General features: G+C 35.6%; 10 protein-coding genes and 3 long non-coding RNA genes across 14 annotated transcripts; 6 read left to right on the forward strand and 7 right to left on the reverse strand.

The window, feature by feature from the left end:
• Window positions 1–4,969: 4,969 nt before the first annotated feature.
• On the reverse strand, window positions 4,970–13,236 carry LOC135076494 (NADP-dependent malic enzyme-like). The gene is made up of 14 exons (XM_063970950.1): window positions 13,163–13,236; window positions 12,905–13,079; window positions 12,282–12,440; window positions 11,834–12,015; window positions 11,373–11,553; window positions 10,426–10,554; window positions 9,527–9,709; window positions 9,002–9,224; window positions 8,130–8,272; window positions 7,351–7,521; window positions 6,245–6,368; window positions 5,643–5,802; window positions 5,188–5,240; window positions 4,970–5,110 (listed from the first exon to the last, which is right to left on the reverse strand). The coding sequence occupies exons 1-13, from the start codon at window positions 13,189–13,191 to the stop codon at window positions 5,216–5,218; spliced, it is 1,884 nt and encodes a 627-aa protein (XP_063827020.1). The 5' UTR covers window positions 13,192–13,236; the 3' UTR covers window positions 4,970–5,110; window positions 5,188–5,215.
• Window positions 13,237–13,673: 437 nt separating this feature from the next.
• Window positions 13,674–45,904, reverse strand: LOC135076837 (NADP-dependent malic enzyme). Its single transcript, XM_063971305.1, has 12 exons — window positions 45,725–45,904; window positions 38,995–39,169; window positions 37,185–37,343; window positions 34,830–35,011; window positions 31,185–31,365; window positions 29,450–29,578; window positions 26,523–26,705; window positions 22,836–23,058; window positions 22,066–22,208; window positions 20,616–20,786; window positions 17,037–17,160; window positions 13,674–15,912 (listed from the first exon to the last, which is right to left on the reverse strand). Exons 1-12 carry the CDS (start codon window positions 45,751–45,753, stop codon window positions 15,752–15,754), a joined length of 1,860 nt encoding a protein of 619 aa, XP_063827375.1. The 5' UTR covers window positions 45,754–45,904; the 3' UTR covers window positions 13,674–15,751.
• A 338-nt stretch (window positions 45,905–46,242) lies between these two features.
• On the forward strand, window positions 46,243–50,017 carry LOC135076495 (probable mitochondrial glutathione transporter SLC25A40). Of its 2 annotated transcripts, XM_063970952.1 has the most exons (10): window positions 46,243–46,440; window positions 46,696–46,853; window positions 47,145–47,307; window positions 47,806–47,928; window positions 48,120–48,218; window positions 48,304–48,410; window positions 48,531–48,612; window positions 48,695–48,902; window positions 49,276–49,336; window positions 49,526–50,017. In XM_063970952.1, the coding sequence occupies exons 1-9, from the start codon at window positions 46,350–46,352 to the stop codon at window positions 49,310–49,312; spliced, it is 1,068 nt and encodes a 355-aa protein (XP_063827022.1). In that variant the 5' UTR covers window positions 46,243–46,349; the 3' UTR covers window positions 49,313–49,336; window positions 49,526–50,017. The 2 variants fall into 2 exon arrangements, with proteins under 2 accessions (XP_063827022.1, XP_063827021.1); XM_063970951.1 differs by lacking the exon at window positions 49,276–49,336.
• Window positions 50,018–57,122: 7,105 nt separating this feature from the next.
• LOC135076840 (U6 snRNA-associated Sm-like protein LSm8) lies at window positions 57,123–57,573 on the reverse strand. The gene has a single exon (XM_063971308.1). The coding sequence runs from the start codon at window positions 57,454–57,456 to the stop codon at window positions 57,166–57,168; it is 291 nt and encodes a 96-aa protein (XP_063827378.1). The 5' UTR covers window positions 57,457–57,573; the 3' UTR covers window positions 57,123–57,165.
• Window positions 57,574–67,264: 9,691 nt separating this feature from the next.
• Window positions 67,265–67,906, forward strand: LOC135076496 (uncharacterized). The gene is made up of 2 exons (XR_010258274.1): window positions 67,265–67,417; window positions 67,690–67,906. It is a non-coding gene; the product is annotated as an uncharacterized LOC135076496 (long non-coding RNA).
• A 6,038-nt stretch (window positions 67,907–73,944) lies between these two features.
• On the reverse strand, window positions 73,945–75,981 carry LOC135076838 (pre-mRNA-splicing factor 18). Its single transcript, XM_063971306.1, has 7 exons — window positions 75,819–75,981; window positions 75,605–75,734; window positions 75,260–75,435; window positions 75,090–75,170; window positions 74,740–74,874; window positions 74,378–74,590; window positions 73,945–74,204 (listed from the first exon to the last, which is right to left on the reverse strand). Exons 1-7 carry the CDS (start codon window positions 75,879–75,881, stop codon window positions 73,965–73,967), a joined length of 1,038 nt encoding a protein of 345 aa, XP_063827376.1. The 5' UTR covers window positions 75,882–75,981; the 3' UTR covers window positions 73,945–73,964.
• Window positions 75,982–76,708: 727 nt separating this feature from the next.
• On the forward strand, window positions 76,709–79,178 carry LOC135076839 (chymotrypsin-2-like). The gene is made up of 5 exons (XM_063971307.1): window positions 76,709–76,844; window positions 76,915–77,065; window positions 77,148–77,391; window positions 77,753–77,899; window positions 78,006–79,178. The coding sequence occupies exons 1-5, from the start codon at window positions 76,787–76,789 to the stop codon at window positions 78,144–78,146; spliced, it is 741 nt and encodes a 246-aa protein (XP_063827377.1). The 5' UTR covers window positions 76,709–76,786; the 3' UTR covers window positions 78,147–79,178.
• LOC135076841 (uncharacterized) lies at window positions 79,081–84,750 on the reverse strand. Its single transcript, XR_010258340.1, has 3 exons — window positions 84,681–84,750; window positions 84,439–84,600; window positions 79,081–79,227 (listed from the first exon to the last, which is right to left on the reverse strand). It is a non-coding gene; the product is annotated as an uncharacterized LOC135076841 (long non-coding RNA).
• Window positions 84,751–84,795: 45 nt separating this feature from the next.
• LOC135076619 (uncharacterized) lies at window positions 84,796–86,511 on the reverse strand. The gene is made up of 5 exons (XM_063971045.1): window positions 85,905–86,511; window positions 85,731–85,807; window positions 85,487–85,657; window positions 85,283–85,412; window positions 84,796–84,800 (listed from the first exon to the last, which is right to left on the reverse strand). The coding sequence occupies exons 1-5, from the start codon at window positions 86,509–86,511 to the stop codon at window positions 84,796–84,798; spliced, it is 990 nt and encodes a 329-aa protein (XP_063827115.1).
• Window positions 86,512–92,254: 5,743 nt separating this feature from the next.
• LOC135076498 (uncharacterized) lies at window positions 92,255–96,356 on the forward strand. Its single transcript, XM_063970953.1, has 5 exons — window positions 92,255–92,748; window positions 93,116–93,406; window positions 93,701–93,804; window positions 94,364–94,433; window positions 95,989–96,356. Exons 2-5 carry the CDS (start codon window positions 93,116–93,118, stop codon window positions 96,280–96,282), a joined length of 759 nt encoding a protein of 252 aa, XP_063827023.1. The 5' UTR covers window positions 92,255–92,748; the 3' UTR covers window positions 96,283–96,356.
• Window positions 96,357–99,749: 3,393 nt separating this feature from the next.
• LOC135076615 (uncharacterized) lies at window positions 99,750–100,571 on the forward strand. Its single transcript, XR_010258324.1, has 3 exons — window positions 99,750–99,819; window positions 100,020–100,119; window positions 100,280–100,571. It is a non-coding gene; the product is annotated as an uncharacterized LOC135076615 (long non-coding RNA).
• Window positions 100,572–105,979: 5,408 nt separating this feature from the next.
• On the forward strand, window positions 105,980–109,761 carry LOC135076669 (uncharacterized). The gene is made up of 4 exons (XM_063971088.1): window positions 105,980–106,270; window positions 106,579–106,682; window positions 109,059–109,128; window positions 109,468–109,761. The coding sequence occupies exons 1-4, from the start codon at window positions 105,980–105,982 to the stop codon at window positions 109,759–109,761; spliced, it is 759 nt and encodes a 252-aa protein (XP_063827158.1).
• A 25,881-nt stretch (window positions 109,762–135,642) lies between these two features.
• LOC135076620 (uncharacterized) lies at window positions 135,643–136,939 on the reverse strand. The gene is made up of 4 exons (XM_063971046.1): window positions 136,913–136,939; window positions 136,318–136,472; window positions 136,066–136,162; window positions 135,643–135,876 (listed from the first exon to the last, which is right to left on the reverse strand). The coding sequence occupies exons 1-4, from the start codon at window positions 136,937–136,939 to the stop codon at window positions 135,643–135,645; spliced, it is 513 nt and encodes a 170-aa protein (XP_063827116.1).
• Between the last annotated feature and the right edge of the window lie 7,240 nt (window positions 136,940–144,179).

The following is a 144,179-nucleotide window of genomic DNA, read 5'->3' on the forward strand; positions in this document are numbered from 1 at the left end:
GTAATGAAACCCGAGTCTCTGAAGTTATGGGTTACATTTTTTCCCAGGATTCTTTATTTATTCATCATATTTGTGTAGGTAGTTAATACGATACCTGTCCCAAATATGACACTCAAATCCGAGTAGGTATGGTTCATCCTTTTCTTGAACAATGCAGCGCACTATCTGCTCAAAATTTGAATTAAACTTATCCAGGACTCCAGAATTGAATCCAACGTATCCCGCAGCAAGAGAGAGCATGTAACGGTCATAGATCACCTCGCACCTGTCCAAAGGAATCGTTTGTTCGTCGCCTTATGAATATAAACCGGTTCTACGCAAATTTCAACTCTATTCGCATTAGCATAATACAGTGCTTTGCGGATATTAATATTGCATTAGAATTATGGAGTTTGAGGTTAGAACTAGAACATTTTTTTAAGTTTCTTATGCTCGTTTTCACCATCAATCCCTAATTTTTAAGTAACCCCTATGGACATTACTATTATGAAAGCAATAAACTTATTAAGTATTGAAACAAAATTTCTGTTATGTGTTAGGGGTCACTTCAAAATTAGGAATTGATGGTGAAAACGCGCATTATACTAAAAAAAATCATAGGCAATATATTATACCACTAATAATAATATTTTTTATCAAAGTGATCAAGGACTTCTATTAATCATAGAGTCAAATAAAAATGTTTATTACCTATCCACATTTTATTTGCGAAAAATTGTAAAAGCGCAGATAAAAACTTTGAAATAAACTTAATACTTCAGGGAAGAGTCATAATTAAATGCATTATGCATCAAGTTGGAGTTTTACGGCGTTTATTAAGAAAAATATGAAGAAGTTTATTGGTCGTAAACAGAGATGCCGAGTAGGTATGCCCTGAGCCAAGAATAACGTAAGTGAGTTACGGGCAACTCTTTATTGTATAGACAGTAACAAAGGCATAAGATATGCCATTGTTTGATTGGACACTATCATAGAGTCATACAGGGTGAATTTGCAATCAGTGTCCAAATTAGGAGCGACTCAGAATCGGTAATTTAATCGATTTACGTAACGAAAACATTTTTTTTTTTCGAACTTATTTTTATTTATTATCGAAATTGTCTCACGTGGATAATTTACTTCTTTCATAGAAAAATAAGTAACACACAACTCACACAAGTAACTGCGAAGCTTAATAGACATACCTAATGCGCGCGAAAATAAGCCTTAAACTTAAAACTTAAGGCGATTAGAGTCCTCAATGACCTTGGGCGTTTGACCTTCACGCCGCGAGCAACACCCGCGTACCCCGCACCAAAAACTCCGATTTGACACCGATCAAAAATACACGGGCATAGGTAGATACAGAATAGAAGCTCTTTCTTCATACATTACTGCCTATTATTTTAAACTTAAATTGATGAACCTTGATGTCGGTGTCATTTAACTCAGGCGTAAAGGTATTTAATAAAAATAACAAAATCCATGAACATTTTGTACGGGATAAAATTTTATTTTATTTTTCGTAAATTTTCTAATGCTTTTGTCGGTTCAGTCGTTCTCGAAATTTGAACAAACCCGACTTTATTACAAGCTTTTATTTAGCTTGCAATTTATGATGTATGTAGGTAATTACATAAATGTTTGTTCGGGTGGAATCTTGCAAGCTGAATTAGTTGCAAGCTGAATTAGTTAGACCAACTTCCTGACGACAACTAGGCTAGATGACAAAATTTCAATTATTTGTCCGCCAGACAGATAATTAGAAAATATTAGACTCGTATTTTTTATTTTCTTTCATAATTAAATAATAACAGTGCTACATCGAGTTGAAATGGCGCGATACGCCACGCTTGAGTAGAATTTTTACTCAAATGTGACGTCACGCGACATTTCAACTCAATATAATACTGTAATTATTCGATTATGGAAAAAATTAAAAAATATGAGTCTAATATTTTCTAATTATCTGTCTGACGGACTAAATAGAATTTCGATTTCATTACCCAGTCATCATCCCTATTGGAACGCATTAGTACCTAGTATTGTCTATGGCCTAAAAAAGCAAATGTTTCTGCTTTTGTCTATCACTTATGAAGAATAAACTGAAAATGTATTTGTCTTTTTATTAGAAATCCTTCATCAATTGATTGAGTTCAAATTTCGGATATAGGTACATGTAATTCGGGTGACAATGCAATATTGTGATGACATGGAGCTGATCTGATGGTAGAGCTGGAATGCCAGTGGCCCCATAGCAACTCCGGGAATAAACAATAAATAAATAAATAGTTTATTCATTAAAAATAAGAGCATTACAAGAACTTATTATGCTAGAGTTTACATATACGGTTCATAGTCTTTTGTAGCCTGAGCTAGGTTAATAAACGATTCCATCGAGTTTAGGCTCGTTTGATTTGTATTTATTTATTATTATACCTAAATAATTTCATTACAATTTTCTAAAAATGCACAAAAACTTAAAAATCTTGAAAACGGTGATATTTTTACTGGGGTCAAAATTGGACGTTAGGGAGACCATGGCGAGGCCTATCGATGGTTGAAGGGTTATCCATTGTTTTTGGGACACCCTGTATAAGCAAGTACCTAATGTTATGTAAGTAGGTACGCTACTTTGAAAATCATGAGTCTTCAATTCTCTAAGGGAAACTGCAGGGTCTGATGATGGAGCTGGAATGTGGCCATAGGAATAGGCTAGTTTCTTTAAAAAAGACTTTTGGTCCGTCAATTTTACATTATCAAAAAATATTGGACACAGGATATTTTTATTTTTCAATGAAACAAGTAATTACGAAGATAATGATGCGATGAAATTCCGCGTGACGACACAAATCGCCACATTTTTAAGCATGCCTTGACGTCATGTGCCTCATCTTCTGAACTTTGGTGCGCTTCATCTCTTTAAATTTTCATAAGTTTAAAAAAGTGAAAAATACATTTAGAGTTTTTTTTTGGTAAGTTCACCGACGGACTTATTCAAACACTTGCTACTTTCTTGCTTTATCCACGAAACATCCCTATTCTTCGAAATTATTACGATCTACAAACGGAAAATCTCTGCTACTACGCCGCAGTAAATTCCCCATCATAAATAAAAAGATAATTTTGGTTTCATGGCATGCTCCTAAAATTCATCACCTTATAAGAGGATTTCAGTTTTTATCTGCGAAACTTTTTAATAATATAGGTACATACGTTTCATGGTTTGGTAATTTAGGGAAGTTTATTTGCACTTAACATGAAAAATATATTGGTATCAATGTACTGAGTACCTATGCACCTTCAGTGGCAACAACAAGGTCTACTGGGTACCTATAGTCTACTAAAGGCATGAAATAGATTAATTTCACTAAAAATTAAAACCAACTCCAAAACGAATCACCAAAAGGTAGGACACCGACACCGACTCCGAAAATGGCTAATTTTGTAATCAGTATCCAAATTTTTAATAAGCTCTATAGAACAATTCAATACCACTTTATCTTAATTTTTTTTAATGTGACAGGAGGCAAACGAGCAAACGGATCACCTGTTGGTAAATGATTACCGTCACCCATAGACACCCGCAGACCCAGGGGCGTTACAGGTGTTATTTTTAATTGTGGTATTTTCGCGAAGAAACATATTTAAAATCTAATTCTAATAAGTATGAAAAATATAAATTGTTTTCTTCACGTAAATCGATTAAGTTACAGATTCTGACTAGCTCCTAATTTGGATACTGATTGCAAAGGCCTAGTAAATAAATAAATAACGTAATAATTTTTCTACTTGTATTTATCTAGTGCAGTTGTTTAGGAGTCAATTATAGTTTTTTTACACTAATAGATTCTATTCAGGTAGAAAATAGCGTCTGAGCGCGTCATAATTCAATTGTATTGTCTGACTGCACGTACTCTATGAACAATTCTGACATAAAATCTATTGTCGAACAAAAGCTGGGTTACACCATCTTACTTCAACTTTGACAAGCGTCAAAAGTCTGTCTAACTCCATACAAAAAACACCGGTTATCGCCAAAGCTACGGTCAAAGTTAGGTCACGTCAGGTGGTGCAACTTAGCCAAAGAAAAAATTCATTTTGATCGCTAATGTCAGTTTGCAGCGAGTGACACAACCTCCCCGTCTGAAGGCCAGCGGCCGACTGCCGCCCGCACCCCGCGAAGGCCCCCTCAACAGCAAAACGTTCGGAATTTATCAAAAGTAAAATTTATGAATGAAAGTAATGTTCGATTGAAAAACGCAACGTGTCATTTAAAGATTAAAGAATTCCCAATCTATTCGTGCAAAAATCTTTTAAATTAACATAGCCGTTTTGGAGGAGTAGGGAATTTAAGTAAAAAATCGATGTCCCGTATTTATTTTTTTAATCCAAAACAAAGAGACGTAGCGAAAATTCAAACGTCACAAATGTAGTCCTTGAACTGTTGTATAACATATATTTTTTTCAACTATTTCTGTCCAGCAGTAAAAGAGGAGTAGGCTTTACAAAATGCCCATTTGGCGCGGATTGAGGACACTAATCGCCTTAAGATATGGGTACCTGCTAATTAGATTCTCAATAGGTATTTTTTTGCGAAAAATACAACGATTAAAAATAATGAAGAAAAGTAGTATTGTTAAATTGTATTTTTTTTAAATGGATACTGATTGCAAAATTACCTTGTGTATGACAATGACTACAGTCATTGAAATAGCCAAGAGAAGAGAACCTGTATTTTTTGAAACTATGCATTTCAGCTACAATTCTACTCTACTCTAACTCTACGTGAGTGCTATGGTAACGTAAAAATCAGTCCTTTTTTGTGCAATAATGATGTGAATCGAGTCAAGTACCCCTTTAGTGGCTTTCATCTCTCCTTTTTTCCCTTTTCCCCTCTATCTTTTTCTATTTTTATCCTCATTCCGAGTAACTCTACATTTCAAAATCAAATAGATTTTGCGGTGACAAAAAAACTGATTAGTTAAATTATTAACACTTTACTTCAAAAATATTAATAGGGGTAATATAACAGTAAACGTGTAACCAACTTTCCGGTCCATAGTTAAAACGGACGTATCAATTTAGAGAAGTCAGTTTTCAGTTGTGGGAGTTCAGATTTACTTAGTACCTGTGTGGGAAAGAGATAACTTGATTTATTGATCTTTGTTTTATTAATTTTATTTGAAATATGAGTTATAAACTTACCAATTGTTCTTAAATCAAAGCTCAAATTCTACTTCTTCTTCGCCTTCTTCTCTCTGTAATGACGTAATTAAATTAGAAAAAATTGTTTTCCAAATGTCAGGTTGAAAAATCAAACTACACATTTTTTACTTTCTTTGGCTGAGTTGTACCACCTTATTTTAACCGTGACTGTAACCATAATCGGTTTTGTATGGAGTTTGACAGACTTTTGACGTTTGTTAAAGTTAAAGTAAGATGGTGTAACTCTGCCATACTATTAAACTCTCGTTTTCTCTCGTCTCGTCACATGTGTGGAAAAAGAAATGATTTTCCTAAAATTTTGACCAATGTTTGGCACTTATACAGGGTGGAGAATAAAGTGAAAAAGCTTTAGCTTTTTTATGGGACAGGAGGCAAACGACGAATCGGACGGAGACGGATCACGATTATATCGTACATAAGCTATAAATACCAACGTTATTGATTGATAAACTTCTTCTATGCTCTTGACATTGACAGAAGGTAGTTCGGGGTAGTCGTAGAACTCCGGCAGGTAGGTTTCGTAGCCAAAGTCGTAGAGGTGAGACTTTATGAAGGCGGTCAGGTCTTGCGGCATCGGGTACACTGTGGCTACATCTGGTATGAACGAGAAAGATGGTCCATGGTCATTATTGGTAGATACTGCATCAGTTGGTGATACAACTATACATACAGGATGTGGTTTTGTAAAACAACGCCAATCTCAGGGCAGGGCACCTGAAAATACCTAGTCACATGAAAAATATAAATAAATATTTAACTATTACTTTATAAGTATAAAACCTTGTTCAAATCCTAAAACTTCGAGACGCGCTTGTTACCGTCCGCTTTTATTGACTACACATTCTTGTTGCAAGTAGGCCCTGATAAAATTACTTAAGATACTTACCTTAGTGTCAGTGCTATTTTTAATTGATTTTCCATCGTTGGTGCTGTTTGTGCGGTCAATAGAAAAGTCCTAATGAACTGCCGTTTTATTCCCACAATGATACTACATTCTCTGCTAAAGCGTTAATTAAGTTATGATAATGATTCTCACCCAGATCATAGGCCATTTTAGCTATCGCGTTGGCAATCGCATACGAAACTTCCCTCACTTGAGACAAGGCGGGGTAAATACGGCCTTTTTCCAGGTCGGATTCGCTCACAAAATTCGCCAACGCCTGAAAAAATCATTAAACATTTATTTCTTTTCTCCCGTCTATTTTCATAATTTCCTCTGGGAGGCCCATACGCTGAATATATTGGAAGAGATAGTTTTTTTGGCAAGCTAATTGTTACTGATGTAAGTGATCAATATGAGCGCAAATTGGATTTGACATTGGGATAAAGCGTGCGCACTACAGACGGTGTTTTTGCTGTAATTTGGTGTAAGTCCGTCGTAAGTACTAACTTGAGTAGAAAATTCTGAACTAAATTCGACTCCTTTACTACTACTAATAATAATAATTCATTTTGACGCTTTTTCACACTAAATAAAAATGTTATGTTTTCTGATAGGCTTTAGATTTAAGTAAATAGGCTATAATATGCTAAATATCATAAATTACACCCCTTTTAGACAACATAGCCTAACTATTGCTGATATTACTCGCTTCGCATACCATTATCGCTGAACTTAATATAAAATATTTCATAGAAAAACATTTTCTTGGAGTTCATGTTTTCGCGATGAACGCGTTACTTAGGAAAACCCAAGAAAACCACTTTCACAAGACGTTTATTGGAGGATTGCCCAGTTCAACTGTTCAAGATTATGATCCATTTAATCAAGGAAGTTTTTAACAACGATTTAATAAAGTGAAGTTATTCATAAGTTTACTCGATATAATGGCCAAAATAGATTGCTGGAAATATTTGCTCTTTCTCTCACTATAAGTAGGATATAAAACAGTTAATCTCTTTATTGGAATAGCATAAATCGGGACTTGCTATCTCTCGGCCCCACCGTTGCAACTTCTTTGTAGCTAAAATCTAACAGTTTAACTGGCAATAAAAATCCAACCAGTGAAGACAAAGTTTGCCCTATATTTATGTTTAAAAGCTCTCTTTAATATAGTTTAATTAGTAATAGCTGCTTCCATTTGAATCTAAGCCAATTTCTAATACGATTATTGCAAGACTTAAAAAAATTATTATACTTACCCTAGCAGCCCCCAGGAACATGCTATCAGGAATGTTATGGGACATCGTGGCTAAGACTCCAAGAGCCAATCCGGGGAAGATATAAGCATTGTTTCCCTGACCGGTGAGGTACGTTTTGCCGCCGTATTCCACCGGTGGAAACGGAGAGCCCGATGCGAAGACACATCGGCCCTAGAAAATAACCTAATTTTGATAATTATATAAAAAGCAGGGAATAAACAGGTTCGAATAAAGTTAGTGTTAAATGACTGAGTATGTAAATGTATTGTCAAGTCATCAAATGTTTCTGGAATAGAGAAACGTTGTTTTGGAATTTAACAAAAACGAATCAGGCTACCCTGCAAAGTTTTCTAATGAAATCGACCCTAACAATCGCTCGAAGACACTAATGGACCTGAAATTGTTTTACAAATTAGACCCCAGAGAACAGTTGACGATCAAAGCGTGTGGGGGCTTCAGCCTACAGGTAATTTGACGACCTGGAATAGGATATACTTACATATTATTTATCTGAATTGGATTACTGACCCTAGAGGCACAAAATATAAATACTAAGTATAGGCCTTTTTATCCCAGAATACATATTGCATAATCCTTCATATTTGGAGCCCGTTTTATAGATTTCCAGAAAGGCAAACGGTCATAATCCCCAAAAATGTCAACTTTTTGAATATTTCACAAAACACTGCGGTCGCCGCTGTTTTTAAATCCAGCGACGTGCCTTTGTGTAAAGGGTAGTAGAGTAAATAAAGGACATTTTTGACCAGAGTTAATCTTACCTCCGTATTATCATAAGCCGCTTGCGCGGTACACTCCGCTTTGCTCGTCGGGTTCGACAGAGCAAAAATAATTGGTCTGTCGCTATTCTTGCCCATTTGTTGTAATATAGCCGGCGTGAATGCCCCGCCGACGGTGGAACAACCTATTGTAACAATTAAGTATTTAATTGGATAACCCCTTTATAACTGTTCGCCCGGTTCACCTCTCAGCGACAGAAAAAATAGCTTGATAAAAAAATTTTCATGAACACACTCGGAATTCTAGTTTTAATAAGTGGTGTGTAAAAATGGGAGAGAAAGGGTACCTACTTAGAGACAGCTAATTTTAAAGAATGTTTATCCAAGCCCGTGCATGTAATTTTAATAGTGTTTTCATTTAAATATTTACGAACATGTCTATTATTGTCACCATTTTGGGATAAAAGGGTATGTGGTAAACAAATCTACATCTTTTTAGGATTAACACAACACTTCTCACGATTACTTTCAGCTTGGATCTAACGTTACGAACAACCTTGAAATTTTTAGTCTGGCCATTGCACTCCAAATCATTGACTTTGTAAAATACTAATTGCAAAAATCTGTCTTGAAACTTCGAAAATTCGTTATACCGAAAACCAAGAAGATTTCGTAACAATTTCTATTAAGTACCATTTATGCAAGTTGCAGAGTTTTGGTCTGTTGCTAGTTTAATTTAATTTAGTTTAGTTCGCATAGCTGATGTGGTTTTCCATAGCTGTGTGCCAACCGCAAACTATACAAAGACTATGGAAAACTGCGTGATGCTCTGCGAGCTAATCTAAACTACCCATTAGTGGTATAGGTAGGTATACTTACCTACTTAGCCATAGTGTTTGCTATAAAAGACTCACCGATTAGGCAAGTGGGTTTGAATTTCTCCACAGCTTTTTGAAAATCTTTCTCTGGCTCGCAATCCTTGCCAAAGTTCTTCGCATGAGCGGGGACTCCGCCCTCTCTCTTTGACGTGAGAAGGCCGTCTATGTCGAACATGTATATTTTTCCCTGTGCCCCTTTAAGCTGCAATCCCTCCTCCACCATCGCTTGAGCTGTTAGATTTGCTATTCCGTTTGCCGCCTGAAATAGGGTTTTCTTTTTATATGATCAACGTTACACTCCGAAGTCCCTTTTCCTGAGCCTCATCAGTCTATTTGCACTTATAAGTATGCAGGCCTTTTGAAGTTTTGAATTTCATAATGTGCAACTGCGACCGCCAGGCTGGTGGTGTCCTGGATTTCGTCGTTGAATGTGCAGTATTGTCACGATACATCAAGGGAAGTCACCTATGCTATATTCCTACTTGAATCTGCCTTGATCTAGACTGCTACAGAATACCTAGATGCTTTAAATTATAGTTAAACAAAGCATATGACACTCACAGATCCCGCGCCAAGGAACATAATGACGTTGTCCTTTATACTCCTCTTAGTGGCCCGAGTGGCGGCCAAAAGGCCCGCGACCGCCACGCTGGCAGTGCCCTGGATGTCGTCGTTGAATGTGCAGTACTTGTCACGGTACTTCGAGAGAAGAGGCTCCGCGTTCACTAGAGCGAAATCTTCAAACTGGAATTGGACAAGAGCTCATTCACTCAGTAGTATTACTAACGATGCTGCCATGTTCATTGTATAAAATGATAATTTTGAACAATTACGAATATTATTAACGCTCTACACTGTACAAACAAACTGGTTACTCGTTGTTTATAGGTACGCTTATGAATAAAGGGAAGAAGATTTTGATCAGCTATATTTTTGACACTTTAATATAAATAAATCAACATTTTGAACGAAGTAGGTGACGACATACCTACTATGAAATGTTACATTACACTTCATTACAGTATTATCCAACTTCAGTACACTAGGTACCTACGTAATAGCAGCTCTAGGTATACAATGAAGGCTCAGCTAGAGGAAACAATTTTAATGTAGGTCTCTGCTAATGTACAAAGCAAAGCTTAGAGAGTTACGTAATGAAAAGGTCAGCCACCTGAATTTTCACATTTGCGAAATCACGAAAATAACAGAAAATTTTCCAAGTAACTAATAAGACAGAAGTAAGGCTATTTTAACGACTAAAGAATTCATAAAATTCATTTATTTTTGCAAATAGGCTTTTAGAAAGCACTTTTACACGTCCCAATATTAACCCTACCACTGCTTCGGGACAATAAATGGGCCAGTGCTGAGAAGAAGCAGCGCAAGAAACTCAGTCACTACTAAAGCGCAAATTAAAGTCCTTTTAGCATAAAAAAAATCTAAATCCAAGCCATATTTACCTGTAAAAGGGTGTTCTGTCCATATCTCCTGACGCAGGCCTCCATAAATTCATCAAGGAAGTCGCTGTACTCCTGCCCTCTTACTCTCTTTTGACGAAGGCCGATGTATAGAGGATCTTCTAGAAGACTCTACAGAAAAAAATATGTGCAATAGGTAATTTTTATTTTATTTATTTATTTGAACACCAACAAGGTTACATTGAGGCTTCACAATGATTAACTTTAGACGTTTATATTTTCCCAGAATCGCCGACGATAAGTCTGTCAGTGCCTGAGGAATGAGAGCTTGCCGCTCCAGTGTTTTTGTAAAATCAAACGTCGCCGAGACTTCGGATCTCTTAAATCTTAGATTTAATCAATTGCTCTGTCACGTCAATGTTACCCCTTCCGTGCCTCTCCCATACCTCAGACAGTAACTGAGTTAAGTGCTACACCTGTAACACCAACACCAGGTTGGTGTTATAGCTATAGTGCTGGTAGTAGCCAGAACAAATTAGGTCAATTTTATTATGTGACCGATAAGAAAATGTATGAAAACTACAGAAAATATGCTGGTGGCGTCAATTTGTGGCTGTGGCCTGCCTGTGGGGAGACTTTTTTTTACCAACGAGGAAGCTCTTGGCCTGTATCACACCTGATGGTAAGTGATGGTCAGGCCGAAGGTGGAAGCGAGCTTCACCCGGAATCGTCAACCACGGAGGAACTGGCTTCTTACCTCTAACTGCAGGGACACAACAATGCTGTTAACATTGTTGTTATGGCGACAGACTTAGGTAAGATGGTGGTAGCTTAGCCAGGCGGACTTAGAACAAGCCCTACCACCAACCAAACCGAACCGAAAAATCTGCCCCCACTGGGAACCGAACCCGGGACCTCTGCGTCTGAAGCAGGTGGTCTTACCACTAGTCCACAGAGGCGGTTAAAACTATGGTCAGAAATAGGCTTACCTGATTATCAGTTCCTACGTCCAACGTAATCGGCAAACACTGGTGCGGTTTTATCCCAGCTAAAGCTGTGTATAGAGCAAGCTTGCCTACTGGGATGCCCATCCCGTAGGCACCTAGATCACCGAGGCCTAGAATCCTCTCGCCGTCGGTGAAACAAATGGCACGCACGTTGCGTTCTGGCCTAAAACATTTTGCCTCGTTAACGAGCTGAAACTGTGAAGATTTTGGGGGAATTGGACACAAAATTATCGAGCCATGTAGATAAACTGAAGCTACACTACCTACATTTATATCTCCTCAGGTCCATAAATTGAGCGTTACTAGCGGTGGTAGTTCAGTCACAGCAGTGAAGGGACGCAAATGAGTAGATGGTTCTTTTCTCATTCGCATCGAGCGCATAAAAAGCCCATGTATTTGTCTTATTATTCAAGAAACATTATGTTGAAACACACATTACTAACCAGTTATTTAATATTTGCTCTACGTGCCCCTTATCATGGATGTTGATGAAAAGACCCCGGATTCTTCTGTAGACCAAACCAAATCTCTGGCAAGCCAGGCCAACGGTCGGTGTGTACACAATAGGCATATATCTCTCAACATTTTCCGAGAGAAGTCTGAAGAAAAGTTTTTCATTATGATCCTAAAAAAAGACGGACATTAGACTGCTTTCTACTTACTACTACAATCCGGTCAAGTTAACTGCGCATCTGGCAGCCGTGACGTCACATCGACGCTCTGTTACAGATGGGACGAACGCGAACGCAGGGAATAAGTGTGCGGGTAAGTGAGAGGGAGAGTCGCATTCCAGCGGGGTGCGCAGGTAGCCCGATCGTTGTACGTACGTACAGTATTAATTTTTGACAAGATGGAAAGATTTTAAGGTCAATGTTTTAACCACTAAAGTACCTGCAACTCTGTAAGATAAATGTATTTGTTCAAATCATTCTCGTATCGATCCAAGGAGAGTCTACAGATGTCCACCTGCTCCTTCTGCGTTTTGTATCTCGCTGCCAACAGCCCCTGGATACCTAGAGCCTGACGCTCTTGCAGTGTAAAAGCCAGACCCTATGAAAGAACACGATGAATTAAAACTAAAACTAGCCCTAGCTGACGAAATCAGCCGCGGTAAAGATCAAACATTATATTTTACGACACAAGTTACATCGCAAAGCAACGTTTTATCCTAACGTCTTTGCAATCTAGTGCCCGTTTTCACCATCAATCCTTATTTTTAACTGATCCCTATGGTAACACATACCTAACAGGAATTTTGTTTTCATAGGGGTCACTTAAAAATTAGGGATTGCTAGTGAAAACGGGCATGAATCTCTTACATCTGGGCTCATCCTACTTACACCTTAATTGCTAGATGCATAAACTATTTGACGCACACCACTAAGTTACCGGTGTTTAAGTACAAAAATGTGGGTAAATATTGATGATGGTAATTTTGATTCAACCTCATGGCGCAAGTACTATGCGGAAAAGCGAATAAAGCGTAGCTAACGACACATTGCAAAAATAAATACCTTATTTAGTCTTGGATCTCTCAGATGATCGATGCCTTTCACCCTGTTCGAAGTAAAGCCACTTACTGTCTTTTTCGAGTGGCCTCTACATTGTATTGTAAAAGGCTCAAAAACTATTGGTCCACTCACTACAATTTCCAGTAGCGCCTGATTGGGCTTTTTCACTATTTTACATCTGAAAATATTATTATTATTTCTGTCAAATTACAAACCGGAATTGAGCAGTCATTAGCTAATAAAATGTTAGACAATACTCACAATAATAATCTACAAATATTAGAAAACATCTCAAAAAATACTTCGCATTGGTAAATCGTTCGAAATGTATGACAATCTATGTCAATTAAATTCTTCTTCTTTCTTCTTTGACTTTTGACGGATTAGGTATTTTCATAGATTTATTTTCAAAGAGATTTTATTTTGAGTACCTTTAGTTGTTGATACAGATTTTAGCTCAAAAAGTATGAAAAAATAGTTATGAAACCAACAAATTAATAAAAATATCTTTAGTGTGTTATATCTAATGAAATCATTACACCATATATAGGCATATTATTATTGCTATGTTCAATAAATACAACAGAAATAATAATAAGAAAATAATTTTTTATCAAAGGCTCAAGATTGCTGAGCACACTACAATAGATTTTAAGCAATCACTTGACCAACAAGGACCTCTAGACAGTACAATGTTTATCACCGATCCGATTAGAAATCGCTTCGCTAATCGAATAGGCTTGGACGACGACAAAACAATGAAACCACAATCTGTTTTGAACATGTTTAATTAGTAACATCTATAGTTTTTGTAACAATTGAACTAACTAAACATACATTAACTTTTTTCTATAAGCTGCGTTATTTGCGGGAGGGGGGAACAAGATAATTGACCTAAATAAGAAATTGTAAAAATAAATGAGACCCTGATACATCAAGATCATAGAACAATTAATATTGCATGATAATTGACAACTCACAATAAAACAATTCCATCGTAATTAACTGTAAGATCAGACAGGCAAAGTTAATTCTGTATTTGTACAGCTGCTATATTTACCCATAATTTATAATATACATCGTCACAGCAACATAATCACTTCGTATCAAAGATACTTCACATAAATAAATAGACCAAACAAATGAAATACTTAAAACAAACTCGTTCCTTTCGCTCAGCGAAATAAAACTGACTCACTACAAAATGTACATCAAAAACTAAAACTACAATAAATTTCCAGTCAGAATTAAATTAATACTACGACCGAAGGGTTTTTTTAATCTAATGGGACATACAGTAGGATGAAATTAAATATTTACTTAATAGGTATGTAATGTGTTGATTTTTTCAGAAATTCTTTACTGGACAGCCACACATCTTATTGTTTCTTTTTCTTAGATCAAAGCATGATTGTCAAAATACAATACATAATACTATGGCAATACAGTAAACAAGTTCGATAATACTAATTCAATACTGAATCTATTTTATTTTTATCCCAAATAGTGGCACTACATTTCGCTTGTTTTATTATCATAATTTAAACGATCTACGTATTACGTTCTAAATGTTTCATTTCACATTATTGGTTCATGTCTTAAAATATTCATAATAGAAAATGCAAAAAATTCATGACCTGCATATAATTTTTTGATGATATTCCATTCCATAAAATGTAATGCTGCAGTGACTAGAGTTTGATTGTTAGGTACGGACGACGGAACATCAAGATAATCATTGTAGCGCCTTATGCCCGTTTTCACCATCAATCTCTTATTTTTAAGTAACCCCTATGAAAACAAAATTCCTGTTATGTGTTACCATAGGGGTCACTTAAAAAATTAGGGATTGATGGTGAAAACGGGCATTAATCACTTGAAATAAGTGCTACTTTACAACAAAACTGTAAAACCTGATGTGCGGTCGCCTGTACATCCCGTATACGAGTCATACTGTCAAATATAAAATAATACTCACAACATTAAGTAGGACGATTGTTTCATAATAAAACATTTCATTTATGACTTAAAATAAAATTATTATAACATAATGATGCGACTTAGCAAAATATACTGCGACGCGAAATTTTGTTTTAAACAAACAACTACAAATATTTCATGTGCCCGTCAACTTAAATTTCTGTATATAAATTCCAAATATAAATCATAATAAAAACGTGAAAATAAACGCTAGTTAGATTTTAACAAATATCACACAATTTTTATAGATACGTAAGTCGCCAGTGCGTAAATATTTAGTGGGAGAAGCTAAACAATGTGTTTCAAAGGCCCCGTTATTTATTAACATTGAACATGCAAGTGTAACATCGATATAGCGTCACTACTACACTACCCGCACGTAAACTTATGACGGTCAAAAACACTACATGCAATATGATTAGATGAATATAATATCCGACTAACTCCTTACAACATTCAACATTATTTAAGAACATTAAATTCCATCATTGTATTGTAATCGATAATTATATCTTATGCAACAATTATTGTTACCCAGATTTTAAATAAAATAAATGATAATAAATACGTGAACAGTCAAAGATTTTGACTTAAAAATAATACTCAAATGTGTAACAGAATCTGTTACTCGACATCCTTTAGTCGTTTAGCGTGTTTTTTAAATAAAAAGCTTTGTAAACAGCGTCACATATGAAACAAATGGAACAAATATGAAACACTCCAGTTGACGTGATACCACAGGCAAACGCCTGCCTGAACTTAGCTATAGAACCATCCAACAAACGTGGTATCTGAAGTCAACGCGTCGTTAGGTAAATCGTCAAAGTTAATACCGGTAAGAAATAAGTTATTTAAAATTAATAATACTGTTTAGATGTTTTTGGGCACTGGCTGGATGGGTCGCACGTTGAATGTCTCCTCAGGCTTCCAGTCCCATACAACTGGCATGGAGGTCTCGTAGTAATAGCTGTACATTTGGTTTTGAACGTGTTTCGCCAGATCTTTAGGCTCGGGGTAGACGGAGGCCAGGCCTGAAATGAATTAAAATCGATTAAATTAATTATTCAACATCAAAATGTATAAAGACCGGAGTTATCAACATTTTAGAACTACATACTTGTAACATAATTTACAAATGAAGTTTTTACAGGACTATTCATAATATACTGACGCAACGTATGTATGACTATATCTATAAGTATTACAATTACCCTATTCGAAACGATATACTACTCAAGATAAATAGAATTGTCATGAAAATATTGACATCTCACTTCTGAGTGAGCTAAAATTATTCGTGGAATACAAAGTGAAAAGATAACTACTTCAACATTAGGTACGTAAAATATCTCAAGTAACCTCAGAACGCATTCACATCTCCTTTAGTAATGTAGGTTTCACTCCGACTATGCCATTTTCACAATTAAAATAAACTAAAATCTCTTCTTCGATATCTTAACATCTATTCTATTTCATTATGTTTGACAAGGTGACAGCCCTGCAGATTCGGTATAGTCGACCCTTTCCGGTGGCCAAGGGTAGCGTTCGGGCAAGTTGGATGTGTAAAAGAAATTGTATTGGCACATCTTTACATGCTTTTCCAGGTTATTTGGCGTGGGATATACGGAACCGAGGCCTGGTAAGGAAATTTTAATTTATCAATCTGAATTCTAAAGTACTACGAGTAAAGCCTGGTCCGTGAGCACGTAGAATTTTGTCCAATGACCCCAAGCTACCCATCCTTATCGCTCGCGTGTAATTATATTGCTGTCGCGACTGTGCGACGGGCACAAAATTCTACGTGCTCACGGACCAGGCTTTAGATTCAGTTAAGTTCGCTGAAGAAATGAGTCATATGTGCTCTATTAATTGATAAGCAAACGTATGAGTGTAACTTTATGTTTCACGAAACATTTCGCGTACAAAAACATTATCCATAACACCTCACGTAAGGTAAGACCACCTATATTTGGGAGAACGAAAAATTTTCAAAACGAAGTGATTTTACATATGTGCGTGCAGTAAGTAATGAAATAAGAGAACAGAAATAATCGTCTACCAAAAGCCTGATCAAAAAGAAAGATCATACTAATAAGAGACAATCATAAAAAAAAATCTAGGTAATAAACTTAACTGTAAAAAATGTAATAATTACCTTCATCGTACGCCATTTTAGCGACCTCAATAGCGATGGCCACAGACACCTCCTTAACCTCGGCCAGCGAGGGATAGATGCGGCCGATGGACAGATCTGTTTCGCTCACGTAATTGGCAAGCGTCTGGAATTAATATTTGTACTTATAGACACGTTATTATGGTCGTAAATCTTTTGCAAAAACTTATTTTAAGGACCATTTTTCTGTAACACCAAAATATTGACAGGGAATTTTTCATTGACCAAAAAGACTTTTCTCAAGTAATTTCTGTTAAACCAGCAACGTAGAAAACATAGATCGGACTCTGCGGAATGCGATAGATTCCACGCCAGGGAACAATAACGAAGTGTTTACTCTGACTAAAATGCTACCTCTCTTTCCCACCACACCAACTCTTGTATGGCCAGGATCAGCCAAGATGGTAAGGTTCATCATCATCATCATTTCAGTCATAGGACGTCCACTGCTGAACATAGACCTCCCCCAATGCTTTCCATGTCGATGGATTGATAGCGGCCTACGTCCAGCGCTTTCCTGCTACCTTTATGATGTCGCCGGTCCACCTTGTGGGTGGACGTCCCACGCTATGGTAAGATGGTAGATCCTAAGATGGTAGGGTTGGGGACATTTTAAAGTGCTCTTTGGGAGCGAATAAATAAACAAATTGATTTAACTTAATTTGATCTACAGTTTATAGATCGTTTCATCCACGAAGACGCGCCCCACCAATTTTTGGGCGAGGGAAGCGCGGGGTGCGGGGAGTTAGATCCGAGCAATCCGAGACCTGAATGTCTCCAACTTCCTCATTGGCCCTAGAGCAATTCCAAGTATACCATCAATAAAAGCCTAATTAGAGTCATCAAACCTCTCAGTCATTCAATTAGAGCCATTAGAACTTCATAACTATGAGTTGTTTTCTGTGTGTAAGCTGAGGACACGTGTCCCCAGCTGACACATCTGTATCTTCGTAAATATTTATGCTACGATAATGTATTATACCTCAAAAATTACAGTCGAATCCAAATAGTAGGCTTTCCAATTTTCAAGACTTTAGCTCAAATACTGTTAAAACCACGATCAAAAAACTATGTGCGAGCTGGAGTACCGTGTCTCCAGCTTACACATCTGTATCTTTGTAAATATTTAAGCTACATCAATGTTTTATATCTCATAAATTAAAGTCGAATAAAAAAACCCGACTTCAAATCTTTCAAAGCTTTATCTCGAACCGTTTTCGAACTACGAACCGATATGTATGTGTAAGCTGGTGACACGTAACACACGGTGGATTATTAAAACCGTATAAGTTAGAGTTGCGTTTTAAAGATCAAATAATTCGTTATAATTAAAGTACACACGAGACATAATTTCAAATCTCTAGGCCTCTTAGTTTCAGAATTAAAAGCCAAAAACTATTTTCCCGCCAAATAATTCAAATAATGTGGGTCGACTGCGACGTTGCCGTTCCGTGCGTCCACTAGAGCAGTCGAATTTGAACCTAAAAACTAGTAACGTTTGAATCATTTTTATTTGTAGTTTAAATCATTTAATTTCGATTATAAGAATTTTAGACTAGGAGCCGGCTGATTTGTGTATTGAGTACCTAATAACCTATATTTTATTAATAAGAAAAAGCTAGGTAAAACAAAATTATATTTTAATATACAAGTAACGAACTTGTTTCCAAAGGCTCAAATATTTGTGGCGTTTCTAAACGCAACCACTTTAATTTTTATTTAAATACCGTGAAGTCCCACGATTCTGCTACGTCAAGTGGCAAAAATGGGCAACAACTATATTTTGCTCTATGGTTACAAACAGATTTTGCTCTATGACAAACACAGTTGACAATGAGGGTTTTCGCGATTGAAAAATCCGCCAGATGGCAATAAGTAGACGCGAGGTCCAAATGCTGCGTTATTGGTGGATTTTGACATATCTGTCAATGTCATGTCAAAAATAACCAATCATGCAGCATTTGGACCTCGCGTCTACGTATTGCCATCTGGCGGATTTTCCAATCGCGAAAACCCTCATTGAATTCTTCTTCTTTTGTTGAAGAATCAAATTAAAAAAAAATAACTACAAGAATAAGCGAACATAACGACATATACAAGGTTTCCCAAAAAGTACTGTCAAGCCGAAGCCCAGAGGTAGAGTATCACTAGGGCTACCCGAATACTCGATTTTTTCAAGTTATTTATAATTTTCAGATGATTTATGATGATGATGAAAATCTTTATCATATTTCAAAAACCGGGATAAAATCTATCCTACGTCCTTTCCCGGGACTCAACCATTATTTATTATTATTTATTTATAAAATATAGGTTATTAGGTACTCAATACACAAATCAGCCGGCTCCTAGTCTAAAATTCTTATAATCGAAATTAAATGATTTAAACTACAAATAAAAATGATTCAAACGTTACTAGTTTTTAGGTTCAAATTCGACTGCTCTAGTGGACGCACGGAACGGCAACGTCGCAGTCGACCCACATTATTTGAATTATTTGGCGGGAAAATAGTTTTTGGCTTTTAATTCTGAAACTAAGAGGCCTAGAGATTTGAAATTATGTCTCGTGTGTACTTTAATTATAACGAATTATTTGATCTTTAAAACGCAACTCTAACTTATACGGTTTTAATAATCCACCGTGTGTTACGTGTCACCAGCTTACACATACGTATCGGTTCGTAGTTCGAAAACGGTTCGAGATAAAGCTTTGAAAGATTTGAAGTCGGGTTTTTTTATTCGACTTTAATTTATGAGATATAAAACATTGATGTAGCTTAAATATTTACAAAGATACAGATATGTAAGCTGGAGACACGGTACTCCAGCTCGCACATAGTTTTTTGATCATGGTTTTAACAGTATTTGAGCTAAAGTCTTGAAAATTGGAAAGCCTACTATTTGGATTCGACTGTAATTTTTGAGGTATAATACATTATCGTAGCATAAATATTTACGAAGATACAGATGTGTCAGCTGGGGACACGTGTCCTCAGCTTACACACAGAAAACAACTCATAGATATGAAGTTCTAATGGCTCTAATTGAATGACTGAGAGGTTTGATGACTCTAATTAGGCTTTTATTGATGGTATACTTGGAATTGCTCTAGGGCCAATGAGGAAGTTGGAGACATTCAGGTCAATCCGAGCGTCATTATTGTAGTGTGCGTGAACACTCATGGATGATTTAACGTGTACCGGATAACACTCAAACATTAGCGGAAGAATGGTGGGGCGCGTCTTCGTGGATGAAACGATCTACAGTCTCTAACGAAACCCAACCAGTAAAAGTTGAATAGTCTTGTGTGATAGTTTGCCATTGCTACCGCAATCATGAAATGGACAGATATCATGTTAATCATACTATAGTCTGGTGTGTGAGCACGTAGAATTTTGTCCAATGACGCGCTCGCACACTCACTTCGGGCGGGCGCCCGTCGCACAGTCGCGACAGCAATATAATTACGCGCGAGCGATAAGGATGGGTAGCTTGGGGTCATTGGACAAAATTCTACGTGCTCACAGACCGGGCTTTAGTAAGTACAATAACACAACTTACCCTAGCGGCGGTAAGGAACATAGTCTCCGGGATATGATGGGTGGCGGTGGCGATGACTCCCAGCGCGATTCCCGGGAATATGTACGAGTTGTTGCCCTGGCCTGTGTGGTACTCCTTGCCGTTGTAGACTGCGGGAGGGAAAGGAGAGCCGGAGGCGAACACGCAACGACCCTGGAAGGAAGAATAAGACATGGTTTGTATTAGAGATGAAACGGATATCCGGTAACTATCCAGTAGGCCGGATATCCGGCCTAAATTTACTATCCGGCCGGATACCGGATAGTAACTCACTATCCGGCCGGATACCGGATAATAAAAAACTACGACAATTTCCTATTAATAAAATGAAATACATTAATCTTTGAGGTAAATGGCTTATAATAATGACGGCTTTTATTGAAAGTTCAAAAAGTTACAAAAGCCATATTAAGGTCTTACAAAAAACTGATTTCTCTTTCTGGGCTATTCACTCTAATGACGAATACGTAAATAGTAAATATCTGTTAATGTCGAAATATTGCCAAATAAAAAAGTTGGTTTGATGACATGATGCATGCAGTTCAGTCAGATTACGCAACAACTAATTTAATTTTCGCTATTCAATCACACACTCACGACAGCAACCGAAATCGCCCGTTGATCTGCCCCCTAGACAAGTGGCAAAATCTGTCATTCTATTAGGACGGATTCGATTTTCGAAAAGTGTGACTAGTCTAGTCTATTAATACCCACTGATCGCCTTCGAAGCACCTGTGCGGCGCTACACTCGTCACGACATGCAACGAGACAACGGACCAACTATCCGGCCGCCGGATATCCGGTATCCGGCCAAACAACTATCCGTTTCATCTCTAGTGTTTGTATCATAATAACCTTTTAACAAAATAAAGTAATTGCCATCTAAAAAAACAGATAAATTTGTTTAGCACAAAGGATTATTAGTATCCTGTTAGTCCTCCAGCTAAACTAAATTCAATGTTTGTAGGAAGTAAGTTCATCAAAAGCAACAGTCCAGCGAGCAATGGATATTGAACTATCGAAACTGACACCATAGGGCTCTTGTCTCGCTGTTAGGGCCTTTGCTAAAACTCTGCGCCCGCACGCGGTTCAACTGAGCGAGTCTTAGCGGTGGATCATAAATTAATTTGAAAATTATAAATAACTTGAAAAAATTGAACTGCCTAAGGCGGGAATTGAAACCACGACTTTTCGCTTGCCGGGCGACTGCTCTTCCATCTGAGCTACTTAGACACTGGATGAACCCGACGAAATTTTCAAGTGTAATACGCTGTTACAGCCCATAAATAGGTAAAAGTCTATTGATATTTATTAAAAAAAACAGGCAGAGACCTTTTACGCCAAGCAGTAGCACACTTTAGCTGAGAAACCATGACAGCAAAACGATTTCGATACGCATTTCATTCGTATATCTTACGAATCTGTCACATACCTCAGTGTTATCGTAGGCAGCCTGCGCGGTGCACTCCGCTTTGCTAGTGGGGTTAGACAGGGCGAAAATGACGGGCCTCTCTGTATTTTTCGCCATTTGCTTCAAAACATTAGGGGTGAAAGCACCGCCGACCGTTGAACACCCTGAAAACAAAATTATGTAATTTTATTATGAGAAAGAAATATGGGTAATACAATAACACCAACCTATAACGCGATCGGGCTCCCAGTATAGCACAATGAGAACCTCCTCCTTTTTCAAGTCGGATAAAAAGGTTTGCATTTTAGAAAGGAATCTATGATGCTCAGGCATAATATACCTACTTACATCTTTCTGTCGCTAACCATTCTAACCAGAATACTTGGTTGAAACTTGAAGATGGACAAAAGATTATGTACAAACGTACTTAAAGTCTTAAATACATAACTAATGTCCATGACACCGGATCTAATGCTCGTGCTCCGTAGTTCCGTACACTAAAACTTGTCACTGGAAGGATTCGAAATCTTTATCCACCTCTGGCGATGTAATCATAAACGTGAACCATTAGGGTGTTTCTAATATCGTGCGAATTTTATCACGCGAAGCAATCCAGCGTCCACCCACGCCCCGCGTGCGTACAATAAATACTTGTATGAAAATGACACTAACGGGTGTCACGTAGGCAATGCCACGTGCGTGATGAATCCGCACGTTAGTAAAAACACCCTTAGCACAGATCGAAGACACTGTATTGTAATAACACCTTTTGAAGCTATAGCTGAACTTACCAATCAAACAGCTAGGCTTGATCTTAGCGACGCACTTCTCAAAGTCGGACTCCGGCTCGATATCCTTGCCGAAGTTCTTCGCATGCTCAGGCACACCGCCCTCGCGTCTCGTAGAGAGTAGACCGTCCACGTCGAACATGTAGACTCTTTCCCGAGCCTGTCTCTCTGATAGACCGTCAGCTACCATCGCGGCCACCGTCAGATTCGCGATACCGTTGGCGGCCTATAAAAAAGATATGGTTAGAAAAAAAATGAAATAATTTGTAAAGGGGATATTATTGAGACAGTGAAAAATTAGACTATCGCGGGGTTTTCTCTCTGATAGACCGTCAGCTACCATCGCGGCCACTGTCAGGTTGGCGATACCGTTGGCGGCCTATAAAAAAGATATGTATAGAAAAAAAATGAAATAATTTGTAAAGGGGTTATTATTGAGATAGTTAAAAATTAAGGCTATACCGAGCTTGTCTCGCATCGCAGCTACTGGTTAGATTCGCGATATCGATGACAATAAAAGAAAATATCGTAATAACGTAGACTAACAATGTCTCTGAAACTAGTATTTTTTAATCGTTTTTCATTTGTTTTGCTAGCTCATACAAGAGGTACAAGTGCAACGATAAATGTATTCAAGTATGAATCCTTACAACTATTTACGTTATATTGCACGATACAGAACACCGGATCTTACCAGTTTAAAAAGTATATCGTAATCTTTTTAAATTCACCTTACATTAACATTTCGTCATACTCTAATTTAAATACGTTAACAAGTAATTGCTTCTTAATTAACAATCGTCACGTTGTCAAAATCTCAATTGTTTTTTCCTAAGAATACATAATAAAATAAAAATAACATCTAAAAATAAGCCATGAGTGCCAAAAAGTAAACTAATCTGAAAAAATGTGTAATTAATTACTAAGCACTATTATAATAGTCCAGTCAAATTAGACTTGACCCCTGCAATAATTCGCATACAGCTGAAAATTGGCACGAATGTTCGGAGCACCATTATGAATTAACTGTGAAAAGTCCCCATCGATATGACATGTGCTAAAAAAAATATTCAAGGTCAAACTTAAAAAATATGGGTTTTTGAGATTTTCAGCCAAACAGTAAGTTTTATCACAAAAATATGTATGACAAGGTTTAAGACCATACAATTATCTATCAAAATTGTCTATACACTTTCTCCTAAGAGTCAGCGTTTCTGAGATTCGATGATCCGAAGAGTCAAAAAAGTGTTATTTTCATAACGGTCTTACACTTAAATCCAATGTGATATCGCCTCGTGCCACGACTTAGCATTGTATCATGATGTGTTGTCGACGTCGAATATAAAATGATCAACCTCAATGTCGTCTGTCATCTATAATTATCGAAAAATGGGTACAACTTTGACGAAGGACTGCACCGTGAGTTTCTAAGATACGAAGTTTTCGTGTCGATTATGTTTAAAAGCTCTTATATGCACACGTCACTATACCATTTATAACTCTATGGTCACTCTTTTAGCCCAACCAAGTTAGACAGTCCAGATTATAATAATTCGCATAGAGCTGAAAATTTGTGTGAATGTTGAGAACACCATCCTAAATGAATGTCAAAAGTCCCCGACGATCCGTCATTAAAAAAAAAAGTTTACGAAGTCCCAAGTTTATTGCATTTTTTGGCCAAGTAGTAAACTTATCATAAAAATAGATAAGAAATAATAGTAGCTCATAAAATTATCTATTAAAATTGTCTTTACCCCTTTTTCCTAAGAGTCACCGGTTATGAGGTAGAACGATTCAAAAAGTTAGTTAAGATGTTCTCGTTATACGCACATGTTTCCACAACACCTATGAGGGTTATTTGGCGCATTTTTTTTACCAGGTTTCCCCAGTAGGCCTTTTTTAAGATGTATTTGTTATCCTGTTAAAATCAAAACTATTTTAATAGAGTTGAAGTTGTGGACTTGTGGAGTACTTAACAGAATGCGAATTCTCCAACTTTTTGCATCGTTACCACATACACGGTGACTCTTAGGAAAAAGGGGCAAAGACAATATTAATAGATAATTTTATGATCTACTACTATTTCTTATCATTTCTTATGATAAGTTTACTGTTTGGCGGAAAAATGCAAAAAACTTGGACTTCGTAATTTTTTTTTTTCAAATGACGGATCGTTGGGGACTTTTGACATTTCATTTAGGATGGTGTTCTCAACATTCACACAAATTTTGAGCTCTATGCGAATTATTATACCCTGGATTTTCTGACTTGACCGGGCTAAAAGAGTGACCATAGAGTTACAAGTAGAGTAGTGACGTGTGCATATAAGAGCTCTTAAACATAATAGACACGAAAACTTTGTATCTTAGAAACTCACGGTGCAATCCTTTGTCTAAGTTGCAAACATTTTTCAACAATTAAAGATGACAAACGACATTGAGGTTGATCATTTTATATTCGACGTCGACAACACATCATGATACAATGCTGAGTCGTGCCACGAGGCGATATCACATTGGATTTAAGTGTAAGACCGTTATGAAAATAACACTTTTTTGACTCTTCGGATCATCGAATCTCAGAAACGCTGACTCTTAGGAGAAAGTGTATAGACAATTTTGATAGATAATTGTATGGTCTTAAACCTTGTCATACATATTTTTGTGATAAAACTTACCGTTTGGCTGAAAATCTCAAAAACCCGTATTTTTTTAGTTTTACCTTGAATTTTTTTTTTAGCACATGTCGGATCGATGGGGACTTTTCACAGTTAATTCATAATGGTGCTCCGAACATTCGTACCAATTTTCAGCTGTATGCGAATTATTGCAGGGTTCATGTCTATTTTGACTGGACTATAAAGGCATCCATTTAATACATATTTCTATGGCACTAGTAATTCCTTTGTTATTTACGTGGTGAACTGGGTCCACATCAATTAATTAACTATTACTTTTACTACTCATTCCATACTTAGAAAATATTTATATGGATAAAACAAATCTCACCTATTATAATCCCACTACAAATTGCCTTTAGCATTTATATTACTTATAGCATCAAAATCAAGAGCTTAATAAAAGTATTATTAGAGTGTAGGTCCTTATCAGGCCACAAAAATTCCCAGATATTAGTTGATTACTTTTGTTGACTACTTATTATATCTAATCACATCAAATAATAATTATAACTGGAGGGAATTTCCCAGCATTGCCCAGCAGTGGGATAAAATAGGTGTATAAAAGGGTTAATCAACATTATGGCACTTGTCCCACCGCCGACGACGAACAAGAAGTGAGTAGATAGTAACCAGATACGAGTTAACAAGAAGAGTGTATGGTTCCGATAGTTTTGTCGCTGGACTTCAAGCGAGTGTGCGAGAACGACAGGCGATTCGCACGGTAGACAAAAATGACAACTGGTTGGCGAGTCCGCCAAGCGAGTATCGCTTTGAAAATATAAAATTTGTCAGTTTTTGTCACTGCGATAAACAGAGTGTCTAGAACTGGAGAGAGTATTCACCAATATTGAACATTCAGCGATCGAATATCAATAAATGTAACTTTTTTTATTAACACTTGAGCAAGAAAATAGTCGCTAGTTGCCGCTTCCTTGTCAGCGGTGGAACAAGTGCCTTCATCTAACAAACATTCGACTAGCGTGGACCAAGTCACCACAACGTATACTCACGGAGCCAGCACCAAGGAACAGATAAATATTCTCACTGAGCTTCCGCTTCGTCACCCGAACGGCGGCCATTAGCCCGGCGACCGCCACGCTGGCAGTGCCTTGGATGTCATCGTTGAATGTGCAGTACTTGTTGCGGTACTTCTTGAGGAGCCGGCCGGCGTTCGCTAGGGCGAAGTCTTCGAACTGTGGAATGGGTTAATAGATTTTATTTTATTGAGAAAACCAACAGCGTATTCGTACAATTTTAACATGTAATACATTAAGCCTAGGCTCAGACCATCGATTTTTCGTCGGCCGATAGTTTAGTCGGGCAGTTGATCAGTATGGGCATGTATGGAAGTGCGCACATTACACCGATTCGATTTGGCCGATTCTTTATACAATTTAAAATTGGGCACAACTATCGGCCAACTAAAAATCGGTGGTCTGCGCCTAGTCTAATTTACCACGTAACATGGCCAATAACAGGTTTCCCTTAAATTATCACTAGTACCTACAAGGTTGGAATGCTATCTATACCTATCCACATAACACTACCTAAACAATACACAACAAAACAAGGATCATCTCGATAGCCAACTCAATGTTAGTTGAGATACAGAAAAGATTTTTAATATGTTAAATCATCATCATCATCATTTCAGCCACAGGTCGCTGGCATAGCCCGACGGATTAGCAAGCTGAAGTGGCAATGGGTAGGGCCTATAGTACGCAGAAATGACGGCCAATGGGGCAAAACGCTGCGTGAGACGTCCACCCACAAGGGGGACCGACGATATCATAAAGGAAGCAGGAAGGCGCTGGACGCAGGCCGCTACCAATCGATGAACACGGAAATCAATGGGGGAGGCCTATGTTCTGAGTGAGGCTGAAATGATGATTGTCAAATGGATCTTGATTCTTGGCAATGTGAACAAAGCGTTAATAGAACAACTAACGCGTTGTTTTCAAATTTCAGAACTGTCTACTGAGATTTTTAACTTCTGATGAATGAACGAATATGGTCTTCTGGAATGACCTTGCATGCCTACTCCTATCGGTTGTTCATAACCGTGTAAATATTTTATCTTAAAATAATGCATTAAATTGTTAGCAGTATGTTACTGTTCACAATCGTTCGACAGTTTATAATCTCGCGAGTTAGATTGTAATCTAACGGTTTTTACAATCTTACGGTGACATATCTTTGGTTACATAATGTCTTTAAATAGATAAAACGTAACGTCATGCGTAACGTTTCGCCTAGCCTTATTTAGAGGTAAAAATATAATTAATGAGATGCGGCCTCTACTTTTTTTGGCTTGTCTTTTCCTGTTTTTAACAGAAAAACGTTATTCTATTTTTGTGAGCACTTTCAGCAGTCATAAATGTAACAGAGGCTCATCATTATTTCAGCCATAGCACGTCCACTGCTGAACATAGGCCTCCCCCAATGACTTCCATGTTGACCGGTTGGTAGTGGCCTGCATCCAGCGCCTTCCTGCTACCTTCACCTTTTAGTAACAGACGCTATGGTATATAAAAAAAAATACACCGTTAACAACAACCGATAGAACAAGGCAGTTGGTTACTCCCTTTACATCCGGATGTAACTAGTTTTTCGCACACATCCGAAATGTTTTCATTAGCAACTGACAAATAGAGCCATAAATAAAGAATCACGTTTCGGAGTAAACCCATAGCAACTTGATAGCAACGAATAGCGTTTCAACCACTGACGGCTGGATAGTAAAATGGTACATTGCACAATTTGTATGACTATGTATAGGATAGATTATTTTTATGACAGAATATTAGCCAAAACAGAACATGTGTGAACAGCTGGACTAATGACCCATATAGATATGTAATGTAATACCTATAGAGAATTCTAATTAGATTACTTTGCATAGCAACACCATTACGTTGATTTTAATGATCACAGATGTGTATTTATTAGTATACGATTTTACATGAATACGCGATTTGGGCACATCACGCGGCAAAGGTACCGAAATCACGTGATAAACGTGTGTGGGCGATTGCACAACAATCAGTCACACGTCAAACGCATTTCCAGTGAATAGATTATCAGTTATTCTATTGATAACTGATCAGCTGATCACAATTTGCCGATTACAAACTTTTCCATTCAAAACCAAAGTGCGTAGATAACGGGCCTATTCCCACCACTGCAACTCCTGTGTAGCCAAGATTGCTGGACGGCCAATAAAAACCCAACCAATGATGGTCAAGTTTTTCCCGCTTGATGCATATAACATAAAATAAAATTAAAAGTGAAAGGTTCCTCGCAACATAAGGTTTTAATGACTATGTAAAGCAGTATTTACTCATCAATGACTATCGGATTAAAATAATTAACAGCTGAAACGGCACATCAAACAACTAATTTATTTGTTAATCTTTCTATTTTGAAACAGTATTAGTTTCAGTGATTAAGTGGGTAATTAAAAGCCAATTGTCCTTGACAGTTTTATCATTATCACTATCTGAATTAGCAATCGGATTGAAAATAAACAACGCACTATAATCGACGTAAAAGATAAGATAGTGGACTTATCGAATGCGTCGAATGCTTGCACGTAACACTGCGGATTTCGTCTAGAAATGGGAAAACTGGTTTTGACTGGTTTATCGAAGTCTAGAAACCAAAACAGGCTTATAAGGATCATTTTTGCTAGAATTTTTTTTTAAATGCCAAAAAGATATCTTTATTCCTGAATAGTAAAGAAATCTACAGTTGCTCTAAAGGCTGATTTACACGTATTAAAATTTAGTTACCTACTTAACTACCTATATGTGTAAATTAGCCTTAACTTTCTTGCTACCTCAAGGCAGATAACGTCACCATGTTATTTAGGTCAAAGTTTCCTATGAAACTCAAACTAACAGTTTCGCTATAGTAATAACAAAATATACAAACTTACTTGCAACAGTGTGTTCTGTCCATATCTCTGCACGCACGCCTCCATGAACTCATCAATGAACTCGTCGTACTCCTTGCCTCGCGCTCTCTTTTGTCTCAATCCGATATACAGCGGATCTTCCAGAAGATCCTGAAAAGACACCTTGCGTTAGCGACTTAAGAACCGTTTTGGAACGACACGTTTTTGTGACATTGTTATGTCATACCATTCATAATACGACGCGGGCTATAGGTGACAGGATAGGCTAAATTATACGCGGCGCGGAATAAATTGATCCGCGAATAAAGGTGAATGCATAATACGGAAATGTAATGTATGTGAGCACGCGAACACGTTATGTGTAATGCACTCAATGACATTAGTCGCGTAAGTCAGAAAATAGCACTGGGACTGTATCAGATAGATGTTTTAGTTCAAAATTGGATCTCATTCAAAACTTGCTTTGTTAAATCCAAGTTACAGAGCGTTTTTAAATATAAGCGGAGTAGTTCAACAAAGTTAAAAGAAAATAAAAATCATGTGTCAAAACTACGACGCTATATCATTAAATTAATGAGATTTTGTTTGTCTTAATTACAATACTTTCCAGAAACCTTGACATTTACGTGTCTTTACGTAGCGCGACAAATTCTCACAGCAACTTATTTCTATGATACAATATTAAATCACTCCACTATAGCCTTCACAGTAATTTTATTGACTTTAGACTTACGTGCTAATTTCTCAAACTACATACCACAATTTTATCGTTACATAACGATATGAGATTAAGGAAAATGTCAGCTATTTCCAACGATATTTCTAAAAATAGTTTAACTGTCGAATTCACGCACGACTATTTCATTTGTGTTTCTTGCTTCCCTTCTCATTTAACTTCTGTGATACGAGATCAAGTAAGACACTACCAAAATAACTCATGTTTAAGTAAAGACGCGACCTAAATACAGCTTTCTTATCCCTTCAGGACAATAATACTGTTGATGAAAAGCGCAAAAATTTTGTTGCCAAGTGACATATTGATCTACAATTCCAATCATTTTCCATTTCTATGAAAGTATATTCCTTGGGAACAAAGTAAAACTAGCTATCTAGCATTTATGTACTGACGCGACTGTGCGACGGGCGGCCGCAGTGAGTGTGCGAGCGCGACAGCAATACAATTACACGAGGGCGATAAGGATGGGTAGCTTGGGGTCATTGGACGAATTTCTATCTGCTCGGCGACCGGACTTTAGCATTTGTGTACTGACCTGATTATTATCGGTACCAACGTCCAAGGTGATGGGCAGACACTGGTGGGGCTTGATGCCAGCGAGCGCGGTGTACAAAGACAGCCTCCCCACAGGGATTCCCATGCCGTACGCGCCAAGGTCGCCCAACCCGAGGATACGCTCGCCATCAGTGAATACGAACGTCAGGATGTAGTGTATCTTTTAATCTAAAGTCCGGTCGCCGAGTAAATAGAACTTCGTTCAATGACCCCAAGCTACCCATCCTTATCGCCCACGTGTAATTGTATTGCGCTCGCACAGTCGCGACAGCAATATAATTACGTGCGAGTGTCTCACGAATGTCACGAACGTGGCGAATCACTTGCGCGTAATTATATTGCTGTCGCGACTGTGCGAGCGCGACAGCAATACAATTACACGTGGGCGATAAGGATGGGTAGCTTGGGGTCATTGGACGAAATTATATTTGCTCGGCGACCGGACTTTAGCATTTGTGTACTGACCTGATTATCGGTACCAACGTCCAAGGTGATGGGCAGACATTGGTGGGGCTTGATGCCAGCGAGCGCGGTGTACAAAGACAGCTTCCCCACAGGGATTCCCATGCCGTACGCGCCAAGGTCGCCCAACCCGAGGATACGCTCGCCATCAGTGAATACGATCGCTCGGACATCGGGTTCTGGCCTAAAATAAAATTACATTATACACCACACTGTAAAGCCCAGTTTGCACCAGAGAAAAGATGTGTTTAAATAGCCAATCAGTAGCCTTATTCACGTAACAAAACTTCAACGACAACAAATCACTGAGTTGCGATCCTATCGAGTAATCTTTCTATCAAAATGACCCTTGTGAATACGGATTTACAACTGTTTTTAAATAGGACGACTTCTAAACGTCAACGAGATTTTGACTGTGTCAAAATACGTGAATTAGGCTACAGATTTTCGAACCAAAGATGAGCGGTGAGGTGATGTGGTAATAACGAACTCTGATTAGTTATTCATACACGTCTTCCCTCCGCATTCATGGATACCAGGCCTTATGGTGAAAAGATATTAAGATCGTGCTTTGTGGCGTTCTTTGGGAGAGACTTACATCTACTCTAGCATTGGACTAGGCTGAAATGATGACAAACCAATAGCTTTTGGTGTTACAGTAAGGCCCTTTTCACACGTCCCGGTTGCCGGCTAACCGGCGCCGGGTACCCGGTGGTGAAGTGTATGGGCATGCCGGATTAATTACGCCGGAACATGTGAAAGCTACGTACCATGCCCATACACTTCACCACCGGATACCCGGCGCCGGTTAGCCGGCAACCGGGACGTGTGAAAAGGGCCTAAGTCTTTAACAATAGCATTCAAAATTACTTCAGTGGTTTAGGCGTGCAAAGGTAACTTACAGGACTTTAAAAAGACACTGGTCGCTTTTATGATAAAAGTAAAAATTGATTTAAAAATACCCATTATTCAGTCAATTAAAATGTAAAATGTTGTCGAAAACGGACTTCCTATTGAAGAAACACAAAACAATGCCACTCTTCAGAATTTTAACTAACAGACTAATTAGCCTTTTAAAATTATTCAGCATAATGAACAATATTAAGTAATTCTTTAACGTGTTGATGATCCCAACATCGTTTTTAACTTTGAAGGTCATAAAAGGCTTTTGGCCGCTTGTCCAGAAAAAAACGTTTATTCTAAATCTAGTTTTGAAGTAAGAAATAGGAAAATATTTTTCTCGGTCTGTATAGTCCCGAAAAAATCGAATAGTCTAAGATCCCGCTATACAACGACCTTCACCGAGATGCTTATTTGATGAAACATATTTTATATTTAATTTAACATGTCAATAATTATATTGCTTAAGGGTTGCCTAATAAATTTCAGTCCAGGATATGATTAATTAATCATTAAAAATAGATTTTTTTTTAAATATTTCATCGGTTTGACTATTAAACAAACTCCATACCAATCGAAAGTATGAAGCCCATAGAATATGCAAACGTTAGGTTGCCTATTCTTTTCCAGTCATAACTCTCGGGTTGCCAGGTATAAACAGGTAAATTGATAGAGCATTTTGCACCGGTCTGATAATTTAATCAAATTTATATTAAAATAAAGATTATTTCATTATGAACACGGTGGTATAGGGTTGCCTGCAAAAAATCAGTCCTAAATGACGGTTGTCGAATTTTGTAAAGTGAAATTAAAACTGAAAGGTGACATTTTTCGAGTAGTTGGCAACATTTGGGAAAGACGAGTTGTATGAGGCGTTTGTGTGTCTTGTCAAGAGGTATCGCTTGGGTGAAGAAATTTCTCCAGTGTTGCCATGCTTTGGGAGATTTGGTCCAAAAATGTCGAAAGTGGAAATAACGACTTCCGGTCAAAAATTTGGATGACGCCTCCTGCAAAAGGGTCGTGCAAATGATATTTGACCATTTTCATCTAGATCACCTGGCAACACTGGCAGCTACGGGGAAAAGTATTTTTTTTCGACATGGGTGTCTTTAAAGTTAAGGACGGACAGAAGGAGATATGGCAGAAAAAATCCAAAAATGGGGTTTGGTCGGTTATACGACCCAGATTATGGGAAAAATCCGAAAATTCATAAAATCAAGATGGCGACCGAGTGAGCGGCCATTTTGTAAAAAGTTTCAGATTTCTGATTTTTCAAATGCATTTTTTGGGCAGTTGGCAGCATTTGGGAAAGTCGAGTTGTACAGAGCGATTACGTAGTTTGCTGAGGAGTATCGTTTGGAAAAACAACATTTTCCAGTGTTGCCATACTTATTGCATTTTTCGCTTAATCTAGACCATTTTCCGCGCCGAAACCCATTTTTACTTTTTTCTAACTTAAACCAATCCCGTGAAACAATTCCTTAAAACCACCCAAGTCCCAAAATTTTGTGGCCCCGTAACTGCCAGTTTTGCCAGGTAATCGAAATAAAAATAGTCAAATGTCATTAGTTTTACCTATTTGCAGGAGGCGTCATCCAAATTTTGGACCAAAAGTCGTTATTTCCATTTTTTACATGTTTTGACCAAATCTTTCAAAGTATGGCAACACTGGAAAATGTTGTTTTTCCAAACGATACTCCTTAGCAAACTACGTAATCGCTCCATACAACTCGACTTTCCCAAATGTTGCCAACTGCCCAAAAAATGCATTTGAAAAATCAGAAATCTGAAACTTTTTACAAAATGACCGCTCACTCGGTCGCCATCTTGATTTTATGAATTTTCGGATTTTTCCCATAATCTGGGTCGTATAACCGACCAAACCCCATTTTTGGATTTTTTCTGCCATATCTCCTTCTGTCCGTCCTTAACTTTAAAGACACCCATGTCGAAAAAAAATACTTTTCCCCGTAGCTGCCAGTGTTGCCAGGTGATCGAGATGAAAATGGTCAAATATCACTTGCACGACCCTTTTGCAGGAGGCGTCATCCAAATTTTTGACCGGAAGTCGTTATTTCCACTTTCGACATTTTTGGACCAAATCTCCCAAAGCATGGCAACACTGGAGAAATTTCTTCACCCAAGCGATACCTCTTAACAAGACACACAAACGCCTCATACAACTCGTCTTTCCCAAATGTTGCCAACTACTCGAAAAATGTCACCTTTCAGTTTTAATTTCACTTTACAAAATTCGACAACCGTCATTTAGGACTGATTTTTTGCAGGCAACCCTATACCACCGTGTTCATAATGAAATAATCTTTATTTTAATTTAAATTTGATTAAATTATCAGACCGGTGCAAAATGCTCTATCAATTTACCTGTTTATACCTGGCAACCCGAGAGTTATGACTGGAAAAGAATAGGCAACCTAACGTTTGCATATTCTATGGGCTTCATACTTTCGATTGGTATGGAGTTTGTTTAATAGTCAAACCGATGAAATATTTAAAAAAAAATCTATTTTTAATGATTAATTAATCATATCCTGGACTGAAATTTATTAGGCAACCCTTAAGCAATATAATTATTGACATGTTAAATTGAATATAAAATATGTTTCATCAAATAAGCATCTCGGTGAAGGTCGTTGTATAGCGGGATCTTATACTAGAAATGCCTGTAAAATTATGTTGCCCTGGTACTTTTAGGGTGTCTTTTTATTTTACCACGAAGTTACTTACCAGTTTTTAAGAATGTTGAATATATGCCCCTTATCATTGATGGTGATGAAGAGACCTCTAGGTCTTCTGTAGATGAGACCGAACCTTTGGCAGGCCAGTCCCACAGTTGGTGTGTATACAATAGGCAGATATTTTTCAATGTTCTCAGCCAGGAGTCTGAAGAATAGTTTCTCATTTCTGTCCTGCAATAATTTAATAGGAATAAATAATATATTAGGTCTAGTAGAGATCGCGGGAAGCACCAAGATGTAGGCAGGGCAGGACCTTGGACCAGAAATTCTTGGAGGGTTTTGTCCATTAATAGATCTTTGGTTAAAACAAATGAATTCAGAACACGTCCTTTATAGAATGGTCTGTCTTTAACTACTAAAATCACTATAGATGTCTTATTTATTTTTCTTTGTCACAGTCACAGATATGGAGTCACAGTAGTATCAAGGAAAAAGATTTGATGGGTAATTAAGAATCAGTACAACAACTTCAAGACTATTTCCTTGTAATTAAGGAAGGAGTTTATTTCCTTGATCCAAGGATAGGGGAAAATATTGATATATGATTGTCTATGTACGTTTCCATAGCCTTTATGTGACTACATAATGACGTAAACACGGACTCCTAATTTAGGTAGGTTAATTTTGTTTAATTGAAGTTTAAACGAGAGTAAATTATTGTATGGAAACTAATGTCACAGTTTGACTGTAAAATTTGATGACGCCGCGCAACTGCCCAACAAAAACGAAATTGTATTTTTTTTTCATTAACCAATTTCGTCCCTTCTATTGATTTACGTTTCTTTCACATCTTGTATTTTTGAATATTAACGTTTTAATTTCAACATTTGTCAATCATACGCACAAGCACCCTTTCTTTGGACCTTCGAGCCGGAAAAAACATTATGGCCGATAAAATTGGTCTGAACTATAAAATCTCAATGCAACCTTGAAAATTAATTTAGTATCTGATTCGACTGTGACCAATTACTTTATCCATTCCTTCCTACCATCGTTTTATAAATAGACCACTAGTTAGCATTGACGTTAAAGTTATAATTAAGTATGTGGAAAAAATATTCTATTTTAGCCATTACAAAGCACCTTCATCTAGTCGTCCCCATACCATAAGCCCGATAGTGAATCAAGACTCAAAAATAGATGCATTCATGTTATTAGTCTAAATATTGATGTCTTGAGATTGGATCAAGCTTCAAAATTTGTTATAGAATGCCGTCCTTTTATTCTAAGACTTACTCACTCATGTGAGATAGAATTATTTATAACTGCATATTTTATTGAAACTTAGTTATAGCTTTTTTAAATACTAGTCTAGCTAGAGTGTGTCTGTCTTAGGGTAGAGCAAGATTATAGGTCGATATACTTGCCACTTGCCAGACGACAAAAGGTGCCAAAATGGTGCACTCTATCAAAAAAATAACGTTACGACATAATAGGAGATGGTAGCCCAAATGGCGTGTGCCAAGGAGCGCTGGAAGACAATTTTGATCTAATTTGAAAATTATAAATCACTTGAAATAATCGAACTGCCTAAGGCGGGAATTTTGATCTACCCTAAATACGTTTTAAATTCGATAACAGCTTTTAGACGTAAAAAAATCTATTTAAGCTACAATTTAACTAGCCACTTCCATACTGTCTACCTACCTGTCTATGATAACAATACACATAACACTCAAATTGCTATCTTCTACGCAATAGTTCGGCGGATAAGCCATCTTCAATATTTTGATCACTTATCATTTTTATCAATCGCAGAAATGACGTTGATTATGGTCTCCAAAACAGTACAATAAATGATTGTATCTTTTAGTGTGGGGTGCAAATAACATTTTGATTGATAAATGAATGTGTGTAAATCACACATTCATTTATCAATCAAAATGTTATTTGCACTTTAAAAAAGGCTGAATACAAGTATGTGGCTAGAAAGTCGCAATAATTATCAAGGTTTTTCGTCACAGTTTCAAATCATACCATTGTAAGATAAACCTATGCATCAAGTGCAGTTATATTATGTTTTAATCACAAATCGTCATATCTCACTTAGGGCCACCATATATACACAATTTATTTACTAGAGAGAGACTGATGCATACTTGACATAAGTTTCATAATTATTATTCCTCTTATTTATCGTTTGGTAGATATTATAACTATCAATTTTGGCCGTAACAGGCCATGCACCGCAGGCACAAGCGATGCAATGCAATGTGGTCTTCATACTAAAAGTACTATGATTACGTACATAACGATGTGGTCTGGTCATATGTCTTAAAAGGACTATGTCTAAAGAATAACATCAAATGTTCACAAGACTGGTACCTTATTCACGTCTAGTCACCTGTAACTCGACGAGGTAGAGGTACTTATTCAGGTTGTCCTCGTACCGATCCACTGATATCCTGCAGATGTCCAGTTGCTCCTCTTGGCTTTTGAATTTCGCCGCCAAGAGACCGTGGATGCCAAGGGCTTGGCGCTCTTCTAATGTGAAGGCGAGACCCTAAAGAAAGAAAGAAAGAAAGAAAGAATAATTTATTTGGCACATAAAAAAAAGAAACAATAAATTAGCACAATAAAAAATAACATAAACTAAACTAAATAAAATAATAAATAATAAATAATCTTTATTCACAAATATCATTTCCTGTGATGTAATAAACCACAGCTTCTGCACTAGGCTCGCAGGCCTGTGTCGCAGTAGTTGTGTTGAGTGAGCATTACAGATTACATTTTTACATTAAATATACAAGAAAACTAAAAGAAATAATCTCCAAAAAGTACCTATACTTACTAGAATAGTAAGCTAAAATATCATTAATCATATCGTCAACTTTACAATATTTCCTCAATTTTACATTTACCTAATAACGGTTTTAGTTACAGAAAAAACCAACACGTTAACCAAATGCGTAATTCCCAAAAACAGGGTAAAATTATTATTATCCTCCAACTGCTGATGTAATGACAAAACTTTTACCTTATTCGGTAAGGGTAAATTACACATAATAGGTAAAAAGTAACTTATAACGAAGATAATGAATTGCCAAATATGTTAAAACTAGACCACAATTTTAGAATTATCAGTTGTGCGGTCGCCTGGTCAGATAGTTTATGTAATTGTAACTTCCGCAAGAGCCTCATGTTAGGATGATATTATTTTTAGACTACAAAATTTTGTTGATGTGACTGTCGGATCGCATGTCGAAACAATATTTATTTTCAGGTAGCTACTAAAGCAATATTAGCAGCTTAAATCTTTACAAACACTGACCTACTCCATGGCGTAGTCACAGTGACTGACCTTATTTTAACCTAGCGAGGGTCTCAGATGATCGATATCTAACTCGGGCAGATTGTTGACTGCGACCTCGTGGTACAGAAACTTCTTACTACAAAACTGCTCATTACAAAATACTTGAATTAATGGACCTATTCAGTGGAATACACGCTTTTCTTTTACGTGGAACTAAGTCTGCCTTTGACCTCAATCTCACCTGAGGGTCGGAGGTTAAGATGGAACACTCGACTCACCTAGTTGATAACTTACGCCCGTATTCACATACATTACTATGTCTCACAGTGCGCATAAACGCACAGGATGACATATCAACCAATCACAGAGCTCTATTGAACGCTGTGCGTTCGATTTGCTGCTTCACTTAAGCAAGCATCGTTTGTGAATACGGGCGTTAGTAAATAGATAAATTACTTTTTCACAGGATATTTAGTGTATTCCGACCTGATTTAACCGAGGGTCTAGTCGGCTCGTGTTCTGAAATGACCGAGTTTCTTGCGCTTCTTCTTCTTATATCAGCACTGGCCCATTTATTGTTTCAAAGCAGTGATAGGATAAATAATACTGGGACGTGTAAAAGCGCTTTTTAAAAGCCTATTTGCAAAAAATAAATAAGTTTTATGAGTAATGACGCTGAAAACTGCAATTGATATGCTGTCGCTTCAGTTTGAGCGTACATTCAAAACTCATTCTACTAGACTATGTTTGAGCTATGTTTCAGTATACGTGGCTATGAGATCTAAGAGCACCCGTACACACAATGGATTATAAGTAGTATACTTATGTACCGTGTAATCATCATCATCATCATTTCTGCTGAACATAGGCCTCCCCCAATGATTTCCACAATACTGACCTTATTTAATCGAGGGTCCCTCAGGTGATCGATACCTCGCACTACGTTGGGGCAGATTATGTTGCCGGTGACCTCGTGGTACTCCCGGCAAGGCACCGCCGAAGACTCGAACCCGGGACATTTCGCTAGCGCCAACGCTACCGCCCGGTTCGGGACTATCGCGTTGGAACAACATCTGTAACAAATTGACTAGTTAAAGTTCAATATCATAACAATTGAGCTAGCAACAGTTCTTATAACTGTTGCTGAACTGTGAAAGTAATTTTCGCAATGTTGTTGAAGGCTTGTTGCTATTTTCATTGGATTTTAATACTTTTAGTCCTATCAAGGAATCCCCACTCGAAAGATATGTAATAAAAAAAAATTACATTAATAAACAACGTACCAATAAATATTAACTATTTTAGAGTTTTTAAACAATTTCATTATTTATGCACTTAAATCAGTTACGGTGTTCGCTCTGCATTGGGATATAGGGCTTACTCGATGTTACTACGAGTGTATTAGCCATTAATTACGTTACTTGGTATCACGAGCTCTGATAATGGATTAACGACCAACACTTGAGAAATTAATTAATGCACATTAATTAAAAATTGTAACTTCCAGGATTATGGCTAGAATTATAGTGCGATTACGGTTCTACGAAGTTGACTACCTATATTTTACGAAGACCAACTAAATGATGTTCCTAAATGTAGCAATTTCTAGCTTGCTGATACCTGAACAGTAGGTAGTATTTAGGTACATTCAAATTTTCATTTTTAGATATTCGCTGGCAAAACATGCGAATAATAATCATACCAGGTAAATGTGAGATAAAAACTATTTATTTAACTAGTGACAACGTTTAGGTTCCGTTTTGGGAAGTTTATACTACCACAATTCCTACAGAGCATAAAAATACCACGCAATCTATTGTCAAAAGTTCCTGGGTTGCTTGTTGTAGGATTGCACCTGTCGGGGTGCCATAAAGTCTACTATTTATCTAACGAAAGGAATGCGTGGTAAATGCAGTTAACCACATCTAAATCAATAGTCAACCCACTATTGTAACTTCTTATTTATTTTTAACCGGCAGACAATGTTGACTGAATTATGGCAGCATTAGTAGGTACTAATGCTGCCATAATTCGTAGGTTTGTCGCGAAGCTCTAAAACGGCAAAAAAAACTCTATTTCACTTTGATCGCCTGGATTGAATCACCCAGGTGATCATAGGCGACTCTTTGGTGTCCTTTAATCACCCATGAAAAACGCAGCGTAGGACGTCCACCCACAAGGTGGACCGAAGACCTGATAAAGGTAGCAGGAAGGCGCTGGATGCAGGCCGCTACCAACCGTGCGATGTGAAAGTCATTAGGGGAGGCCTATGTTCAGCAGTGGACGTCTTATGGCTGAAATTATGATGATGATGAATCACCCATGTATGAGATCACCTAGGTATCAAAGTGGACTACTTATCCATGGATGATCATGGAAAAAGCTCCAGCGTCGCCTATGATCAACTGGGTGATCTAATCCATGTTTGTGATCAAAGTGAAATAGACCCAAAAAAAGATGGTATGAAAGACCTCTTATGTCATCGCATCAAAATATCATCGACCCCAAACATCTAGAGCGACGTTTAAAATTAAATCACAATAGCATTAGTATGTTTATGGAGTAGGGAGTTTTTCTTAGTTGAAATTATTTCGGGGCCAAGTATGATAACGATGTTTCACGTGCCAAGAGCTAATTCTCACAATGCCAACGCGTAAACAAAACGCAGGCATAAGTCACATTACAAGAATATAATGGACGTGTCAATTAGACCACCTTATCGGAAGCGTGGGATGTCCACCCACAAGGTGGACCGACGACATCATAAAGGTAGCAGGAAGGCGCTGAACGCAGGCCGCTACCAACCGGGCAACATGGAAAGCATTGGGGGAGACCTATGTTCAGCAGTGGACGTCCTATGGCTGAGATGATGATGATCGGAAGACACCATGGCAACGACGGATTCTGGTGATTTATGATGATGCTGGTGATATTCCAAGAAAATATAGCGCTACATATTGAAAATTTGTCTGTAGTTTTGCACAACTTTAAGAAAACTCAACTCGTATGATTCAGAGTGTAACTGGTGACGTATGTACTTAAACGGTTTTGTCGTAAACTGTTTGTGTACACATGTGCACAATTTACTAAGAATTACGAAACATGAAAAGTCTCAAGTAATATTAAGAAAATATCAAGAAAACGTACGAAATCTTTTGCACGCCAACAAATGTTGCATTTAGCTGGTTTTGCCAAAAATGCTGCTGAATTATTTAAACTCACTAAATGTAGAGTCGCGACATGAGCCAGTAAATAGCCGTAACGTATGTAAAATATAAATATGTATACATTCAAGAACATCTTCTGAACATAAAACAGAATAATGTCATTAATGTTTTCTCTGTTAAACAATGTTTGCATTTTTTCTGTTCTTTGGCTGAAAAAACCTGGGGGCTGGGCCGTGACGTCTGCGTTACATAAGACTAACAAACAGATAATGTCATTTACATACTCTTATTTACAGAAGCCGTGTACATACTTTATTAGGCACGGTGATTTAGTCACGCGAAATGTAACAAAAGTAACAAATGATCACGTTTAGACAGAATAGTCTTTACGACTCTATGCTCTAATTCTTAGATTTTTCAAAAAGTAGTAAGTACCTACATTTTACATCTTAGCATTCACAGCAATCAATCAATTTTTATGTGAACGTTGACAAGACTACGGTGGACGTACTTGCTTAAATTGAATCATCTCGATGATTCAGGTAAGCTGACCTTCGTCAAGTATCGTGGAAGGAAACTAACGCAAATTATTACGGTAATCAATGAAGTTAGGATCGCAAGACCGTACATTTTGCTATAGATGGAGCAATAACAATTTTATCATGAAGTTTACCGGTTGAAGCTGGTGTCACTTAGGTTTCAGTAAGAAGATTAGAGGCATTAAAATGTCCCTCGTACGTAATATGTCATTGAATAGCAGAGAAAAGACTGAAGTGAATAGAGACAATAACCTGCCTATTGTAGGTAGGAAACTTTTGTAGAAAATTACTAGGTATCATGCTCTACCTGGCTTCTAGCGCTAGTAAGGAAATAATTCGTCTATAAGTTGGTAAAATACCACTCGATTAAGAACTTGTAGTTAAGCTGTCGCTCCTGTGGGTTTAGATAGACAAAGTGCACTTTAAAATCGCAAACCAGTCGAAAGATGGTCGAAAGGCCTTTTTTTGTATGGAGTTGACTTTATGACGGATTCGATTTTCGATTCGATCAAAAAGTGCCACTAGTTTAGGGGGGCTGCTATAAGGACATAAGATTTCGCTAATATTTATGATAAAATTACAAATTTTATGGAAATTAGCCATTTTAAAAATGTATTATTTTATGCTATTTTGGAAACTAATTATTATTTATAATTGGCGAAACAGTTTATTCAATTGGTACCTACCTATTCATGGCTTTACACACCAACCCGTCAATCTGTCACGAACTAAAATATTTACAAAGCTGGTGGGACTTGTAGATAGCAGATAAGATAACCCACTGATAGCTAGTTGAAACGTAGATAGATATCAAGCCTACTGAACTTGAAAATCTAGTTATCTGATTGAATCGATTTGATCAGCAGTTTTATAATAGCGATTACGTAAATTGCAGACCTCGTTATAACGCGTCGATGAGTATACATCGGTTGGCTTTACAAAGGAAATCGATACCCAGCAGATAATGTTCAATGTCAGAGTTTAAGTTACATTCAGGAACACTGCGTTTGACCACAAAATAGATAGGAGCAGAAGACAATCTACATACAAAGTGTGCTCGTGCAACGCACACAACGCTCATGGACACGATATCGCCAAAATCGCAAAACTGTCTAAACCAATGCGAGCGCGAATGCCGACCGCTTGGGACGCGTCTGTCTATAGATATCATCATCATCATCTCAGCCATAGGACGTCCGTCCACTGCTGAACATAGGCCTTCCCCAATGCTTTCCATGTTGTCCGGTTGGTAGCGGCCTGCGTCCAGTGCCTTCCTGCTACCTTTATGATGTCGTCGGTCTATCCGTCTACTTAATATGCAAAATGAAATATACAGGTGATTCTTCTGTTACTAGGTACTATTTTGTGGTTTGACCGTCAGACTTCGTCATATTTATTAGCACGTACACCGTTAATTACTGTTTCCCCGAGTATGCGTTTTATGACGTTTTAGTTATGTCATTTGACTACTTTTAGCACTGGTCTGGTGTGCGCCGTAAAGATTTTGCTAGCGCAAGGTGCGGCGACTTTGTTATTGCTCTATTTTAGTCTTTATTAACTTTGATCTCAATATTGGCACTAATTCTTTTTTTAGATCGTTCATTTTGAAGACCGTGAAAATATATTTCGTCATTGGGTATCTTATTAAACACCTTAAAAAATGCGATTCCGTCTGTAGGTAGGTCTACATTTTCTCTGTAAAACGGGTCAGTGTGCCTTAGGAAGGACCTCTCCAAAGCACTCCGAAAATAGGTATAGCTTTCACGATTTTTTGTACTGTAAAAAATGGTGTTATCGTGAACACCACTTTGAGCACCCGCCTAAATAGCACCTGGCTTATTACTGGTCCTCTAGTAGATCAAAGACCAAGGTGTTCAACCAGTGTGTACTGCCGGTCTTCGTGTATGGGATGGAGACCACGACGCTGACAGAAAAGTCTGCTGAGAGACTCCGAGTCGCACAACGAGCAATGGAAAGACAGATGCTTGGCGTCTCCCTACAAGATCACAAAACGAACGAGTGGATCAGAGAAAAGACGAGGATCAGCGACGTGGTGGAAGAGATAGAGAGCCGTAAATGGAGATGGGCGGGACACATTGCACGGATGAACCAGGATCGCTGGGCCAGAAAGACCCTGGAGTGGAGACCCCGCAACAACACCCGCGGCAGGGGAAGACCGCCTAAACGATGGACAGACGATATCCGGCAGCAGGCTGGAGTGAACTGGATGCGTGTGGCCAGGGACAGAAAACGGTGGAGGGTTGAAGAGGAGGCCTATGTTCGAAGGCGAACCCAAAGGCTGACATAGATAGATAGATAGATAGAGTAGATCAAACAATTTTCACGCGTTAAACAGCGCGGAGAAAGGTGTAAATAATGTTATAAAAGAATTTAATGGCGATATTAAAAATTTAAATTTCTAGAAATTGAATGACGAAATTGTAGGTAAGCTTCAATTTTGATGTTCATATTTTGGAATCGCAAACTAGAAAGACGCGTTTTCGTCTGTTGGCCTTGACATTTCCTTGACCTTCAAATGTACAAAATTCAGATGAAGATGAAACTTTCGAAAAATACAATATCAGGTAATGTTACTTGGTGTGTTTTGTAAGAACTAACACTTACAAAATATCTTCCTATAATAATTCTATAATACAACATCGAAAAATTCAGGTCTTTGTCCTTGACAATAACTTTGGATCAATATTGGATTGAATACACATTCATAAACATGGAAAATTACAATTTGTAACAGAAGTTTCTGCAAAACATAACATAGTAACATGTAATGATGCCAAGTTCAAAAAGGACAGTCTAAAAATAGTTAATGCATAGATTGAAAGTTTTTCCATTTCTATTTTGCAGTTTTTTACACATTGGTGATCACAAAATGAAATTCCGGTAGTTAATTTACTTACATTACATAAACATTTATAAGTTAACCAAATTCAATAAAAAGTCATTATTTATAATTTGATCATAAAAAATATAATAAACACAAGAGCTTCTCATTTATTTTTTAAATATTACATTTAAAATTACATTTCGCAAATTAATTAAATATCTTTTTTTTTAACATGATATATCTTTTATATTGGTCACAAGACAGTTGTAATATTATGCATTGCATCAGAGGGTAATGCCACTGCAAATGTAAGGAAGCAAATTAATGTATAGTGCTTGTTTTTAATCATAACCACTTAAAAAGAGATTGTACTGTCTCTAAAGTAAAGCAAGCTTTACTTTTTTCATTTACTCTCAGTTATTTTTTTTTTTTCATAGTAATACCTAGGTAATTATTTTTTGCACTATAGTCTGGGAATCATTTTGTAAGGATTTAAACAACTTGGATTCAACAGAAAAAAATCAAAGTTGGTAGAAACCTACTGTTAAAATATACTTTATGTATTTTCATATAAATTGCATGTATTCTTATAATATTTATTAATAATTCGGGCGCTGAAACATACGTACTATTCTTTTAAACAACGTTTCAAAGTAAGACTACATAATCCAAAACAAATTGAGGGCATTGAGGAGATAGACAATAATACAGGTTTTATAACTAAAAAGAAATCGTACTTGAACCAGGCGTACGGAGAGTTCACTAAGCTAAGATCGTATAGAACAATGCCACAGGAGAAAGACCTTGAAATGAATCAAATAAGCCGTTACACTTCCTAGAAAATTCAGTAACAGTATGACCGAAAACCGCTCGATAGAATCCCGCCAACCGTACATAAATTTGGGTCAGTATTTGTAAAACGAATGAATCCCAAAGATGTCTATGTTATAGTATAACTCTTAAAAGATTCAATAGAGTAAGTATTCATTAAATATACGCTCAATTTGTTTATAGATCGGACGTAAAAAACAGCTGTCACGTTATGTAAACTCCAAAAATAAATGAAAAGATACTTACAAAAGAGATCTGGGGACGGTGGAAAACATTTCAAAAAATATTTTTCATCTACACAACTGAAATCCTTAGCAACGACAGCGAGCACGCGAGTAATTACGAATAATATTTTTATTATTTTAGATTTGCAAAGCAACGCCCTCCATCCAGGTGGCAGTGATGTGACTGACAGCTAACTGACGATCTGACATTTGACTGATTGACATTTCGGCTGCGCCTCATTGATCAAAGATCCAATCAAAATCTTAATCGATTAATCGTCCAGTAACATTACTTTATCATTTCTCATCTCCCCATTTTCTCCCTGCCAATATGCATTTTGCGGATGTAATTTTTGTCTTTCGCCTTTAAAAACGGTGGGTACCTAATCAACAAGGAAAATACATTTTAACAAACCGGTAAGATTCGTTACCGGTATACAGTGAGCTCGATTGTTCGAGCTCTAGTAAAGATTTGTCTATGAATTCTTTTTGACAGGACGGCCTTGACAAAAATATTGACAGTTTAATGACATGATAGAATTGATAGATGTCAACTTTTCGGTGAAAAAGGAATTCCGTATTATTGCAAAATAATTAATAAATTCAAGAATTTTTTTAGTTTTGGAAGTAATAAATCATTAAATGCGATGATTCGAGAAGATGATCCTCAGTTTCGTATTACTCCGTTTCAACAAATGGCTTCAGCATGTTCCGGTGCCCTTATAACCTCATTATTTAGTAAGTTTTTGTTTGTATCTTTAATTCCGTCTAATAACTAAGTAAATCTGCCTACTAGCTGGACAGCCACTAGGTGTATAAACTTAGACAGCCATTTTAAATATTAAATACTTCCGCCTAGCAACGATTAAAAAGTGTTCAATTTTACAAAACAAAAATCTTATCTCTAATCTTCTGCACTTCAAACTGTCAAGGTTAAGGTTTCTGTGGAATTTGAAAATTAATTTTAACCTTTACATAATGTAACTGTTGCAGTGACACCTCTAGATGTTGTTAAAATAAGATTACAAGCTCAGCAAAAGGCACTGTTGTCAAACAAATGTTACCTGTACTGCAATGGACTTATGGAGCACCTTTGCCCTTGCGGCGAGACTGCGTGGATTCCCCGACGAGTGCACTTCCATGGTACAATGGTATGTAATAATAATTACCCTACAATATTGTAGATTAAGGTAAATTAAATGTGCATATGAACTAAGTTTATTAAAGTAAAAAGTTGTTGCTTTGGCTATGGCAGAGTGTGTTATTCTGAATCTTGGAATAGCAACACCAAACAGTTCATTTGTTTTGTCTCCTTAATTTGGATGATATTCTACATGCCTTGTACTAGATCCCTTACAAGTTAACATCTGTCTTCAAACATTAACTGCAGATAAATCCTCTCCCTACAGTTTTAATTATGTTTATTTATGTTTTAATTTCAGGATGCTTTCTACAAAATAGCAAAATTGGAAGGTGTGCCCGCATTGTGGTCTGGTTTAAGCCCAACTTTAGTTTTGGCTCTGCCATGCACTGTTATTTACTTTGTATCTTATGAACAACTCAGATACAGAATGAAAACGTTTTACAACCAAATGTCCGGAGACCGTAAGTTTTTATTATTTGTCTAACATTGCCCTTATTTTCCAGCGTAAGACTTCGATCAAGTGGTGTGTAAAGTACATTAAGTCCTAGTTACCCTTTAGACGTTGTAAACTTTAGACTTACTGATATGATGTAATTTATAGCTTGTCTTTGATTACGAACAATGGCATGGTATTGTGTAATCTGTAGTCAAGTGCTTGTTTTCCCAACCTTAACTTCAAGGTGAATTGATGGCAACAAAAGTTTCTAATTGAATTAACCATTTTTAAGAATCTTAGTTTACTGTTTGAATAAGAATCTTTATCATACTTTATTACAGTAGTACATTCTGTCGATAATAGCCTCAAGTTGCATCCGTTTTATTCCAATTAAAATACACATTTGTATAGTTAATTTATGTATACTCTTTCCTGTATTTCACCAGTTTATTAGCGACCTCTCCATCACTAAATACTTTATTTTATTAAAACTACTTACTAATCCATGTTAATAATTTCGCAGTGTCTCAACCAATGTGGATACCCTTGATAGCGGGGGCTACAGCCAGAATGACAGCTGTGACTATAGTCAGTCCATTGGAATTGATTAGGACAAAAATGCAGTCAAAGAACTTAACATATGCTGGTAAATATTGATTAGAATTTCTACTAAAGTTATGAGTTTTTAAAAGTGGCATGGCAAGCTTTTTACCCGACTGTGCCAGAAGAAGGGTTATGTTTTTCTTTGTAGGATTATGCTATCATACCATACCTTTCCTGATAAATTAACTAAGTATTTTGAACACAATTTAAACTATTTTACCGTATTCCTTTCAGAAATAACATCTGCATTGCGAGACGTAATAAAATATGAAGGTCTTAGAGGTCTGTTTCGTGGATTAGGATCAACGCTTTTAAGGGATGTACCATTCTCAGGTATGACAATATTCTTTGTGCTACTATAGCAAACATTTTCTTAGACTTGAATTGTGATTCATTTAAATGTGTTGAATATTTACAGGACTTTATTGGACAACGTTTGAATCAACAAAGAGAGTATTTAATAGGCCAGACTCTGAGAAGAACACATTTTTATTCAATTTCTTCTGTGGATCTGTTGCTGGCAGTGTGAGTATCAATAAATTTAATTGATTCGTAATCCATAAGAAGAAAAGCAGTTTTATAAGAAGCTAGGCAGATTGACACAAATTAAATATACAAATCAATCGTGTTCTTTTTATTCTTTAGATTGCTGCATTTGTGACTTTGCCATTTGATGTCGTCAAAACCCATCAGCAAATAGAGCTAGGTGAAAAAGAAATTTATACAGGTGAGTCACTTGTCAGCATTTATTTCTAGTCATACTATTGAAAACTATTATTATTCCAATTTTAATTTTTTATTATTTGTAGATGGAAAGGTTCAACAGCGGGCTTCTAATATGCAGGATATTGCTAGAACCATATACCGTAATCATGGAGTAAAAGGATTGTTCACGGGCTTACTACCTCGAATATTCAAGGTTGCCCCTGCATGCGCGATCATGATTGCCACATTTGAATATGGGAAACAGTTCTTCCAAAAGTACAACACACAGAAATATAAGGAGAAAATGCAAAGGTGAGAATGAGAATATTAAGTACTGTATGTAATGTGTGTTCCATTTGAGAGTGGGTGGCAGTTATTGTCCGTTTGGAAAAATAGAAGCACCAATATTGTTATGCAATATACATAAATATTTTATTGTTCAAATTAATTCTGACTGTAATTGGTTGTTTAAACTAAAATATTGATGCTACTATCAATTTGTGTGGGTTTTTGAAATGTACTTGTTTCTGCCATCAATTTTTTAGTTTTTATTATAGGAAATTTATTGTGGTGTAGATAATGAAAATGCTACCCAACCATACTACAAAACCATATTTAATTCTTTTTCAGTTCATGCACAGATTGATTTTTGTTTTTGTTTGTTTTATAAAACATTCTATTTCAGACAAGGAATAGAAATAGAAATTATTAAAAGCGAATAGTTGTATGTCCTTGCGCTCCTGAAGGTATTCTGTTTATTTAATAATGTACATGTTTTAGCAAGTGCTTTAGTTAAATCTTTAATTTTATAATATTAGCAACTATTTGTAGCTTTACTGTAAATTATGAGACAGATACCAAATTAATTGTAAACTTAGATCCTCAAAAAAGTGAATAACTTTGGTTTTTAATGGTTTTTTCTTTTTTATTTACAGGCACCAAGATATTGTGTTGATAGGAAAGACTAACAGTAGTGACTACTCATGATTCAATAGTTCAGAAGCAAGAAATGAACCAAGAAAATGAATGATCAAATAATATTATTGTGATAAAACTAGCATAGCTAATAGTCAATACAGGATGTTATGCTTGCAATTGAGAATAATGCATAGAAACATCTGTAAATTGTTACCAAATGAACTCTTAACTAACAAAATATAGGCAATTCTGCAATCATGTTAGGATTTATTTATATTCATTTTGTGATATTGTAGGATAACATTTCAGGCATAAAATAGCTTTTGAAAGTACTGTATTTATGTAGTACTTCTTACACAGCTAGTTCGGACCTGAATACTGATGAGTTTGTATATTAGTATTTTAGACTATAGTAGCAAATTCTAGCTTATAACAATAAAACTGTTGTATTTGTGCATAATGCCTATTTAACATGATGTTATTAGATATATGGGTTAGTTTTGATGAGTGTACGCGCCAGAATTAAAACCTCATACATTTCAAACTCGTGTCACACTATTCTATCACTCATTCTGACAGTCCTTTTCCTATCCTCTCCCTCCCACCTTCAGTCTCGCTCTCGCATCGCAACGCGCCGCTTCGCCTACCTATCTGGGCGTTAATAATAAATAAGTATCCAAAATAAACCAATTCAAATAAACCCAAATCGCGCGCTAAACTCATCTCAATAAAATTCAAGTGTTTGTGAAAGTGAAAGAAGAACCAAGCTTGGACCGTCCTGTGGAGTCTGCTCAATCGAAGGTATCCCATCCCATTCCTATCCCAATCTCCTACAACTCCTTTCTGGTCCTACCGAGCCGCATGGTTCATTTCCTATCCTTTACACTTACAGAAAATCACAACTACACATTTTCACGCATCCGTCATTTTGACAACTCTCTAGAAAATTCTAGAAAATTCGCTCGTTTGACACATTCTTTCTGGAAAGTTCGATTCGTTTGACATTTGACACATTCTAGAAATTACTATTCGCTCAAACGTCAACTCGTTGTTTGTAAACACGTGTATTTTTTAAATTCAATCTTTTAAATTTTTATTTCAATTCAATTTCAAATTCGCTTACATACGCTACGCATTTTATTTTCCTACTGGATTATAAATAAATACGCTCAACTCAACTCATTTTTTAACGCTAGCTCTCGTGCGTGTGTTTGCTCACCTACAATACAATGGAGGGAGTAAAACGCAAAATTAATTTGCTTGAAGCTAAAAAAGAAGCGCTTTTTCAGAGGGTTCAGGAACTATACGACCTCAGCCTAAAGGTCTCCGACCCTCAGATTGAACAAATTTTCATGTCTCGCATGCATTCGATTGAAAAAACAAGATCGGATTTTCTTGATACTATTGACGAACTTAATTTGTGTTATATGAAACATGATGAGGAACTCAAACCTACATTTGCTGCACTCAACTCGTTTGACGATTTGTACTGTAACATCCTTTCGGTGCAAAGCTCCATCGCACAACTAAAGGCCAACACAGAGCGTCGCAAACAGGATTTCGTAAAAAAATTACCGCCTTTAGAACTAGTCTCTTTCGACGGAGCCCCTTCCAAGTGGCCCGTTTTCTACCAAAATTTTAAAACTCTTATTCATGAGAACACTGGTTTGTCTCCAGGTGAAAAGGCTCAATACCTTATAGGAAAACTTTCCGGAAAAGCACTTACAATTTGCTCGGGTATTCCACCGACTGGTGAGAACTATTACATAATTTGGAACAACCTATTAGAAAAATACCAAGACATAAGAGTACAAGCCTCTATGTATTTGGAACAATTAATAAACTTCAAATCGCAATCTTTAGATGAATTTTTGGAACAGTATTGCTCAGCTGAAGCTGCCTTACGACGTTTACAGATTGATGACCTTTCCGATTTCATTTTGACTCATATTGCTCTCAGTAAATTAGACAAAGACACTCTAAATTTATTTGAACAATCCATTAAGCACGTAAAAATGCCTACGTTTAATGATCTCAAGACTTTTATAAAAGAACAGAATAAGATCCATTCTTTACGCTCATCTTTTACGCAAAATAAGCCGTACGTTAATTATAATAAAACGAATTTCGCATCGCAGTCTAAAAACTCGAAACCGACACAGTCTTTTGTTTCTAATACAGCTTCTGGAGTAAAACCCAATCAACATTACTCTCAATCTCAACCGAATTCGCAAGGCTCATACACTCCATCCGCTGTACGCAAGAATTGTCAACTTTGTAAGACGGAACCTGAACATGCCCTGTTCAAATGCAGTTATTTTCGCTCGAAAAATGCGCCAACTCGCTACTCTTTAGTGAAAAAATTTAACTTTTGCCTCAATTGTTTAGGCTTTCATAATGTTAAATATTGCAAATCTCAAAATCGTTGCTCAGTTTGCCAACGTAAACATCACACTCTTATTCATATAGATAACTTTAACGTGAATAGACCTATGACGTCACAACAGCTAACTTGCAGCGCGACGCTTTCGCCGACCGACGCGTCCATGTCCGCGCCCGGTCCGGTCACGCCGCCGTTGCAATCGATGCCAACCAACAATGTATCTCTCTCTGCAGTCACGCCGTCGATTGCTGATGAATCTAGTACCACGGTCTTATTACCCACCGCGTCAGTGTATACTTATGACAATAATAAGACGTGTCAAAAATTACGCGTGTTTCTAGACACAGGTTCGATGAGCAACTTTATCACAAATAAATGTTGTGCGCGACTGAACTTAAAAGTCAATCCGCTACCTACCACTATTAAGGGGATAGGTCAATCTGAAAGTGTGTCGCTAGGATATGTATCTTTCACAATTGCCTCACGCTTTGATCCCAGGTGTAAATACACAATTAACGCACGCGTCATTGATACAATAACCGATTATTTACCTAATGTAAGGGTTGACATAACCCAGTTATCGCATTTACAAGGTCTTCCTATGGCTGATGACAGCTTCGATATCCCTGCTGAAATCGATTGTTTGTTAGGTAATGAGATATTCCCGCTTCTTTTAGGTAGTAATAAAATAACTTCACCGCAATCCTCTGTCATCGCCATCGAAACCACGCTCGGATATCTCGCTATGGGACGCGCTCAGTGCTACTCAGCTCATTCACGCAATGATAATAAAGCATTCTTTTGCAATGTAGACTCGCACTCATTAGAATCACTCACGCAACGCTTTTGGGAGCTTGAAAGTGTACCTACTAAGAGACACATCAGCCCTGACGACGAAATATGTGAAAACATTTTCCAATCAACTCATTCTCGCGACGACTCTGGGACGTATACCGTTTCTTTGCCATTTAAACTCGACCCATCAGAACTCGGCGATTCTTACTTTACTGCTAGGCGTCGCTTCTATAACTTAGAGAAAAAGTTAGACTCAACTCCGGGCTTACGCACTAACTATAATGAAAATATTCAAGACTGTATCGATCGCGGTTTTCTGTCAAAAGTTGAAAACGCATCGAATTCAGAGGAAAATACTCCAAATTATTATATACCTCATCATGCAGTATACCGACCAGATAAACTCACTTCAAAAACTCGAGTCGTTTTAGATGCAAGTTGTAAAACAACCTCTGGAAAGTCGTTAAATGATGTTCTTTACACTGGCCCAAACTTACAAAGTAATATTTTTGATCTTTTAATTAACTTACGCATTTTCTCAGTCGCTTTATCTGCTGATATTGAAAAGATGTATTTCTGTGTAAAGCTTGATCAAAATCACCACCCGTTTCAACGCATATTATTTCGATTTGATCCTGAATCACCGATTGATACTTATCAATACAATAGGGTTTCTTTTGGCGTTTCTAGCTCGCCTTACCTCGCTATGCGTGTCGTTCGCCAACTCGCTGAGGACGAGCGCGCGAATTATCCTATCGCCGCGTCTGAAGCTCAATCCTGTATGTATATGGACGATTATGTCTCATCGATGGACGGGTTAGAAAAAGCTGAACAATCTTACCATCAAATGGTTAAGATGTTCATGGCCGGGGGGTTTAAAATGGTTAAGTGGATCTCGAACAACCCTGAGCTTATAAATAAGATTCCCGATTCGCATAAAAATCCACAGCTCGTCGATTTTGACACTGACTCAGAAATTACGACAAAAATCATAGGCATGCAGTGGCTTCCTAATGATGACGTTTTTCTTTACAAAATTAACTCTACTAACTCTGACCAATGCACAAAACGCACGATTCTTTCCGCAACCGCTAGATTATTCGACCCTTTGGGTTTGCTAGGCCCTGTGACAGCGTTTCTCAAACTCTTAATTCAAGAATGCTGGCAGCGCGAACTTGAATGGGATCAGCCAGTTCCAGACTCAATAAAAAATAAATGGAATCGGTTTGATAGTGAGATTAACTATTTATCGCAATTAAAAATACCTCGTCACATAGGAATCACCGCGGGTTGTCACGTCACTATCATGGGCTTCGCGGACGCCAGCGAAGTATGCTACGGAGCTGTAGTTTATGTGCGCGTGAGCTCTGATGCAGATTCACCCGGTGAAGTCTTTCTTATCGCATCCAAATCGCGCGTCGCGCCTTTAAAGAAAATATCTCTTGCGCGGCTTGAACTGTGCGCAGCGCTGCTCTTAACAAATCTTTTATTATCGGTTCGCGATAGTATAGAGAATCGTTATCCTGTTAACTCAATTTACGCATTTTCAGACTCGACTGTCACTCTCACGTGGATACATTCTCCCGCGTACAAATTTCACACATTTGTTGCGAATAGAATTACTGAAATTAATTCGAAACTCAACGCAAAAATTTGGTATCATGTTAATGGAAATGAAAATCCTGCAGATGTAATATCGCGACCTGTAACTCCTAAAGCATTATTAAATCAATTAAATTGGTTTCACTCTCCTCAATGGACAGTTCAGCCAATCTCGCAATGGCCTATCGAGCCATTTCAAGTTTCATCTAACAGTGTTCGACTGGAAGAGAAAACTATCGCTCTTGTTTCAGAGACAAACTCTCAATCGAACTCTCACCCTTTCGATCGATTAATTGATCGCATTTCCACGTACCCAAAATTATTACGCGCTACTGTGTACGTGTTACGCTTCGCTAAAATACTACGTTCAAACGGAGTGGTTACATCCTCTGATTTAGAACTCGCTGAACTCTATTTAGTACGCCATATACAGGCACTATTTTTTACTCAAGATATGCACGCAATTAAAAATAATAAACCCTTTAACAAATCGCTTCTCAAACTTAACCCTTTCATTGACTCTGATAATATACTTCGTGTCGGAGGTCGACTCACTCACTCTCAACTCAACTATGGACAAAAGCATCCAATCATTCTATCGCCTAAACATCGCTTCACTCAACTTTTAGTTGATTACTTTCATGTATGTAATTTACATACTGGTCCTTCACTTCTACTCAGTCTGCTTAGACAGAAATTTTGGATACTTTCCGCACGTAACTTAGTACGTCAAAGAGTGCATCAATGCAATATCTGTTTTCGTTTAAACCCTAAATCTACAAACCCTCTTATGGGCGACTTGCCATCATTTCGCGTTTCAGAAGCTAAAGCCTTTGTTTATACATCGGTCGATTATGCAGGTCCCTTCTTTATTACTCACATTCGCCGCAGAGGTGTTAAAAGCCAGAAGGCTTATATTTGTTTATTTTGCTGTCTTACAACTAAGGCTCTACACATAGAGTTAGTTTCAGACTTAAGCTCTGATCTATTTCTCGCCGCTTTTCGTCGATTCATTTGTAGAAGAGGCCCCGTTTCCATGATATATAGCGACGGAGGTACTAACTTCATTGGCGCTAAACGCAAGCTTGACGAAATTTACGCTCTTTTAGAATCTGACTCTCACAAAAATTATTTAAGTTCACATTTGGCTGAACAACGCATTAAGTTTCTTCATAGTCCACCATATGGTCCGCACTTTAACGGCATCACAGAGATAAATGTTCGTTATGTAAAAACGCATCTTTATAAAGTTATTGGTCTTCAAGTGTTAACATACGAAGAGTTCAACACTGTACTTGTACAAATAGAAGGCTTATTGAATAGTAGACCATTGTGTGTTCTTAGCTCTGACCCATCTGATATATCCGCTCTCACTCCCAATCACTTTCTCAATATAACTCCACTGAAATTCTTACCAGTAGAGGATGTCTCTGATATTTCTGACAATCGGTTAACGCGTTATCAGTTAGTCAATAAATTAGTGCAAAGCTTTTGGCGTCGCTGGAGTCAGGAGTATTTAACTTCTCTACAACGCCGTGAAAAGTGGAATACGGTGACCAAACCGATAGATGTGGGCTCTGTTGTTGTTATAAAAGATGACAATGCGCATCCTCTTTGTTGGCCATTGGGTGTGGTTGTGGAAGTATATCCCGGAAAGGACAAAATCATTCGCACCTTAAAGATTCGCACTGCAACCGGTACTTATGTTCGGCCTGTAGTTAGGGTTTGTCCTCTTCCTTTACAGTAACTCAAATAATGCTCTTAACTTTATTTTTTTTAACTTCAATTTAACTCAACTTTAACGCTCATTTAACTCAAATTTAACTCGTTTAGTTCTCTCTAACGCATGCTTTTTTGCGTTTTTAACTTTATTTTTGTTTACAAACGCTACTCAATCTAGAGGAAGACCTCTAGGCCGGGGGAGTTGTACGCGCCAGAATTAAAACCTCATACATTTCAAACTCGTGTCACACTATTCTATCACTCATTCTGACAGTCCTTTTCCTATCCTCTCCCTCCCACCTTCAGTCTCGCTCTCGCATCGCAACGCGCCGCTTCGCCTACCTATCTGGGCGTTAATAATAAATAAGTATCCAAAATAAACCAATTCAAATAAACCCAAATCGCGCGCTAAACTCATCTCAATAAAATTCAAGTGTTTGTGAAAGTGAAAGAAGAACCAAGCTTGGACCGTCCTGTGGAGTCTGCTCAATCGAAGGTATCCCATCCCATTCCTATCCCAATCTCCTACAATGAGTAACAAACAAAGGTAGGCAATGGCATTCGAACATTATGTTCTTGTATACTATTTGATATTCCAGTGCTTTCTTAAAAAGAATCACTTCTGAAATTTTCATTTATTTGTCTAAAAAATAGTACTATTATTTTTATTCATGTGACTATACATATTATTTTGAAACATTTAAGCAATGTAATTTTTTGTAAATAGTTTTATGTTGATACCCCATGTTGTTTCACCTGTTGAGTATATTAAATTGTTTTTGTAAATAATCACCTGGACCTGAATAATTTGTAAATAGGATAAAATAAATGTTAATTCTGTCAAGAAAACAGTATTTTTTTATTTTTAGAATTCACTTGGATCTGTTTCATCACCACATACTTAACCTAAATTTTCAAATCTGATATCTGGCAACAAAACAAAACTTTTCCAACACAGTCAAATACATTATTACAAAGTGTATTAAATTATTATTCTAACTACCAAAAAAATATCATTCACTTGAAGGTATAATGATTTTAACACACTATTCTGTTAAACTAAACATGCATGTGAGGCTGTGGGAATGTTAGGCAAAATGAAAAATAGCAAGTGTATAAAACTAATTTATTTATTACAATATTCTTAAAATAAGCTTAGTGTACAATGGGTCCCAGGGGTTCTGCTTTTATATTACCAAGGTCTAGTCTGCTGTCTATAGATTCATCAATTTGCCCGACCACTGCGATATTGTCGCCACGAATTATGTGAAGTCCAAGCACTACTTGCGCTACCCCAGTTGACGAAGAAAACACACGTTCATGGGATTCATCTAAAATTATGTTTATTGTTTGATCAAAACCCTTCAACGTTCCAATAAAATTTCGCCCATCTGCGGTTATAACAGACACTGTCTGGTTTACGTAATTTTCTAATCCTGAAGCCATTGTCGTAGAAAAATTTACAGCTTAGTATTTCTAGTTAGAATTACTGTAAATTAAAATTGAAATATTTTCCGTCGTTTGTCGGCGTTTTCGTAGGTGTCAAAATCACAAAATGCGGCTGTCACTGTCATCAGTGTCAGTAAACTTTTTTATTGGATTCCTTCTGCAAAAATAGGCAAAGATATTAGGGCATACAGCCAAGTTTTCAGTATTTTTTTTTTCAATATAATAATGACCCTAAACTTCAGGCAATCCCCTCTAGCAATGTGAGTAGACCAGTGGTTCACTCAGTTTATAAAAACTAGTTGCAGCGCCACCAATGACATATTCCAAATGTCACTATTGATGAGTAACATGCTGAGACAAAAATGGTGAATTGCAGTGTATTTTATTGTAAAAAAACCTACACTAAAACGTAGAAAAATAATTACTAATTACCTACTTATTTATTAGCCAAGATGCGAGTGCCAAGATTATGAAACATGTAAAGTTTGCCTGCACCAACTCCAAAAGTATCAATCATGGTATCCCTACATAAATTTTAATAATTCGTCCTAATAAATAAGTAGGTAATTAGTAATTATTTTTCTACGTTTTAGTGTAGGTTTTTTGGAGTCGGTTTTATTTTTTTTTATAAAATTTTACTTATTTCTTGCTTTTTAGTTAACTAATTATTACCTTGATGTTACCACTGAAGGTAGGCAGTACACTGAGACCAAAAAAAATTGGTTCATAATCGGCGGAGATATTACGTATAAAAAAGTTCATCCCCAATTTTCCACCCTTGGGGGTGAAATATTTTCTTCAAATTCGCATGAAACCACCCTTTTGATAATACCTATTGAACAAAAAAATAATCGTTCAAATTGGTTTATAATCGGCGGAGATATTGCGTATAAAAAAGTTCATCCCCAATTTTCCACCCTTGGGGGTTGTTTTTTTTATTATTAAATTTAAATGGGACCACCCTTGAGGTATTACCTATACGCCGAAAAAAGATTTGTTCAAATCGGTTCATAATTGGCGGAGTTATCGCGTAACAAACATAGAAAAAAAAAAAAAAAAAAAAAAAACATACGGGTCGAATTGAGAACCTCCTCCTTTTTTGAAGTCGGTTGAAAAGAGATCTGAAACTTCAAATCTTGAAAAGGACAATATTACCTTCCATCAGTAAATATTATTTTATTTATTTTACATTAATTAATACACTAAATTTGCAAAAAACTAAATTTCAAAAAGTGTTGCCACTGGAAAGCACAAATTCCTAATTTTGTAATATTTTTAAGAATAGTGTACTTACGAATATAATCGAAATTCTATGTTAAAAATTTGATACTGCCTACCTATTGGCAGGAAGTAAGTATTTGGAAAAGAAAGTTTTTTTTTATTTGGTCAATATACTAATTAATTAATGTAAATAAATCCTATGTCCAAACGTTTGTATTAATACAATAAAATAATGTTCGTCGAATCTGCCTATTTCATTATTACATAGTACGGTCAGTGTTTGGTAACCCAAAAGTGTACATTTTTATTTCAATACGCTGGCCACCCAGCGGAAATTTTAGTGTGGTACAGCACAATATGAAATATCGATATCGACATCGACTTGGTGATTGTATTGTTAGAAAAATGTAAGAGTCGCACTTCTCCTGTAAATAATTTTACGTATAAACCGAACAAAAGAAAATTGAAACAGAGTTCCATACCATCTTTTAAAGTTGAATTTCGACGTTGAGCTACCCTTCTCAACGTCGAAATTCAATATTGAATATTGAAAGAGAATGAATACTCCAAATACCACCTCTTGTTCATCCTCTAAGGTCCGGTTTACACTAAGGCAGAGCGGAGCAGAAAAGTTTTTGAATAACCAATCAGATTCCCTTATTTGCTCATCGCCACTCCGCTCCCATGAAGCTAAAGATAAAAATGGAGGCCAGACTTGGAACAAAAACTTGAGTCAAATACCTACTTATCTCTATCTCGCTCTCTGTGGGCCGACCTCTCTTTTTAGTGTGGACTGTAGTATTGCTATCTCCTGATTTAAATCTCCTAGTAAATTCTTCGAAATAGCTAATTCACAAACCAAATCAGAAGTTAAACATATAAATAATTAAATATTTCTTTTTGATATCCCATAACTCTAGGGTATTAATACGACCACATAATAGGATCGAATGGCATATTTAATATTTTTCAATTCATTATTTCTTTTTCATTTTTCATGCAAATTCATTCGCCAAAAATACGACTATTATGTAAAACACCGTTACATTTCTTTTAAATTATGAATAATACAAACGAAGAATAAACCTCACGACATGTTGACTTAAAAATCGTCTTTATCTCCTACAAAATAAAAGCGCATATTGCATTGGAACGGTTACACTTACTGTACTGTGGTCTGTACTAGTGTAATTATTTAAACGTCGCAATTATAAAAACCAGTCATAGCGGTGACAGTTTAAGAACTAAAAATGATGATATCTTCGAAAATATGCATTTTGGGACACATGATTCTTGGACATTATAAATTATTTTTATGTACAGAATAAACCCTTAAAGTAATGGGATATCAAAAGGTTACACGCTGTATAAATATTAGGTACCTATTTCATGGGTAGTAGGGTAATGGTGGTAGGGTTAATACTGGGACGTTTTAAATTGCTTTTTAAAAGCCCTACTTGCATAAATGGGTATTTCGCCAAAAATGGTCAATTTTGCCTAATTTCCTTGGTACGAAATATATTTTTGTTTTTGACTATTTTTAGTTTCCCATTGTATTAAGTAGCAAAAACTAAGCTAATATATCTAAAAGGGGTGTCATAATTCGTTTTAGAAACAAAGTTATAAGGTCATGATTTTTTGGTAGCCAAGGAAATTATTATAAATATTTTTTTCTCTAAGTTTTCTTCTGTGGATTGCTTTTTTTTTGTTTGTCCCATTTCTGTGTACCTTCGCAAGCAAACATACCAATGAATATTGTATCATTACGAGCTTTTTACACAAGTAAGGAAGATAAATTCAGTAGATTGAGTTAAGAGTTAAAAACAAGTTGTTCTATATCTATTCTGATACCCATTTCTTAAAATGTAAATTTTAAACTTATTCCAATAAAGAAATACTCAAAATTTGACTTTACGCCGAATTAAAAATGGTCTTTTATAATTTCCTAGGCCATTTTATGCCACGGAAAACAAGGAAATTAGGGCCAAAGAAATTAGATTTATGCCTAAAAGACACCACAGACGAAAACCTATTTACCCTATGCATTTACTATTTAAATCATGGGTTAACCCCTACAGACACTACATCTGTGTAAATAAACAATAAAATTAATCCATTGTTTAGCTGCAAAAAACCGTCCAAAGAAATTGACTTTTTAGTGAACAAAAACCCAAGGAGGGACCTACTTATGCGATTTGTCGCGAAACTGATCAACGAATTACTGTCCTGCCTCGATGGCCTCTTGGGACGAAATGGCCGAGTGTAACGGTGCAGTGCATTACATTCTAAGTTCTTTCGTTTCGTTACTACAATGGCCGAAAAGAAGACCCAGGGAAATTATACTTTTGACTCGGACAAGAACTTAACTTCACTTTATTTCCTTCCTTTAAGTATTTGACATTTAAGGTTTTTATTTTCCGATAGCCAAACGTTTCTCAAATATAAAGAGAGTTAGAATGAAATTACGCTTCAATTTGTTATAATGTGCCTTCATTTTGGCAAACAACAGTACTGGACATAACATGGAAATTAGAAAAACGACTTTTAAATAAGTTTTTCTACGGTATTATTTGTAGTTTCTGCTATTGTAATAGCAAAAACAAATAAAACTTTTGATTAACTTTCCCATAAAAATACTTTTATACATATAAATATAAAAAAACATGTGTTCGCCTGCCTGGACACAGAAAAATTACTGTTTCGGCGAAATACCCAAATAAATGGCTTGTTAGTTTTTTTTTTCATGTAACTCATAAACTTCACAATTCGTATTGGTGCTAAGGAAGAAATGCCAAACTTCTGCGTATTTTCCTGTAAATAGAGATCTGAAACATTGAATCTTCCTTATGATAATAAATTAATTCATATTATTTAAAACAAAAACCATAGACTATGAACCATAGAGCAATGATTCTCATCGACAAAAATATCGATAGTGTCCCAGCGCCATCAGCTGTTACACAAATGTCATTACCTCGTCCCCCTCAGGAAATGGCGAAATTTTTTGTATGGAAATAAACGCGCGCTGCTACTCCTGGTTGGTTAATATAGGTGTACCAGAATCTCATGGCAAATAGGGAAAATAAACTTTGTTGAGAGCAATACTGGGGAAATTGGAATAAACGATCTTGATACTGTTTAATTTTTTACTTTTATGCAATGATATTATAGAACTATAGATATGTTACGTTCATAGAAATTACGATTTAAATCCGTGCCGAGCTATTCCAAATTACACACATTGACAAATGTAACTGATAAGTGAAACAAAAGATACGAAATAGCACGCAAATGAAAGAGATAGCTATAGTTTTAACGATTCTGCACTAACTAATCTATGTCCGCAGCGCACGCATCCTTATCGCTCTAACGTCAAAACAAGATCGCTTTCTCTTTCTTAACTTGAACATGGCGCATGGCGTCTTGATTGTTTGCATAATTAATTGAAAATATAAATACTAAATAATTTTGCATAATCACATGTGGTAAGAGATCCCTTGTATTTTGTTTACTTTAGAGTCATAATTGGTACACTTTTGAAACACACACGATGGCATTTTTTATTTATTTTGGTAAGAACACAGGAACTTACGGTGTGGTACGCACGCGATTGCGCACGACGCAGGCTACACGAAGACTAAACACAAGACGTCCCAATTGGGACGTATTTGAGTATTCACAGCGCGAGCGCTTATAACATATCTGCTTTTGTTTTTATATAATATCATTGCTTTTATGACTTTAATATTAATGAACATGCAGTACGAATATACAGTTTAGGTAGGTATGTGTATGAAGAATGTTGTTATACATCGGGTTTTTAACATAAGAAAATGTCTTGAAAAATAAATAAATCGTATATTACTTTAAGTAACTAATTTTAATATGCATCATACTTATAACTTATCACTTCATTCAGAACTAGAAAACGATTCTAAGAACTCCATTTGCATTTCTTGTTCTTCAATAGATGATCAAGATAAAGAGGTATTGTAAATACATTGCTCTTCCAGCATTTCAAAAAACATTATATTTCTCTGAATGGGATTAAAATATAGACCAGAACTAAAAAGATGGTGAAGTTTTTTTTTAAATCCATCAAGAAATGTCTGAGAAATTAATTATTATAGCCTGACCAGGAACATAAAAACCCTCGCCATGTTGCGGAAAACTAATGGTACTAATTTCTTTTAATGGCAACAGTAACTGAAAACTTCATTGACATGTCACCTTGCATGTCAGTCTATTGCTGTCAAAGTGTAAACAAACTTTATTTTAAATGTGCGCAATTGATTTTGTGAATTAAATTGCTAAAATCTTTTTATAGTCGTGAAAGAAAAGTGGTTCACAATGTGTTAAAGTATTTGTCGAAGAGAAATACTAAGGGTTCGGACAATATTTTCATTGAATAATGTTTCCGACAAAGGTTGTCAAATTGACTGACATGTTTATCGTATAGTACAGTCCACTATGAAAATTAGCTGTGGTTTGTTTCAACTACCTATTTAAAGTTTTTTGTCACTTTCTAAGTGTTGAATTTTATGGAATTGGGAAAGAAGTACCGAGTTTGAAGCGTTCATGAGCAGACATTGCAGTTGAATATTCAAGTTCTGAATTTGATTATTGACGAATAATAAAATAAATCCTACTAACTCGATTGATGGTTTCATTTAATTTATTTAAACCAGGTTACCTATAATAATATTTTTTCGTTAATTTATGAAAATATCAAATTAGCCCGTAATCCAGAATCCTGATACATAAAGTTAGCCTATTAATTTAACAAAGGTACGACTGTACTCAGTGTTGCACTATCAAATGCAATTGACGCGCCTCTATGCCAGGGTTTTTATGTTCCTGGTCAGGCTATACCTACATATTTTCGCGTGGAACTGAAACATAGGCGGTGCCGTTCTTTTTGTATATGGCCAAGTCTGGGATATTTTAAAAAAAGGTTACAAAATTTTACTAAGAAAAAATCTTGAGTGACCCTAGCTGAAAAATTAAAAACTGCTAGATTTAAAAAAAAATGATCTGTCAACAGCACTGGACCAGAGGGGTGATTTACTGTTTGTACTCCGAATGACTGTCGTGAATACACCGATCAAATTGGCGAGAATATTTGTTATGCGCAACTTTAGGGCCACAAGCCGTGCGTGCCACAAAACAAAAACTTTAGGGCCCTGTAACTTCTTTATTTGTAGAGATATTTTCATGATTCTTTCACAATTATTATTAGTTTTACTTATATTTATTTCAAGTTTATTTAAAAGAAAAAAATTGGAAACTTTTCCATTATTCAATCTTGCTTGATGAAATCTTTTTCAATTTTCTTTTCATGGTCATAACATTTTGACCATTCTTCTATACCAATTTGTGAGATACACCTGAAAACCCCGATAAAGTAGCTATTAAGTAATAATAATATAAAAAACATAACCCTCCTGACGCAGTTGGGTAATAAACTAATGTATCAAAACATTTTAGTTCAACTTACTGTCAACTCGACGACGGGCTTTAAAATCAATGATTGACTTTGAATTATGCCTTATTTTACAATTCACATTGAAAACAATATGAATTGCTTGAGCTTTTTCGACTTTTTCACAAAAATAACAAATAGTCAAGAAGAGATTACAAAATTTTTGCAGCGGCTGACAGATTTCATAATTTTCTTTGACAGGTGACAATAAAGCCATAGACAATTGCCATATGAAAAACACACTTTTCCAATATTTTTGTTTGCCATGAGATTCTGGTAGACCTATAACTCTATGCTAAACTTAATGAAGAATGTTCACTAATTTTGTTTTTTATATTTCTGTATTCTCTGTTAAAAATAAAAAATACACGTGAAAGAATTATTTCGATACGTCAATTAGTTTCCAAGATATTGAATTTTAAAAGTGCGGGCGGCGGCCGGCCCGCCATTTTATGCGCGTGACGTCATATTACAGCGACTGGCTCATATTTGTATGGGTGGAATCTTGCAAGCTGAATTAAGACCCACTTCCAGGCAACCGATTAAGCTGAAATTTCGCAAACACATGTGATTTGGATGACTATGCAATATTAAGATGACATGGAGCTGATCTGATGATGGAGCTGGAAGGTGGCCATAGGAACTTTATAATAAAACGACTTAAATCCACCGAGTTTGGGCTCGTTCGTTTTGTATTGATGAGTACTTTAATTCTATATACCTAGTAATCAGGGTCTAATGATGGAGCTGGAAGGTGATTCGCAATAAAACGACACAATCGCATCAAGTTTGGATTTGGTTCAATTTTAATTTCTGTGATGGGTCTGGGTGTTAATATGTATAATAAGTTTGTATTTACAAAAAAAAATGTATTTAAGTATGTTTATATCCGTTTTCTAGTGAGCGGACACTGTGAATGTACGTCACGCGGGGTCACGTGACCATCGGCGGGACTCAATATTTAAGCGAACTTTGAATGCCTATAAAATCATAACTACTGGGTATTTTTGAATGAAATAAAAACTAATGTATTTGTCAATGTAAAAGCCTAACTGTAACATAGGTTTCAACTTTCAAGTGATTTTGCATACCTAGTAACATTCTCAATTAAAGTGCAATGAATCCCTCTCTTTCCCTTGAGTTTATGTAATAGCACTTTACTTTAGCACTAGCACGGACTTCTTAAAATAATTGAAAAACGAATGCTGCACTGTTTTGTTTCATTTTACACTCATGAACTTTCACGAAAGCAGGATATTTGTTTATTTACATTGATAAGACATACTACAGTGTTTTATCCAATAAATAGACATTATATTGATAGATTCACAGTTACTGCAAACAACAACTTTTACTTGAGAAAATTGATGATATTTCTTTATTACAGATTGATATTGTGCTGTGTACTATCCTTAAATAAATAAATAAATATTTTTTAATACACCATTATTAAACTAAACATAAATATTCGGCTAATTTAGAAAACAAAACAAACATGCTCTTCACTTTCCCGCCGAGAAACAAGTAGAAGTGAAATTTGTGAGTGAAATCCATGAAGCTACAGATAAAAATGGAGGCCACACTCCGAATACCTACTTGAAGCACAAACTATGTATCACTATCTCGCTCTCTGTGGGCAGACTCTCTCTTTCTAAATAAACAAAAAATATAAAGGACATCATCCATTTTGGTCCAAAATCAAAAGTGCCGGCCAAAAAATAAAAGTGCTGTATTCTGATAGAATACGTCCGCCTTAGCATTTATTACTATGGCACCAAAGCTGTAGCACCACTGTGCATCGTAGTATTTGAGTTATAAAAATATATGAAACGACTGACTTTGATCTCAAATACTACGACGCACAGTGGTGCTACAGCTTTGGTGTCATAGTAACAAATGCTAAGGCGGACGTATTCTGTCAGAATACAGCACTTTTTTTTTATTGGCCGACATTTTTGATTTTGAACAAAAAATGTATGAATCGTCGATGAATTTTAGATCTCAAATACTCGACGCACAGTGGTGCTACAGCTTTGGTGCCATAGTAACAAATGCTAAGGCGGACGTATTCTGTCAGAATACAGCACTTTTTTTTTTATTGGCCGACACTTTTGATTTTGAACAAAAAATGTATGAATAGTCGATGACTCTTAGATCTCAAATACTCGACGCACAGTGGAGCTACGGCTTTGGTGCCATAGTAACAAATGCTAAGGCAGACGTATTCTGTCAGAATAAAGCACTTTTTTTTTGTTGGCCGGCACTTTTGATTTTGGACCAAAAATATATGAAACGTGGATGATGTCCTTTGCTCAAATTCAATGAAACTCAATGTATAGCCTGACCAGGAACATAAAAACCCTGGCATAGAGGCGCGTCAATTGCATTTGATAGTGCAACACTGAGTACAGTCGTACCTGTGTTAAATTAATAGGCTAACTTTATGTATCAGGATTCAGGATTACGGGCTAATTTGATATTTTCATAAATTAACGAAAACATATTATTATAGGTAACCTGGTTTAAAAAAATTAAATGAAACCATCAATCGAGCTAGTAGGATTTATTTTATTATTCATCAATAATCAAATTCAGAACTTGAATATTCAACTGCAATGTCTGCTCATGAACGCTTCAAACTCGGTACTTCTTTCCCAATTCCATAAAATTCAACACTTAGAAAGTGACAAAAATTTTAAAATAGGTAGTTGAAACAAACCACAGCTTATTTTCATAGTGGACTGTACTATAGTTCCAAAATACTGAACTGTCCTGTGCATGACATTGACAGCGGGGCGCCACCGTCTATACCGGATCGCTGGTTCCGATTTTTGCCATGTTGGAAACCATACAGTTGAACGATGGTAGCGCCCCCCTGTCATTGAGTTTGGTGGGACAGTTCAGCGTGGGTCATCTATATACGATAAACATGTCAGTCAATTTGACAACTTTTGTCGGAAACATTATTCAATGAAAATATTGTCCGAACCCTTAGTATTTCTCTTCGACAAATACTTTAACACATTGTGAACCACTTTTCTTTCACGACTATAAAAAGATTTTAGCAATTTTATTAAATAAATAAATAAAAAAATATATTAAAGAATGAAGTCTTCAAAATTAACAGAATAACCGAAGTCCGAACTCCACTACCTATCCCATAATGCGAGGTTTACAGTAATTATTCAACGTACATGAAGCAGTCAGAAAGTTTATTGAGATTTGAGAAATAAAGTTACACTCATAAGTAGCAAAGTAAGTACCTAAAGTCTAAAATATTAGCTATACTCCGCACATCTTGATTTTCATAAGTAATAACACCTGATAAAAGGAAAAATATCTTTATTCCTACAAATAAGCTTTCACCTTCTTTCCTATATTTATTTCACATAGTTCTTTTACTGTGTAATAATATTGATGATCAACATTTTGTATGTAAACTTAAAATACAAATAGGATTAAGTAAATGTTTCTATTTATGAACTGTTTATGTAATTGTGTTTAAATAATATTCTTTTTTTTTTCAGACAGTGGATGAAGAAGTGTGGGATTATGAGTGATTATTTCATTCTAAAGCAGACATAAGCAAGTCTCGCTCACTGTCATGAAAATTCACAATAACAATCAGCAAAAAACTTCAAGGATACTGGCTAGGCTAACCAATTCATGGAATTCTGTTAGTGTTTGAAATTATCAATAGCTATTGTAAAACAAAAGTTTTCCAAATAAAGATTTTGTAAATAATGGTTGAATTATTTTGAAATTACACTGCAATAATGAATTTATTGCCTGGTTGGTAGCGGCCTGCGTGATGTTGTCGGTCCACCTTGTGGGTGGACGTGCCACGCTGCGTATTCCAGTACCCGGCCTCCACTCCAGAACCTTGCTGCCCCATCGGGCAACATGGAAAGCATTACAGCAGTGGACGTCCTATGGCTGAGATGATGATGAATGAATTTATTATAATGGAATAAATTGTACAAGATTATCATCCTGTCACATTAAAGCCCTTAAAAAAGTCCAAACGGAGGAATTAGATTTATAGTAATGTGGAATGTATGTATGGTATCACCGTCAAGTTATAAAATTAGTAAAATTCATTTATTCTCATTGTTATTATAGCAATTTTTTATTGATAACATATCCCACCCAATGCTAATTTCTGACAATGACCTTACCACTGTTTGAAAATAATGTAGACATAAGAAGCTCGGTCACCACATTCCGCCCCATTTTCAATATTTTTTACAAGATTATGTACAGATGACAGTAGGTACTTAAATCAAGCTAAACACTATGGGGTATCTCACGTCATTTGCAACTTAATATTTGTCTGATGTACTGTTGTTGACTGCCTACCTAAGTAGGTAAGTAAGTAATGGTTATTTTACAAGGTAGGTAATGTAATAATTAAATGTGGGTGGGACTGTGGGAGCACTTAGATTTTGCAGTTAATGATTATAAACTGTCGCAAGATTCGCCTCACATCCATTGCAATAATTACAAAATGCTGCTTCTGATAAACTCTTGAACTAAAACTCAATCTCCACCTAGAAGTAAAAGTATCACAAAGGTGCTAGATTCCTTTCTTTGAATTTTTCTAGCCTCAAATTAATCGTAAAATGTCATTTACCATTGTAAATGATAAATAAATAGAGTTAAAGTAGCTTGCAAAAAAGTTAATCTCCTATCGTCTTGCTATCGTGGGCAAGGATCGAGGACGATAAAAACACCACATCCTATCCTATCGTGATGTCAAAATATGATATAGTTAGCGCTTCATGTTAGGGCTTGCCAGGTTTATCACAAAAAAAAAACAAATCTATCACTATCACATTTTGACAGATGACATGATAATTTTCGGGGTGCCATGTTAGCGCCGGTAGATAAAACGATATAGTGACGTCAAAATCGATATAACGCCGCGATAGCAGTTTATCACGGCGCGCATCTTAGCCCTGCTGGTCGGGCTTATAAAATCTTTATTTCTTGACATAGGTATCATTAAAAATGATAAGTGTAAATACTGGTATAGATGACCCAAGCTGAACTGTCCCACTAAACTCAATGACAGGGGGGCGCTACCATCGTTCAACTATATGGTTTCCAACATGGCAAAAATCGGAACCAGCGATCCGGTCATGAAGCTACAGATAAAAATGGAGGGCAGAGTTTGGAACAAAACTTGAGTCAAATACCTACTTATATCTATCTCGCTCTCTGCGGCCCTACCTCTCTTTTTAGTGTGAACTGTAGTATTGCTATCTTCTGATTTAAATCTCCTTGTAAATTCTTCGAAATAGCCAATACACGAACCAAATCAGAAGTTAAACAAATAAATAATTAATATTTGAAACTAAGATTACCTAGTTAAATAAAAAATCACAAAATTGTCGGCCATTTAGGCTTAATGTGTTGGCGAATCAGGGAATTACAATCCCAATTCCTGGGTAATCGGTACCATGTGGCAACATCGGCCCAATCCGGTCCATCATGGCGGTTGTTTACTATTTTGTTTATTAAGCAGTTAATTTCGTTTAAGATTGTTTACAGGAAATAATCATTGTTTTATCACAAGAATTGGTGCAAAATTTTGTAGTGCGTGGTTGCGGTAGTACGTGCTGTCCTGGAAGTGACATAAGATTCCACGCGTAAGTGTTTATTTCGTGATTTCCGACATTGGATCATTGTAAACATTTTTCACATTTTTTACAGTAATTTCTTCCTAAAACGTTTTACCAGTAACTACACTTATCATTTTTAATGATACCTATGTCAAGAAATAAAGATTTTACATTGGTTTCATTGAATTTGAGCAATTTTATATTTTTTGTTTATTTAGAAAGAGCAAGTCTGCCCACAGAGAGCGAGATACTGATACTTAGTTTGTGCTTCAAGTAGGTATTGGGAGTCTGGCCTCCATTTTTATCTGTAGCTTCATGGATCCGGTATAGACGGTGGCGCCCCACTGTCAATGTCATGCATAGGACAGTTCAGTATTTTGGAACTATAAAACGTTTTAGCAGGCCTGTTCATCTCTGCGAGTTTATATCGTAAACAAAACACGCACGATGGCCCACCTACAGGATACTATTCGACAAGGCCTCACATACGAGCGAACATTGACTCACGCACGAGTATTCTTGTGTATGATGGAAGAAAATAAAGAAAATGGTGTACTAAATACTATGCAGTATTTAACTGCCTAAATAATAATAAAAACACAGAATGTACTTTTTTAAGTTGCCTCAAGACACTGAGAGGTAAATAAGTAGTTAATATTATTCATGATAATTCATGCTAAATCAAGTATTTCCTCCGCCATTTTCAGCAGTTTGGCATTTCACGTCACATCATTTTACCGAAGTCAGCCCTATATAGTTCCAAAATACTGGACTGTCCTGTCGATGACATTGACAGTGGGGCGCCACCGTCAATACCGGATCGCTGATTCAGATTTTTGCCATGTTGGAAACCATATAGTTGAACGATGGTAGCGCCCCCCTGTCATTGAGTTTGGTGGGACAGTTCAGCGTGGGTCATCTATAGCTTCGGCGCAGTGCCGATCACTGACGTTTGTCAACAAAATGGTGCTTGACTCTTGAGACAGGCTAAATTACACCATATTGTTAATGACATTGAGCATACATTTTTTTAAATACCTTCGCGAAGTAAAACTTCTGTACGTAGCACTTATTATTATTCTGTGGTTTTAGGAAGAAATTACTGTAAAAAATGTGAAAAATGTTTACAATGATCCAATGTCGGAAATCACGAAATAAACACTTACGCGTGGAATCTTATGTCACTTCTAGGACACCACGTACCACAACCACGCATTACAAAATTTTGCACCATTTCTTGTGATAAAACAATGATTATTTCCTGTAAACAATCTCAAACGAAATTAACTGCATAATAAACAAAATAGTAAACAACCGCCATGATGGGCCGGATTGGGCCGATGTTGCCACATGGTACCGATTCCCCAGGAATTGGGATTGTAATTCCCTGATTCAACACATTAAGCCTAAAAGTATCATTTTTTATTATTTGTTGGCCTTTTTTGTGTATTTTATGTATTTTTTAGTATTGCCTGTTATTTAGCATTATTACTGTTTTTATTTTATCAGGATATACCGCTTAGTTTAAAAGTTATTACGTTTTCTTTACAATAAGTAATGAGGATCAGTACTGTTGTAGAAAATTCAATAAAACTTGTATCTACGTTAATCTTTAAGACATAAGAAAGATATATCTTTTTGAATTATCCAAATCGGACCATTACTTACGAAGATATTAAGTAATAAACATAGACCGTTTTTGCCGCTAAAAGTCAACGTACGCAGGGCCGCGTGACGTCATTATATCCGAATCGAGCGCAGCCGGCGTACTATTGGGATGGAAAATATTTTTTTCCAGCTAAACTATCAGTTTTAGAAAAAAACTTTTAATAACATTTATTCATCAAAATAAAGTAACCTATCGACCAGTAATTTTTAAAAATAAAAATTGTGAAAAATAAGTATCGCTATGTCCAAAAACCACATTTTCATAGGATTCGATGCAATGCGGAGACGCGGTTGGGGTCAGTGTAACTTAATGATTGTTTGTATTGAACATAAAAATACATAATATGATGCTAATAATACCCAGTTTCTGGCCTGGGGGGGAGGGGATAAGTCATACCCAGCTTATAGCCTGGGGGGAGGGGCAAGCCTTACCCAGCTTCTGGCCTTGGTGGGAGGGGGGGAGAGGCAAGTCATACTCAGTTTCTGGCCTGGGGGGGGTAAGTACCCAGCTTCTGGCCGAGGGGGAGTCATACCTAGCTTATGCTTATGGACTGGGGGAAGGGGCTAGCCTTACCCAGCTTCTGGCCTGGGGGAGGGGGGGGTCAAGTCATAACCAGTTTCTATGGGCTGGGGGGAGGGGCTAGCCTTACCCAGCTTCTGGCCTGGGGGGGGGGGTATGTAATACCCAGCTTCTGGCCGAGGGGGAGTCATACCCAGCTTATGCTTATGGGCTGGGGGGAGGGGCTAGCCTTACCCAGCTTCTGGCCTGGGGGGAGGGGGGGGGGGTCAAGTCATACCCAGTTTCTGGCATTTCTGGCATGGGGGGGTGTCATACCCAGCTTCTGGCCGAAGGGGAGTCATATCCAGCTTATGCTTATGGCCTGGGGGAGGGGCAAGCCTTACCCAGCTTCTGGCCTGGGGGGAGAGGGAGGGGTCAAGTCATACCCAGTTTCGGGTCGGGGGGGGGGTTAAATCATACCCAACTTCTGGCCGAGGGGGAAGTCATGCCCAGCTTATGACCTGGGGAGAGGAGGGGGGCGGGGGAGTCATACCCAGCTTCTAGGCTAAGATTAAATAGATTTCCAGGAGGGAGCAGCTGTCCTTTCCTGCAGCAGCTGGCCCGCCCATGGGAACGGCGAATAGATAGATAGGTAGGTACGTAGGTTTAACTCAGAAAAACTAAATAACAGGTAGGTATTGCGTGTACATCGAAATGATCTTCATAGCAATGTCTTGTAGCCTAGGCAGAGTGTATCTGCCTCAGCTATACCTTATTGTTAGAAGTAAATAAATTAATACTTATACATTTTTATATTTTACTTGGAAGAAGACAACACTTATGAACACTTTATTTGAATAAATCGCCAAATATACCACCGCGGAGACCCCAATCGCGTCTCTGCGTTCCATTGAATCGTATGAGCGTATGGATTTTTTGCGTTATTTTTCACAATTTCTATTTTTAAAAATTACCTATCGATAGCCTACTTTATTCTGATGAATAAATGTCATTACAAGTTTTTCTCTAAAACTGATAGTTTGTCTAGAAAAAAATATTTTCTATCCACGCAGTACGCCGGCAGCGTTCGGATCGGATATAGTGACGTCATCGTCCCCGCGCCGGGCGGTCAGTGAACTTTTTTAGTAATTTGGCCATAACTTCGTCAATTTTTGTCGTAGAACAAAAATTTTTGGACTGTGTATTAAGGATTTCTTAGCCCTATAAATCTGCATTCACAGCTAAAAATCGAAATGATCCTCATTGGAAGAAAAAAAATTCTATAAAAAATTTAAAAAAAATCTCAAAAAAATTTTGACCTCTTTTTTGTCGATAAAAATAGGTCTAGTTTCATCTATTTTCATATGTACACTTTAACGTGACTCACACTGTATAAGAAGATAGCAATACTACAGGTCACACTAAAAAGAGAGGTAGGGCCACAGAGAGCGAGATAGATATAAGTAGGTATTTGACTCAAGTTTTTGTTCCAAGTTTGCCCTCCATTTTTATCTGTAGCTTCATGGTGAAATCCAAAGAATTTTTTAGTGCAGGAAAAGGCAAATGCGTTAATCCATACAGCCAAGTCTCAAGTTTTTTTGTACACTACTTTTATTTCAGTATTTGTTTGACCTATTGATTAAGCTAATAGACTCCGAAACTACTGGATTGATTTGAAAAATTATAACATTTTATTAGGGGTACGAAGCGCGTGGTTTGCCCAACACAATCAACAATCCGCTTTAGATAACCCTCCCATTCCCTTGAGTTTCAGTAAAGATATGCACCTCATCTCCATTTAATGAGACTTTAATGGACTCCAAAAGAAGTTTGAACTGATATCTCTTTTTTTCCGATTGTTTTGTTTCATTTGCCTACACTCATGCACGTTGATCCTGAGGCCGAACTTCAAACCTGACCCATAGTACGGGACGGTCCTAGTTAATGAAATTAAATCATTCTTATCAAGGAGATAAAATAAAACCATAAAAAACATTATTGTTATTATTTATTATCTAGTTGTCGTGTATTCTACGCATCTAGATGGATCGGTCGGGAAATATTCTTGGCATTTGGTCATGAGTCTCTTCAGGGCTTGAATGTATTTTCTTTGGGTTTCATCGTTCATCACGTGCGCCACGTTTTTTGAGAAGATCTTCTCACGACCGGTACGGGCATGGATACCTACCATGGTCACACCAATGGGCCAGGGGGCATTGCCAATGGCCATTTGTAGATACGCGTCACTGGCCTGTAATAAGAAAATATGAAGTTATGGCTTCAACATTAATTTCAATTATAAATAAAGAGCATAATTATTTATTGGAATGGTTAGCTAAAACAAAATCTCACATTAGCAAAAAAATATCAATAGGGCATCTTCAACCAAATAGTCAGGCCAAAATATGATTTATAAATGTTTACCATAATGTAATTCCTTTCCAATAAATGCTTAGTAATTTCCATGAGGCTGTCACAGATATCTTCAGGAAGTGTTTTCTTTTTCAATTTCCTCATAAGCGGTTTTAAATACACTTGTGTCTGTGTGTACGTAGCTCTTGCCATTTTGTGTTTTACAGAAGTTTTCTCTGCTGCTGTTGCTGAATTAAGTTGCTGTCCCCACATTGTTAGAAGGAACTGAAAAGAAAATAAAACATTTCTTTACATTTTTTTTTTAAAAAGTAGAATCCTGTGATGTCACTTTAAATTCAAATTTAAATAATTATTTCAGTAGTTCACCAGCAGAAAATGATATATCAAAATTACACAATCAAAATTATATTTACCTGCAATAATGCCATTATCACATTCATATCATGGATCCTGTCTCCTTGGCCCATAGTTTTTGCCATTTCTTGTATAAATTCATATGTGACAGCATCATCCAAGGCATCATCATTCATATTTTTATCGGATTCGCTCTGAAATGTGCATAATTGTACATATTGTAACATCTAATGTAGTAAAAATAAAATGTGTTTGTTATTATGCAATGCATTGTGTAGGAAGGCTTAACCCTTCAAGCCCTGTGAATCGAGACACAACAGAAATCTTATGTTATGAGGTCTTATGCAACCGCTTGGAGTTTGATAGGTAGCGCTTATTTATAGGATGAAAATATAATTTTTTTCATTACCTGTGTGCCTAATGCCAGGATTTCATTCAGGTAAGCCTGGTCAACTTTGTCCATTGCTTCTTGGAAGTCATTGCGGAATCCCTGAAAAAAAATAATTCAAATAAAATAAAAGCAGGTTCTTATTCATCTTTACAGCCCAAAATTTTGATATAAATGATAAATTGACTTACTCTATTTGCTTCAGGCTCCTGGATTTCTATTCTCCGAAGTCTTCTGAACGATTGGCTCTCACTCTCAGCAAACAACAATATGGGGTGACCTCTCTCTCGCAGACGCTTGATGACTTCCGCCCTAGGTAATGATACTGTGTCTGTCTGCTCTACTTCTGTGCTATCTTGTCTGGTTACTATAGTAAAGAAATAAAAATTATAGATAAATTTTGAAAATTTAAAATGATTCTCTCTCAAAACTGCTATGCTATTTCGTAAAAAACAACAACAACAAAAATCAACCCGATTGTAATCCAATACGTTCTACAATAATTTAAATAGCCTGTGTAGGAAATATATAATAACCTTTTTCTTTCTTTTCTTCCCTCGATTTGTCAGTATCTTCTTCTTTAATCTGGGGTCCATATTTCTTCAAGTATTCTTCTTGCTCCTTAGCCAATAATTCCCCACGTTTGAAATACTTTTTATTCTGATTCTGTAAAATATGAACGCACAGTGGCATTAAAACTGTAATAATGTTGATGATGTGGTCTAGATAGTTTTTGGATTCATTACTTACAAGGACATTTTTTTCTTCAAGAAGCTTGCGTTTTTTAGCAATTTCTGCCTTGAGTATATCCATTATAAATTAAAAATGTTTCTTGTTTATATTGATTTTACACAATCAAAACAACACACGCATACGTATTTGCTTTCGACAAAAAAAAATGGTATTTTTTTGACAGTTAGTTTTGACAACATTGACAGTACTATTTTAACGTTCATATGAGTATCGAGTTTGAATTAGAAAAAAAAACAACGAGCATCGAGTAACTTAATTGGAGAGGTAATAGATCAGTGGGTGAGTCTACACAAAGTGCACATTATTATTAAAATTTGCAAACCAGTCGAAAAGTGGTCAAAAGGCCTTTTTTTGTATGGAACTTTGATGGATTCGATTTTCGATTCGTCAAAAAATGTTAAAAATTATAATAAAAATAAAATCCCTTGGGATATTATAAGCATTACAAAAGTTTACACTTTTTTGCAAATACACACTTATGAGAAAAAGGAAAATACCCTGACCAATGTAATAAATAAGTTCATGCACAAATGTTTGTTTTGTTTGTGCGGAAATCGAACCTGCAACCCTCCTGGCATAGTAGAGTACGCGGACTACTACATAAACAGTCATCTTAGTTCTTTGATCATTATAAGGATGACTTTGTGATTATACTTAAATCATTTCACTGTTTCTCTTTAAAACTTGTACTTGTTCAATCGTTATTCATCATTAGTAGGAAAAAATGGTAAGTAAACAAAGTTATTTGCAAAACATTTTAGGAATGTCACACATTACTTTAAAAAGTACCAGAAGTTATCAATAGGTAATTATACTTATCAATAATTGCGCTTATAAACGATAACGTGATAAAGCTGTGATTGAATATTATAATTTACGCTTGTTTAAAGATAAAGAGTTAGTTATCTGCTGAGATTGAATACGAAAAAAACGCGTAAAAGTGGAGTAGAGAAACAAAATTAATAATGAATTTCCAAGTTCTATTGTTAATGATACTGACTTTATGTGCTGCGCGAATAAGTGGTAATAATAAAAAAAAACTACCAAAATGTGGTTAAAGTTAGCATTTGTTAAGTGTTCTCTTACTTTACAGCTGCGACAGCAAGACTGGTCGGTGGTAAAGATGCACCAACTCATTTTGGAAGGTTCCATGCCTCACTTCAAAACTTTACTGGGCATCATGTGTGTGGTGGAGTGATTGTATCACACCATCACATTGTTACTGCTGCCCATTGTGTTCTTGGGTAAGTGATTTTAATGTTACTGATAGTAAAAACGAGTGAGATATTGCAACTGGTTTGCAGCTCATGAATTTGTATGTTTCAGAGCCGAGCCACAGTATATTAAAGCAGTTGTTGGTACTACAAATTTAGATTATGGAGGTCAACAGTACGATGTTTCTTCAATATACATCCATGACGAATATAACATAACTTCAAGAATAAATGACATAGCCGTAATCAAGGTTATAGGACAATTCAACTTAAGATACGTTGACATACTGACTTTTTATGAAAATGAGTTGGAAGAAGGAGACCAAGTGATTTTATCTGGTTTTGGTGCAGAAATGGTACGTAATAAATTGGTAGTTATGGTGCCGCTAAAACAATTTTCTTCATGCAGTAGTAGAGCGTCGCTAATCTGAACTAAAATTGGGGGATTTGGGGGACCGCATACCCATGCGCAAACCGTTTTTTCTTCAGATAGCCAAACTGTATTAATGTAGACAGACTTATATCTACAGGCGAATTTAAACATTCTTGTCTTGAGTCTTGAATGACAAAAAGAAATTCATCACAAAAAGACCAGCCCAGTCTTTTGTATGCTTAAAATTTTTGAGACAACTGCGCAAGTGCATAGCATGAGAGAACGGATAATCGACACTCTTTAGGAATTATATTTTTTAAACATTTTCTTTTAATAATTTCCAGCCAAATGGGGAGTCTAGTCGTACGATGCATGTACTTAATCTACCAGTATTCAATCAAGAAACATGTCGATATGCTATGCGATATTCAAGAGAAGTCACTGACACAATGTTTTGTACATTCACTCAAATTGGTGAAGGAACTTGTCATGTAAGTGATTTGTAAGAAAACAAATCAATGTATAACTATCAAAATATTCGAGAATCAAAGAAGATAAAACGTAGTCAATTCTAAAATTTGTAACAATTTATTTCAGGGCGACTCAGGAGGACCACTAATTAAAAATTATCAATTGGTTGGATTAGTGTCATGGGGTATTCCATGTGCAGTCGGTTTTCCTGACGTGCATACACGGATAAGACCTTATGTGAGCTGGATAGAAGAACAAATCAAATAATGCAAAAATGCATTCCACTAATACATTTTAGTGCATACAGTTTACACGTTTACATAAATTGTATACGTTCACGAGTTATAGTCTTTTTCACCTAAGATGATCCGTATGACGTTTCGAGTTTGAAAGATTTAGAGATGTCACATAACTAAACCATAGCGATTTATCTATCGATTTTTTTCGAAGAGTTAGTAAAACCTACTTTTAGAGAAATATTTTGTATAGGTGTTATTTAACAAAAAACATGTTTTTTTTTATTACAAATATTATTGTAACAATTTTTATTGATAATATTCAAATTTCATGGTTCGTGTTCAAAAAAAAGAATTCCTAAAAAGTACTGGTTCTGTTTCTTTAAATTAAAAACTATTAATTTATTTTCAATGCGTTTATTAGAGTCAATAATCGAAAAATATAGTTGATTTTTGTGATGTTTTAATAACTAAGTATTCACTGCAATCGATTAATGAACCGCGGAAATAATCGATTTTATTTTACAAGAAATACCCCAGCACTAAATCTATTCCGTTTCACACATTGCGTACATTAAATAAAAAATATTTTTACATCGTATTTAATTAAAATATAATCAATAGACTCAGATTTTACTATATATTTCAAGACAAGTAGTTAATTATTTTTTTATTATATTGCTAATAAAATACAAATATTTTTTCAAAAATATTCTGCATATGTAGTATGCGTAATATGGATAACCTTGAAGTGTCATACGGATCATCTTACGTGAAAAAGACTATAACATTTCAAAATCATTTGACCATAAACATCAGCAGCTAGACTGTCAAAGCAATGCTGATGGCGAAATTACATAACTCATTTCCTAAATATACTGAACATAATTATAATTATAGAGTCGTTAAAATAAGCCAGAAAATTGGCGGTAAAAGTTTTGTTTAATCAAACAAAAACCCGCGCGGATTTTGAAACTCAATTTGAAGAAAGACAGTTACTTTGCTATCTAATAACTTTATCTGTCGTCTTTTTGTTACTGCCAAATATAATAATTATACCTTGCCTTGCCTTTTTAATATTTTTTCATTCTCCTCAGTTTGTTCATGTTAATCTGCAAATTAAAATATTTAAATTTATCATTTTATACAAACCTAGTAGACCTTTTAATTACCTAATAAATTATAAATTTAATGTATTGTCTTCTAATTGGTGCTAAGCCGTGTGGTGACTAGTGATGTACAAGGCTCGAGGCTTCCGTCCGAGTCCTTTTGCCGAGAGCTCCGAGTCGTTTACAGGGCTCGCCTCGTTTGTATGAAGCTCGACGACTTGGAAGTCTTTTTTAGAGTTCGAGCCTTTTTCGGGGCTCGCCTCGTTTGTAAGAAGCTTGGAGTCTTTCGCTGAGCTCGAGCCTTTTTGAGAACTCGAGCCTTTTTGAAAGCTCGAGCCTTTTTGAAAGCCCAGTTAAATTTTGTGTTAAGATCGTTCTAATAAAACTGCAGAATTATGATAAAATACATATTTGAAAAACGTTTTTTACAAAAGGACACAAATCAAACAATGACTATTAGCAGAAGGTTCGAGCTCTTTTGAAGGCTCGAGCTCTTTTAAAGCTTCGAGGCATGGCTCAGAGAGCTCGCAGCTCGGCTAAGCTCGGGGCACCGAGCCTACCGAGCTCACTGAGCCTTGCCTTTCTGCCTCGAGGCCAGTGCCGTATTATCCATAAGGCACTTTAGGCCAGTGCCTAGGGGCCCACTATGAACAGGGGCCCAGCACTCCCGATTAAAAAATGTAAAAAAAAAAAAACATATTAATATGTTAAAGATTATTTTTATGCAACAAAACTCAAACCACCTCAAAACTTCGCCTTATTTTGTTTTACACATTCAATCGTCATATTTCGATATTGTGGAAGTTAATTCATTTTCGTAACGTTTAGGCCATAGAATTAGATTTTAAATTGGAAATAATTCCTACAAAAAATTGTATTGTTTTAATGGCTTCACTTGTTGCCCATTACTATCCTAGGTTTTTCGACTTCGGCGGAGTTGTGTTAAGTAGTGGGGCCCCTCGAAAGGGCAATTTTGCGGTTTTAGTGTTATACCGCGTAAAGGACTTACTGTATTGAAAACTGATCTTCATGACGGTTGAGAGTAGGCGCACACCGTTGATTTTTCGTCGGCCGATAGTTTAGTCGGGCAGTTGATCAGTATGGGCATGTATGGGAGTGCGCACACTACGCCGATTCGATTTGGCCGATTCTTCATACAATTTAAAATCGGGCACAACTATCGGCCAACTAAAAATCAACGGTGTGCGCCTACTCTTAGGGACATTCAATCCTGCATTGAATAAGACCAAATTCATAAGTTTTGGAGAAACTGTTCTCGTGCTTATCTTCGACAAAGTAGAAAATATACCCGCAGGGTCCCAAACCTTGAAAAGTGCCGCCTTAACCAGCGTATCCCTGTCAAGCCTCACGAGTTGGATTTACCTATCCTTGTTCCTCCTTCATCCTTAACTACGGTTGCTGCACCTCTTCTCTGCACTCTCCTGAACGACTCTGTGTTATCTACTATGGCTACCCCACTTTCTTGCACCCTACTGCACGACTGCGTTGCCTAGCCGTACGCCTTTTTTTCACAGGGAAAAAAAATGCGTTGAATCGCATACCTACTCTGTGGGGACAGGGTAGGTTATGTGGGGCTCACCAAGTCAGAAGGACGAGGCATACCCACTAAAAAGACCCAGGTGCTCCGTCACTCGCCATAAGTGGGAGGAGACTGTGGGTTTCCGGACAAAGCCTTCTCTACCCGGCGATTTCCCGCCTACACGGCGGGCCCTACAAGCCCTCCAGGACGGGGGGCGACAGGAACAGCTGGAAGCACACAGCTGTTCCCGTCCGACGGTGGTGGTGACCTGTGCAATGCAGGCAGGGGCGCCTCCACACCCCCGGCCCGCTGGCCATCACCGAGGAGAGGAAACTGGAGGCGATCATATTGTCGCCTCCTCTTACCCCTCCGCCGTCGCCGGAGCGAGGGCGCGTTTGGATCATCCTCGCGCTCTCGCTCCGCGGCCTCCTTCTGAGACATCACGTCTTCACAGAAGGAGGCCATTGCCATCCAGGCCTCGTTGCTGTCCAGCATAGTTTTGACTATACTGGGCAGCACAAGGTCCGGGCCTACCGCCGCGATAAGCGTATTGCGCTGCGGAGCCCACGCCGGATATACCGCAAGGGTATGGTGCGCCGTGTCCTCCGCACCGCCGCAACACGCGTGGCAGGACGGCATCTCTTCCCTTCTAATGCGGTACAGATATGAGCCAAAGCATCCGTGCCCGGTCAACATCTGTACCAAATGGAAGGAAAGGTACCCGTGCGGGCGCTCGAACCACCTTTCTATGGTCGGCGCCAGCGCATCCAAGGTTCGGCGGCCCGACTCGGCAACGGCGAGGTGGTCTGCCCACTGCTGTCCAAGGTTCGACGCCACAAAATCAACTTCATACGCGTGAAAATAGTTTGAATACTATTTCCCGTGCTTGCAACATTTTTCTTTACTGCTTCGTCCCTATTAGTCGTAGCGTAATGGTATACTCGTATATCCTATGTATGTATAGCCTTCCTTAATTTACGAGCTAGACCACACAAAAATAATTATTTAAATCAAATTACTAGTTTCTGAGATTAGCGCGTTCAAACAAACTAACAAACAAACTCTTCAGCGTTTTAATATGAACCTGTTGTTGTTGATTTTTGGAGTCGGACCTTGGACCAGCTGTAAGACTTGGCAACCCAGTCATGCAGGAGGGTGCAACGAAGAGGGGCAGCCACAGTAGATAACACTAGAGTCGTTCAGAGAGTGCAAGGAAGAGGTGCAGCAACCGTAGTAAGGAAAGGCTGCACTGGGATGAATAAGAATAGACGAATCCAACTCGCGAGGCTTAACAGGAATATGCTGGTTAAGGTGGCCCTTTTCAAGGCTTTGGAGCTTGCGGGTGACGAGCCATTGGACGTAGAGAGGGTTATTAATTATACGTATATTTTCTACTTTGTCGAAGATAGGCACGAGAACGGTTTGTCCAAAATACAGTGTGAGTCACGTTAAAGTGTACCTACATATGAAAATAAATTAAAAACTATTTTTATAGACAAAAAAGAGGTCAAAAAATTTTTGCGATTTTTTTTAAATTTTTTATAGAATTTTTTTTCTTCCAATTACTTATTGTAAAGAAATCCTAATAACTTTTAAACTAAGCGGTATATCCTGATAAAATAAAAACAGTAATAATGCTAAATAACAGGCGATACTATAAAAATACACAAAAAATACACAAAAAATGCCAACAAATAATAAAAAATGATACTTTTTGAAAAAAATCTGCTTTTAAATTCGTGTTTTTTTGGTTATTTGATAAATTTCTCCAAAAAATGCCCCTATAACCGGTGGTTTTTATTACTTTGTATTATTCTCTTATCGTATTACCTTTGTAAAACCAAAAATCGCATGTCTCTATCCCTATCACAACGTTTGCAATGATCGTTTGAACTAAGCCTCTCCGGGCGCGCCATTCAACGCTTCGTTAACAACGAAACTGAAAATGGCTCTAGATTTGTAATTTTGATAAAGACAAGTTAGATTTCAAATAAAAACCAAAGATTTCGAAGTAAAATAAGCATTTTAGTTAAAATTAAAATTGTCTCTACCTGTAGCGGAGAATAATGTTGTGGCAGGCCTTTGTTCAAACGATCATAGCAAATGTTGTGATAGGGATAGAGACATGCAATTTTTGGTTTTACAAAGATAATATTACAATAGAGAATAATACAAAGTAATAAAAACCACCTATTATAGGGGCATTTTTTGGAGAAATTGATCAAATAACCAAAAAAATACGAATTTAAAAGCAGATTTCTTTTCAAAAAGTATCGATTTTTATTATTTGTTGGCATTTTTTGTGTATTTTATGTATTTTTTAGTATTGCCTGTTATTTAGCATTATTACTGTTTTTATTTTATCAGGATATACCGCTTAGTTTAAAAGTTATTACGTTTTCTTCACAATAAGTAATTAGAAGAAAAAAAATTCTAAAATTTTTTTTTAAAAAATCTCAAAAAATTTTTGACCTCTTTTTTGTCGATAAAAATAGGTATAGTTTCATCTGTTTTCATATTATGTACACTTTAACGTGACTCACACTGTATATGAATTTGGTCTTATTCAATGCAGGATTAAATGCCCTTCAATCATCATGAAGATCAGAGGTGGAATTGTGTAAAGCAATCGTAATCATTTAACAGTTCATAACGTACGATTATTCTGTCAAACGCTTTGTTTAACTGACTTTATCGTACTTTATGAACTGTCAAATGATTACGATTGCTTTACACAATTCCACCTTAGTTTTCGATACTGCAAGTCCTTTACACGGTATAACCGTAAAACCGCAAAAATGCCCCTTTCGGGGGGCTACACCACTCCGTCGAAGTCGAAAACCTAGGATAGTCTTAAAGAGCAACAAATGAAACCATTCTACTAATATTATAAATGCGAAAGTTTGGATGTCTGGATGTTTGTTACTCTTCCATGCAAAAACTACTGAACGGATTTTTATGAATCTTTACAGTGTTATTGTTTATAACCCAGAATAACATATAGGCTATAATTTATGACGATCTGTGACAAACGAAATTTCACGCGGGTGAAGCCGCGGGCAAAAGCTAGTTAAAACAAGAAAACCTTTTGTAGGAGTTATTTCCGATTTGATTGATTTTCATGTCTTATTCTACTGGCCTAGTTGGCATTACTGCTTTGGTTTACATGACTTTCTGTACATTTTGATTTTTTAAATGTTTGTGTTAGTTTTATAAAAATATGCAAGATTTTCCTAATCTTTGTTTCATTTTTAAATGATTCCGATACTTCGTGCTGTACTAGATAGTGGCGAATGTCTTTTCGCTTGAAGGAAGGCGTATACCTTTGCAAAGTCTGTTGTTGATGATGATGATGGTACCTTCATTCTATTTCGTAATGTAGACAGTAAAAATTTCCAAATTGCGGTTTTGTGGGGGGCCCCGAAACGAGCTGTGCCTAGGGGCCCCGAGATGGTTAATCCGGCCCTGCTCGAGGCTTCAAAAATAGGACTCGACGCCTCGAGTCTTGTACATCACTAGTGGTGACGGCAGAGTAGAATACACTTGTCACCAACCCCTACTCTTCTCGCGGTGTCGTAAGAGGCTACTTAAGGGCTTCACATCAAACAGAGAACGGGCAGCAGCGCTCTCTGAAAAACATCAATTGGCATAGAATAATGATTTATAAAACAAACCTGATAATTACGTGTCTCCGGTTTTACATCCATTATGACCGCCATCACAGGCCTTCCGTGAGCGCACTGGAATGGTGTTTTACACGTCGAAAGAGATTGCACTAATTCGACACATTCTCTGTGTGGTAAATTGTCACCAAACTTTATCGCGTATCGACAAGCCTGGAATATCCAACGTCTTTATTTTTAAAACCTATGTAAATATTGCTGAATTTCAAAAATAATTGGTAGGCATGTCTTACTTCACTGAATATAAGATCCATTATTGATTTTGGATACAAGGACACGCATCCTTTTTGAGATCGAATCACGTTTATTTCCTTCGAAATTAAGCTTCTTACAGCGCTTATTACTTTTTCAACCTAGAAAACGTTTTAAAATAAAATACCGCTTGTTTATGTAAAAAAAACAATACCTACTTAACAGATTACAACTTCCGACTTTTATGTAGAATCTTAGATCTTCGAGTTAAGTAATTATAGAAATAGCTTACCGGTCTAGGATTTTTTCCAAGAATAGCAGCTGGTATAGCATGTAGAGTTATGCTGTAGTTATTCTGAATAGTCCAGTCTAAACCGAATTGCGTGAATTTGTCCCTAAAATTATGTAGGTAGAGAATTTCATCTTTGGACATCTTGAGCAAGACATCATCCAGTGTAAATCGCTTCCATTCGTTGTTGCTAAAATAATCTGCGAAATACCTAATAGTTTGAAATCCCAACAATGTCAAAGTATTGTAAATAAAACCTAAAACCTACATTGCTTACATATTATACCATAGTAACATATTACAATACAGTTCTTATTAATAATATCAAATTACGGTTCATATTTTCATAGTTACCTGCCAAATTTTCCTCAAGTCGAATTCTTTCGTGTACGGCATGTTGGTCGAACAACACTAGGAATTCTGATTGGTCCGTCTTACCTTTCATGATGCTTGCTATAAACTTGTTGTCTATTTGACCTAAGACCTGATAATGGAGGAATAGTCGATTAGTTTATAATATTTAAAATTTTGAACTATTTGTTTAAACAATAATCTTACTTTTGCATTCTTCAACGACTCCGCACTAAAAGTCAGCGAAGAGTTTTCTTTTTCCAATCGGCTGTTAACTTTCATAATGTTCTTTGAGGCGAGATCTTTAGAATCTTGTACTTGGACTTCATAAACTTCAGTGTGGGTTTGAATCTCATCTTTGAAATTGTTATACAGGTCCTGGTAAATTGATGAAACACAAATTAGTCATTTATAATAGAATTAATGAACATAAGTTACTTAACATACTTACATCAGCAAAATAACCACTTTCCAACTGCATATCATTTTTATTTTTCACACAATGAGTATCGAATATAGGTGACATTCCTAAAAAAATACTAAATTAAATCAAACTCATCCTATAGTTTATGAGACAAATTATTCAAGTTAGCAAACACGTAAACAATATTTATGTGTAACTGACCCTTAGGTAGAAATCGTGGTCTATTTCGGATCCCAAAATCGTTAGCAGCTAAGGCTCTACCATCTGATGCCTCAACGTTACAAACAAGTTCTTGTTGATTTTCAAATTCAATAATTTGATCAAGTTCAGCTCCTAAAGTATCTTCAAGGCCATTTTTATTTATTGTGTCTGTGACTTCTGGACTAACACCACGATTTATTTCTTCTATAATGGGACTTGGCGACTGAAGAAGTTGTAAAGTGTTATCTCCGATTACATTGAAATTGTTTACTTCCGGATTTAATTCATTTTGTTTCGATTCAGATTGGTTAGTCAGGATAGTTTCACAAACATTCAATGGTTCTATTGTGTTGATAATGGAACTTTTGCTATTATTTGAGACAAATATTACATTCAGATTGTCGTCTTTGGGATATTCGTGTGTTTTATTAGCAAATATTTCTTCTCTTTTGCTGTATGTCAATGTCCAATTACTTTCATTACTTTCGTTATAATCGTTGTTCCCTTGTGATTCATTTAACGTATCGGAAATTTTATTCGAAGAGGTTAAAGTGTACGTAAGCCCAATGGTCGATGTAACAACAGTTGTTTGTTGTTGGTTATTCATTATTGTAACTGGAATAACGTAGGTTCTGTTGATGTCAATGTTGGGATGGTAGTTTCTATGACTCTCCCTTTGATCAATTCTGCTATCAGAAAATTCTATTGTATGTGAAGTGAAATTATCAGAAAAACTGTGTATATGAAATTGCTTAGTAGCCGCCTTTGATTTTTCAATTATTTGTATCTTTTTTGGGTATATATTTTTGTCACTTCTGGCGTTTGAATCATTTAGTATGAATTTATTTTTATTAGATACGATGGGATATCTAGTTTCGGGTTCGTAATTTAAAACATTGTCGTCAGATATCATTGAGCTTTGTCCCTTGTTACAGTAATCAAATTGTTTTTTACTTGCAACATTATTTTCGTTTCTTACATTATGCTGATGACTTGAAGTCCCATTTAATGTGTAATGGTGACTTTGATAAGTTAACATTGTGTTAACGTTTTGATTTTTGGACATTTCTTCTTCATTTTGTTTAAGGTTTTCCTCTTGATAGTCTTCTTTAAACTTCAAAGAGTTTTCAGTATTTATTGAGTCAGTTATACCTTTTAACAAATCGTAAGAAGTTTTTAAAGTTGCTTCTCTTTTTTCATTGAAACGTTTGTAGTTGGTATTTTTTGGGTTTGCTTTTGATGTCAATGGAATAAACTCATGGATAATAATCTCTCCAATTCGTTTTCGAATTGAAATATTTTTGTTGTTTCTGGTAATGTTGCTGTAACTCACGCTTTCATTTACATAAACTTTTTGGTTTCTGTTATTATTGTGTGGTAATAAATTTTCTACTTCCTTGGCCAATAAATTGCATCTTTTAAGAACTTCATCGGGTTGTTTTCTAAAAATTTCAACTAAAGGATCTATTTTCAGTTTCTTCTTTGTTTTAGCAGGTTTTTTAATTTTGTTCGATAGTTTTGGACGTTCAGATTTATTGATTTTAGTAGGTCTAGAAATACAGTTCTTAACCTTGTTATTGTTATTGCTGTGTACCGTGTTAACTTTTCCAATTTTATGACGTTTATTTATAATCTTTGGTGTTTCGTTTTCAAGAACTTTATTTATGTCTATCTTATCTGTTATTGTATCGTCAATGATAATATTTTTATGCTTCTTAATAACAGAGCCTTTGGGAGGAATCACTTTAGAAAGCGATAATTTTGCAGGTTTGTTCTTTTTTCGTTTGATTAACTTTCCTGAAATGTTGTGAATTAATTTTGTTAGTAAAATACAATAAATATTAACGAAACAAAATGTAATTAAAGTAATTATTTTAAAATACGCTAAGTATAAAGCAAAAAAAAAAAAACACTACCTTTGATACCATTTTGCATTTGTGATACGCCTACTTTTTTTGGTTGACTCCCTAATATTTTCTTCATTATCTCTCTTACTTGCTGCCTTGTATCATCTTTCTTATTCTCTTTTGTTATGGCATTTTTGTTATCTATTTCATGAACTCTTTTTATTTCTTTTACTTTTAACTCTCCTTTTTTAAACTTTACCAATTTTTCGATAAGTTTTGTTACCTGGTTCCAATTTTTGAATTGCAATGTTGATTGTTTTGGAGTATTGCTAATATCGTAATCGTAGTAAGGGCACGTGATAAAAATAAAGTAAAATGCCAACTGATTTTTAGATGGCTCATGATCTTCGATATGATTTATATTCTGCACAAAGGGAATAACATAATGAATAGTAAAGAATGTAGGTAATCAACAATTTCTTATAATCTACAAACCGGTACATCTACATACCTTGGATTTTACTCTAGTTGTTCGACGCGAAGGGTTTATAGATTTTGACAAAGTATCATGAACAATTTTATACAGTTTTGGGTTATTTACAAACTTCTTGTTCAGGTAAACCCAATGATGACAATCAGGATGATCATTGTTCTTAGCAATGTAAGCTACAAGTTTGTACTCATTTTTCTCAACCTGTAACTCTTGAATGCAGTCCTTTTCAATATCAAATAGCGATTTGAATGTTTGATAAATATCAGAGTTTTTGTGGGTTTTAAAAACGATTTCATTTTTACAATCATCTCTCAAGCTAAATGAAACATTATTATGAACTAGAGACAACTGTTCCAGTAATGTTTTGATGTCATTTATTTCAGTGACTGGATTTATACCCTTATTTTGAATATTTAGGTTGTACAGAAAACCATTTACTTCGACCTGAAAAGTAGTTATTTATAGATGACATTTCCAAATCAATCCATTTATTTAGGTTTTGTAAATACCACGTGACGTGACGTGATGTTATAATAACTTCAATATAATCATAGATAGATCTACTCACTATTATGTAACACATCATAAATGATACTTTACTAATATCACAGAATACATAATAGTAGCAACAGAAATTGCACTCCTTTGTGTAGGATCAGATGCCGGCATTTTAACGGTAATAATAATAATGCAAAATATCCAACGCACATGGTGCATTCGAAATCGCACCTTACTACTACGCTCACAAGAGCGCTATTTTTTTGTGTTCAGAATTGATCTACCTCACAGCTCAAGCGTCAGGGTTGTATAAGCAAAGTAAAATAAATAAAAACTTAATTTTAAGAAGCATTTATTGTATTTACGATTGGTAAACTTTAATCTAGTGGTGTTTGTATAATCGTACCATCTCTAAAGTACCTATTAATAAACTTCAGTGTTACGATAATTCGAAATTGGACAAACAGTTTTAAAAGGTGTAGTGTCGGAAAATAGACACGGTAAAGTAAAAGTTAATGTTTTTATTAGGTAAAATATTTTTTTTGCTACAGTTTTTTGTCATAAGTATTTCAAAATTATTCAAAAAGTGTAGTTTTTTAAATTATTTAAATCACTACAGTTAATTATTATTTCTAAATATTACGATTTTCCATTAAAGAAGAATAACAGTGCTGTTGGAACAATAAACCTTGATTTCAACGATGATCGACCGAGCGTGTATAGAAATACGCGTGTGCTCACAGGCGCGTCACGGCGCGTGGCGGTCCTGACTGATTTGCAACTTGAAGTTGTCGCGCGCTGTAGGTAATTATCTCGGCCGGCATAGGCGAGTGACGGAGGCCTGCTAATATTAAGACAAATTGATAAAGCAGAGGTGCAATGGTGACTAATTACTTAGAGCAAAAAACACAAAGCTCTATAATAGCCCCGGTTTAAATTGCTTCTTCATTTACAGTCACCACTAAAATATTTGTCCCTAGCGGATTGAAACCTTTGTAGACTGCAATCTACAACTTACCGTTGTCCCTTTGGAAGGCCGGATAGTAGTTTGGGTTAACTCATTCCTTCGTCCCTTGTAAAAAGTTTTTGTCCACGTTTCCTCAGTATTAGATACCCTTGACGTTATCTTGACACATTTGGAAACTTCAGCTAAACCAGCTAGCGATTGACCACGAAAACCATATGAATTAGGAGCAGATTTATATGTTTTCAGATCAACGAATTTGCTAGTAGCGTGTTTTAGGCCAAGTAAGTCAAAGTCGTCTTTGGCAATACCACATCCATTGTCAACGACTTGAATCTTTTTTTCCTGAATGTTGATTCTTACCGCAACCGATGTTGACTGAGCATCCAAAGCATTATAAACCTAAAATGATATAATACATTTAATTTAAATATTTCATACGATTACCTCCGAAAAAACGAGTTTATTTATTATTAATACTTACGAGCTCTTCAACAGCTCTTTTATAATTGAATATGTGTATTGCAGAACTGAATAACGACTGAATATTGATAGAGAGCTTTTTCATAGCCATTTTGTGTCAATTAAATCACATGATAACAAAAACATTACTCCTGCAATCAAAAGACAACTGCGTATTTAATTATGACATTAGATAGATTAAACAAAAGAGAACGCAAACTTTTTATTTTTCATTTCAAGATAGTGAAACTTTTTGCTTGACTACGTATAGGCATACTTTCTTGATATAGGCACAGAATAATAATAAGTACTGTATAGGTACCTACCTAATATCAATAAAGGTTCCTTGTCAGGACTACGGAACTCTAAAAAGGTTTTAGTTCATTCAACTATCTACCATCCAATCAGTGGTTACGTGTGAAACTGTGAATCATCCAATGAACTTTTATTGTAAGGAAATAATAAATTACCAAGCATTTCGGCTGTCTAGCCTAAGGTTTGTATGAATGAAATTTCCATTACTTATTGGTTTCCGAACTAGGTTATAGGTATAATGAATGGGCATCGATTGGTATATTTAACCCTGAACTTCCACGTGTCCTGAACACCACCAGTTTGAAGCAGTCGTAATCGAATGGCCACTACACGTAGCCTGTTTTAACGAGGGTTGTAAAAATGTGTATTGTTTGAATATTCAAAACGAGAAATTACCACGCGGTATTAAAGTCTGAAATCAAACGGCGGACTCTTCCATAAATCTTGTATAGAGCGATAATTTAGTTTTCACTGCTTTAAAACTTTAGTATGGTTAATGTGAGTGATTTCGAAGAATATGAGTATAGAAGAAGAAATTAAGCTCTTCTGGGAATACGTTAAACGGTGAGTCATTACTTTTGAATTTTAATTGTTAATTTATTAATAAAGAGAAAGAGATAGGTAGAGAGAGGTTTGGACTAACAATGATGAATGAATATTTAATTAATATCTAAGGAAGCTTTAAAGATTTAGTGAAATAAAAATAAATACGTTAAAATTTTATTAAATACGTGGCAATATTCTACATAATATTATAATGTTTCAAAATACATAATAATAGTTATTGTCACTGGTATACTACAATTATCATTTATTGCTACCTATTTTATTAGATGGTTTATTTGAATTGTAGATATCACACACGCAATATTGACAACAATATTGGAACAATACAAATGTGATATACAGCTCTAATTGCAGATTTAATTGATGTAATTTATGGAAATGCTATGTGTAGGTGTGTGATTAATTACCTAGTTAACTATAAATGGGAAACCTTTTTCGTTTGATAATGTTGAACTTTTTTTAAATTTTGTTAATTAATCAACATCTTCTATCATTGGGTAATAGAATAGTTAGCCTCATTAATGCATGTTCTTCTTGGCAATATTAAACAGTGAGGAAAGATTGATTTTAACAAATTGGTATCTATCGAACCTAGGAAAACTTCGTTCAAGGCCTTTTAACACCATCACGTCTCTATTCCGCCGTCAGACTATAACTGAAAGGAAAATAGGAATACTTTAATATTGAAAATCAAAAAAACATTCGTCCGTACCATTTCAAGGAACCATATTATTTGTCAAATGAAAATGCTAGATGATTGGTTCAATATCGATTTAACTTAATAATTCATAAGCTAATGTGAAGGTTTTACCGGTAACTACCGTCTCCAACGTTTAGCTGCTTGTTTTTCAATATTCAAGTATTATCGATTGATAACTGCTTGAGAAAAATGTAGCTGTTGATTGACCTAGTTCATAAATAGTGTTCCAAATACTTTAAGTTATAAATGTATCAAATATTTTATTTACTTATTTCTCAGCAACAACAACATATCATATGGTATACATTTGACTGAATGAAGGAGGTAATATTAATAAATGGCTATTTTGTAAAATTGTTGAATGGCAAACCTATCTTTGGTAAAATATACACAGTCACTACACCCGGCTCCTCATCCATTAAGACTGGCATATTATTATGTTTTAAAACAAACTTATAACAGTCTGTGTTAATACTCCGCCTATTTTACTCATAAATTCAGACAATGATATCTATAGATAAGCAAGAATGTAAGCTACATGAATGTTGTCTTTAACAACCCATTATGTTAAACTGAGAACTAGAGATTATACCTATGACCCTATGAGCATTATTGTGATCTTCTTATGATAAAAAATTAATCATTTAAAGACGTGTGGTATTTACGTTTTCGTCAAAAAATCACCTCTGTATCAAGTCAACACAAGTTTGCTTGCTTCCCTTATCAACAGAATCTACACAAATGTCTGGATAAGTTTAAAAATATTTTGTCCCGTAAGTGCCCTTTTCTGGGTGTCCTTTGTTTTTGCACATTCCAACGTTTTGACGAATTTTCGGCGAAAGAATTACTTGGTTCGTCTATTATGGACAAAACAATAGCTGTAGATAAGTTTGGCCAGGGGATGGTCATGAAAAGAAGCTATAAATATGGATATTTTGCTGGGAATACCATCAGTTCTTTTGGTGTGTTCGTTGGGGCAGTTGCAGTAAAGTTTGAAGGTAAGTGCGTGTAAATTTTACTTTGATTTTCAAATTTTATACTTAGGCTGGGTTGCACCATCTTACTTTGACTTTAACAAACGTCAAAAATCTGTCAAACTCCATACAAAATACGCCAGTTACCGTTATAGTTACGGTCAAAGTTAGGTGGTGCAACTCAGCCTTAGTGTTGTTATAAGATGTAGAATCAAAAAAGAAGTTACTAATAAGTAGAGTGATGAAGTTTAAAAGTTCGCGCCAGTAAACTTGTAAATGGTTGCTCGTTTTCTTAAGTCTAACATATCTGCGACTAAACCCTACTACAATTTAGTAAGCGTTAAAAATATAATAATAATGGATACTTATTATCGTTTTCGTTTCTCCGTAGATGTTCAAGAAGACAGTATTACTTCTGGCCATAGCGTCGGCTTATGCGACCGAAATATCATCTTCATACGCCTTACTAGAGAAGCATTCCACATTCAAGCCCGACTTGAAGACAGAGCCCATTGATGAGAAGCACCGAACATCCGAGGCTGAACGTCACCCTGTATACAACCCAGAGGACTACAGACGCGCGTTTGTGAAACCTGTAGAGTCAGCCAAGCCTGTGTCTGCTGACCATGACCGAATGCTAGCTGACCAACCTGCTGAAAACAACGCTGATGTCAGCAGAATTGTAAGTAAACACTGGAATTTATTTAAAAGTACTTCATTTTCTTTAGAGAGTACTTTTCAGTGGCACATAAATAGGCACTAATAATGAACATGGTTTAAGAGAGCGCCTAGTTTCTGTTTCACTGAAAAGCACTTACTTACTATAAAGTTATGTTTAAAAAGATATAAATTTCATTGAAGTGACTAACAATAACAAATACAAAGTCACAAAGTTGTATAGTAAAAACCAAATCTTAGGTCGAGTGTAACTTAGATTGAAATGACTTCGTGGTATTTAAATGAACATTTATTTCAGGACAATCTACAGATTCCTGGATATGGATACTACATGCCCGCACCAACAGACGTGGCTTATCCTGATGTCCCATATGCACCTGGCTACGGATATGCTCCTAGCAAGTGAGTATTATACATGGTGGAAACGATAAGTGATCTCACTCGATTATTTCTAAACTATACAGGATATCGAAAAACTGGTTACTGATCCTGAAAGTGCTTTACGAGTTCTTTCAAACGGTACTAATAACAGGTTACAGTATAAACTGGATCTATCCGAAAATTCAATGTTTCCGGCTAGTTTTTCGATATCTTGTATAGTTTGGAAATAATCGAGTGAGATCACTTATCGTTTCCACCCTGTATAACTTTACTATCTCGCTCAAAATCGAAAAAAAATAAAATTAATAACAATTTCACCAATCGAGAGGAAATGGTCTAATTTTAATTTGTTTTGAATTATTCAAATGCAACTCCTCGAGATAGTCCACAATGACAATCGCTAAACTAGGTCTATATTACGAAAAAATCTCGAATTTAGATGCAAACTAAGTATCGATTCTGACTGATTGGTCAATACACTTACATTTCACCAGGCCGAATTCTTCAATCCATCCATACTATAGATTGATTTGGGTTTTTTGGAATTATTTATTTTAATCACAATATTATCATTTTGCAGCTACGACATGTATGTGGAGCCTGACACCTCAGTCGCCAGCATGCTGTGGAGCCAAGTTCCTGATTCTAGGGTAAGTTTTTCCTAAGAATATAATTTTCAACAAAATAATATTAGACAAAATTTACATAATAAATTAATTAATTAATTATAAAAGTTATTAGAACATTGTTGAAGATTACAAGTAATTTAGAGACAGTAGTTAAGAGTTAATTCATATCATAACAAGAGTCTATGGTAAATTAGTGTAATAATTATATTGAAAGAATTCTTATGGATCAAAAAAGACGTTACAATTTATATAACATCAATAACATTGAGATTTATCTGGGGGCACGGTAGTGCCCCCGCCAAGTCGAGCGCGATGCAAACACTGCCGTACCATCCTTTACTGGAACCATTTCGCCGCATTTTCAGGTCTCTATTTGAGAACCTTTGGATAAGACCAGAACGCAGAAATTTCGTCATCTAGTAAGCTATAATCACATACTTAAAATCCAAAATTTCAAGTCTGTAGGTCATTTAGTTCCGAAGTTAAGCGAAAGCAAAGTTTCGCATTTATGACACTCACTCACTCACTGATGATCATCAAAATAGAAGTAGTACTTCCCATAAACTCAGAGAGCTGAAATTTGGTACAGGGTTAGGGTTTAATGGCCACATAAAGGGAAAACTATAAAAACTAGGAAAATCGAAGATCTGGAGTAACACCACATTCATAATCAATACTACTAGCGCCACACCGGCACCGTGGTGTTCGCCTGTACTGCTCACCGCTAGCACTTTGAGCGTCGATTTTCTGCACCGCGGTGTCAAGATATTTTTCCTTTCTAGACCCAGTCGATTAAGTTGAATGTTGTGTAATTATTTGAATTTCGAGGTTCGCTATTATTAAAACAATTTCTGATTCGTTGTCCATTTTAAAGGTCGTTGAGTTTATTTGTGTTTAATATACAAAAAAAATGTCGAAAATATTAAAAGAAAAGACGACGACGTTAAATAATTATGCCACTTTCTACAAAAAGAAGTGAAATCCCACCAAAAACATTCTGTAAAAAACTAGCCAAGTCTCGATGGAGCTGCCTGTTTATCTCTAAAAAGTAATGAAATCTAGACAAAGTCGTGCCAAGTCTATGGTTCCTTACTGCGATTTCTTTATTATTTATTGTTAATGTTGTGTGACTTGGCCGTTGAACTATCTTTATTAAGGTAATCATACATAAGTATTATTGAAATACGCAGCTTTATTAAGTCTACAATTGACTGGTTATTGAATCAACGTTTTCCAAGTGCAATTTATTTTCCATCGTCAATGGGTAGCGGTTCTGGCGACAGATTGGTGCAAATGGTGTCATGGATCATCTGGTTTTGTACCCTTCAACGGCCAAGTCACACAACATTAACAATAAATAATAAAGAAATCGCAGTAAGGAACCATAGACTTGGCACGACTTTGTCTAGATTTCATTACTTTTTAGAGATAAACAGGCAGCTCCATCGAGACTTGGCTAGTTTTTTACAGAATGTTTTTGGTGGGATAAGAGTTACTCGTAGTCTCAATTATAAAAGTCATAGAAATTTTACGATATCATTTAATTTTAAACTAATTATTATTGTTTCTATTTCAGTCAATCGTCGGCTTCGTCGCGACCACCATATCCAAGATAATGGCGAATGCGTTTCTTATTCTTGTCGGTGCTTTTATTACCGTTGGAGTATGTTCTTATACGAGTCTTTGCCATATTCATATCAATGGCATTGGCCCCATTCAAGAGGAGATGAGGTCCCTGATGACTCCTGAGAAGTTACAAAAGATTGGACACGCCGCCGAATTCGTTAAAACTGCGATTGACAAGTACCAGAAGATCCAAGGAGTTGAAAATGTTGAAGCTAGCAGAAGACGTCGCTCGATCTTCTTTTAGATTTAGATGTTAGTTATATTGTAGGTATAACATGTAAAGAATTATAGTTTAAGCAATAAATACAGTTTTATCAATATTGTCGTTTGCTTATCACATTTCCTATCCAAATAATAAAAATATGTACAGGATAGCTCTACTGTTAGGTAGTAGTAGGGAAAATAATTTACTCAATGTGAAAGTTTATGCGGATGGATGGATGTTAGTTACTCTTTCACACATCTACTTGTTAAATGGAATTGGATGAAACAAAACAGTATTAGTCGGCCGTTTGGTGTAGTGGTTCAGAACGGACTACTATGCCGAGAGGTCCCGGGTTCCATTCCCGGCCGGGCAGAAATTGTAATGAAGAATTTTATTTCTGTAACGGGTCTGGGTGTTACTATGTATAATATGTATGTATTTACAAAAAAAAAGTATTTAATTATGTTTATATCCGTTGTCTAGTACCCATAGTACAAGCTTTGCTTAGTTTGGGACTAGAGGCGCAGTGTGAAATGCCCAAGTATATTTATTTATTTATTTAGTTATTGTTTATAGATCAGAGTAGAATATACGCTTTGTTTATAACAATATTGGCCAAATTGTAACAGTATGTGTCACAATACTGGGTGATTTTGTAATCAGTATCCGAATATTAAGGTACAATTTTATTCCAAGACGGTCCGCCGACCGCAAACTGCTAAACTCTATGAAATCTGCAGCGCGGCATTGCAGTGCGGCATTCAACGTGTGCCAATTTTGATGAAAATAATTACATGAAAAAAAAATCTTTAATCGATTCAGTTACTGATTCTGAGTTGCTCCTAAAAATTTGGACACTGATAACAAAGTCATCCTGTATAAGTTGGTCTTGTGAAGAACAGAAATTCGTGCGGGTGAAGCCGCAATCAAAAGCCTATTCAAAAGGACATGAAATCCTTTAATTCCTTCATGACTCCTGACTGACTGAGAAGTTACATAAGATCGGACACGCCGCGTAATTATTCAAAACTGTGATTGATAAATTTAGAAGATAATAAAGTAAACCCATCAAAAACATAAATATGTTAAATTATGAGAGCCAAGTTCAATATTATGATACCTACGTGCCTTGGTTCTTGACTTCATCGAAACAAGAAGTGAAAGGATGATGGGCATATTGGGCGTTAAACCAACAGAAACAAAAAGTACCTATACTAAATTAAAGCTTAATACTAGTACTTCATTTCATAGTATGACAACAATCCTGAAATACACGGGGATACGGAGATAGAGGTCGTTGAATATGCAAAGTTTCCATAGTATTTCACATCACATTAGGGTAATAAAAATAGTATTAGGTCAATTAGATTGCTTTTATCGATCATATTGAGAGTATTGTATCATATCTTACTATCGATTCTATCGATTTAGTAAGTACCTATGTATACTGAATAAATCATAATCGATTATTCGATTGCAATAATCGGTTATATTGCTGAAAATAAGGAATTGAATTAACAATCAAATGATAGTAATGTGGCAATCAATAAAATTGATTAATCGAATTGTTAATCGATAAACCGTTTTTGGCAATATTGATTAATAATCGATCCGTGATCGATTATGCGACAACACTACAACTTAACTGGTAGAAATCCCATTGAAACATGACTGTGTTCATGTCATTTCTCTAAATGGTACCTCGGTATGGTCCTACGCTTATAATGTAGAACATGATTTAAATATACCATTTGTTGGCCCCACTCCAACTGTTGGACATAATAATGGATAAATAACTTAATGTATTTAAAATGTAAGTAGATAAGTATATTAATTAATAATATTTTTTGTTTGTGTGAGTGCCCATCATCCCTTAAATGGGTGCTAAGTTTAATGGTCAGTCCTGATTTTTTTTATAACAACATAAAATATATTTTTGTCCGTATTAATAACGGCAACAGGTAGACGATTGCAATACTCACTTTGATGTCATCTAAATAAATGAAAATAAAATAAATAGCTATTAAAGGGACTCTCCCATAGGTACTCGTACAACAACAAAATTGTCGTGACGGTTTTCTTTGATAAATTGGGGTGTTTTGCATCGACTGTTTTATTTATATGAAATATCACTTTAAATGTATTTTTTCATAAAACTTGATACAGTTTTAACTTCAACTTGAATGTATCGTGTGGTATGGTATTTATTTAAACTATATTGCACTTAAGTATAAAACTAAAGTTCATTCAGTGTTCTCGTCAAACATTTTGTTACATCTACGCATACAATAAAACTGGTATCCTTCCGTTTGGCCAAATTACTTTTCGCCAAATTTCACTTCGCAAACAACTTATCGCCAAAGTTTCATTTCCCAAATGAACTTTTAGCAACTGTACTTTTCGCAACTAATTCATTTGGTCAAATTATCATTTGGCAAAATTTTACTTGGCAAATGTTTATATAGCAAATGTTTTATTTTGCCAAATATTATATCCCAAATAATTTGTTTGGTCAAATCGACACTTCACATACTTACCCACCGTTACCAACAAATCAAAGCATAAAGCACATGATCATGGTTTTCACAAGAATTTTATGTAAAACAAAGAGATTGCAGAAAATAGTATGGTTGCAGAAAGTAGGTATTGCTGAAAATAGTAGGTTAGGTTAGGTTAGAACAGTGACCCTTAACGCGCGAAGGCGAGCGAAGCGTGCCGCGGCAGCGGCCGCCGAGCGCTAGAATCACCCCTATTGTTAATTAATCATTTGGAAATTTCGATAAAAAGAATGAAATATGAAAATTAATTTAGAACAAATTTTATATTAACTACCCACTAAACAAAATAATAACCACAAGCTAATTTGTATTCCATTCTATGCACCAATCAAATTATTTTGTAAATAGTTTATCGTGAAATATTTTTGCCAAATGAAACATTTGGCAAAGCATACTTTGCCAAACAATAATTTGCTAAACAATAATATGCCAAAACCGACATTTGCGAATTAAAAGTTTGCAATAAGTTGTTTTGCCAAATGAGAATTTGCCAAATGAAAATTTGCGAAACGTTGTTTGCGATGTGATAATTTGGGAAACGTTTTTTGGCCAAACATTAGTAATCCAATAAAACTAGATAATAATTATTGTCGTATTATAAACAAAGGATTAGCCGGGTAAAAATATTTGGGTGGAAAAATCTATTGTTATCGGATAAAGATAACATTATTCATCCTATTATGAAATAGAAAGTGTGGTAATTAAGGGTGGCCCATTACAAAAGGGGTACTCACTAATCCATTGATGATTGTGTTGTTTTGAATCACGTGTTATTTTCACCTGGTACCGTAATTAGCACGGGTACCTACTTATTGATAAGATTTTTGGGTATAAATGACAGATGGATTTCAAAGGACATCATTCGCAAGTCAACCTCTGTAGTGTACACTTCAGTTGCAGTTATCGTTGCCGTAGTCGAATTCGTAGCAGCGGTGCCTTCTAACCACCTGCCTGCTGAATATCGCAGCGAAGTGAGACCACTTGAAGCTTACGAAGCTCTTCCATACGACCAATATGCGTAAGTTATCTGTATAATATATTTTTTGTTTTTAACTTTGCGTGCTATTTTTTCGCGAGAAATACTTATTGGTAAAATTAAATTCATTATTTATTCTTCTTTTGTTTTTTAGCCTTTTTGTGCTATTATTCCTGGTTATTTTTTATTAGTAGTTAAATAGCCTTTTTGTACTTTTACTTATTTTTTTTTTCTATTTGCAGCTATTATTTCACCGTACATGCCGATGAAGACATACGTTATAAATACGTCAACCCCGGCGACTCGTCTGGCTGGGATTATAGCCGTACATGAAGACCTGATGTAAGTATTGTTTAAGTTTCTAATATTTAATTTTATGACAGTAGATTAAAAACTTTTTGTGATTTTACAACTTGTAGATGATTTTTTTTCTTGTAAATGTTTTTCAAACTTGAAGTACCTAATTGAAACTAATTTGTTCAATGTTATCTCTATTTTACAGGGAAATCTTGACGCGATTGCTTCGAAGGTTGCGGCTGTTGTATAGATTGAGATATTTAATGGACGACTCGTTCTACTCGGATTTATTAACGCCATACGAGTAGGCTTCTGTCTGAGTCTCCACCAAGCACTGCTCCCTCGTCCTCGAGAAGCCCTTCGCCAGACAGCTCCGGTCACACATCCCCTGCCTCGACGAAATGGAAGACCTCTTCAGGCGGGCTCTTGATAAATGATATAACGAAATGTAATTTTGTAATATTGAGATGGTGCGAGTTGAAGGTGCTATTTGTTTGTAATAGTATTAAGTTAGGTATTTAATTAAGAATAAATGGTGTAAATTATATTTCTGTATTTTTCTCGCTATCTTTAATTATGTAGTGCAACCCGTAATCATTTTGAAATAGATAGAAGACTAAATAATATTAAAAGAGCTTTTGTTTAGGAATCATTAAGCTTTCTAGTCTGTACATAACTAGCGGAATAATTTTCAAATTCATTTTAGTACTTTAAACATAACTTAACTATATAACAAGCTAAACAGACTCTCACACACACTTACTTACACACTTTGGCTGTTATAATATACAGCTTTCAGTCACAGTATCGCCAGCTTGAAATACATTTTGTCATAGGATGACTGATACCCATTAAATCAACGCCATTACAGCTTTTAATAATTGTGATGTAGATAACCATGATCTGTAGGTGTCTGTAGTTTCATCATGTTAATGTTTATACATTAATCCGCATAAACTTTCATATTGCGTGCAGTATTTTTACTTAGTATTTTTCCTACAACTTCAGATACAGCTACTAGCGTAGGTACACGGGTACACCTATCCTGTACATATTTTCATTTAATTGAATATGAAATGTGATAAAAGCAAACGACAATATTGTTAAAACTGTTTAGACTAAGAGCTGGTGAACGCCAGATCTACGAGTTTGTAAAAGTTTTTCAGCGCATGCTCCCAAGCTCCCAACCTATGTTGGGTAGTTGACATCTTCCTATGAAGAACGTTGGTGCATCACAAAGATGGGCTATTGGACCACCATTGGTCATCAAATCAAATGATCGAATCAAAAATCGAATGGTTTGATACTATATTAACAATCGAATACAAAAACAATCGATCGCCAGTTCACAAAATCGAATGAAACCCCTAGTAGCCGGGAGTAGTAGATATTAGTAGTAGGGAATTTTGAAAATTGGTATTCATAAAATAGATTTTGATATGTGTGTATGTAGTACCTATAACAACATAAAATATAATTTCTACTGTTTCTTGCTTCTTGCTATATTAATAACGGCAACAGGTACATACGATTGTAATAGGCTTACTTTGAAATGATCTTAAATTAAATAAAATAAATGGTCGGCCGTTTGGTATAGTGGTTCCGAGCGGACCTCTATGCCGAGAGATCCCGGGTTCGATTTCAGATCGGGCAGAAATTGTAATGATGAATTTTAATTTCTGTAACGAGACCTGTCACCTAAATAAATAAATAACCTGGAGGTGATATTTAATCCAAAGTCAATAGTTAACTCTTGTGCTCACACATTTCAAACAAATGTCGTTGCATTCCATAATAACAAATCTATTCCAATATTATAAATGCGAAAGTAACTCTGTCTGTCTCGCTTTCTGGGGGTGTCACACCCCACTAAATTGATACTGTTTACAAAATCACCCAGAATAGTATAAATGTAGCTGAAACAGTATGTAAGTACTAAATTGGGTTCGCCACTGATCGGGCGCCATATGAGCTCGATACGGCCCGATCGCGAACGTCGGTCTGCGACCTGCGGACGAGCCTGGGCTTCGCTTAGCGAAGCCCACACTCGGCCTCGTCGGCACGCCCACCGACGATCGCCAAACGGCTAGAGTACCTTCTGTACTCGCCACTCTGCCCGGTGTAGCTGGAAAAAGCTCTTAAAGCTAACAGCGCGCGTCCCTTAAAAAAAAGTAAGTACTAAATGTGAAAGTTTATGCGGATGGATGGATAAATACTTGTTACTCTTTCACGCTAAAACTACTGAATAACATTTATTTTATTGAAACTACAGATTATTGTTTATCTGCATCATCATGTTACAGATGATTGTAAATCGTTAATTCAGTAATTTAAGCCCTTTCTAGGGCGCTTACTTATACACGTCCCAAATATAGCTTACCTTACCATCACTTCGGGACAACATATGGGCTGGTAATGAGAAGAAGTGGCGGAAGAACTTCATGCCCGTTTTCACCATCAATCCCTATTTTTAAAGTGACCACTAACGTAAGTGCGCCTATTAACGACCCCCCAAAATTTGTATTCTATTACCGCCCTATTTTTCTTTCTTTCATAAAAGACAACAGGTTCCAGAAAACACGTTACCTAAAAAATATCTAGATATGTTTATTGACTATCGAAACGATTAAAGTTTGTGTTCGTAAATAACCAGTAAACGGAGTTATTTGACATTAAATGGGACGCGCCCGCAACGGACGCACTTTTCATACTGACGCGCACCCAGCAGTGTTGCCAGTCGGGTCTTGTCAGAAATTACCAGAAATATAAAAAAAAGTAACCTTTTTGAATAAAAAGTAACCTTCATACGGGGGGAAGGGGGGGGGGGGGGTGCGGAGCGATTGTGTAAGGTTGTTCATGGATGGAAAATGAATACAATTGATCATCAATCGTTTACCTAAATTCGAAATTTCGACCATTCCATGAAGACCGAAATTTTGACCATTCCATGAAGAACGAAACTTTCGGTCTTCATGGAATGGTCAAAATTTCGGCGGTGACCGGTCGTTTCATGGATTTGCATTTCACTATCGAAAAACATTCGCTTTCATGTTTAAATGCAGTTTATGAGATAATTTTTAAATTGTTAGTATTATATTTTTTACTGAATAACCTGTAAAAGTTAATTTTACAATTTCTGAAAAATCACCTAAAAGTAACCTTTTCATTAGTGTAACCTAAAAGTAACCAATGCAGTTCAAAAGTAACCTAAAAGGTTACAAAAGTAACCTTCTGGCAACACTGGCACCCAGCTACTTAAGGTGCACCTTGTTATTAATTAGCGATTTTAACACATTTAAAATGAGTATACCAACATGTTTTTGCATAACAATATTAATTCGTACTTTAGTTTCCTTAATAAACTCTCAATATAGCCCTCTCGCTGTATTTTTGTGGCTTAAATACAATTTTAAATAAGGGCGGTAATAGAAACACATTTCATAATTTGGTTCCTAATAACGACCCATGGCGTTGTTAGAATTTTGATAAAGTTTTTTATTTTAGTATTTATGTCTTTAATTACGCATTTAACCTCCATTTTGTTGTCTTGATGGATTCATAAGAATATTTCACATAGTTAAATCAATTAACGCCATACGTTAATTGTCATAGGTTTGGCATAAAACTGCAATGAACATTAAAGAATATCTCTAATAATGTATGAAAATAGATTTTATGAAAACCTGTTAAATTCTAATTAGTACCTATTTGATATAAAATAAACCTAACAAAAATGATACTTCACTGATCACGTCTTCATTAAAGTAGATATTTTAGCTGGTTACTGTTTTTTTTTACGGTCGCTAATAGAATAAAGTAATATTCATACTTAATTTTATTACCGCCTCATAACTATAACGCCACCTGCGAAGACTTATAAGCCTGTATTTTGTATATAACTAACATTTATGACATGACACCAAACCAATCATGCGTTATCACAACTATTAAGTAACTTTTTAAGAATGTTTGAAGAATAAACAAATAATTATACAGACAGTGTCCAATTGTCCATAGTTTAAATTAAAATACACAATTATGTACACACAATTAAAATCAAGAAACATAAGTCAAAAACTAATTTAAAATTATTATAGTCAAATTAAAAATAAAAATAAAAAATTAAATAAAAATTATTTTGCATTAAAACTCAAATATTATAGTTTAAATTAATAATGACCCCCACTACTCACTAGAACACCGGGTTCCGCGTAATCAAGTATAATAGATGAATTTATTATTCTACTATTTCTGCTTGATTATTTATTTATTTTCGAGAAGCGTGCCTTTTCTCTTTTGATAATAAAAAAAATAAAAAAAAAACTTGAAAAAAAAAAAAACAAATTTAACTAAAACTAAAAGCAAAACAAATTTAACTTGAAAAAATCAAGTGGTTCCCGAGCCTCTGAGCGGGAATCGAACTCGTGCCTCTTGGAATATACCCAATTGAAGAGCAATATTTTTAGCGGTTGGTAATAGAAACAGAAAAAACGTTAATAGAAACACACCTCGTCTATAGGTCGGTAATAGAAACAACTGCTTTTTCAGATTAAATTGCTATTTATTAATTATTGTGTGATTGAATACTCATTGTTACTACTTGAATTCAAAGATTACTTCATCATTGTTACAAATAAATTAAAGTGTCTTTTCTATCACCACGTCTTATATCTAATTTTCTAACGTTTATCCGAAGTCAGCTTAAACTGGCGGTAATAGGCGTATTTACGTTATAATAATAATAATAATAGCCCCGAAGGGCAGCTTTGTGGCGAGCTGTTGGTGAGTAGCGACACCACGGGGCCAGTTATTAATCCGAGTGCTCCCGAGAGTCGGTCAAGACCCTCGTCTTCGGCTTGCCGAAGTGGAAACCGAGAGGGTCTGCAGGACTTTCACCTCTGGCTTGACTTAACCGGCCGGCCAGAGTGGAGTCGCTAGAGCTATATGCTCCAGGGGTGGAAGTGTTCAAGGGCATAACGCCGCGAGTAACTTCGGAGAAAGCGCAGCACACCTCTCTACACCCCTAAGCTGGCAGACGCCAATGTTACTCGCGGATACAGCTAATACACAATGAGCAAGTTAATGTAGTAATAAGTGCGAGCTAGGCAGGTAAAGTCACCCGGTAGAGTCACGTTTCACTCTTGTCATTTCAATTATCATTTTATAGAGTACCTATCCTTCATAAGGATTTTCATAATCTGTAGGTTGAATTTAGGAATTTGTAATGACCTATCAAGTATACTATATTTCAAGCGGCTGAAGCCTAAAAGTTTAGGTTAAAAAGAGCTAAAGTGTGTAAGCAAGTGTGTGTGTGAGAAAGAGAGAGACTCTTTTTAGCTTGTTTTAATAAATCTTTGAAGTACTGAATTGAATTTGAAAATTATTCCACTCTAGAAGTAGAAACTAGAAAGCTACATTCCGAACAAAGTCTATCTTCTAATATTAAGCTTTCTACCTAGTCTCCTATGAGCTACTATAAAACTATTGCGGGTTGCATTAATTCAAGATAGTGAGAAAAATACATAAATCTTATTTACACCATTTATTCTTAATTAAATAACTTAATACTATTACAAAAAAATAGCACCTTCAACTCGCACCATCTCAATATTACAAAATTGCATTTCGTGATATTTGTCATAAGCCCGCCTGAAGAGGTCCTCCACTTCCTCGAGGTAGAGGATGTGCGACCGGAGATGTCTGGCGAAGGGCTTCTCGAGGACGAGGGAGCAGTGCTTGGTGGAGGCACAGAAGCCTACGACGAGTCGTCCTCCGTGTAGAACGATTCATCCATTACATATGCCAATCTATGAAATAGCCGCAACTTATAAACCAATCGCGCCCAGTCTTCCCTGTAAAATAAAGATGACATTGAACAAATTAATTATAATTAGTTTCTCCGTAGATGTTCAAGAAGACAGTATTACTTCTGGCCATAGCGTCGGCTTATGCGACCGAAATATCATCTTCATACGCCTTACTAGAGAAGCATTCCACATTCAAGCCCGACTTGAAGACAGAGCCCATTGATGAGAAGCACAGAACATCTGAGGCTGAACGTCACCCGGTATACAACCCAGAGGACTACAGACGCGCGTTTGTGAAACCTGTAGAGTCAGCCAAGCCTGTGTCTGCCGACCATGACCGAATGCTAGCTGACCAACCTGCTGAAAACAACGCTGATGTCAGCAGAATTGTAAGTAAATACTGGAATTTATTTAAAAGTACTTTATTTTCTTTAGAGAGTACTTTTCAGAGCCACATAAATAGGCACTAATAATGAACATGGTTTAAGAGAGCGCCTAGTTTCTGTTTCACTGAAAAGCACTTACTTACTATAAAGTTATGTTTAAAAAGATATAAATTTCATTGAAGTGACTAACAATAACACATACAAAGTGACAAAGTTGTATAGTAAAAACCAAATCTTAGGTCGAGTGTAACAGTTACACTGTAACTTAGATTGAAATGACTTCTTGGTATTTAAATGAACATTTATTTCAGGACAATCTACAGATTCCTGGATATGGATACTACATGCCCGCACCAACAGACGTGGCTTATCCTGATGTCCCATATGCACCTGGCTACGGATATGCTCCAAGCAAGTGAGTATTATACAGGGTGGAAACGATAAGTGATCTCACTCGACTATTTCTAAACTATACAGGATATCGAAAAACTGGTTACTGATCCTGAAAGTGCTTTACGAGTTCTTTCAAACGGTACTAATAACAGGTTACAGTATAAACTGGATCTATTCGAAAATTCAATGTTTCCGGCTAGTTTTTCGATATCTTGTATAGGGTAAACCACCCAATTATTGGCACTTTAAGCAGCTACTTCACAAAACCGGTAAAATTTACATGTAAAAATATGTTTTATCAAAGATAAAAACATTTATATTGGTCTTTTAATCTTTGCAGAATATTATAAAGTACTTATTATTAATAAATTAAATCATTTATTCAATATAGTGTACCTTTTAAAAAAATACCTCAAAATACCAGTTGTTGGCATAGCCAAACCTTTTATTGGCAGTGATAATTACCTATTATTGGCATTGTTCTCGCAAGACTGAAAAATAGCTGCTAGGTCTTATGTAGAGGTTTTAAAGAGATTCATGATAGAAACAAACAAAATAAAATCCTTTGTTAAAAGAATAGTAACATTTTTTTTGTATAGGAACATACCATATCAGTTCAAACGCTTATATTTAAATATGGTTTTAAACTTTCCATAAACACTTTTATCAAATCTTCATTTCTCTTCGGAAATCCTTTTTTGCTACTGATTTTTATTTTATCCAGTCAACGAAAAGCTGTTCTTCCTCGTCAGTTAAACCTGTGAACGTACCGGGCTTAGAGCGATGATCAGGATGTTTCAATCTGAATTGTATAGTAGACCGTGGCACCACCTTCAAAGCCTTTCACAGGTTTATTCCCCGTTGAAGGGGATTTGTGAACTTTTTATTCATTAATCCCCGCTAACGTCAATGGAGCTTATAATGGGGATTAATGAACTAAAAAGTTCATTTATCCCCATTACTTTATTTTATTTTTCTTTATTCAGAAAACTACGTTAAAAAATAAAATACTAGTAATCGTTTCCATATTCTTTTAAATGATGAATGGGGAATAACGATTCAATATCCATAATGCTTTTGGTTAATCAGGTAAGTAAAAGTGTTTTTTTTTTAAGTATACAATACTTAAAAAAAAACAATCAGTCCTAAATTTAATTTAATTTGATAATAAAAATAATAAGTAAGTTCTTATCCAATAATAAATAGAAGGTACCTGATTCTTACATTAGTATTTTATTTTTAACGTACTGGGGATGAATTAACTTTTTAGTTCATTAATCCCCATTATAAACTCCATTGGCGTTAACGGGGATAAATGAACAAAAAGTTAACTAATCCCGTTGACGGGGACTGTCAACGGGGATTAGTGGAATAAGACTTTGAAAGGCTTTGAAAGTGGCTAAAAAGATAATATTTTTTATTGGCACCTTTTTAACCAATGTTTGACACCCGTGCCAATAAATGGATTTTATATAATTGGCAGTGGGCCAACATTTGGATTGGTGTATCCAAAACCTTAGAAAATATTTTAAATGCAATTTAAACTCAATTTTGAGACAAACAAGGTATAATTTTTAAGAAACTCAAATTATTTTAAATACCCTTTTATTGGCATGTGTGCCAATAAAATGGATAAACAGATTTTACGCATACCAAATGTTGGCACACTACAAATAATTAAAAGTTGGCGGTTAAATTATAAAATAATGTTTTAAAAAGGCAGTTAATATATTCAATAATAAGACAAAATGATTATGTATTAGAACAACAAAATAGATTTGCATTTTTTTCAAAGATTATGATAGCTCTTACCTTAGTAAAAAACGAATATTTCGATTGTTTTTATCGTACAGGTCCCGGTTAGTCAAACAAATGGTTGAAGCGCCGCGATGTTTGAAAAAATAAAAAATGTGTGTAGCCAGTTGAGTAATAAATGATATTACTCTTCAATTTCTACTAAAAAATCTAAGGTTTGGCTACAAAGAATCTTAATTTTCTTAAAAAACTGGAGCATGCCAATAAATTGGTAGAGTGCCAATGATTGGGTGGTTTACCCTAGTTTGGAAATAATCGAGTGAGATCACTTATCGTTTCCACCCTGTATAACTTTACTATCTCGCTCAAAATCGAAAAAAAATTAAATTAATAACAATTTCACCAATCGAGAGGAAATGATCTAATTTTAATTTGTTTTGAATTATTCAAATGTAACTCCTCGAGATAGTCCACAATGACAATCGCTAAACTAGGTCTATATTACGAAAAAATCTCGACTTGAATCCATCCATACTATATTTTATTATTAGAGTTATTATATTATTTTATTATGAGAGTTTTGATTGATCAGAGTTTGTTGGAATTATTAATTTTAATCAAAATAATTATTATCATTTTGCAGCTACGACATGTATGTGGAGCCTGACACTTCAGTCGCCAGCATGCTGTGGAGCCAAGTTCCTGATTCTAGGGTAAGTTTTTCCTAAGAATATAATTTTCAACCAAATAATATTAGACAAAATTTTCATAATAAATTCATTAATTATAAAAGTTATTAGAACATTGTTGAAGATTACAAGTAATTTAGAGACAGTAGTTAAGAGTTAATTCATATCATAACAAGAGTCTTTGGTAAATTAGTGTAATAATTATATTGAAAGAATTCTTATGGATCAAAAAAGACGTTACAATTTATATAACATCAATAACATTGAGATTTATAAGAGTTACTCGTAGTCTCAATTATAAAAATCATAGAAATTTTACGATATCATTTAATTTTAAACTAATTATTATTGTTTCTATTTCAGTCAATCGTCGGTTTCGTCGCGACCACCATATCCAAGATAATGGCGAATGCGTTTCTTATTCTTGTCGGTGCTTTTATTACCGTTGGAGTATGTTCTTATACGAGTCTTTGCCATATTCATATCAATGGCATTGGCCCCATTCAAGAGGAGATGAGGTCCCTGATGACTCCTGAGAAGTTACAAAAGATTGGACACGCCGCCGAATTCGTTAAAACTGCGATTGACAAGTACCAGAAGATCCAAGGAGTTGAAAATGTTGAAGCTAGCAGAAGACGTCGCTCGATCTTCTTTTAGATTTAGATGTTAGATTTTAGTTAAGCAATAAATACAGTTTTATCAATATTGTCGTTTGCTTATCACATTTCCTATCCAAATAAATGTACAGGATAGCTCTACTGTTAGGTAGCAGTAGGAAAAATAATCATTATTCACTCTATGTTTATGCGGATGGATGGATGTTAGTTACTCTTTCACACATCTACTTGTTAAATGGAATTGGATGAAACAAAACAGTATCAGTTATTGTTTATAGATCAGAGTAGAATATACGCTTTGTTTATAACAATATTGGCCAAATTGTAACAGTATGTGTCACAATACTGGGTGATTTTGTAATCAGTATCCGAATATTAAGGTACAATTTTATTCCAAGACGGGCCGCCGACCGCAAACTGCTAAACTCTATGAAATCTGCAGCGCGGCATTGCAGTGCGGCATTCAACGTGTGCCAATTTTGATAAAAATAATTACATGAAAAAAAAATCTTTAATCGATTCAGTTACTGATTCTGAGTTGCTCCTAAAAATTTGGACACTGATAACAAAGTCATCCTGTATAAGTTGGTTTTGTGAAGAACAGAAATTCGTGCGGGTGAAGCCGCAATCAAAAGCCTATTCAAAAGGACATGAAATCCTTTAATTCCTTCATAACTCCTGACTGACTGAGAAGTTACATAAGATCGGACACGCCGCGTAATTATTCAAAACTGTGATTGATAAATTTAGAAGATAATAAAGTAAACCCATCAAAAACATAAATATGTTAAATTATGAGAGCCAAGTTCAATATTATGATACCTACGTGCCTTGGTTGTTGACTTCATCGAAACAAGAAGTGAAATTTAAATGGGTGCTAAGTTTAATGGTCAGTCCTGAATTTTTTTATAACAACATAAAATATATTTTTGTCCGTATTAATAACGGCAACAGGTAGACGATTGCAATACTCACTTTGATGTCATCTAAATAAATGAAAATAAAATAAATAGCTATTAAAGGGACTCTCCCATAGGTACTCGTACAACAACAAAATTGTCGTGACGGTTTTCTTTGATAAATTGGGGTGTTTTGCATCGACTGTTTTATTTATATGAAATATCACTTTAAATGTATTTTTTCATAAAACTTGATACAGTTATAACTTCAACTTGAATGTATCGTGTGGTATGGTATTTATATAAACTATATTGCACTTAAGTATAAAACTAAAGTTCATTCAGTGTTCTCGTCAAACATTTTGTTACATCTACGCATAAAATACTTAAAACTAGATAATATTGTCGTATTATAAACAAAGGATTAGCCGGGTAAAAATATTTGGGTAGAAAAATATATTGTTATCGGATAAAGATAACATTATTCATCCTATTATGAAATAGAAAGTGTGGTAATTAAGGGTGGCCCATTACAAAAGGGGTACTCACTAATCCATTGATGATTGTGTTGTTTTGAATCACGTGTTATTTTCACGTGGTGACCGTAATTAGCACGGGTACCTACCTACTTAGTGATAAGATTTTTGGGTATAAATGACAGATGGATTTCAAAGGACATCATTCGCAAGTCAGCCTCTGTAGTGTACACTTCAACACTTCTACATAACAAGCGAGACGAATAAGGTAAGATTGAATCTTTAATTTTTTACTTTCGTCAGTGGTTGAACAGTAGCTCTGATCCACTCGTGTGGACTTTGGTTAGTCTTTGCTATTTTCTTATAATTTAGAGATAATATTATTATGAACTTGGGTAATTTTGTAAAATTATTAGAATCATTTTATTATTGTTTCAGAGTAATTAATTTCATATCATTTTCAAATTGTTTCAAGTCTAACTTGTAAAAGTTTTGGTTTCTTTAATTATGCAATTATTGGTATTTTCCATCATACCTTTGTAAGACAAGCTCCTAGATTTAACCAGCAATATTCTCATAGTATCATACAATTGACACTGTTACAAATATTGTGTTTTTATTAAATTGTGTGTCTGTGTACCTGTATAGATAACCCAATTATATTGTCCGTTGCAGTTATCGTTGCCGTAGTCGGATTCATACGTAGCAGCGGTGCCTTCTAACCACCCAACCTACATCGTGTCTGCTGAACACCGCAGCGAAGTGAGACCATTTGAAGCTTACGAAGCTCTTTCATACTACCAATATGCGTAAGTTATCTGTATATTTTTTGTTTTTAACTTTGGTAAATATTATACTTATTGGTAAAATTAAATTCATTATTTATTCTTCTTTTGTTTTTTAGCCTTTTTGTGCTATTATTCCTGGTTATTTTTTATTAGTAGTTAAATAGCCTTTTTGTACTTTTACTTATTTTTTTTTCTATTTGCAGCTATTATTTCACCGTACATGCCGATGAAGACATACGTTATAAATACGTCAACCCCGGCGACTCGTCTGGCTGGGATTATAGCCGTACATGAAGACCTGATGTAAGTATTGTTTAAGTTTCTAATATTTAATTTTATGACAGTAGATTAAAAACTTTTGAGATTTTACAACTTGTAGATGATTTTTTTTTTCTTGGAAATGTGTTTCAAACTTGAAGTAATTGAAATTAATTTGTTCAATGTTATCTCTATTTTACAGGGAAATCTTGACGCGATTGCTTCGAAGGTTGCGGCTGTTGTATAGATTGAGATATTTAATGGACGACTCGTTCTACTCGGATTTATTAACCCCATACGAGTAGGCTTCTGTCTGAGTCTCCACCAAGCACTGCTCCCTCGTCCTCGAGAAGCCCTTCGCCAGACAGCCCCGGTCACACATCCCCTGCCTCGACGAAATGGAAGACCTCTTCAGGCGGGCTCTTGATAAATGATATAACGAAATGTAATTTTGTAATATTGAGATGGTGCGAGTTGAAGGTGCTATTTGTTTGTAATAGTATTAAGTTAGGTATTTAATTAAGAATAAATGGTGTAAATAATATTTCTGTATTTTTCTCGCTATCTTTAATTATGTAGTGCAACCCGTAATCATTTTGAAATAGATAGAAGACTAAATAATATTAAAATAGCTTTTGTTTAAGAATCATTAAGCTTTCTAGTCTGTACATAACTAGCGGAATAATTTTCAAATTCATTTTAGTACTTTAATCATAACCTAACTATATAAGAAGCTAAACAGACTCTCACACACACTTACTTACACACTTTGGCTGTTATAATATACAGCTTTCAGTCACAGTATCGCCAGCTTGAAATACATTTTGTCATAGGATGACTGATACCCATTAAATCAACGCCATTACAGCTTTTAATAATTGTGATGTAGATAACCATGATCTGTGTGCCTACCATGAGTTTACGTTAGGTGTGCTCGCTAGCGACTGCGTAAAAAAATGACATTTAAATGTATGACATATTGTGCAGCGCCCCTAGCGGCTACTTTCAAGAAATAAAATCTTCATATAATTTTTTGACGTATTCGCTAGCGAGCTCACCTAACGTAAACTCATGGTAGGCACACTGTAGGTGTCTGAAGTTTCATCATGTTAATGTTTATACATTAATCCGCATAAACTTTCATATTGCGTGCAGTATTTTTACTTAGTATTTTTCCTACAACTTCAGATACAGCTACTAGCGTAGGTACACCTATCCTGTACATATTTTCATTTAATTGAATATGAAATGTGATAAAAGCAAACGACAATATTGTTAAAACTGTTTAGACTAAGAGCTGGTGAACGCCAGATCTACGAGTTTGTAAAAGTTTTTCAGCGCATGCTCCCAAGCTCCCAACCTATGTTGGGTAGTTGACATCTTCCTATGAAGAACGTTGGTGCATCACAAAGATGGGCTATTGGACCACCATTGGTCATCAAATCAAATGATCGAATCAAAAATCGAATGGTTTGATACTATATTAACAATCGAATACAAAAACAATCAAACGCCAGTTCACAATATCGAATGAAACCCCTAGTAGCCGGGAGTAGTAGATACTAGTAGTAAGGAATTTTGAAAATTGGTATTCATAAAATAGATTTTGATATTTGTGTGTATGTAGGCTATAACAACATAAAATATAATTTCTACTGTTTCTTGCTTCTTGCTATATTAATAACGGCAACAGGTACATACGATTGTAATAGGCTTACTTTGAAATGATCTTAAATTAAATAAAATAAATGGTCGGCCGTTTGGTAAAGTGGTTCCGAGCGGACCTCTAACCCGGGATGGGTTCGATTTCAGATCGGGCAGAAATTGTAATGATGAATTTTAATTTCTGTAACGAGACCTGTCACCTGGAGGTGATATTTAATCCAAAGTCAATAGTTAACTCTTGTGCTCACACATTTCAAACAAATGTCGTTGCATTCCATAATAACAAATCTATTCCAATATCATAAATGCGAAAGTAACTCTGTCTGTCTCGCTTTCTGGGGGTGTCACACCCCACTAAATTGATACTGTTTACAAAATCACCCAGTATAGTATAAATGTAGCTGAAACAGTATGTAGGTAAGTACTAAATTGGGTTCGCCACTGATCGGGCGCCATATGCGCTCGATACGGCCCGATCGCGAACGTCGGTCTGCGACCTGCGGACGAGCCTGGGCTTCGCTTCGCGAAGCCCACACTCGGCCTCGTCGGCACGCCCGCCGACGATCGCCAAACGGCTAGAGTACCTTCTGTACTCGCCACTCTGCCCGGTGTAGCTGGAAAAGCTCTTAAAGCTACCAGCGCGCGTCCCTTAAAAAAAAGTAAGTACTAAATGTGAAAGTTTATGCGGATGGATGGATAAATACTTGTTACTCTTTCACGCTAAAACTACTGAATAACATTTATTTTTACCCGACTACGGCAAAGCAAAAGGAGGGTTATTACCCGACTACGGCAAAGCAAAAGGAGGGTTATGATTTTGATAGGCTATGTATGTATGTATGTATGTATGTATGTTCATGTGTTCCCTCGTAAACTTATCAGAATTCGACAAATGACATATCATTAGAAGCGTCTTAATTGTCCGCTGGTTATAGGCTATATGGGGTTTCACCAAATCTAATGTGGCGCCCTCTAGCGGACAAAACATACAGAGTAAAAAAATAAAGTTAAGAAAAATATGCCGTGTTTGGTATCATTTGAAAGCGCTTTACTTGTACATTTTGAATATATATATATTACTAGCATTTGCTTGTGACTTTACCTGTATTCATGGGCTGATTGCATATAATTCACATCTTTTCGTTCGTAGCTTCTTTACTACTTATTAGTTCATCAATTTAACTTTTGTTAATATTATGCTCCACAAATACACTTTATCACCAAAATAGTACAAATAATAAAAAGTAAAAAAACTAAAACCCAACTACGACAAAAAACGACGCTGAAAAAGTATATATATATATATATATTTTTTTTTTTTATGTGATAGGAGGCAAACGAGCAAACGGATCACCTGATGAAAAACAAGATTTTCAGAATACTGAACTTAACAAAGTTGCTAATGTAGTTGCATAGTAATTTTCATGTTTGGAAAGGCGTAGTCACACGTTGTCAAAGTACTACGGTAAGTAGGTATACATGTAACGTGTGACTACGCCTTTCCAAACATGAAAATTACTATGCAACTACATTAGCAACTTTGTTCAGTTCAGTATTCTGAAAATCTTGTTTTATACTTTTTCAGCGTCGTTTTTTGTCGTAGTTGGGTTTTAGTTTTTTTACTTTTTATTATATTAAAACTACAGATGATTGTTTATCTGCATCATCATGTTACAGATGATTGTAAATCGTTAATTCAGTAATTTAAGCCCTTTCTAGGGCGCTTACTTATACACGTCCCAAATATAGCTTACCTTACCATCACTTCGGGACAACATATGGGCTGGTAATGAGAAGAAGTGGCGGAAGAACCTCATGCCCGTTTTCACCAGCAATCCCTATATTTTAAGTGACCACTATGTCAACAAAATTCTTGTTATTTGTCACCATATGGGTCACTTAAAAATTAGGGATTAATGGTGAAAACGGGCATCTGTCAACTTTGTCAGCCTCTGTTTCAATTAGATACAGCTAATACACAATGAGCAAGTTAATGTAATAAATGCGAGCTAGGCAGGTAAAGTCACCCGGTAGAGTCACGTTTCACTCTTGTCATTTCAATTATCATTTACCTACTTCATTTCATAGAGTATCCTTTTTTATAAGGATTTTCATAATCTGTAGATTGAATTTAGGAATTTGTAATGACCTATCTACTATATTTCAAGCGGCTGAAGCCTTAAATTTTAGGTTAAAAAGAGCTAAAGTGTGTAAGCAAGTGTGTGTGTGTGTATGTGAGAGAGAGTCCTTTTAGCTTGTTATAATAAATCTTTGAAGTACTGAATTGAATTTGAAAATTATTCCACTCTAGAAGTAGAAACTAGAAAGCTACATTCCGAACAAAGTCTATCTTCTAATATTAAGCTTTCTACCTCGTCTCCTATGAGCTCCTATGAGCTACTATAAAACTATTGCGGGTTGCATTAATTCAAGATAGTGAGAAAAATACATAAATCTTATTTACACCATTTATTCTTAATTAAATAACTTAATACTATTACAAATAAATAGCACCTTCAACTCGCACCATCTCAATATTACAAAATTGCATTACGTGATATTTGTCATAAGCCCGCCTGAAGAGGTCCTCCACTTCCTCGAGGTAGAGGATGTGCGACCGGAGCTGTCTGGCGAAGGGCTTCTCGAGGACGAGGGAGCAGTGCTTGGTGGAGGCACAGAAGCTTACGACGAGTCGTCCTCCGTGTAGAACGATTCATCCATTACATATGCCAATCTATGAAATTGCCGCAACTTATAAACCAATCGCGCCCAGTCTTCCCTGTAAAATAAAGATGACATTGAACAAATTAATTACAATTAGTTCATGTTTGAAACACAGATTACAAAAAAAAAATCATCTACAAATAGTAAAATCACAAAAAGTTTTTATTATAGTGTTATAAAAATATTATAAACAATACTTACATTAGCTCTTGATATTCGGCTATAATACTAGCCTGACGAGTTGCCGGGGTTGACGTATTCAGAACCACGGTCTTCATCGGCGTGTACGATGGAAAAACTGCAAATAGAAAAAAAAAAAATAAGTAAAAGAAAATAAAAAAAGCTAAATAAAATTGTATTTACTACTAATAAAAAAACCCTGAATAATTGCACAAAAAGATTAAAAAACAAAAGAAGTATAAATAATTAATTTAATTTTACCAATATTTCTCGCGAAAAAATAGCACGCAAAGTTAAAAATAAAAAATCTAATATACAGATAACTTACCCATATTGATAGTATGGAAGAGCTTCGTAAGCTTCAAGTGGTCTCACTTCGCTGCGGTATTCAGCAGGCACGATGTAGTTTGGGTGGTTAGAAGGCACCGCTGCTACGAATTCGACTACGGCAACGATAACTGCAACTAAAGTGTACACTACAGAGGTTGACTTGCGAATGATGTCCTTTGAAATCAATCTGTCATTTACACCCAAAAATCTTATCACTAAGTAGGTACCCGTGCTAATTACGGTCACCAGGTGAAAACAACACGTGATTCAAAACACCACAAGCGTCAATGTATTAGTGAGTACCCCTTTTGTAATGGGCCACCTTTAACGACCACACTTTCTATTTCATAATAGGATATAATGTTATCTTTATCCGCTAGCAATACTTATATTTTTCCACCCAAATATTTTTACCTTGCTAATCCTTTTTAGTAATTTGTTTGACGAGAACACAAATAAGTACAATATAGTTTCAATTAATACCATACCACACGATATATTTAAGTTACAGCTGTATCAAGTTTGATAAAAATTTGGTATTTTTAAATCGAATTCAAAGTTGATTTTTTTATCGTGGTTTGTACTTTTGTTAAACTTTGGCGGCTTGTAACTAGCTATCTAATCATTATCTGGATTTCATTTGACTAAATACTATATTCGATATTAATACCAACTAAAAAAAACTGGTTAATAATTAATAAAAAATATTTTTCCAAATTTTGACATATAAAAACAGCTTGAGTTTTCGTGAAACATTAGTTATCGGGATAACTCAAGGCATAATACGTTAAATCCGTACCGCGCGGGAATAACTTGACATGTCATTTTTGCGTACTTTTCAGGGGAGCGATTTTAAAGTTTAGAGTTCCCTGGTAAATCGGAATTAATGATAATTGATATTTTTATGATTGAAATAAGCTAATTTGATGCATATCTTTCGATTGGTGTAAGAATTTGATTAAATTATCTTCTTAATCTATTAAAAAAAAGACTTGTCAAGTTGTGTACCGACGACTTATCAAGTTATTCACCAAAGAAAAACAAATATTTAAGGTGTAAAAATTGGATTTAAGTTAATTATTTTGAATGAATTTTAAGTAAAAAAACAAAACATAAAAATAGAACATATTTTTATCACATTTGCAATGAAATAGTAGCAAATTTATTAGAAAAATCAAATATTATCGCAGATTATGATCGCTTTTGATCAGGTAATTATACGTTTACTTAAAATTTAAAAAAAGACAAATAAAAGAACAAAAGCCATGCTTCATAACAAGCACAATTAATTTTAATTATTTTAAGCTTGCTATTAAGCTTAAAATAATTAAAATCAGCTGGATACATTTTTGCGTAAGGTCGACACGCACTTTCGCGTCCACCGTCCAGTTCACGTCCAAATAACGGATCACTCTAGAACGAAAGCTATTGCTATGATTCCCTGAATGTATGACACGTAAACCCACATTAAAAAAATCTTATAGCATGCTACCGTTTTTGCCAAAAATAAATCCCACATGAGCAGGTGCGCGTTTCAAGGTAAGTTTTTAATATATTTAGGTCTAGTTTGGGATTTACCGCAGTCTATAAGCCTTAACCATGAACCATACAATACGGATAATGATATCGGTGATTGTACTTTATTAAATGACACTTAAAATAAGGTGGATGCGAATTTACTACAATGCAATTTCCACTTTGCGTCAGAAGTGATCGCGGTCTGGTCTAACTGGGTCTAAGATATTAAAATATACAAAACAATGCATGTTTTATATCATGTAAAACGTTATTTACATGACGTATCGAACACAAAGATTTTTTTTCAGTACTTAGGCCTTTTCCTGGACGCTAATACACGCTCTTAATGTAGCTTACCCTTGTGACAGCCAATTTGCGTCCACATTATCACGACTATTTTCTAAATACAGACGTTGTAAATAATATTAAAAAGCAAACTGTGCCTAGAGAGGATACCATATTGCAAATTGAGCCATACTATTGAAATTTCGAAAAATGAAATAAACTAAAATATATTTAGGGTAAACCGTATAGCTATTGCCCACTTAAAGATTTCAAACACATTGAGATGAAAAATTAAAGAAAGTATTTTAATTATCGACCATTTATGACTTTTTTTTTATAACTCAATAAACTGTTAAACAGAATATTAACAGTTTTAAGTTAAAACTTACGTAACTTAGAAAATATTGAAATAAATTTAAAATCCTCCAAAAAGTACAGTCATTGCCCATTACTTACACTAATTGCCCACATCAAAGCACAGTAATTGCCCAGTATCTTAAAACAAAATAATCAATTTTAAAGTGACAAAATAGGCTTTAAATGAACAAAACAATACATTAAACTTAAATTGTAGTAATACAGTCTTCAAAATTTTAAAATAAATTGCGTTTGGCCTTATTAACATATTATCAAATATTTCTTGAGCTGATGTTGATGAGTAAGAATCGGTAGAGACAGAATCATCTAATTCAAAACATAGATGACGCAAAATTTTGAATTTTTTATGTAAATTTTATATTATGTATTTATTTTTTATCTTCTTTGATATCAGTTCAAGTGGTTGCTCAGAATGTTCAATTAGCTGTTGGTTATTCTTCCTTATAGTTGTATCTATTTCCTTACAATTAACATTTTCACTGGTAGATTTAAAGTAGGATTTTCATTTTTTGTATTTGCGTTTGAATTTTTATCAAGTTTTTCAAGCCAAACCATATTTTTCAGCAATTTATCTTGTAGATAAATTGTTGGATACATCTTGTACAGCTTCGATCGCTTTTTGCAAATTTTCTATGCTATATTGAACTTTTGGAGTCTTTGGCATACTGAAAATGAAACATTAAAAGCCATTTCAATATTTATGCCTGTAAATTGCAAAACAATGAGCAACTTAAACACTGCTACTGCATGGTGGCAACACTCTAATAATAATTGCCCTGGGCAATAACTATACATTAACATATGGCAATAACTGAAATGATGGTGGGCAATAACTAAAAATATACCGATTTACGTGCAGTGATTACCCACCGTTAAAATGACCGTTAGAAATCAAATTTTATCAGTTATTTTCATTGATAATGGAAAAAACACTTATAATTTCGTCATGACTATACACCATTAGTTGAATATTAAATAACTTGCAAAAAAAATTAACCTCTAAGCAAGTCATTCCTTAGTAAAATTGTTAAAGTCTTTACCTGTCTGAGTAACATTTTCACCCGTCTTGACAAAATCCGCCATAACTGTTTTTTTTAGTGTTTCCTATTGTAAATTTTAAATCTACTGTACATTGATCTCGGAGCCATCTACTTAGTAAATTCAAATCTAACTAGAGTGATTCAAAGTCAGCACCTGACAATATTATTCTTAAAGCGGGCAATCACTACCAGTGGGCAATCACTCTCTGGTTTACCCTATGTTAATAATTATTAAGTGTGATACCTAAATATTTTGAATACTTATTAGTAAGATTTTATTTACATTTTTTTATTTCCATGCTGTTATTAATTATTAGTGATTTTGAATGCATTTTTTCTATATTTTATTAATATTACAAAGATAATATTAAAACTTCTAATGGTTTAGAGCAAGTTTAATACTATACTTATAAAGACTAAAGGGAGCATAATGACAACAATTTTTCGTTCAAAATGATTACGAAAAATTGTATATTATTTTTATTCCTCAAATCTACCAACTCACTAAATGGACGAGATCTGGCGTATCGACCTTACTTACTTTTACCTCATCATTATTTCTAAGTAATGTCATTGAAGTCAAATAGACTATAAAAATAAAATTATCCGGAACTTAAAATTGACCTAAAAGTTTATTATTAGATTTTTTACTTAAATTCTGTTGTCAAACGAAATATTAGTCTGTTATGAAAAAACATTACCTACCTTACCTACCTACCTATTGACTAAACTTATCCTTCTTCTTTTAACTTGCTATTTAAACGTTAATTTAGTTTCAAACTATTGAAAATAGTAATAAAAGTAATAATTAACGCTTAAATATATTAAAAAAATATTTTCAGGGGTTGGTAAGTAAAAAATATTTAAAGATGCTCGAAATCCTGACAATGTTATATTTTAACAACTGCTAATGACACATATAAAAATATGATTATACGAAGGTAATAGCTGGATAACTCCAAATATCCAAACTCTTGACTGCGTGCATAACAAGACAACTGCACATATCATGGATGTGTTTAGTACTCAGAGGGGATCATAACTTGATAACTGTTTTTGTCAAATTAAAAACGAAAATCCATAAATGTATAAGTCAAGATATTAATAAATACATGTTCTGACATACAATGATAAATCGAAATATAAATGTTTGTAAGAATAATATTAATTGGATATATCGTTATGTCAAATATTTATAGCCTAAATTAGAGATATTTACTTATGAACAAGAGCTGTATTTCAAGTATTTTTGGGTATTTTGAGTTGAGTTTTTTATACCAGTAGGGTATAAGGTAGAGGAAGCGCTTAAGCTAATAAAAAAAAAAAAGTGCATGTCGAGATGTCAAGTTATTCCCGCGCGGTACGGAAATTACATCATTACATAGTATAAAACAAAGTCGCTTTTTCTGTCTGTCGCGATGTCGTGTTGTAGGTATGCTTAAATCTTTAAAACTGCGCAACCGATTTTCATGCGGTTTTTTTCATCAGATAGAGTGATTTAAGAGGAAGGTTTATGTGTATAATATATTATTATGCATAATATAGTAGAGAAACACTGATAATTTTAGAGGTCTAGCGCGCGAGGCGTGTTAAATAAAACTTCAAAATTCTCTTGGTAAGTTTTAACTTTTAGGACATAGGTGTTTTGAAAAGTAACTCCTACCACTAGTCACAAGGTGTTATTTTCACCTGGTGACCGTAATTAGCACGGGTAGGTACCCGTAAAAGTAGTAAGTAGGTACTTAGTGATAAGATTTTTGGGTATAAATGACAGATGGATTTCAAAGGACATCATTCGCAAGTCAACCTCTGTAGTGTACACTTCAGTTGCAGTTATCGTTGCCGTAGTCGACTTCATAGCAGCGGTGCCTTTTAACCATCCAACCTACATCGTGCCTGCTGAATACCGCAGCAAAGTGAGACCACTTGAAGCTTACGAAGCTCTTCCATACTACCAATATGCGTAAGTTATCTGTATATTTTTTGTTTTTAACTTTGCGTGCTATTTTTTCGCGAGAAATACTTATTGGTAAAATTAAATTCATTATTTATTCTTCTTTTGTTTTTTAGCCTTTTTGTGCTATTATTCCTGGTTATTTTTTATTAGTAGTTAAATAGCCTTTTTGTACTTTTACTTATTTTTTTTTCTATTTGCAGCTATTATTTCACCGTACATGCCGATGAAGACATACGTTATAAATACGTCAACCCCGGCGACTCGTCTGGCTGGGATTATAGCCGTACATGAAGACCTGATGTAAGTATTGTTTAAGTTTCTAATATTTAATTTTATGACAGTAGATTAAAAACTTTTGAGATTTTACAACTTGTAGATGATTTTTTTTTCTTGGAAATGTGTTTCAAACTTGAAGTAATTGAAATTAATTTGTTCAATGTTATCTCTATTTTACAGGGAAATCTTGACGCGATTGCTTCGAAGGTTGCGGCTGTTGTATAGATTGAGATATTTAATGGACGACTCGTTCTACTCGGATTTATTAACGCCATACGAGTAGGCTTCTGTCTGAGTCTCCACCAAGCACTGCTCCCTCGTCCTCGAGAAGCCCTTCGCCAGACAGCCCCGGTCACACATCCCCTGCCTCGACGAAATGGAAGACCTCTTCAGGCGGGCTCTTGATAAATGATATAACGAAATGTAATTTTGTAATATTGAGATGGTGCGAGTTGAAGGTGCTATTTGTTTGTAATAGTATTAAGTTAGGTATTTAATTAAGAATAAATGGTGTAAATAATATTTCTGTATTTTTCTCGCTATCTTTAATTATGTAGTGCACTACGTACCCGTAATCATTTTGAAATAGATAGAAGACTAAATAATATTAAAAGAGCTTTTGTTTAGGAATCATTAAGCTTTCTAGTCTGTACATAACTAGCGGAATAATTTTCAAATTCATTTTAGTACTTTAAACATAACCTAACTATATAACAAGCTAAACAGACTCTCACACACACTTACTTACACACTTTGGCTGTTATAATATACAGCTTTCAGTCACAGTATCGCCAGCTTGAAATACATTTTGTCATAGGATGACTGATACCCATTAAATCAACGCCATTACAGCTTTTAATAATTGTGATGTAGATAACCATGATCTGTAGGTGTCTGTAGTTTCATCATGTTAATGTTTATACATTAATCCGCATAAACTTTCATATTGCGTGCAGTATTTTTACTTAGTATTTTTCCTACAACTTCAGATACAGCTACTAGCGTAGGTACACGGGTACACCTATCCTGTACATATTTTCATTTAATTGAATATGAAATGTGATAAAAGCAAACGACAATATTGTTAAAACTGTTTAGACTAAGAGCTGGTGAACGCCAGATCTACGAGTTTGTAAAAGTTTTTCAGCCTATGTTGGGTAGTTGACATCTTCCTATGAAGAACGTTGGTGCATCACAAAGATGGGCTATTGGACCACCATTGGTCATCAAATCAAATGATCGAATCAAAAATCGAATGGTTTGATACTATATTAACAATCGAATACAAAAACAATCGATCGCCAGTTCACAAAATCGAATGAAACCCCTAGTAGCCGGGAGTAGTAGATACTAGTAGTAAGGAATTTTGAAAATTGGTATTCATAAAATAGATTTTGATATGTGTGTATGTACCTATAACAACATAAAGTATAATTTCTACTGTTTCTTGCTTCTTGCTATATTAATAACGGCAACAGGTACATACGATTGTAATAGGCTTACTTTGAAATGATCTTAAATTAAATAAAATAAATGGTCGGCCGTTTGGTATAGTGGTTCCGAGCGGACCTCTATGCCGAGAGATCCCGGGTTCGATTTCAGATCGGGCAGAAATTGTAATGATGAATTTTAATTTCTGTAACGAGACCTGTCACCTAAATAAATAAATAACCTGGAGGTGATATTTAATCCAAAGTCAATAGTTAACTCTTGTGCTCACACATTTCAAACAAATGTCGTTGCATTCCATAATAACAAATCTATTCCAATATTATAAATGCGAAAGTAACTCTGTCTGTCTCGCTTTCTGGGGGTGTCACTAAATTGATACTGTTTACAAAATCACCCAGAATAGTATAAATGTAGCTGAAACAGTATGTAAGTACTAAATTGGGTTCGCCACTGATCGGGCGCCATATGAGCTCGATACGGCCCGATCGCGAACGTCGGTCTGCGACCTGCGGACGAGCCTGGGCTTCGCTTAGCGAAGCCCACACTCGGCCTCGTCGGCACGCCCACCGACGATCGCCAAACGGCTAGAGTACCTTCTGTACTCGCCACTCTGCCCGGTGTAGCTGGAAAAAGCTCTTAAAGCTAACAGCGCGCGTCCCTTAAAAAAAAGTAAGTACTAAATGTGAAAGTTTATGCGGATGGATGGATAAATACTTGTTACTCTTTCACGCTAAAACTACTGAATAACATTTATTTTATTGAAACTACAGATTATTGTTTATCTGCATCATCATGTTACAGATGATTGTAAATCGTTAATTCAGTAATTTAAGCCCTTTCTAGGGCGCTTACTTATACACGTCCCAAATATAGCTTACCTTACCATCACTTCGGGACAACATATGGGCTGGTAATGAGAAGAAGTGGCGGAAGAACTTCATGCCCGTTTTCACCATCAATCCCTATTTTTAAAGTGACCGTAACGTAAGTGCGCCTATTAACGACCCCCCAAAATTTGTATTCTATTACCGCCCTATTTTTATTTCTTTCATAAAAGACATAATAACAGGTTCCAGAAAACACGTTACCTAAAAAATATCTAGATATGTTTATTGACTATCGAAACGATTAAAGTTTGTGTTCGTAAATAACCAGTAAACGGAGTTATTTGACATTAAATGGGACGCGCCCGCAACGGACGCACTTTTCATACTGACGCGCACCCAGCTACTTAAGGTGCACCTTGTTATTAATTAGCGATTTTAACACATTTAAAATGAGTATACCAACATGTTTTTGCATAACAATACTATTATTAATTCGTACTTTAGTTTCCTTAATAAACCCTCAATACAGCCCTCTCGCTGTATTTTTGTGGCTTAAATACAATTTTAAATAAGGGCGGTAATAGAAACACATTTCATAATTTGGTTCCTAATAACGACCCATGGCGTTGTTAGAATTTTGATAAAGTTTTTTATTTTAGTATTTATGTCTTTAATTACGCATTTAACCTCCATTTTGTTGTCTTGATGGATTCATAAGAATATTTCACATAGTTAAATCAATTAACGCCATTTACGTTAATTGTCATAGGTTTGGCATAAAACTGCAATGAACATTAAAGAATATCTCTAATAATGTATGAAAATAGATTTTATGAAAACCTGTTAAATTCTAATTAGTACCTATCCCAACTTAATATTATAAATGCGAAAGTAACTCTGTCTGTCTGTCTGTCTGTTACGCTTTCCCGCTTAAACCTCGCAACCGATTTTGATGAAATTTGGCATAGAGATAGTTTGAGTCCCGGGAAAGAACATAGGATAGTTTTTATCCCGGTTTTTGAAACAGGGACGCGCGCGATAAAGTTTTTCTGTGACAGACAAAATTCCACGCGGGCGAAGCCGCGGGCGGAAAGCTAGTTTGATATAAAATAAACCTAACAAAATTGATACTTCACTGATCACGTCTTCATTAAAGTATATATTTTAGCTGGTTACTGTTTTTTTTTACGGTCGCTAATAGAATAAAGTAATATTCATACTTAATTTTATTACCGCCTCATAACTATAACGCCACCTGCGAAGACTTATAAGCCTGTATTTTGAATATATCTAACATTTATGACATGACACCAAACCAATCATGCGTTATCACAACTATTATGTAACTTTTTAAGAATGTTTGAAGAATAAACAAATAATTATACAGACAGTGTCCAATTGTCCATAGTTTAAATTAAAATACACAATTATGTACACACAATTAAAATCAAAAAACATAAGTCAAAAACGAATTTAAAATTATTATAGTCAAATTAAAAATAAAAATAAAAAATTAAATAAAAATTATTTTTCATTAAAACTCAAATATAGTTTAAATTAATAATGACCCCCACTACTCACTAGAACACCGGGTTCCGCGTAATCAAGTATAATAGAGGAATTTATTATTCTACTATTTCTGCTTGATTATTTATTTATTTTCGAGAAGCGTGCCTTTTCTCTTTTGATAATAAAAAAAAATATAAAAAAAAACTTGAAAAAAAAAAAACAAATTTAACTAAAACTAAAAGCAAAACAAATTTAACTTGAAAAAATCAAGTGGTTCCCGAGCCTCTGAGCGGGAATCGAACCCGTGCCTCTTGGAATATATCCAATTGAAGAGCAATATTCTTAGCGGTTGGTAATAGAAACAGAAAAAACGTTAATAGAAACACACCTCGTCTATAGGTCGGTAATAGAAACAACTGCTTTTTCAGATTAAATTGCTATTTATTAATTATTGTGTGATTGAATACTCATTGTTACTACTTGAATTCAAAGATTACTTCATCATTGTTACAAATAAATTAAAGTGTCTTTTCTATCACCACGTCTTATATCTAATTTTCTAACGTTTATCCGAAGTCAGCTTAAACTGGCGGTAATAGGCGCATTTACGTTATAATAATAATAGCCCCGAAGGGCAGCTTTGTGAGCCCCGCAGGGCAGCTTTGTGGCGAGCTGTTGGTGAGTAGCGACACCACGGGGCCAGTTATTAATCCGAGTGCTCCCGAGAGTCGGTCAAGACCCTCGTCTTCGGCTTGCCGAAGTGGAAACCGAGAGGGTCTGCAGGACTTTCACCTCTGGCTTGCCTTAACCGGCCGGCCAGAGTGGAGTCGCTAGAGCTATATGCTCCAGGGGTGGAAGTGTTAAAGGGCATAACGCCGCGAGTAACTTCGGAGAAAGCGCAGCACACCTCTCTACACCCCTAAGCTGGCAGACGCCAATGTTGCCCCTCAGTCCGGTCTATACGACCCATGACGCCAGGGGGGGCCCATTTAGTCGCTGGCTAGTCACCGCCTGCCATTTTTTCAGTCCGAGACTATGAACCAGGCAGGTGTCCCGTAGTCTCCATCCATAGCCCAGTAACCAGTCCATCCACCCTTCATCCATAACCCGAGTCCATTCTCCAGTAACTGCAATAGCTCCTGTGCACAGGCTGGGGATGGTCTCTGGCTACATCCCATGATATAGTCAGAGACTAGATCCAGCATGTGCACCACTTTCACTTTTATCGATTATTTTGCGCTTAAAACGGCCTCTACGTGTTGGATCTGTATCCCCACGCAAGCCTTATAAAGGACCGGGCCACTTTTGACCCGTGAGCTCCAAAGCGTACAATAATAATAATAACTATGTCAACAAAATACTTGTTATTTGTCACCATATGGGTCACTTAAAAATTAGGGATTGACGGTGAAAACGGGCATCAGTCACCTTTGTCAGCCTCTGTTTCAATAGGCTAGTTTCCTAAAAAAAAATGTAGGTCAGACAATTTTAATATAAAAAATATTGGACACGTATATTTTTATTTGTCAATCAAACAAATAATTACAAAGTTATAGTTCCGCGCGACGTCACAAAGTGCAGCACTTTTACGCACTCACTAACGTCACGGGCCTTTTCTTTAGAACTTTGGCACGCTTTATCTATTTACATTTTCATTTGTTTTAAAAAGGGAAAAATAGGTGTCGAGTATTTTTTGATAGGCTAACTGACGGACTAATTAACACTCTTGCTTTTTTACCCAGGAAACATCCCTATTGGATACAGCTAATACACAATGAGCAAGTTAATGTAATAAGTGCGAGCTAGGCAGGTAAAGTCACCCGGTAGAGTCACGTTTCACTCTTGTCATTTCAATTATCATTTTATAGAGTATCCTTCATAAGGATTTTCATAATCTGTAGGTTGAATTTAGGAATTTGTAATGACCTATCAAGTATACTATATTTCAAGCGGCTGAAGCCTAAAAGTTTAGGTTAAAAAGAGCTAAAGTGTGTAAGCAAGTGTGTGTGTGAGAAAGAGAGAGACTCTTTTTAGCTTGTTATAATAAATCTTTGAAGTACTGAATTGAATTTGAAAATTATTCCACTCTAGAAGTAGAAACTAGAAAGCTACATTCCGAACAAAGTCTATCTTCTAATATTAAGCTTTCTACCTAGTCTCCTATGAGCTACTATAAAACTATTGCGGGTTGCATTAATTCAAGATAGTGAGAAAAATACATAAATCTTATTTACACCATTTATTCTTAATTAAATAACTTAATACTATTACAAATAAATAGCACCTTCAACTCGCACCATCTCAATATTACAAAATTGCATTTCGTGATATTTGTCATAAGCCCGCCTGAAGAGGTCCTCCACTTCCTCGAGGTAGAGGATGTGCGACCGGAGCTGTCTGGCGAAGGGCTTCTCGAGGACGAGGGAGCAGTGCTTGGTGGAGGCACAGAAGCCTACGACGAGTCGTCCTCCGTGTAGAACGATTCATCCATTACATATGCCAATCTATGAAATAGCCGCAACTTATAAACCAATCGCGCCCAGTCTTCCCTGTAAAATAAAGATGACATTGAACAAATTAATTACAATTAGTTCATGTTTGAAACACAGATTACAAAAAAAAAAATCATCTACAAATAGTAAAATCACAAAAAGTTTTTATTAAAGTGTTATAAAAATATTATAAACAATACTTACATTAGCTCTTGATATTCGGCTATAATACTAGCCTGACGAGTTGCCGGGGTTGACGTATTCAGAACCACGGTCTTCATCGGCGTGTACGATGGAAAAACTGCAAATAGAAAAAAAAAATAAGTAAAAGAAAATAAAAAAGCTAAATAAAATTGTATTTACTACTAATAAAAAAACCCTTAATAATTGCACAATAAGATTAAAAAACAAAAGAAGTATAAATAATTAATTTAATTTTACCAATATTTCTCGCGAAAAAATAGCACGCAAAGTTAAAAACAAAAAATATAACATACAGATAACTTACCCATATTGGTAGTATGGAAGAGCTTCGTAAGCTTCAAGGTGAAAACAACACGTGATTCAAAACACCACAAGCGTCAATGTATTAGTGAGTACCCCTTTTGTAATGGGCCACCTTTAACGACCACACTTTCTATTTCATAATAGGATGTAATGTTATCTTTATCCGCTAGCAATACTTATATTTTTCCACCCAAATATTTTTACCTTGCTAATCCTTGTTAATAATTTGTTTGACGAGAACACAAATAAGTACAATATAGTTTCAATTAATACCATACCACACGATATATTATTTAAGTTACAGCTGTATCAAGTTTGATAAAAATTTGGTATTTTTAAATCGAATTCAAAGTTGATTTTTTTATCGTGGTTTTAAACTTTGGCGACTTGTAACTAGCTATCCAATCATTATCTGGATTTCATTTTACTAAATACTATATTCGATATTAATACCAACTAAAAAAATATTCTTCCAAATTTTGACATAAAACCGCTTGAATTTTTTTCTCGATTGTTTTAGTGAAACGTTAGTTATAGGGATAACTCAAGGCATAATACGTTAAATTACATCATTACATAGAATAAAACAAAGTCGCTTTTTCTGTCTGTCGCGATGTCGTGTTGTATGCTTAAATCTTTAAAACTACGCAACCGATTTTCATGCGGTTTTTTTCATCAGATAGAGTGATTTAAGAGGAAGGTTTATGTGTATAATATATTATTATGCATAATATAGTAGACAAACACTGATAATTTTAGAGGTCTAGCGCGCGAGGCGTGTTAAATAAAACTTCAAAATTCTCACTGGTAAGTTTTAACTTTTAGGACATAGGTGTTTTGAAAAGTAACTCCTACGGTGGTAAAATTGGGCCGACGCTGTGTAGGTTTGTTGTAGACACGACAAGAAGAAGACTACTACAAACATATTTGTAACATTATAAAATGCATGTTTCGAGCTCAGACTTTCGAATATTATGCAATAAATTGTTTATAAGCTGTCGTATAGGAGTCACCTAAAGAATCGGCTGAATCTTTCAGTAGAATACGTACTGAAAATCTGCCGTCTAATTCACGTTTAGTTGTATTTATAAATTATAAATATTTCTTCGCATTTTCAGAATTAGTAAGAGTATGTTTTTTTGATAACTCTTCTAATTCCCAAAACTTTTTTACTAATTGTAAATCTATGCCGACATTTTGAATAAAGTTAGATGGTATTATTTTTCGATTGCAATTTATTCGTAGGTATAAATAGGTCCTGAAATGACCCAACCTAATTTTGAAAAAAAAAGTGAACGGTCGGGGAGTCGCCTAATAATTTTTCATACTAGGGGGGTCGTGTCATGAAAAAGGTTGAAAAACACTGCACTATAGGGTATATAATGTATAGTCCACGCGGGCGAATACACTATAAAAGCGAAAGGTCATTCATTGACTGAATAACTGACTCACTCACTCATCACGAAATCTTAGAAACTACAAGTGCTATGAGTCTCAAATGAGTTCTCATAGGGGTTCCTCTTAGAACGTAGGTGCTCACTAAGACGGAATTATGCAAAATTCAACCCCTAAGGGAGTAAAATGGGGGTTGTTTTCATACAACCCCCATTTAACGTCCTCTGTTTTTGAAATAAGAGACTTGAAATTTAAAATGACGTATACTTTCTAGATGTGAGATGCCGCCTGATGGCCGCTGGGGCAGGAAAGTTCTTGAGTGGCAACCTCTAGCTGGAAGACGGAGCGTGGGCAGGCCTCCCACTAGGTGGACCGACGATCTGGTGAAGGTCGCGGGAGGTGCCTGCATGCGGGCGGCGCAGGACCGGTCTTTGTGGAAATCCTTGGGGGAGGCCTTTGTCCAGCTGCAGTGGACGTATTTCGGCTGAAATGAACGACGAACGAACTCTCTAGATGTTGTGGAGGTGTACTAATAATGTACCTATCCTTAGAAATCAATTAAAGGGCTAATTGAGGGGTTGGAAGTTTATATGAAAGTCCTATGTGTTTGAAGTAAGAGAGTTGAAATTTAAAATGTATGCTTTATAGATGCTAAGAACGGATTTTACGAAACTCCACCTCTACTAAGGGGGTAAGATAAGGTCCATGCGTACGAAGTCGCGGGCGGCCGCTAGTATGAAAGTAAAGTTCATTATTTTAGTGTTCTTGTCAAACAAATTATTAGCAAGGTAAAAATACTTGGGTGCAAAAATATAATATTGTTAGCGGATAAAGATAACAATATTCATCCTATTATGAAATAGAAAGTGTGGTAATTAAGGGTGGCCCATTACAAAAGGGGTACTCACTAATCCATTGATGATTGTGTTGTTTTGAATCACGTGTTATTTTCACCTGGTGACCGTAATTAGCACGGGTACCTACTTATTGATAAGATTTTTGGGTATAAATGACAGATGGATTTCAAAGGACATCATTCGCAAGTCAACCTCTGTAGTGTACACTTCAGTTGCAGTTATCGTTGCCGTAGTCGAATTCATAGCAGCGGTGCCTTTTAACCATCCAACCTACATCGTGCCTGCTGAATACCGCAGCAAAGTGAGACCACTTGAAGCTTACGAAGCTCTTCCATACTACCAATATGCGTAAGTTATCTGTATATTTTTTGTTTTTAACTTTGCGTGCTATTTTTTCGCGAGAAATACTTATTGGTAAAATTAAATTCATTATTTATTTTTCTTTTGTTTTTTAGCCTTTTTGTGCTATTATTCCTGGTTATTTTTTATTAGTAGTTAAATAGCCTTTTTGTACTTTTACTTATTTTTTTTCTATTTGCAGCTATTATTTCACCGTACATGCCGATGAAGACATACGTTATAAATACGTCAACCCCGGCGACTCGTCTGGCTGGGATTATAGCCGTACATGAAGACCTGATGTAAGTATTGTTTAAGTTTCTAATATTTAATTTTATGACAGTAGATTAAAAACTTTTGAGATTTTACAACTTGTAGATGATTTTTTTTCTTGGAAATGTGTTTCAAACTTGAAGTAATTGAAATTAATTTGTTCAATGTTATCTCTATTTTACAGGGAAATCTTGACGCGATTGCTTCGAAGGTTGCGGCTGTTGTATAGATTGAGATATTTAATGGACGACTCGTTCTACTCGGATTTATTAACGCCATACGAGTAGGCTTCTGTCTGAGTCTCCACCAAGCACTGCTCCCTCGTCCTCGAGAAGCCCTTCGTCAGACAGCTCCGATCACACATCCCCTGCCTCGACGAAATGGAAGACCTCTTCAGGCGGGCTCATGATAAATGTTATAACGAAATGCAATTTTATAATATTGAGATGGTGCGAGTTGAAGGTGCTATTTATTTGTAATAGTATTAAGTTATTTTAAGAATAAATGGTGTAAATAATATTTTTGTATTTTTCTCGCTATCTTTAATTATGTAGTGCAATCCGTAATCATTTTGAAATAGATAGAAGACTAAATAATATTAAAAGAGCTTTTGTTTAGGAATCATTAAGCTTTCTAGTCTTTACATAAACAGTGGAATAATTTTATAAAAAATTCATTTAAGTACTTCGAACATAACCTAATATAACAAGTTAAACAGACTCTCACACACACTTAGTTACTTACACTTTGGCTCTTATAATAATAAGTATACAGTTTTCAGTCACAGTTTCGCCCGCTTGAAATACAGTTTGTCATTGGAAGACTGATAGGTACCCATTAATTTTTATTTCTTTTTCTATATTTGTATACTATTAATAAGCAAAATTAAACTATAACACACGGTTCGGGCGGAGAGTCTGGAGGCCTGAAATACAGGAATTTCCTAGTTTAGGCTACAGTCCTCTCCAATATTATGTGTTTACTTACCTTATTTTAAACATAACAATTCTCAACTTCATTATGTAATGAAAATAGTGAACATGTAATGTTGTGGTGGAAATAAAGAATTTATTTATTTATTAAATCAACACCATTACAGCTTTTAATAATTGTGAAGTAGATAAATGATCGATCTGTAGGTGTCTATAGTTTCATCATGTTAATGTTTATACATTCATCCGCATAAACTTGCATATTGCGTGCAGTAGTTACTTAGTTTAATTGAATATGAAATGTGATAAAAGCAAACGACAATATTGTTAAAACTATTAAGACTAAGAGCTGGTGAACGCCAGATCTACGAGTTTGTAAAAAATTTTCATCGCATGCTCTCAAGCTCCCAACCTATGTTGGATCGTTGAAATCTTATGGTTTGATACTATTAACAATCGAATACAAAAAGAATCGATCGCCAGTTCACGAAATCGATTGAAACCCCTAGTAGCCTAGTACTAGTTGCAAGAAGTTTTGAAAATTGGTATTAATATAGATTTTGATATGTGTGTATGTAGGTACCTATAACAACGTCATAACCGTTTCTTGCTCGATATTAATAACGGCAACAGGTATACGATTGAAATAGGCTTACTTTGAAATGATCTTTTTTAAATTAAATAAAATAAATGGTCGGCCGTTTGGTATAGTGGTTCGGAGCGGACCTCTATGCCGAGAGATCCCGGGTTCGATTTCAGATCGGGCAGAAATTGTAATGATGAATTTTAATTTCTGTAACGAGACCTATCACCTGGACGTGATATTTAATCCAAAGTCAATAGTTAACTCTGGTGCTCACACATTTCAAACAAATGTCGTTGCATTCCATAATAACAAATCTATTCCAATATTATAAATGCGATAGTAACTCTGTCTGTCTCGCTTTCTGGGGGTGTCACACACCACTAAATTGATACTGTTTACAAAATCACCCAGAATAGTATAAATGTAGCTGAAACAGTATGTAGGTGTAGCCTGACCAGATACATAAAAACCCTGGCATAGAGGCGCGTCAATTGCATTTGATAGTGCAACACTAAGTACAGTCGTACCTAGTCGATTCAGGATTACGGGCTAATTTGATACTTTAATAAATTAACGAAAAAATATTATTATAGGTAACCTGGTTTAAATAAATTAAATAAAACCATCAATCGAGCTAGTAGGATTCATTTTATTATTCATCAATAATCAAGTTCAGAACTTGAATATTCAACTGCAATGTTTGCTCATGAACGCTTCAAACTCGGTACTTCTTTCCCAATTCCATAAAATTCAACACTTAGAAAGTGACAATTTTTTTATGAAATAGGTAGTTGAAACAAACCACAGCTAATTTTCATAGTGGACTGTACTATGCGATAAACATGTCAGTCAATTTGACAACCTTTGTCGGAAACATTATTCAATGAAAATATTGTCCGAACCCTTAGTATTTCTCTTCGACAAATACTTTAACACATTGTGAACCACTTTTCTTTCACGACTATAAAAATATTTTAGCAATTTATTTCACAAAATCAATTGCGCACATTTAAATAATAAAGTTTGTTTACACTTTGACAGCAATAGACTGACATGCAAGGTGACATGTCAATGAAGTTTTCAGTTACTGTTGCCATTAAAAGAAATTAGTACCATTAGTTTTCCGCAACATGGCGAGGGTTTTTATGTTCCTGGTCGGGCTATAAGTACTAAATGTGAAAGTTTATGCGGATGGATGGATAAATACTTGTTACTCTTTCACGCTAAAACTACTGAATAACATTAATTTTATTGAAACTACAGATGATTGTTTATCTGCATCATCATGTTACAGATGATTGTAAATCGTTAATTCAGTAATTTAAGCCCTTTCTAGGGCGCTTACTTATACACGTCCCAAATACAGTGTGAGTCACGTTAAAGTGTACATAATGAAAATAGATGAAACTAGACCTATTTTTATCGACAAAAAGAGGTCAAAAATTGTTTGAGATTTTTTAATTAATTTTTTATAGATTTTTTTTTCTTCCAATTACTTATTGTAAAGAAAACGTAATAACTTTTAAACTAAGCGGTATATCCTGATAAAATAAAAACTAAAACATTTAAGGGTCAAATTATAATGATAATATTTCGTCAATTAGTAAGCCGGTGTTTCAGTGACATATTGAATCGGACGAAGCCGCAAGCAAATGCTAGTACCTACCTACATGATTATAAAATGTGCAAGTGTGTGAGTTCCTATGTGCATGAGAGACTTTGTTTACATTGTGTAATCTGAACTAGGTACTAAACCAAATCTGAAAATTATTTCACCAGTAGAAACTACTTTGTCCTGAGCAAAAGCTATTTCTTTATATTCTGCTATTAAATTTTTTTAAGGTATAACCTTCTATTATAACTAAGGAGACTGAGTAAAATACAGAAATAATATTTACACATCATTTATTCTTAAATAAATAACTTACAAATACAAATAAATAGCACCTTCAACTCGCACCATCTCAATATTACAAAATTACAATTCGTGATATTTATCATAAGCCCGCCTGAAGAGGTCCTCCATTTCGTCGAGGTAGGGGATGTGCGACCGGAGCTGTCTGGCGAAGGGCTTCTCGAGGACGAGGGAGCAGTGCTTAGTGAAGGCACAGAAGCCTACGACGAGTAATACTCCGAGTAGAACGAGTCCTCCATTAACGATGAGTACCTTGCCAACAGCAGCAACTTTCGAACCAATCGATCCAAGACTTCCCTGTAAAATGAATACAACATTGAAATTAATTTCAATAAAGCAACCAACACTTTCAAAACAAATATTACAAAAAAATTCTTAATATACTCTACGGTTCGTTCGTTCGTTTCAGCCGAAAGACGTCCACTGCTGGACAAAGGCCTCCCCCAAGGACTCTACGGTTATGATATTATTATAAACAATACTTACAATAGATTTTGATATAAGGCCATAATCCCACACAGACGAGTCGTCCGGGTTGACGTATTCAGAAACACGGTATTCATCGGCCGGTACGATTGAGTAGCTGTAAATAGAAAAAAATAAATAAGTAAAAAAAGCAAAATAAAATGAGATTTACTGCTAATAAAAACACGAAAAAGACAACAACAAAAAATCAACCAATATTTCTCGCGAAAAAATAGCACGAATAGATAAAAAAAAGTTAAATAAATAACTTACTCATATTGGTCGTATGGAAGAGCTTCGTAAGCTTTAAGTGGTCTCACTTCGCTGCGGTGTTCAGCAGGCACGATGTAGGTTGGGTGGTTAGAAGGCACCGCTGCTACGAATCCGACTACGGCAACAATAACTGCAACGGACAATTTATGGGCCATCTAGAGAACAGACACATAATTTTTAAAATCATATAAAAACATCATAATATTTGTAACGGAGTAAAGTGTATGAGGATATTACTGGTCAAATCTAGGAGCATTGATCTTACAAAAGTTCAAAGGTAAATACCGATAAGAACAAATAAACAAGTTAGAGTTGAAACAATTTGAACAATAGGTAAATGAAATTATGTACAACTTTGTATAAACTCTGAAGCGATAAATAAATGATTCTAATAATTTTACAAAAGGAGCTAAGTTCTTTATATTTTATCTACAAATTGTGAGAAAATAGCAAGGACTAACCAAAGTCCACACGAGTGGATCAGAGAGCTACTTATTGTTAATCACTGACGAAAGTAAAAAGTTAAGATTCAATTTTACCTTATTGGTCTCGCTTGTTAGGTTGAAGTGTTTAAGTGTACACTACAGGCACTGACTTGCGAATGATGTCCTTTGAAACCCATCTGTCCTATTATACTTACCCAAAATGTAATCACTAAGTAGGTACCTGTGCTAATTACGGTCATCAGGTGAAAATAACACGTGATTCAAAACACCATAAGCATCAATGCATTAGATAATATCCCTTTTGTAATGGGCCCCCCTAATTACCACACTTTCTATTTCATAATAGGTGGAATAATGTTATCTATATTCGCCAACAATATTTTTCGCACCGAATATTTTTACCTGACTAATCCTTTGTTTATAGTACAACACTATCATCTAGGTTTGTTGTATGCGTAGATGATTTTGTTTGGAAAGAACACTGAGAATGAACTTTACTTTTATACTTAAGTGCAGTTCGTTCGTTTGTTCGTTTCAGCCGAAAGACGTCCACTGCTGGACAAAGGACTTAAGTGCAGTATTCTTCTTCTTCCTCCGTCCCTCACTGATGAGGATCGCGACCACAGATAGTGTTCCTCCACAGACTGCGGTCTTAAGCCGTGTGAACCGCACGATGAAAACCACAATGATGACAAGTTCCCAAAAGTGCAGTAATACAAGTTTAAATAAGTAAATACTACATGAGACGTGTGACCATGTAACAAGCAAATAAATACGTTTAAGCCCGTTTAAATGCTCTTAATACTGTATCTTGTTTTATGATAAAATAAATACATTTAAAGTGGTTTTTAACCGACTTCTTTAAAAAAAAGCAGTCTACGCAAAACAACCCATTTCTTAAAAGAAAAACTATGTCAAATTCGTTTTATTGTACTATGTTTAGGTTTTTATTTTAAATTCCTACGAGTAGTAATCAATTTTACTAACAAGCCTTGGATGCTATTTACTTACGAGTAGTACTATAAGTTTAGTAATTAAATTATAGTAAATAAAATGTGTACAAAATTAATGAGATTGTGTATTTTGCCACAAAGCTCCCGTAGCCACTTAGGTTACCGACCTCCTCAAAGTTCCCTTATTAAGTATCCAAGACCCTATCTTGAAGTTAAGACTCTAAAATCTAGAAGCTAGGATGAAGTATAAAAAGACTCTGAAGTTCTATGAAGTCGCATCATCTTATTAACTTCAAATTAATTATTTCATGTCACATGAGTAAGGATTGACAGCAAAATATTGTTATACCTACCTACTAATACCAATTACTTATTCTGTGCTAATACATAGTGCAGGTAGACTTTTTGGCGCTATTAACATAGCTGGGCACCGTTAATCAAACAGTTAACTTCGTTAATCGTTAAACCGTTACTAAAAAAATTAACTTCGTTAAACGTTAAAACGTTACATTTCGGAAGATTTAACGCAAGTTAACGTTAATCATTAATCCGTTAACACGTGATAATAAAACGAAAAAAAATATTGTTCAAATAATTTGGAAAGCTTGTATCGCGCATGGAATTTATTCCTCTTTTATGTTTGCGCTACAAGCTTTCGAAATTATTTGAAACTTGCATAAGTACAATTATTTTTTTCGTTTTAGTACAACTGCATTTTAGAATCAAAGCTTGTTTCAAAAGTAAAGTTTTTTTTATTACAATTTTATTACGAGTAGGTACTTAAGTATACACTTTTTAGTTGTATCTCAATCTCAGAGCCCTGGTACAATTACAATACAATTTAGCACCAAAGTGCTCGAAAAAACAAATCCAACAAACCCAAACTCGATAAGTTTCCACCGTTTCGTTTAGGAACTCCTATGGCCACCTCCTGACTCCATCATCAGGACCCTGGACATCATCTAGTACTAAAGTGCTCAAAAAGACAAATCCAACGAACCCAAATTTGATGCGATTCCGCCGTTTCATTTAGGAATTTCTATGGCCACCTCCTGACTCCATCATCAGACCAGCTTAATGGTACCATAACATTGCATTATCATCGTACTTACATAAGTATACTTTCAGCTGAATCGGTTGAGGAGAACTGGTCTTAAATTCAGTTGTATATAAATAAAAATTAATTGCATTTTTTATATCGTTGCGTTGGTGATCTGATTACAAAAACTGTTAAAATTTTCAAATAAGTTTAAGTACTTACTTAACTGTCAAAATTGAGATTCCTAAAGAACCCAATGTTGATCTAAAACAAAATAATATGCGTGTGATGTAGAAAATGAGCTTAAATCAGAAACCAAGAGTTAGTGAGCAAAGTTTTTGAACTAAGTTTTCAAAGCAAAATTGCCATTTAAAAGCAATAGTTAGACCGACCGAACAAGTAAAGAAATTTTTATCAGAAACAAATGTTTTAAACAATGCATGGATATTTCTACATAATCAGGTCGAACCAATTCAATCAATTGAAAGAAGCCGCCCAATAGTAAAACAGATAAAACAATAGATATTTAAATAGCACTTCACGTGTAGGTATAACAGTAAAAGTGAATCAGAATGATAGTAAGTCTAGATAATTTTATTTTAAACAATGTTTAACCATAATTAAAATCAAAGTATAAAAATGTTGATAGAGCACATTGAAGTAATATTACTACGTATAGAACAGACATCGCGAACAAAATATGTGCAGTGCGGGGTGCGGGGCGGGAATTTGACGGACAGCTGTCAGTCAAATCCATGACTATCAAGTTTCATAATTTATGGCGATAAAATCTGCACCAGAAAATGTCGTACTTCATTGCTAGGATTGCGCGAATAGTGACGTTCCTGCGGTCGCCTCATCATAGACATTTTGAATCGATTGTGAAAATAAACAAATCGACTAAATTGTGTTATTTATAATTTTCATGGTGCTCAATAGCAAAAATGTTCAGCTACTTACATTATTTTCTTTTATTATATTGTGCGTTTCCTGTAATGTAATCTAAGCGCCCCTCCCTTAGACTAATATTAGCCCTCCTAGACAAGTGGCAAAACGTGGCAGTTGAAACGAAATCACTTCGCTCTGCCGTTTTTTGGTGTTAGTTACTTCACTCTGTGATGCGAATTTAAAATTACAACTGGCGATTCCGAATTCACAACTGAGGGGATTGTGGCTAATCGTGTTACTTGTGCTACAAGTGCGTATGGGTTTCATACTGATGATTAAGCCTTTAATAATTTTTCTTCCCGATTAAAATCTAATGTAATCGACATTCGCCTTGAAAATCGTTAACTGGTATTTTCTAATTCGATAAAAAAATGACCCATCTCTAGTTTAAAACTGTCATCCAACAGCGCACGAAATATCATGAGTTATAGATAATGATACCATTACAGAGGCGACACTTCGTTTACGTTTAGTTTCTGCCTATTGAATTGGATACTGTAAGGAAACATCGTCATCATCATTTTAGCTAAACTGGACGTCCACTTCTGAACAAAGGCCTCCTCCAATGATTTTCACGTCGCCCAGTTGATTGTGGCCTGCACACAGCGTCTTCCTGCTATCTTTAGTCAGTCCATCTTGAGATTTTAAAAAAATTCCCACTCGTCACGGTAGGGACAAAGCTAGGGATGACCCACGCCTCCACTCCGGAACCTTTCTAACGTTGTTATTTTATTGTCACTATTGTTAACTATTGAGCTCCTCAGCGGTTGAGTACTCGTATAATAGCTGTACCTCAATTCTATACAAAGTGAGGTAGAAGTTACGGGACTATTCCCACCTCTCCTTTCCACCGCTGCATCTCCTGTGTAGCTAGCACCTAGATTAGTTGATTTAAAGCCAAGGTATTATATCAGTTTTTAGGTAATGACTTAGTGCATCTAAAAATAGAAAAAAGGTAAGTTCACTTTCTAATTTTTTTTGTAACATTGAAAAATCCTATATTACTATTATGGAAGCAATAAACGTATTGAGTATTGAAATCTAAAAAGAAGCATCATTTTTTTTAACGTTCAAGTGTTCCTATGAAATTTAAATGGGAGCTTTTGGTAAACTTTTTGATGACAACGTATTGCTTACTTTTTCAGCTGTCGAACGAATTCACTTTTATATTTATAGGTCGTGTAGGTACATCGGTAGATTTTGCTAAAATAAATAAAAGAATCCATCCGGACTCAGAAATAAAAAAATTAAAATAGCTGTAATTTTTAAATAGTAGGGATAAAATGTTTTATCAGTAGATTTGTCGATAAAATTGATCATATTACTGCGCCCTAACGGGTCGGACACTGGTGACCAGACACACTGTATAATTATTATAATTGTACCCTATCTCGTGAGCTAGGTGTCAATAATTAGGGTGATTTACTAACTAACCAGTCGCATACGAACAACAGCAGTGAGATTCGAACAAGTTTGATCCATGATGCCGCACTATTGTGTGAGCCCACTCGTAACCCAAGCTTATTTAGCTTAACACGAGGGGCTGGACGGGACTATTAGTAATTTGTGCAATACAAATTGCTAATAATCGTTAAAAAAATCTTTTTATTGCTTTATTTAACCTTCCTTTCGTATAGTAATTTATGAGTCAGTGTCAAGTCTGCGATTTTTAATCTTTGAAATTTTCGTAAAATGGCTGCCGCCGCGGTGCCGCCATGTAATTGACAAATTAAAATTAAATTAGTGTTTTAAAGTGCATAAATGTACAACATAATGGTAAAAAGTCATTCCTTGATTTTTATTTAATATGTTTCTGGAGTTATTTGAACAGTATTTTCGTGTATAGGATGGTATATTTTCAAAAAACAAAACTGCACCCAAGCGTGTTGTCACAGCAACCGCTGAGCACATACTAATTGAAATTCGGTCCACGGACCTATTTGCGTGCCAGAAACAATCTCGTTGACATGTCTTCTCTAGTACGTAGTACATTATAACTCAATGATAGAGCATGACTTACTGCACTATTATAGAAAATCAACATAGAGCAAGTTTTCATTGGCAAAATAATTGTACTTTGAAAGAAACTAGAATCTACGCTTATCAAAACGTTATAAGAAAATACTTACAAGTTAATTCTGCTCTGACAATTTGCTTTAGATTCCTAGGATACATACGTAGTAAACTTGAGCAGTTTAATTTATTTTCATGATCAATACTTATACGGAAAATAAGTTTCTTCTACTCGACTTGGCGGGGGCACTGCCGTGCCCCCAGACCTACAACAACTGAAAATAATAAATGTTTTGATCTTCAGCTGTTTTTAACAGACTTCAAAAAAGGAAGAGGTTATAAATGTATGTTCACCGATTACTCCGTCAATTGTGGACAGATTTTCAAAATTCTTTTCTTGTTCAATAGGGTACACTTCTAAGGTGGTTCCATTGTCACCAAGTCAGGATCTGATGATTGGATCCTAGGGAAATCGAGGGCAACCCTCAAATTTTATAGGCACGTATATCGTTTTACATATTGATTCTAAAGTTATTCAAGTATATGCGTCTGGTAGTCATCATCTAATGTTGATGAGGTGATGATAGAAGGTAAAACTCCTTAACGCTTAGGAGTTGGAGAATAATTCTTTAAATATTTTAGGTACGTATTTAAATTACAGTTGTATTACTTCAGGTTTTTTCGGTGAGCTGATGATGAAAGGTTGAAACTGTGAAACTTCGTAAGTTAGGAGTTACATGATAATTTTAGTTGCCCATATTTAAAGTAGGTAGCATGGACCTATAAAAAAAGGCGGACGGAACTCGCGCTACAACAAAACTGTGACGCAAAATTTTGGCGTTTGTCTATTGTGTGAGTGAATTTAGGGATGCCATGTTAGCCAAAACATTTTACCCATTTATTTTAAGAAGAACATAGATCGGCAGATGTTACTTGGAAATGTAGACAGAATTATTCCGTGCCATTTTAAAAGGATGAAAGGTGAATGCGTTGAGGTAGGCGCGAAATTTTCAATGTTCAAATTTTCTTACATTGTTTGCAAGTCAGTGTGTCAGGGTATGTACATAATGTTGATCAAAAATGATTCACGCAGTTACAAATTACGAATCTTGTGTACATTATAATCATAATCTTATGCATCATCAATATATTATTATTATCTCTGATAGATTTTTTTTAACATACAACCTGACACTGACTTGCAATCAATGTAAGAAAATTTGAATTTCGCAGTTCCACATTTTTGGGAAGGATCAAATTTGCCTATGAAAATATATCCCATTAAAACACAATTATTATGATAAATTATTTTATTTCCATAGTATGCGTAATAAATAACTAAATATCAAATCAATCAATCAATCAAAAAATATTTATTCAGTTTAGACCACAAGTGGCACTTATGAACGTCAATAGAAAATAATAAAAAAAGAAAAGGTAGCCCTTATGGGGCACTTTACATGTCTCCTTATCTTTTGGGCCCTACCAGCGCTTCGAGACAAACATATGGCAAGTGCTGAGAAGAAACGCCGGAACAAACTCAGTCACCACTTATTGCCAGGAATTATCTAACGGTAAGAATAGTCAAATTTAAGTACATCAAATAAATGTGCAGACTGAACTAACCACGCATCCTTGTCATCAATATAGTCTCGAACCTTGTAGTACCCTTTGGACATAAGGGTATTTTTTATATGTATCTTAAATTTGTTTATTGGCAATTCGACAAGGTTGTGTGGTATTTTGTTAAATATGGTAATACATTTCCCCAAGAATGAATTACCTATCTTATGCAACCTAAATGATGGAACAGCAAGTTTATTCTTATGTCTCGTGTTAAATGAGTGGACGTCACTTTTCTTAGTAAATAAATGTATATGTTTACGGACATACATAATGTTATCAAATATGTATTGCGAAGCCACAGTCAATATATTGATTTCTTTAAAAACTTCTCTAAGCGAGTCACGTGGTATAAGACCGTATATTGCCCGAACAGCTCTTTTCTGTAAAATGAAAATTGATTCTATGTCTGCTGCTGAGCCCCACAGTAAAAGACCATAAGACATAATACTATGAAAATAACTAAAATATACAAGCCTTGCTGTTTCAACATCAGTCAAGTTTCTGATCTTTCTCACCGCAAAGGCAGCTGAACTAAGTCTTCCCGCCAAGGCAGCAATATGGGGGCCCCATTGTAATTTACAGTCTAGGGTAATACCTAGAAAGACAGTAGAGTTTATCAGTTCAATGCGTTCATTATTTACTGTAATATTAGTATTAACTTGTTTGACATTAGGCATAGTGAATTTTAAACATTTAGTTTTTTTTGCGTTTAATAGCAAATTATTAGTTGTAAACCAGTCTAATACTTTGGAAAGAGCATTATTCACGTCGTCAAATATTTCCTGACGCCTGTCAGTTTTAAAAATTAAAGAAGTGTCATCAGCAAATAATACTATC

This window comes from Ostrinia nubilalis, chromosome 12, assembly GCF_963855985.1.
Source record: "Ostrinia nubilalis chromosome 12, ilOstNubi1.1, whole genome shotgun sequence".
NCBI classification, from domain to species: Eukaryota; Metazoa; Arthropoda; class Insecta; order Lepidoptera; family Crambidae; genus Ostrinia; species Ostrinia nubilalis.

Coding starts and splice junctions, on each gene's coding strand:
- LOC135076669 (XM_063971088.1), top strand. CDS start 105,980: ATGTTCAAGAAGACAGTATTACTTCTGGCCATAGCGTCGGCTTATGCG. Junction 106,271..106,578: donor ACGCTGATGTCAGCAGAATT/GTAAGTAAATAC, acceptor CATTTATTTCAG/GACAATCTACAGATTCCTGG. Junction 106,683..109,058: donor TACGGATATGCTCCAAGCAA/GTGAGTATTATA, acceptor ATCATTTTGCAG/CTACGACATGTATGTGGAGC.
- LOC135076839 (XM_063971307.1), top strand. CDS start 76,787: ATGAATTTCCAAGTTCTATTGTTAATGATACTGACTTTATGTGCTGCG. Junction 77,066..77,147: donor GCTGCCCATTGTGTTCTTGG/GTAAGTGATTTT, acceptor TGTATGTTTCAG/AGCCGAGCCACAGTATATTA. Junction 77,392..77,752: donor CTGGTTTTGGTGCAGAAATG/GTACGTAATAAA, acceptor AATAATTTCCAG/CCAAATGGGGAGTCTAGTCG.
- LOC135076840 (XM_063971308.1), bottom strand. CDS start 57,456: ATGGCTTCAGGATTAGAAAATTACGTAAACCAGACAGTGTCTGTTATA.
- LOC135076620 (XM_063971046.1), bottom strand. CDS start 136,939: ATGGGTTTCAAAGGACATCATTCGCAA. Junction 136,473..136,912: donor TCAAAGGACATCATTCGCAA/GTCAGTGCCTGT, acceptor TCTGTTCTCTAG/ATGGCCCATAAATTGTCCGT. Junction 135,877..136,065: donor GCCTTATATCAAAATCTATT/GTAAGTATTGTT, acceptor TTCATTTTACAG/GGAAGTCTTGGATCGATTGG.
- LOC135076498 (XM_063970953.1), top strand. CDS start 93,116: ATGTTCAAGAAGACAGTATTACTTCTGGCCATAGCGTCGGCTTATGCG. Junction 93,407..93,700: donor ACGCTGATGTCAGCAGAATT/GTAAGTAAACAC, acceptor CATTTATTTCAG/GACAATCTACAGATTCCTGG. Junction 93,805..94,363: donor TACGGATATGCTCCTAGCAA/GTGAGTATTATA, acceptor ATCATTTTGCAG/CTACGACATGTATGTGGAGC.
- LOC135076495 (XM_063970951.1), top strand. CDS start 46,350: ATGATTCGAGAAGATGATCCTCAGTTTCGTATTACTCCGTTTCAACAA. Junction 47,308..47,805: donor CAACCAAATGTCCGGAGACC/GTAAGTTTTTAT, acceptor ATAATTTCGCAG/TGTCTCAACCAATGTGGATA. Junction 48,903..49,525: donor TATAAGGAGAAAATGCAAAG/GTGAGAATGAGA, acceptor TTTTATTTACAG/GCACCAAGATATTGTGTTGA.
- LOC135076837 (XM_063971305.1), bottom strand. CDS start 45,753: ATGTTTTCCACCGTCCCCAGATCTCTTTT. Junction 37,344..38,994: donor GGGACCCTCGATTAAATAAG/GTCAGTATTGTG, acceptor TTCTTTCTTTAG/GGTCTCGCCTTCACATTAGA. Junction 22,209..22,835: donor CAAGCCTAGCTGTTTGATTG/GTAAGTTCAGCT, acceptor TTTTGTTTTCAG/GGTGTTCAACGGTCGGCGGT.
- LOC135076838 (XM_063971306.1), bottom strand. CDS start 75,881: ATGGATATACTCAAGGCAGAAATTGCTAAAAAACGCAAGCTTCTTGAA. Junction 75,436..75,604: donor GGAAGAAAAGAAAGAAAAAG/GTTATTATATAT, acceptor TCTTTACTATAG/TAACCAGACAAGATAGCACA. Junction 74,205..74,377: donor TGGAAAGGAATTACATTATG/GTAAACATTTAT, acceptor TTCTTATTACAG/GCCAGTGACGCGTATCTACA.
- LOC135076619 (XM_063971045.1), bottom strand. CDS start 86,511: ATGAATAACCAACAACAAACAACTGTTGTTACATCGACCATTGGGCTT. Junction 85,808..85,904: donor ACCACGATTTCTACCTAAGG/GTCAGTTACACA, acceptor GTATTTTTTTAG/GAATGTCACCTATATTCGAT. Junction 85,413..85,486: donor AGTCGTTGAAGAATGCAAAA/GTAAGATTATTG, acceptor CTCCATTATCAG/GTCTTAGGTCAAATAGACAA.
- LOC135076494 (XM_063970950.1), bottom strand. CDS start 13,191: ATGTTTTCTAATATTTGTAGATTATTATT. Junction 12,441..12,904: donor GAGATCCAAGACTAAATAAG/GTATTTATTTTT, acceptor GTTCTTTCATAG/GGTCTGGCTTTTACACTGCA. Junction 6,369..7,350: donor TGTTCCTGGGGGCTGCTAGG/GTAAGTATAATA, acceptor TGATTTTTTCAG/GCGTTGGCGAATTTTGTGAG.